Raw genomic sequence first — 109,030 nt, 5'->3', positions numbered from 1 at the left:
GGAGAAACAGCGCATTGAACGCTGACGCTGACTTTGAGTGCGCGCTAAATTCAAAGTCCAGGCTCTGCGTAAAGCTAAAGTAAAAGTAAAAGCAATTAGAGATCTCCACAGGGTTTAAAATAGCTACGCAGTTGTAATTTACTTTCAAACACTTTTCGAAAGCCTTACAAAGACAGTGAAAAAGTTACAAGCTGTTAACTTTTTTGACGCGCAGCTGTGCGTCAGCGACATAAATAGTTTGGGACTTTCCACAGATTTACGCACAGCTGTCTTGGTTTTACTTATGAGCTAACCAATGACTGAAAGCACAGCCAGGATCCGCTGTTGCTCGCTGTGGAAGTGACTGCGTGTATCCAGGTGGACCAGTGACTGCTGGGGAGGTACATGCTTGATGAGATGGAGTGACTTTTCCAATGGGAGGAACAGAGCGTCTGTGGTTACTTGCTAGTTTATGTCAGGTAAGATAAAAAAAATTAAAAAAAAAGGCTTGCAAAACTTTCAGTTCCCTGTAAAGCATTTTATAGTCAATATCCATTATGTTTATTTATCTCTCCGGGTGTGTTGTAATTGTATTAAGGTACATAAGAGTTTTGGCTTCTGTGACCTTATTTCCCTCTTCCTCAGGTGGTCTTGCTGACCTGTGAACAGCATTTAAACCCTGTTGAGGTTGAAGTTGCATTTCAGTCCTTCCCTTCCACTAAAGATCCAGACACCTACGCAGTCACCTGCAGGACTGCAAGTGACCATCTGGTAAGAACACCTGTACAGGGGATAATGGCAGATATACTCTGGTTCAGTAGCTTGAATTCATCGTCACGTCTCTGCAGGTGTACGTGGAGCCCGTTGATCAGTCAGCATGCGCCCCTCTCTGCAAGATGTCACTGCGATTGGTTGAAGACCCGAGAGGATATAACATCACAGTGAGAGCCAGCAGACATGATACTACTCTTGAGGCAAAGACTTTTCACCTCAGTGAGTGTCTGAGAGAAAAATGACATACTGGCTTATTAATTCACGCAAATTGATTTTAACATCCTTCATCTTGTCTCTTACTCCTTCCCTTATTTATTTGTGTCCAGTTCCAGTCTCCGTGTCCTCCCTTCATGTATACAGCACGACGACTACTGCTCTACTGACATGGAAACTTCACACACAACAAAGCCTGTCCACCTTGACTCTATACAACACTAACACACAATCTGGCCCCCACATCTTCAATATAAACTCATCAGAGGCAAAGTCTCGGCACACGGTGAAAGGTCTCCAGCCTGGCACACGCTTCAAGGCCAAAGTTGTCGTGACTACATTCCTAAAACACCTTGATGTGACCTTGAAGCAGAGACTCGGCATTGGCATGGAAACAGGTACTGTGCACTTCTGTTTTTACCACAATCACACGACTACAACTTGATCATCAACCTTAAATCTGACTGCAGGCAGGGTGGAAACTGTGTTAGTATTATTAGGATAATTTCTGTCTCCAGCTCAGTGCCCCCCTGACTGGTTGGCCAATGGCAGAAGCTGCTACACTGTGAGAAGGACAGGTTTGACCTGGAGTGATGCCCAGCACGGCTGCAGAGACCTGGTAGCTGGAAGTCACCTGGCTGACCTGAAGACCCTGCAAGAGCTGCTCTTCATATCTTCTCACCTGCTGAGCCACAACAACCTGCTGTTGCTGTGGACTGGACTCACTGACCAGCAGGTAGTCTTATTACAGAAACATACATTTTATGGCAAGGTACTAAGGAGAATAGCTAGTGTTTCTTTGAGAGTGAGCATATTTATTTATTATTTAATAACCTTTTCTCACAGCAGATCACATTTGGGAGTTTTCATAACTAAAGCATTTAGTAATTTAAAGAGGGATTTGTCTAGAAAACCTTTTGATTAGATATTTACAGTCCATACTTTTATACCCTGCAGCAGTTCAGTAGTTATTCTGTCCTGCAAGACTGAATTTGGTCCTGTAGGATATGCAGGAATATGTGGAAAGTGTTACTGCAAAACATTTTGTCAGTTCCTATAACGGAGGTGCATACATAGTAAGAAAAGACAAAATTTTACATACTTTTCGTGTAAAGGAACCTACACAAAGGAAATGACAAACAGTTTCCTGTAGAGAATTATGAATATGATATGTTAGAGAAAATGGTTTCATATTTATAGTGAATGAGGTATGAAATGTTACATATTACTTTTGGTAGGATTTTGTCATGAGTGGATAATCGAAAATGCAGATCTTACAGATTTCAAAATATTTTAAAACCAGCCTATCGAGCCAAGAGTCTTTTCTTGGGCTGCCTTGACCGAAGCCTGCAGTGAGGTCCTCACATATTCTGGTTTATCCTCTGTTGCAAAATCATAGACCAGCAAGACCACAAAGATATTTAAATTTGATTTTAGGCAGTGCGAAAGTAAGATTGTAAGATTGTGTAATGGTTATCCGTCACTGGAAGCTGATTTTCTGGCAGTTTACTTTCTAAACAGGAAAAGCCCCGCGGCAGCAGTCACTCCTTAAAGAGGAGTTGTTGTTGTTTTTTTTATATTTTCTCTCCTCGGTCACTCCACAGGAGGAGGGACAACCTCTCTGGTCTGATGGCTCAGCCTATAACCTGACGAACACTGTAATGTCATCACTGCCGGCCAATCACACAGACTGCTTTGCCCTTCAGAGGAATGCCACAGGACCAGGATACTTTCTCACTCCATTCTTCTGTAACATCCCCTTGCCCTTCATCTGCCAGTACCAGAGTAAATAACTAATATACCAGTACATACATTACTGTACATACATTATGTGACAATTCTGATGAGTTATCCTGAAAATATCACTTTATCAGAGTTGTCACAATCCTTTACCCATGACAGCCTCAATCTCAGGTTAAATAACTAATGCAAAACACTGTATCCTATGATGTTGCTCTGCCTCTTCCGCTTTCACAGCCCCTCCAGTCCCTGCCTCTTTCTCCTTTGACCTGGTTCAAGTGACAGAGCAACAGGTGGAGCTTCGTTGGAGTGACCTCTCACTCTTGAACTCACTTAACCTTTCATCTTTTGAGATATTCCTCCAGTACCAAGAGGAGGCAAATGCAGAGTCGAGTCAGGGTGGCGAAGATAGCCGCAGGAAGTCAGAGGGAAAAAAGGGGACACAGAGCCAGAGAAGTGTTAAAAAAACAGTCAGGGTCCCCGTTTCCCTTTCCTCCAGAGGGGTAACCGTGGCAGGTTTGTCTCCAGGGAGCGTCTACTCTTTCACCCTTCGAGCCTCTCACCCTGCTGGCTCCACCTGGAGCTTGGGACAAACCCGGGCTGCGTACACTAGTGAGTCTGCTGACAACCTGTCACACACTTAAGTTACACAAGCAACATCTAACTTTAACAGATGTAACTTTAAACGTTTATGTTCTCTTTCATACAGGACCTCCTCCTCCTCAAAATATCACTGTTGACTCCATTACTGTTAGTCAGATTAGTCTCCACTGGGTGCTGACAGATGCACACTTAAGCGTCGGATGGACATTTGTTGTGCGCTATGTGGACATGTCTTCAAGGCAAGAGAGGATAGTTGGAATGAGCAACATCTCCAGGTCATCTGAGACTGCTGGGTTGCAGTCATACACGGCTCTGATTGGAGGGCTGGAGTCTTACAGGAAATACATGGTTGAAGTTTACACAGTCACCCAGCATGGGATAGAGAGCTGTGGACAGACGCCTGTGACTGTGCAGACTGGTGAGCATCTAACAGGCCTTTTTCACAGCAGACATTTTGACGTCTTGTCATAGTAGAAAAAGCACAGGTGTTAGCAATAACATTAATGGATCTATCTTGCTGACTGAAGTAGATAAGTTGGAGATGTTTTAAAATGTTCAGTATGATCTCAGTAATTTCGTAACTGTCCAAACTAAAATCACGCGTAACGCAATTATGCATGAGATGTTGCGTTGACTTAACTTTGACCTAACTTTGCTTTGACCAACAACTGAATAACGTTCTCCTTTTGTGCCTCTTAGCGGTGAGGGCCCCTAGTGGTCTGCTGGTGTTGAGCACGATGGGAAATCTGACAGTCTGCTGGACCAGTCCACCCGATGACCCACCAGATGGTTATCATATCACATCCCACCCACTCGTTTACCCCACTCCAAGTTCACTGTGGATAAACCAGTCCAGTCCAGGTGCACACTGGGTAAATGAGTCCGTGTGTGTTCATTTGGGCTCATTTACTCCAGGTCAGACTTATGAAGTTGGAGTGGTCTCACTGAGGGGAAAGGACAGGAGCAAGAGGACCAGCATCATACACACCACAAGTAAGAGAAACAACAGCACTGCCTTAAAAGGACAGATTCACAATTTTTCATGTCTGTCTTAAAACAATAGTCAGATGCCCATGTGAACACTGGAAGAAGTTGTGCTTGCTGTAATCCTTCCTCCCGTTCACACTGGCCTGTAAAAGATCCCTTTCAAATCTGTTTTCAATGTAAGCGATGGGGGACAAAATCCACAGTCTTCATTTTGTGCACAAATGTATTCAAAAGTTTATCTGAAGCTCATATGAGGCTTCAGCAGCCTGAGGCAATCTGAGGTAGTCAGTGAGTATCTTCCAAAGTTGCAGCCTTTTTAGTACAAATTTCCCTCTTTGTGTTTCCCCAGACAGTGTCTCCCTGTTGAGCTGCAGTGGAAGGATGCTAACAAAAAAAAATTTGTACTAAACAGGCTGTAACTTTGGAAGATATCCACTTGATTTGACCAATCTGGAAAGCAGAAGCCTCATATTAGCTTCAGATAAACTTTGGAATACACATTTGAAAGAAATAGGACTGTGGATTTTGTCCCTCATGGCCAATATGAACAGAGTGGAAAATTACAGAAAGCAAAACCTGCTTCAGTGTTCATATGGGCACAGCAGACTATTGTTTTAAGACAGATTTAGATGTCAGGTTTCAGTCATTTTGTAAACTGTCTTTATCTCTGCATGTGTAGATCCAATGCCAGTTCCAGTAGCAGTAACTCTCTCAGTGGGCACAAAATCTGCACAGCTGTACATCCAGCGTCCACAGCTGGGTCTGATTGATGGGGTGAAAGTGTGTGTATGCCCAGGAGTGTGTGACAGTGTGTGTGAGGGATTGTGTGGGTACACATGTGACTGGTACTCCCTTCCCGCCGGTGTTCATATCATAACCCTTAGCAACCTCAGTCCAGGATCAGAGTACCAGCTCAGGGTGTACAGCACCAGCCGAGAGCAGATGGGACCACCTTACTACACCCGCCCCGTCAGAACAAGTGAGTTACCTCTGCAAATACTAATGCAGATACTGGTCAGACCTCCAATGGCAGACACATTTTAAATGCGTCTAACATGAGAGTGCCAGCATAAACATTAGGGCGCATATTCACTTTAATGATCTCACAACATAATGGGTCCATTGACAACCTCCCACCTGGTTATATCATCTATCAATCCATGACTAACAACACGTCAAGTGATTGGGTTTCACCTGAAACCCAATCACTTGACACACCTGGCTGCTCTCATTGAGTGCTTCAGTCAGTGACAAATGGTTTGATATCGTATTTTTTGTTCTTACATGAAAACAAACCAGATGTAACATTGTCTGCTGCTGCCAGTAACCCATAATTTGACTGACAAAAATGAAGGAACTCAGCCAGCCAGAAATTTCTGATTTGCTTCCCAAATTGAAGTCTCCTTTTGTTGTTCTGGAGATGGCCACTCTCTTCACGATTGTACTATTCTAGCAATCCTCATTTGGCATCAATTAAAAGTGTTTCTCACATCTTTGTCCCATGCAGATTGCAGTAATTAGATGAAATGAATCCATCCTAATATTGGCATCACTTTACTGGTTGCCTTTTTGGTATTCATTTGAAGATGATAACTCCACATTTAGTGATCACAAAAATCAACACCATTTAGGTCTGGCTTCAAGCTATAAGACAGATACTATATGGTACGATATATATTATATCTTGTTATGTTGTTATGAAAGACAAAAAGCCTGGAGAGCTTACAGAATTAATATCATCTTTACATTTGTTTTTAAAAGAAAATCCTGTTGTTTTGTTATAACATATTACAACTTTTAATTAGTATGATGTTTGAATTTTTTGTACGACTTGTAAACAAATTAATGTCATTATTACTGTAATCATTAAGCTCTTTTTTGATGAAGTTGGCCATCATCACATAATACCCATGTTTCTAAGATGTCCCCAACCAAAGATAATTAGTATTTTCAGTATGTAAGTGGAATAATTACTGTATGGGTTGTGGGATTGTGATTTTAGGTCTGGCTCCTCCTGACAGAGTGAGGGAGGGAGTGGTGACAGATTCATCCATAGAGCTGCTTTGGGATCCAGCACAAGGAGAGGCTCACGGCTACGAGGTCATCTGCCTGAACTGCGACCATTCGCGCATGGTAAACAAAACAAAAAAAACGTGTAACACTTGATTTAAGGAGCAGGTTTGCTCAGGCTTATATTTGATTTCTCAGAGTCCCTGTCTGGGTGAAGAAGCAGAAAATGAGTGTCCACACCCACCGTAATGACTTATGTATGAGCAAGGCACTAATCAGAAGCTGCTTCGGGGAAGATTCATGTTGTCCAGTAGTCAGCATGATTTTATGCTCCCCTCTGCCCTCTAACTAATGTTGTTACTGTACGAATTATAATAAGGCTCTTAGTCAACTTCTTTGGTTATATCATCTGTGTGCTACAGGTGCAGAAGGTTTTCCGCCAGAGTGCAGTATTTTCCGGTCTGACTCCAGGCGGACTCTACCACTTTGGAGTTCGGACAGAGAAGGAGTCCTTCACAGACAGTTCCCCTGTCACCATCAACATCACTGCTGGTAAACACACACACACACACACACACACACACACACACACTGCTCAATCTTTCTATACTACATGTAATGTTTCTTTAAATACCAGCTCCCAGCCCGGTGGAGGTGTTTCCCATCAATAAAACCACATCATCTTTATGCATTCATTGGAGTATGGTCAGAGGAGTGGTGAGCAGACTCATCCTGTCAATCAAAAACAAAACATCCAATCAAGAGCTGATCATTTCTCATCAGGAGCCCAGGTCAGTGTCACTCTTAGCCACTACACTATTATTACAGTTCTGTGAGACTGGAATTACAATCACCAGATCAAAACTTTCTTATTGCAAGATGTTACACCATCTTATTGCAAGATATTATTATATGGATCATCACACTGACTGCTAGAGTTGGGTGTGTTCACAGATCTTACACCTTTGAAGGCCTCCTTCCTGGAAGCCAATATACAATTGAGGTGGTTAGCACCAGCGGGGAAAGAAGGAGTAAACCTGCTACTATGATCCTCCGTACCAGTAAGTTTAAGAGTTTATGACATATGCAATATCTGTTGTGTGTGTGTGTGTGTGTGTGTGTGTCAGCATGTGCATGTGTGTGGGAGACAGAGAGAGAGAAAGAAAATGACTTGGATTACAAAATGAATGTAGCAGGAAATAAATGGTCACAAGAGAGCAGAAATATGTAAATCCAACTTAAATAATATTATCACATATTAGATTAAGAAAGTAAGATTATAAAGAAAGTAAGATTTCTGTTGTTCTGAGTGCAGGTTTCCCCAGTAAAACATGAGAGACATAAAGGAAATTGTTTTTTTTATCTGTATTGGGTTTCAGTCTTAACTGATAACATTTTATTACAATGCTGTCTCAGAGTGGGATGGTGGTTTGAAATGAATCATTGTCACAATCTGAACGCCTCCTTTGAAGCATTGAGGAATCAGCTATAAAGGAAATGATGCATGTGTGTGTCCTTGGCTTCAAAGCTGGCTTTTAATGCTGAGTGCTTTTACAATGATCATGCAATTATACTATCATTTTACACACCATGTTGTTTACCAACATGTTCCGAAGATGCACCAAATAAATTATTTACATTTAAGTAAAAGTACAAAGTTACGTTTTGATCTCAGTACTTATTCACCTCATTCCAGTATCTCCCCCTGCTGGTTCAAAGCAAACCTATAAAGTTTGTAAAAAGTTCACTTCTCACCTGTATTCACGCATGAGTGACAGATGTCACCTGCTAACGGGAATCTTGTCTCCAGTCCCAGAGGTGCCACAGGAAGTAGCTCTGTCAGAGCAGGTAGTGACATCTGCGTTTATCACCTGGAGACCACCACCGGGACAAGTGGAGGAGTACAAGGTAAGACATGTATACTACTGTCCAGGAGGAGAGACAGGCATTATAGGTTGTTATGCCAGACAGACAGTAATTTCCAGACAAATGTGCGTAATGATGTGCGTCCTTAAACACACATTACTCAAAATAAATTTTCAAGGACAAAGGAGGCCACTTGCGTCAGGTTCCACACTCACCTGTTGGTTACTTAGCGACCGTTGTCGGCACAGCACAGATTCGGTTACTAACCCTTTAAAGATGCATGTCCTCCATAGAGCCACGGCCAAGAAGAATGACCAAGCACATTACGTGCACGCACAACACAAACCCACATTAAGAGAAATAAATGAGAGACATTGGTAGATAGACAGGATTGGTTAAGCAAAAAAGTGATTCACAGTCTGTAATTTAAACTTAAATTGGGTTCTGTAAATGAATATTTCTTCTTGTTTTCCTCAGCTAGTTTTTGGCCTGCTGTCCGTGGACAGGAAGTCGTGGATTGAGGTGCTTGTCCGGGGCACAAGTTATGAGATCAGGGATTTGATCCCGGGGTCGGACTACGGTGTCAGCATTCAGAGCGTGCTGGGCTCAGACACCAGTCAGGCAGTCCACAGGGACTTCAGCACTCGTAAGAGACACACTTGTTCATACAGGCACACACACAGAAATGCTCAGTCCTCAATTCTGTACAGTATTTCAGAAAGCACTGGCCTGTCAGGATAGAAAAAGCTGGTGATTGTGACCTATATAAATATAAATCTATATTGCAAAAATTGTTTTCTAGGCCCAGCAGGATTATGCGCCCTTCATTTGGGCAACATGAACTCTTCCTCTGTCACTGTGAGCTGGGACAGTGCGTTTGGAGAGTTTGACTTCCACAGAGTCTCTGTGGCCAACACCTCAGTCACAAATGCACTCACCGTACCCAAGGAGGAGCGGGTTGCCGTGGTTACAGGGCTGGTGGACGGCTGCAGCTACAACGTGAGCGCTGAGAGAGTGAGAGGAGTGACAGCGGGGAGCGCTGCTTCTCTGACTGTAACCACAGGTAGACGATATTACAAGGGCCGCACCGGTCAGCACCCCCATTTGTTTGTTGAATTACTGAAACTTTCTCCACCTCTTTGACTCTCTTCCTCCCTTTCCTGCCCTTCATGAGTGCCAGCCCGTGTACGAGGAGTGCGTGTCGTGAATGTGTCTGCACGTGCATTCTCGCTACGCTGGGAGCGGGCGGCGGGGTGTGTGGATCATTACCAAGTGAACCTGCTACCAAACCAGGGAAAAGTCACTGTGTACCCTGCACGTGATGGACACATTCAGGTACACACACATACTCAATGAAAAACACACTTCTTAGATGCAGTTTTTCACAACAAGACAGTACAGTTCACCTAAATACCATCAGTGCAGTGTTATTAAGAGCAGTAAAGGGGAGGAGGCCTGTCATTGTAGAGCTCTAACCGTGCAGCTGAGTTATGACACTGAGTGTACAAACTACACACACACACAAACATAACGTGCATTATCTCTCCTCCCATTCAACCAAGTCCCACCCCAGACCGGCTCTCCCCGGCTGCCAGGTGTCAGATACCCCTCAAAATGTAACCTTACACACCACACACACAGAGCACAGAGTTGAGTAATAGATCTCATTATTTATTAAGTTGGACTCATGAGCTCAACCCTGAATCATTCATTTGCTTAAGCAGCTCACCCCAGAGAGAGAGACCAGAGGGAGAACGTTAGCCTCGTGCTAATGAAAGGACCCACTTCCCCTCCCTGGCTAGCCACTAAAATTTTGGAATACCTCAAGACCAAGAGCCGTTAACATCCAATGCCTGGACGACTAAACCTGTGACCTTTTACTCATGCCACTAACCAGCTTCTAGACCTGTTCAGCTCAGTGGATCACCTGTAGACCACTGCTAACGATTGTGCACTAACACCGGATGCAACCCCTTCTGGCGAGGCCTCTAACCTGCTGTGTCTAAACTAAAGCTAACTCTGCTGCCCAGCATGGCCTTCTCCTCACTCATCCTGCTGCTCACACTCTGCTTGGGACAGGCACACTCACAGGTAAGAATTTCAAACTTAATATCCGCCACGTAGATGTTTATATACTCATATATACACTACATTAATGTAACACTTGTAACACTTGTAGACTGTATTTACATGCACATACTTGCAGCCACAATTCTGGGAGGTAACAGAAGATATCAGGTTGATACATCCAAGATACTGATGTCAGAGGTGCAAATGCTGGTCACAACACACACTAAAGCAAAAAGAAGCAACACTGTTCTTCTGTCACACAGACATAAGCTAACATATAAACATACTGTACAAACAAGTGCGACCACAAACGGAAACAAGCTGTCATCCTTTCACAACCACCCACCTTCACATTGATACAGATGGCTGAGGATGTAATGTTCTTCTTCAAATAGAGTTGTGGTGATTCTTTAGTAGGCTGCATAATAAAATAACAGAAGGCTCAGTGCCCCGAGGGTTACTGCAGATTTTTACAAAGTCATTTAGATTTATTCTTGCTTCTATTTGCAGAGATTTTTCAGAGGAATACTGTATGTATTACTAATATGTTATACAGTATGTGTACCCAGTGGGGTACTTCTGCAGTTGTCAGTGGGATGCAGAAATTATGAATAGGTTAAAAATAACAAACTATATCCACAAATAGTGCTGAAACAATTAGTTGATTAATCAATTAGTTGATGAAAATTAATTGGCAACTATTCTTTTAAGCATTGAAAACTTTTTTAAAGATGAATTACTAAATGACTTTGTTCCAGCTTCTCAAATATGAAGATTTGCTGCTTTTCTTCGTCTTATGTGATAATTAACAGAATATTTTTGGGTTTTGCTTTAGGAAATTGTGATGGGCATTTTTCCCACTCTCTTACGTTTTATAGACCAAATATGAAATGAATCAAGAAAATACAGATTAAACGGTAGTTGCAGCTCTGCACTCAAAAGGGTTTACATTTTGGTGTGAGGCTGATCTTTCGGGTGGTGTTGATGAAGCGGTACTTCGGCTGTAGGGGCACATCAGACAGAAAAGGTTGGGGAACTCTGATTTACAGCATGTTACTGATGATGTTACGTGTGCATGTTGTGATCAGGTGACTGTGTTTTGCTATTTTCACAGGCCGATGTGGTGAATGTCAGTCCGGGAACACAATACACTGTAACAGTCACAGCAGCCTCCTCCTCCAACATCAGCCCCGGAGTCAGCCGCATGATCAATACTAATGAGAGCGGTGAGACATTCACACACACACACACACACACACACAGTTTGTTGTTGTTTAGATGGGTTTTGTTTTGGGATGTGCCATCAGGTTCTTGTCTGCCCTCTGCTGTTTAATTCAGTGGCTGTATACACACACACTGAAGGAAAGGAATTGGTACAGTAGATGTGTTTGTGTGTGTGTGTGTGTGTGTGTGTGTGTGTGTGTGTGTGCATGTGGGGGGGGGGGTTAATTCCTCTTAGGTAACTTAAGCCTGCGCTTTTGAACCGCAGGATGAATGGGTCTGCAGTGAATGTCAGTGAAATGCCACTGCTGTGTGAGGCCTTATTCATCAGAGTTCGGCCTAAAACACACTCACACACACGCATTCGGAGGATCAGTACCCCCACAGACAACAACACTATTCTTCAAATGACTCCGGTGTTCTGTTGAGTTCTGATATACAGAAGATGTTATTTATCAAACTAGTAGTGTTGGATTTTTGCGGTATTGATGGTATTGAACACAGTAGAAAGAGTGAAAAGATGGGTCCTCTCCTCTCCTTCACCCACTTCCCTTCTTCTCCTCCAGTTCCCGGCCCACCTTTAAGCCTAGAAGGAGAGGCTGTGGGCTCTAATGGTATTCTGCTCTCCTGGACCATGCCGCCTGATGCCGACAATATTGACGGATACGTCATCAGGTAATTCTTTGTTGTCTTCTTGGGGAACTGTGATTCAAGATTTATTTTGGTCTTTTTGCACACAGGTTGTGAGTCTCAAATTCACAATGCAGGAGGGCTTTGTTGTCTTAGTCTATGACAACAACATTGCAGTTGCCACCGCCAATCAGGTGCTGAGTCACCATGAGATCATGAAAATATCGAGTATGGAATTACCAAATACACAACTGAAAAATGTAATGTTGTAAACTATATGCTCTTGGTTTCTCTGTACATTTAGGCCTCTATGTGCATAATTGTTGTGTTGGACACATTGAGACTTTTTTTCTCAATGCATGGGAATGACTCCATTGATGTAAAATTTTCTGGGGTGGAAGAAGTATTCAGATCTTTTACTTGAGTAAAATTAGTAATACTACAATTAAACTACATTCGAAAGTAAAGGTACAGAAGTATTATATAGGTTTTAACTACTTTATAAAGTGTTGGACGGTTTAATCTGCAAACAACAAGGCATTACAGTCCTAAAAACCAAATTTTGCGCAGTAAGAGTATTCCACCTGTTTCTAATTTAAAGCATGTTTTAAAAAATATTTTACAAATGAATAAGGCATGTTAGAAAAAGAAAATTATTGGTTGGTTTGCATTGAAAACAGGTTAAAATATTCCTATAGCACTGGAAGATTTTTTTCACGTTTTATAAGAAAATAATCCTTTTAAGACTCAATTCTAGTCTTAAATGACTTCTTTCACTGGACAATTCATCGGGATTTAGAAGCTAATTCTGTTTTGTATGAAAAGAATCTGCAAAATATGCAAAAAGTACAATATTTCCCTCTAAAATATGGTGGCGTAGAGGTTGCATTAAACGGAAATACTCAAGTAAAGCGTGAGTTCCTTAAATACTATACTAGTACAGTAAATGTTCTTAGTTGCTTTCTACCACTGGCAGATTTGCACTATTTTACTGTTGCCCCGTCATCCGGCCCCATACTGTTCATAAATGTGTAATGTGAGTTGGCAGATGATGATCTTACAAACTGATTTCTTCCTGTAGATACAAGGAGGTGTGTCCCTACCCCGACCCCACCTTCACACAGGTGACCAAGTTTCTGGACATACCAGAGACCCTGCTCACAGACTTCACCTCAGGCTCTACATACCACATCGAGGTAGGATGCACAGTTCAAGATTCAAAGGTTTATTGTAATTACAGTGTTGCTGATAGGAATTTGCTGTGGTGATTTCAGGTAAGAACAAACACAAAACAGAAAACTCAGACCATAATACAAGTGGTAAAAACATAAAACAAACATAACCAAACAATAAAACCTTTATGCATAAAAAAACTATAGAAAAATAAATAAATATAACAAGCTTTCCTAAAGGGATACCGCACATACAGGATCAAATTCCATGGATATTACTGTCAGTAATGAGTGAATGTATATATTTAGTTAAATATTTATATTTTGCATATTTCTGTATCTCATAACAAACATACTCCTGGAAACTGCCCTCTTGTATTATCATGTAGATGTGGCTAACACACATCCCTCAGGACCAGACTATTCTCTTGATCTGGCTGAATACTGGTAATTGATCCTGATTGCATTATTAATCAGGTAAACAGATCTATGGATCAGCCACGACTCTTTCCACTGTCTGTTGTCACTGAGCTTGAATGTGATCGTGCTTATTAGTTTTCAGAATTCATTAACCCTCAATGACCTTCATACAAATGGACTCAGAGAGACTGACACATTGTGACTATACCTGCACATACTGTATTTGTGTGTGTGCACTTGTATCATGTTACTACATCTCACCTGTGAGTGTGTTGGCCCACTAAACCGTGCACAGAGCTGAGCTCATGAGTTATATTCATGTTATTACCTGAGCAGTAACAATCATATAGACTGTAAGATGCAACAAATCACCACCTTAACATAACTTTTTGTCTATTATTTACTCCTTATTTTCCAATGAACAGACAGAAATGCACAATAAGATGATTGTATTTCACCTGTTTGTTTCTCAAATCAGTTTGTTTCAGGCAGCTAAGATGTGTTTACATACTGTTAATGTTGTATCATTGTCATTCATGTTGTACTGGGTTCGCTGAATCACCTCTAACATAGTGTTGTTCCAGTTGTGGTCATTGCCTGAGATTAGCACCTCATCGGGATCTGATGACTGCCCTTCTGACAGGAACATGAATTAATCATTATAAGAAATACCTACCAATTCTCTCACTCTGTCCCTTTAGGTGGCAGCCATAGCTCCAGCTGGAATAGGAGCCTTCAGTAATTCTTTATACATAAAGACCGCCGAGTCCCGTGGGTATTCATGCACACACACACACACACACACACACACACACACACACACACACACACACACACACACACACTTCCATAATAATTTCAAAACTGTGTATATATACACAGTATTTTGTATATGTACGTGTGTGTGAACATTATTTTGTGTGTGTGTTTCCTGCAGCTCCTGGCCTGGTGACCAACTTGACCGCATTTGCTCAGAACCACACCTTCGTCATGGTTACCTGGTTCCTGCCGCACCGCATCAATGGCCTCATCACAAAGTTTGCTGTAAAGGCCAAACACGCTCGTACTGGGCAGACAGTCCGCACGCTGGAGGTCAATGCAGAGGACATCATGACCGGAGCGCTGCCTCACTGCAATGTACTGCATTATACTGTCCTCTGTCTTCTTAACTGGACTCTTAATGTGAAATGTTCTGTTTCTGTCAGGATTATTGATGCTACCAAGGCACAAGGCTGACCATCTGTACAACATGAGGCTATAAATACATTTTTTTCTCATATAATTTTCCCTCTGTGTACGTCCTGTATGATTTTGTATATCTAGGATGCTGCCGATATCCTGTCCCGTGCCACTCTCAGTCCCTTGGAGATTACAGCATCGTCTCCATCCATCACCCTCTCCGCCGTGCCCCCCGCAGCTGCCTGGAGCGTGCCCATATCAGTAGGAGTGGATCAGCTACGACCTTACACTGCCTATCTATTCGAAGTGTCTGCCTTCACCTCTGATGGAGAGGGACAGATAGCCTCCACTATGGTCCGCATGCCAGAATCAGGTGTGAGGGAAAAAAGAAGCAAACCAGGCTGTAGCCTTTGTTTAATTTGTGAATTAGAATGTTATAAGCATATTTAATATTTACTGCATGTATGAAAATCCTTATTTCTGCGTGCTTGTGTATGGCAGCCCCAGAAGACCCGCCGCAAAACTTCTCTGTATTGAATATGACATCTAGATCAATCTCCGTGTCCTGGAACTCTCCCAGCATTATCACAGGAAAATTCAGCTACATGCTCTACCTCTATGGACCTACAGGTTATTTTCTTTTGCACTCATGCATTTCATAAACAGACTCAAACTCTAAATCGACAGAAATCCACACAATTTTCTATTTCTTTTTCATCCCAGGTTATTTGTATGAGAACAGCACAGGAGACATGCGGTTTGCTTTTACTGGTTTGACCCCCTACACAAGGTACACGTTGGCTGTCCGAGCCAAAGCTGCTGGAGAAGTGGGCCCAGCAGCGCAGGATGATGTCATTACACCTGCTGAAGGTGAGGGGGGGACACTCATACTAACACATCTCTTTGTGCATTTAGATGAATATTGAGTACGGCAATGGTGTAATTGTTTTATCGATTTAATATCAGAAAATAGTGAAAATTGCTTTGTGAGTGTATGCTTGCTTCTTTATACATATATATATGTCTATATATGTCTATATATGTGTCTAACTCCTGCCTCTGTTTGTGTGTTTGTGTGAATAGCACCCAGTGCAGTGCAGGATCTGGTGGCAGTAGCTGAGGATTCAGTTACAATTCGTGTGAGTTGGAGAAGCCCTGCCCAGCCCAACGGTCCGATCACCCAGTACAGACTGCAGGTTCTGGTTGATGACGTTCTGCTGCAGGACATCACCCTCACTTCAGAAGTGGTAAGACGGATACAGCTATGTATAGCCATCATGAATGCATCCCATTATTATAAAACCAATCCATGCAATCTGTAAGCCATGTTGTCTGTCTACCGACTTTTACTGAATCAAGTAGACATTGCTGTAAGGGCTGATGAGCCAAAAAGAATGAGAATCACTGCTTTATACTGCACCCAACCAGAAGAAATTGAAAACTATATATATATATATATATATATATATATTTATGAGAATATAAAATGAAAATATTTTCTTCTTTCAGAATACAACTGGTTTGAATGAAGATGAGACACTTTCCCCTGATGTCCACAATAGTCCAGGCCGGCGTAAGAGAACTGCTGAGCTCAGTCTGATCACGTCACCGCCGACTTTCACGGCCACTATTTCTGATCGCACACTGTCCACTGGTGTGACCACTTCCCGCCTCACACACTCTGAACTCAGAGTCGCCGACCAAATCCCTAACACCAGTGCTCAACCAACTGCTGACTCCTTGGTCACTGAGACGCCCAGGACCAGTAACGCCTCTCCTTCACACTCTAACAGCACAAATATTCAGTCTACTGACTCTGCAGTCTTTGCGACCTCTGCGCTTTCTCTTACATCTGCACCACCTGCTACGCCTCCACCCTGGCTGACAAAGCAATCCCATGCTGGGGATATGACCTCATATTCCTCCTCCTTGGCCCTGACACGAGGCCAGCCCCGCATGTCCACACGTGATGCACCAATTACGGGACACTTTTCAACGCGCAGTGCCGCAGCTTCTGGTACTACAGGTGGGAGAGCCCTCACCATAAGCACTGCTTTGCTTAACTTCCTGTAGCCCTTGATACAAAGATTTTCATCTGCTCCTGTGCTTATAAATCATGTGTGTGCATGTGATCTTGCGTTATCCATCTGTGTTTTCATGCTTGTCGCAGGTGTAACAGTGAGAGAGGAGGTGGTGGACGTTCTGTCTGAGGAGTTGTCTTACCTGGTGTCAGATCTGAATCCCTTCACCGACTACACGTTCAGGGTCACTGCCTCCACAACTGTGGGAGAGGGTCCTGCAACAGACATCACTGAGAAGACCAGGGAGCAGGGTGGGTGGTCACATGTCACTTGCAATAGTCACTGATTATAAAAAACAAACAAGGAAACATATAAAAAGTCCTTTAAAAAGTGCAAAATCATTCCTTTGTTTCCAATAATGTCTTGTACTGTATGTGTTGTTTAGTCCCTAGCTCAGTGCTCGAAGTGTCCTATCAAAACATCAGCTCCACCTCCATACTAGTGAGCTGGGTCCCACCACTAAACCCCAATGGACGGATCACACATTACACCGTCTACGGCCTCAAGCTGCACAGTAATCAGGCCCTGAAGTGGCTTACTAACACTACCAGCATATTGATAACACGTAAGAGTAATTACCTTCTCTGCACAGTTCTATGCAGTCATTAATAATCATTATAATACAGGTCTGTTGCTAAATATCTTTGTTCTAATGTATAGATTTGGACAAGTATACTGGTTATAAGCTGCGAGTAGCTGCGTCTACCGCTGTGGGAGAGAGCTCTCTGTCTGAGGAGGATGACATCTTTGTTTTCACCTTAGAGGATGGTATGTGCTGAACACAAACTGTGTCAAACAAACTGGGTCAAAACATTTGTTTCAATATGAATGGTGGAAATAAAAAATATTAGATTATGAATGTTTGATACAGATAAATCTGCCATCAATTAAAAAGTGCAATGAAATCAAAATTGCATCAAACAAGAGAAGAAGTGAGTGAGTGAGTGTTCAGCTGTTTCACCTTGTTGAATTATTGTGGGTGCCATCACAATGGACTACAATTGAACAACTATTCAATGTCAGTGAATGAATGTCAAAGTGATATTAAATATGAAAAATTGAGTTCATTTATCATATTCACTATGTAGTTATTGAATTACTGAACTTGAATGTGATGCTAGATCAGTTAGATTATTTGATTGTTTGACCCGATTGGGTGTCAATTCAATCCCATTTTATCCAATGAAAGATCTAACTGGCATTTTCCTTGTCCATCCCATCCTCAGAGCCCGACTCCCCCCCTGTGAACCTCGCTGTGGTTGACGCCAGCCCCTCCACCGCCACATTGTCCTGGTCTGCACCAGAAAAAGCCAACGGGGTGATCCAACATTACGAGATCCTGTATGAGAACGAATCCTACTCTGCGTTGATGAACACGTCCTCTAACAGCGTCACTCTGGTCGACCTGAAGCCATTCTCCCACTACAACGTGACTGTGATGGCGTACACGCGTTATGGCCACGGCAACCAAACATCAGACACTTTATACCTGCTGTCTGGCGAGGACGGTGTGTTGATGGATGCACCTACAAAAAATATGCACGTATGAAAACCTTTAGATTTTAGTAAAGTTGCATCTTCTTGTGTTCTGTCTCCAGTCCCAGGCAGTCCTCCATATGGCGTTACTTATGAGTCGGTCAGTTCCAGCGAGGTGAACGTGACCTGGCAGCCTCCTCTGCTGCCCAACGGGGTCATTACGCACTACAGCCTGGAGCTTTGGAATTCCAGTCACTACCTGAACCTCACCTCCCCAACGAACTACATCCACATCACGCATCTGAGGAAGTACGCACACTACCGCGTCATGGTGCAAGCACACACTCGCGTCGGGCCTGGAAACTACAGCAGCGAGCCGGTTAACATCACCACACTGGAGGACGGTGAGAGGGACGGGTGGGGAAAAGAGGAAGGGGGGGGGGGTTTGTTCTCAGTTCCAGCACACTGCGCGATTACATCACGACTGAGTTCGAAGGGTATCTGATTAAATCTGCCTTTCCTCTCCTCTTTTCCTCTTCAGTTACATCTTTCTGTTTCAGCTCACGCTAATGACGTTACATCACAGGTATTTGATGCCACGTGACGCTCGTGTCTCCCATCAGGACTGAGAAGCACAAACTACAGAGTCATTACAACTAACCAGTTTTCCATTTCAGGGCGATATTCTGTATCTCTCCAGCACGTTCCTGAAGGGCCTTCAGAGGTTCTCATTTTCCTGGTGCAAATACATTTTTAAAAATCACTAATCGGTTCAGCTTTGGTATTGATTAGGCCATGCTCCTGTTTGTGTTATGTTACTGGAAAGTCTTTCTCCTGCATCTCAGCTCCAGACACACCTCCTCAGTACCTCCACGCCAGGAAGTTGTCAGACTATGAGGTAGAGTTGTCATGGCAATCGCCACTTGAAGCCAATTCAGACATACTCTACTACATTGTCAGAGTTTGGTGAGTTTCTTAGTCTGCTTCTCTCTCGTCTTTTTGACTCTTTTTGACTCTCACTGCAACATAAACGATTGCTCTCTTTGTTAGGAATGAAACTACTGAGCTGTGGCAGAATGTAACAGAGACATCAGTGGTTATTAGTGTGGACTCAGAGAGTCGTTACAATGCCTCTGTCTCCAGCTGGACCAGACTGGGAGATGGAGGAGTGCTCATCTACATCAGCTTTACAACCACTGATGCAGGTGCTGGATAATTGTAAAGTCATTTTTGACACATAACTTTATCATTCTCACATAGAAAATATTGTTTTACCATATTTTTGTATGAAGGTTTTCTCACTTCCTGAATATTTGTCTGCGTGTCTGTGCTCAGAACCATTTGACCCCCCGCAGAATGTGACTTTTGCAAATGTGACCGCCTCCTCCGTCACCTTGCTGTGGCACCCGCCTACTGAACCCAATGGAATTATCATACAGTACACAATTTACTACTCGTATAACAACACTGTGACACAGCAGGTGAGACACATATACTGTATATAGAACATACAGACAGGTGACAAATTAAAGCTGCACTAATCAATATTTTTATAAACCTTGTTTTCAGCTAAAAAAAAAGCTCACTGTTTGCAACCTGCACAGCAAACAGGCAAAGTTAGGGACTAGCTGGTGAACACAGTGGAGCATTTAGCAGCTAAAGAGCCAGATATGTCTCAACATAATGAATGCAGATGCTTCCTGTCGGCTCATGGTGGGCTAACACCTGACCAAGACATTTATTGTTGGGTTTTCCTTTCATTTGTCACCCATCTGTATACAGCACCTGCTCCTGTTTAAATGCCTGTTTCAGTGTGTGAAAGTAACTCTAGTCCTCTGTTTTTTCATCCATAGAGGGTTCCCATTTCAGACTTACCTGCCCCTGCATCTCCTGATTCAGCCCTCTCCCACACTCTGACTCGGCTGATTGGGGGCACAAACTACACCCTATGGATGACCTCCAGCACTGTGCAGGGGGACGGAGGGGTCCAGAGCGAGCCACTAACCCTGTTCTTACCGGAGGACGGTCAGTCAGAAACACACACGCACACACACACGCTAACACAATCCCACAATATAAATTTGTTGAAAAGAATACGTAAACATAAAAAGCTACACATGATGGCAGATAATTATTGCACACAATAATTCAGAGTCTCACTGGAGGGCGATTCTGCACACTTTTTTCAAAACTCTTAACTTTTCTAAAAAATTACATAAAAACTCTGATTGAAGATGTAACTATAACCTGTTTGTTAAAGGAGATAACAGTCGGTCTGGCAAACTGGCTGTTATTTTGTCTTGTCTGTGACACTGTTTCTTGAAGACAGCCAGTTTGTGTTTCCTTTTACTAAGCACAGCGAAAATTGTGAGGGATTAAAGAGAAAGAGAGCGCAGAGCCGTTTACGATATGATGACACAGAGAAAAAACAAAGCCTAACATGCTTTGTGAAAGTTCATGATGTGCTCATGCTATAATTGCGTTGTTGCCATGGAAACCAACATTTGCATATAGTATTTAGATGTACTTTGTCTTTTTGATACCCTCAGTGAAAAAAAGTGAAGTGTACATAAAGCTGATCTCTTTGTTTTTATGTGATTTTGGGAAAAATGGTGCAGACAGCCTCCACAGACTCTGTCACATACAGCACATATTTGTATGTTGTGATTTATTTTTTCTTGTCGACAGTATTTTCTGTGTCTGAATGAATACTTGCTCATACTGACTCTGTATCTCTGCCTGTGCTCTAGCTGCTCCACTCTCAGCCAAGCACCGGACCTCCAAGGCACCTTGTCTCTCCCGCACAGCCATGCCCAGCAGGGGCTCAATCCTCTGGGCTCAGACCCCCACACACTCCCTGGCCCCTCACACCCACTCATTCATCTTATGGATCTCTCAACTTTTATCTCCCCTTTCCCCTTCATCTCCCCCTTTTTTTCCTACTCTGTGCACCATGCGTTATTTTTGGAGGGGCTGAGACGATTGAACAGGATGAGTATTTTCTCCTCGACCCCTTTCTTTCCCAAGGTTTTCAGTGTGCGAGTTTCTGTCCTAAATGTCTTTGTATTTCTCTGGATGGGCTGTTAATTTCATAGGATATTGTTTGTGCCTGTTTACTGTGCTGCTGTGTCTCTGTGTTGATAAAGTAATGTCATGCAGATATTGTTCTACTTGATGTGCTGTTGTTGAGTTTGTTAATTACAACAATGCTGCCAATGATTATGACGGTGCTTGTGACAGATAATGATAATGATGATGATGATGATGACTGGTGCTCTGTTCATTTTCCCTCAAGCCTCAAGAGTGTGTATGGTTGATTGATGCCCTAGTTTGCTGCCTCATAGTATATAATAAACTCAAGGCTCAAAGTTTTCAACCAGTGTTGTCAGTGGCAGTTAATGATAGTAACACTACTCTCTACTTGTCTCGCTCTTCAGTGCCAAGTGACTCGGTCCGAAACCTGACTGCTCAGATCTTCAGCTCCACAGCCATCATCGTCAGCTGGGACCCTCCCCTGGAGCCGAACGGCCGTCCCTACTACCTGCTCACCTTACAGGAGGCCGGCGTCCGTCCAGACCTAACCCAACAAGGGACTCCAGCCGTCAACAAGACCATCAAGCACACCACAACTGACAATGTCTTCCTGTTCACCAGACTCAAGAAGTATTTCCCTTATGTGTTTACTGTTACCCCGGCTACTGGTGCTGGCCCAGCCTACAACCATACCAGCATGATGTACCTGAGAACGGATGATGATAGTGAGTTTATCTCCACAAACATTCACTTATGGAGTATGCTTCATGTGTTTATTGGGACACTGACGTGTGTGTGGGTGTGTTTCGCTTTAGTTCCTAGTTCTGCTCCACTGCTGGTGTCCACCAGGAATCTGTCATCATCCTCTATCGCAGTGGTCTGGCAGCGCCCTCTGGAGGCCAACGGGGACATAACCGAGTATACCCTCACTCTGTTCGGCCCAGGGGGCTCTAACACAACATCTACCCCCAACACCTCGTTCATCCTCACCAACCTACTTCCATACACGGCTTACAACCTCACTATTATGGCTGCAACGCGTAAAGGCTCAGGGCCTTATCTGCTGCTGCAGCTGCACACTGATGAAGGAGGTCAGTTTGAAAGAAGATTTGAAATGTCCTAATGAGATGGTATTTATATTTGAAACTGTGGGTGTACATCTACTGTCTGTTTCAGTCTATCTGCCTAACTTTGTGTTTCAGGCCCCATGTCCCCTCCCCGTAACCTGACTATATTCAACCACACAGCAGTCTCCGTGTGGCTGAGCTGGGAGCCTCCTCTGGAGCCCAATGGAGTGGTGTTACAGTACGGCTTCAGGATCCGAGACCTCATCACACACACCGTCACACACATGGTACCGTTAATTTCACACACCAAAAGCCACTCCATAATAACAACAACACATACACACACTCCAGAGACCCACTCAGTAAGAGGACACACCGTCACACGTACGGTAGCTCTAATTTCACACTCCAGATACCACTTAGAAGTAACATTACACGCACACACGTGGACATATGTGTGCTGATACAATAAGACATTATCCACTCCAGTAATTAGGATTGGATGATTTAATCTCCTATGTGTCATTTCTTTTTATGTGTGTGTGTGTGTGTGTGTGTGTGTGTGTGTGCACGAGAGTAGAATTCCTCTGGTCCGTCGACGACAGATTATCTGTCAGGCTTCAGGCCTCATAGCTCCTACGAGATCAGTGTTTACAGTTACACCAGAGTGGGCCATGGGAATCAGTTCAGCAGCCCTGTGACCTTCACGACTAACGAGTCAGGTAAAGTCCACACGGCCTGCAAGCTAGGGATGTAACACTGATTTAGGTTACCGCTCACAGGTTGTGGTTCTAAATTCAATTTTTTGTATTGTATATTCAATTCAATTGTATGTCCCTTAAGGGGCAATTCAAGGACAGCAAGTTCACAAACATGAAAACACATTTCATACATATGCATTAAAAAATACAAAACGTATACGTACCAGGATTTCTAATGAAGCATCTATAAAGTTCGTAGTTTCCAGTAATTCAGAGTCCTGTGCAGAGACTGTGTGCAGCAGCCTACACAAATACTGAAATTGAATTTGGTTCTTTCCTCTTACAGTGAACAGTGAATAATGCTAACTAAAGCTAATGCAAGTATACCAACGTCCCTATGTCACCTCTCTGTCTGCAGTGTCTGATGCTGTGGGGAACCTGTCCTGCTCAGGAGTGAGCTGGGATTCAATTCAGCTGTTCTGGGAGCTCCCAGCCAACCCTAATGGGCAGATCCTTTTTTATGAGATTCTATTGCAGGTAGACTTGCAGTTGTACACACACCAGGCTCAGACACCAGAGTACACAGTGACTGGGCTGTCACCAGACCAGGAGTACGCACTCACTGTGTCTGCAGTCAACTCTGCAGGACCCGGAGACACAGTAAACTGTACTGCTTCCACTCTCTCTGAATCAGGTATTCAGTCTTATTGTAATGTGTAGCAGTTTGGCTTCTAATTGCTAATATACAGTAATACAGAATGAATACTGACTTCAATCATCTTTGTCTCCCTTTAACAGTCCCAGCTGCCCCTCGCTTCCTCGACATCTCTCAGGTCTCACCTAGCAATGTGACGCTTCAGTGGGCTCCGCCACTTTCAGTTCCCGGCCTGCTGAAAGAGTACCACATCATTGCACAGCTGGTTTCAACTGTTTGTGAACCAAACATGCAAACTACTGCCCTGCCGGGCCCAGGGGACGAACTGACCTCAGACTGCGTGGAATCTAATGTCACAGTGTCTGTGAATGCTTCGGATGGCACTGAAGACAACAGCAGCATCACACTCCAATCCCTGGCTAAATACAGATACTACCGCTTCAAAGTGGCTGCTGTGACCAACGCTGGAGTTGGAGAGTATACGCACTGGAATTATGAACGCACCCTGGCTGGAAGTAAGCGTACATCCCTAACATCACAGTGGCGATATGAAGTTTTTGTGTCGTCAGGGGAGAGTTGGCAGTTAGTCAGGACCTCAGGAGGAATATTTGACCAAGAAATAAAAAAATCCTCCCAGGTGTTGCAATAAACATTATACAGACTGAGTAATTTTGATGTCTGGTGTTTCATTAGTAACTTGGGCCTCTGGCATCTCCTTTACAGACCCAAACAAACACAGGCGTGGTAGAGAAGCATCACTCTCACAATGATATTGTATATATTGCTCGTGTTCCCATGGAAGATCTTTATGTCTTTACATGTGTTACAGCATGGTTTAGGGTCGTAATAATAAATGGGTAATAAGCTGCCATTTTGAGACATTAAAAGCGTATTTAAAATTTCAGATGATAATGCATTCAGAATTAGCAGAAACCACTAGCAAGATCATTACCTCTTATTTTTCCAGTGATTCATATTCTCATAGCACTCTATTGCTACCCTGCACTCCCTGTAATGCAGCCTCGTGTCTTTTTAAACCCTGTTGTTATTCTCAATAATAATAGTGTTAATAATGTAGTATTTTTACAATAAAAATTGGTAGTAGAATGTTAAAGGATTTGCAGTGAGTAACAGGGAAAAACATATTGCATAAATGGGTTTTACTGTAGATCTGTAGGGAATTATATGATTCATCATGTTAGTGCAAAATGTTAAAGCACTAAAATTAGTGCTACTAAAAAAACACATTCACCCCCCCTGTCCACAGCAAAACATCACAACGAATTAATAGTCATGTGACAAGCGCGTACTTTAATGCTGAGAGAAATATGAGCAGATGAAAGAGTCATTTTAGAGGCCATATGACCACTTTTAACTTAAAAAGTCTGATTATTTATTACCTGTTAGATGTGAAGGTCATTCATGATCAAACATGTTGTGTTTTTGACCAAGTAAGTGACTTTACCGTAATATGAAGCCACTGTAATGGAGTATTTTGGTGTTCTAACACTGACACATTCACACTGTCATGTCCTGGATAACCACATAGACTTTAGTATGTAAATTCAGTATCTGTAAGAAAAACAATAAAGGAACCAATCATTAGTTAAGCACAGATGGAATTTGAACCATTTAGTTTAATTTAATTTAATAGCACATCATAAGCAGTCTGTGTTCCTCTTATCTTCTCCGTCAGACCCTGATGCCCCTCCCCGAGACCTGAAAGTGACTCCCACTTCCAACGGCCTTCGCATTGCATGGGACGCTCCAGCTGTTCTCTCTGGTCCGACCTCGTATCTTGTGCAGGTCACCTCACTGAGTTTCATTTTTACAGACACACAAATACGAACATGTCACCAATGACGTGTAAAACACAGTTGGATGTTCTCAGACACATCAACAGGATGTTATGTTGGTCAGAGTTTTTTTTAAAAAAGCCGTAGCAGCTCAAAGGCAGGTTAACATATAGGTTGTGGTAAAATGCAAACAACATGAAATGACTCCAACTCTGCTCATCCACGTGCAACTATTAAATCTGTCCATGAACTCTCCTGTCGCACCAGGTGGACGGTCCTGATTTTAACGTCTCAACAGTTCGAGCCCCAGGAGAGTTGACGACTGTCGTTGTGACTAACTTGACTGCTTTCACTCGTTACTTTGTGACTATCACTGCCTTCACGGGTCCATTAGAGCATGCTGCCAGCGATGGGAAGGCCATTGGGCCTATTGAGTTTCAAACGCTGGAGGAGGGTACGTGGACATTTACATCTTGGAGCGCCTACGACAGCTGCTGCCCACCTGTAAATATGACTGAATAACTATTATATCATTTCTACTCTGTCTCCAGAACCCAAAGACCCTCCCAAGAACGTGATTGTATCAGTTATCCCAGAGGAAGTGAACCGTGTGAAGGTGACTTTTACCCCTCCAGAGGAGCCCAATGGAAACATAACTGCTTACTTTGTGTACATCTACGAAAAGGACCAGCTGGTCAAGAACATCAGCCTCAATATCACACACAGAGACCAGAACATGCTGACTGCTGTCATAGAGGGCCTGAAGGGAGGACACAGCTACAGTATACAGGTGAAGAACACACACATATTACACCCTCATTGGTCACACACCTTGGAGCTGTAACAGCAGAACAATCATCCCAAGGGTTTACCCTCGTTTTCTTTTCTTTAACTCATTTCTGTGCTCGCTCCTCTTTCTGCTGTCTTCTCTCCTTTCTTCTATTTGTCTGTTTGTAGATTTCAGCAAAGAACGCGGCTGGTAGGAGCCCGCCCAGCCCACATGTCCAGATAACTACAGGGATCAAAGGTAAAAGGCCCTCTTTCTTGTGTGCGCTGCCCCACAGTGTTTCTCTCTTTCTGGTTGCAGCAGTGCAGCAGAGATGTGAGACAGAGGATTGCCCAGTATCACTGCTCAGTACAACAGTACGCAGGCCTGTTCTGACACAGCAATTGTAATATTGTCAGATGTGTGTTGATGATGTAGAGCTGCAGTTTCACTGACTATTCAGAGCAGCGGCCTGTTTGTCATGTTTTATACATAAATGCGACTGACTAAAACACACACTGTATTCACACAACAACCTGTGTGTGTTTGTTTGTGTGTGTTCACGCCTGTGTTCCAGCCCCGGCCAAGCCAACCCAGAGACCCCAGGCAGTGCTGGGCCATGGAGGGGTTGCTATGGTAACCCACAGGAGTATCACCATCCGCATGCCTGCCTGTTTCTATAGTGACGACAATGGACCAATCACAAAAATTCAGGTCATCGTGGCCGAGTCAGGGGGTATGACTCTTCAACAACATTGACAGCCATCACTTTTAGTTGAATGCACTTGGGTATCAGTCGTGTTTGGGCTTAAAGCCTCAAGTAGAATCTTGTTTTACAGTACGTCACTCTGTCCTAAGCTCCCAAAAGACAAAATGTAAGCAAAAGCAAAAGCCAAAGGGCTTAACGTCAGCAGAAATTTGACTCAGTCCCCCTGTGATTCCTCTCTTCTTTCATCCTGTCACAGTGAAGGACATCCAGAATCTGACCAACTGGAAGCATGCCTTTTTCGATCGCCCTGCCCCTTACCTGACTGACAAGGGGTTCCCCAATCCGCCATGTGACGGGGCGTCACGCACGGACGCACATGTCAGAGGTGGTCGCAGTGTGTCTGGAGACGGCCGGCCCCCGGTGAGGCACAATCACTCTACGGCAGGAACGTACGTGATCGGACGGAACGATGACTGTATGGAGGAGAACAGCACTGATCATTTCTGCAATGGACCTCTGAAGCCTAACACGGTCTATGTGTGAGTGCACCTCACACACAACAACTTAAAAACTGTTGTATGTACATGTTTTATAAAAACATAACGCTGACACAGGACTGTTTTTACCAGGTTTAAGTTCAGAGCCACTAACATCAATAGCCAATACACAGACTCTGAGTACTCGGAGCATGTCAAAACTGCAGGTATTTATATTCTTCCTTGTATTACATTTCATCAGAAAGTGAAAACATGACCTGTATAGCCCCCTTTGTTGTTTGTGTGTGATGTCGTCCATTCTGTCTCCCCTCGGTCTCTCTGTAGTAGACGGGCTGTTGACCAGAGAAGAGCAGATCATTCTGGGTGTTCTGCTCTCCTTCTTCTTGGCTGTGTTACTCATCATCATCATCTGTGGCTCAGTCAAGTAAGATGACAACAGGCATTGATTAATTTGCCAACATTCATACATGTACCAAAACACTACATTGATTGCAATTTAGTATTAATACACAAATTAAATTTCATGTACACAATCCCTTTATAAATATGGTTAATATCGCTTTGTATAATTTGCAATAAATCTGTTTAATTTTAAATCTGTGTTTGATTGATGTCAGGATCCATCAGCGCAAGAAGGAGGGCGGGACTTATTCACCTAGAGAGGCAGAGATCATAGAGACCAAGTGTAAACTGGATCAGCTGATCGCTGTCGCAGATCTGGAGCTGAAACAAGAAAAACTCAACCGGTTAGTCTGCATGTTCAGCTTTGATCTAAAAGTGTCACTTTGCCGAATATAACACACACATTTTCGACAGCTGATGCTTGGTGCACACTACATGACTTCAGGCTTGATTTAGCTGCTACAGACAAGATTTTAAATCTAAGTCAACAAGACAAAAATCTCTTTTGCTGCAGCCAAGTTGATGTGCTGTCAGCACAAAATCTTCTAGTGTTGTAGAGTGTGTGCAGAAAATAGAAGCAGCAGCACCAGAAACAAGACAGCATCACTGTGGCTTTATAGTTTTACCGTCAGTTCTCTGCAGAACAGACGAGTCATCCTATCTGCATCTCTCCAACCATCCTCTCATACAAATTCAGCCTTTCTGTTCTTCTGCTTTGGCACAAACAGGTGCACAGACAATAAGTGCTGCAAGCTGGTGAGAAATAAAGTCAAAAACAGTGTTAGTTTTATCACTATCAAGGTCACTGATGGCTAAGACGAGGCGAGAAACTACAGGAAAGCTTTTAATTTGAGTAGTACAGTAAAATTCTGAGAGGTGCATAAAGCTTTCTGAACAATTTCCCTCCCCGACATCTAAAGAATACCCACACAACGACGAAATAAAAAAAGAAACCAAAAATAGAGAGGTCCATGTAGGTGTAAAGTGTGGCAGTCTTTAAGAGGAATTGGATGAAAAGGAACATTAAAAACATAAAACCCACATGAGAGAAGATGAATGAATAAGTGTATCCACTTGGCAGATAAATGTCCCTGATCTCTTGTGCATAAAAGTAATATAACTGCCCTACAAATATTTGCCTGCCTTATTAAGCATCCAATATGACATTTTTTCATTTGCGGTGACTCTTCATAGTTCTGAAAAAGGAGGCAGTTCCTGACGATAGTTTGCTGTCCACTCATTTTAGCTGTCAGTTGCATGTTGCGCTCACCGTTAAGCTGCTCCAGCTGTCCCGTAAATTCAAAATGGCATCAGTAGGACAGTTTGTGTCTCTCTGCTCTGTTGTGACCAGAATCTCTTGATGACAGTGAGCTGTATGAACACCACCTTTCTAAGCACAGTTTATATTAACATAACTCACTTTTCCTTGTTACTTGTCACACGAATGGCACAAATAACTTCCCTTGCACACTTGCAGGCACCTGCATTGACTCGCCTTGGCTTTGCTTTTCTCTCACCAGGTATTCTTCCTTCTTCTTTAGACGGAAGGAGATTTATGTGATCCAGTAAGTTGGGCTTTCAACCTGTGTGTGCCGCATTTTGTTGTGCATGCTTTGTTTGCATGTTTTACTCCACCTTTCATCCGTCTATGTGCGTGTCATCATCATGTCACTCATTAAAGCTTGCATTAAATCATCTGTCTGTGTTGCTTATTAAACCTTTGGTGGAGGTCGACAGTCGAGAGAATTAGTGACGTTGGCATTTTGCCTGCAGCCTTCTCCTCTTCCTCCATCACTGGCAGGGATTGCAGAGCTGCGCTGACACTCTTCTGTTTGAGACCATTTTAATTTGTTTACCCACTCGCTATCTCAAAATTGCTTGGAAGGCTTAGCGGTCTTAGAGGGGACAAATGGTGAGCTTTATCGTTAGCTAAGGATCTGCGTAGCTACAAGTCTTCAGGAATGCAAAGAGACACAGGGGAATAACCGCATGTTTCATTCAAGTTTACTGACGTTCACATTTTCCTTTAGAACATCAAAGTCAGTGTAAGTGTTAAATCTAAGTGGATTTGATTAAAAACGGTTGGACCTACATACAATGCCATGTACTCTCTGCAGTGAGGATCGGCTCAGCTGTCATGGACAGAAATACCACAGTGTGGGTTGTGATTATTGAGTTAATTTGTTTATTTTGGTTGATGTTTGCCGTCTATTTTTGTCCAGGCTGCTCAGCTACAGGAAATCACTCAAGTAAGTCATCCCGCATAAATAATGTGAATATGCACGCAGTAGCTACAGCATAGATCAGCATGTTCTGTACTGCTCAGTGTTACATGTTGTAACCTAGAATAAACTTACAGGAAAATGGCATATTGTTGCAGAGTTTTTGTACATCTGTCTGTTTCTCGCACTCGGTGTATTCCTCTCTGTCAGGCCTGTCAACAAGAAGTCTTTTCTGCAGCACGTAGAGGATCTGTGTGCCAATGACAATGCCAAGTTCCAGGAAGAGTTTGCCGTAAGTGTTTGCCTACAGGCTGGACCCGTGTTTATCAAACTTCCAACAATGTATAAATATATGAATAGGGACGAAATAACAGAAAATTACCTGGAATTGACTAAACACTAACAAACAACAAAACGGGAACATGAAGGCAAGTCTGCTGTACGTCACAGAAAACAGATAAAAAGAAGAATTTAGTGCAGACAGAGAAGATACATGGAAATGATTGCCAACAAAATCAATGCCCGCTTTATTTTTTGCACCTCTCACAAATACAATCAAAGAAGCATTTGGAGGTAGTTGCAAATAGTAAGCTAAAACTACCCTATTCTAAATTATAGGTAGTGCTTGATTTACTGTTCATCATGACCACAAAACACATGTCAGAAGATGCTGTGCTGCCATCTCCAACAGGTTATTCTTAAACAACTCAGAGACCTCTGACGCTACCTTAAATGTAACTGTTTTTAAAGTCAAACCAAATTTGATAAATTTTTTTTTTTTTTTACTTTTAGCAGTTTTAAAAATACAGGCCCTGACTTTCAACCTCTTATGTGTGTGTTTATGTGAATACTCATGTATTGCATCTTGTTGCTCCCCAGGAGCTTCCAAAACTGCTGCACGACCTGGCCACCACAGACGCTGACCTGCCCTGGAACAAATCCAAAAACCGCTTCCCCAACATTAAACCATGTAAGTGGTCAGGCTGAAAATGAGCTGTCTAAAGTTATGATACCTACAGTATACCAAACTTATATCTATGCGCTAACATTAACTGCATATGGATTTCACCGCTGCCTGCACAGCTGCATTTCACATGTTTCTACCACTCTAAACTGTGTCCAGACAATAACAACCGAGTGAAGCTGCTGTCAGAACCGGGCACTGCGGGCTCTGACTACATCAACGCCAGCTTTGTCTCAGTGAGTACCAGCTATCAGCTGCTGAATGCTCAGTGGTTAACCTGGAGGGCTGCTTCCACTTGAGTCATTATCAGGTTATGAAAGTAGTTATGTGGGCATGAGACACACTGATTGCAACAAGAGGAGTTTGTTCTAGATATTTCCCCGTCCCTTTATGATTCTGTCAGATTGATAGATACAAGCACAGTTACAATCTTCAAGCTGATTAATTTGTTTCATTTAATCTTTTCAACAGTTAGCAGGTCTGTATGTTGCTGAGGGTATTTCTGAGCTGGTAAATATAAACCTCTCTCCCTCTCTCTCTCTCTCTGATTTTCTGTGTCTTTAGGGCTACCTTTGTCCCAATGAGTTCATAGCTACCCAGGGTCCTCTGCCTGGCACGGTGGCTGATTTTTGGAGGATGATCTGGGAAACGGGAACACGCACTGTCGCCATGCTCACGCAGTGTTATGAGAAAGGCAGAGTGCGTCATGAGAGACTTGACACTGTTATGAAATAGCATTCAGAGGACAGGCTGGGCTCCATTTTGGGCTCCATTACAACTCCCTCACCAGGAGGGTTATATCTGCTGCAAAGATCTGATGTGTGTGTGTGTGTGTGTGTGTGACATTTCAGATTCGGTGTCACAAGTACTGGCCAGAGGACAATAAGCCAATGTCAGTGTTTAGTGACATTCTCATCTCAAAAGTGTCAGAGGAAGTGCTTCCTGACTGGACTGTCAGAACCCTAAAAGTAGAAAAGGTAACTAAGCTAATAACCCCTCACACACACACACACACACACACACACACATGTTACACTGTACTGTACGTGTGGATACTGTAAACTGTGAAACACCAGAAAGATAGACAGTAACAACTTTATTATTTAGTAATTTGCCACATTTCCATGTAACTGTAAACTAAATGAAATGTGACTTGTTGTCGGGGGCCTTGTGTTCTGAAAGTAAATAAGATAACAGGTGTTTTACATCCAAATTCTGGGTAATTCACTTACACGCTCTCTTACCCAGAGTTAGATGAGAAGATTGATGCCATGTTTCATGTAAATATGAATCCAGTCTAAGCTAAGCTAAGCTAAGCTAAGCAGTGTCCTGGCTCCAGCTTCATATTTAACAATGTGTGTTCCACATCTGGAAAACATAAAAACCCTTTAGTACAGTAGTATGTATGTAATGTAATTACAGTTGTGACTGTCTTTTGTGTTTCGTCAACATAATGTAAACACTGGAGTTTGCATAATAATGAAGTAATCTCGGAGCACCTCTATAGCCGAATGCTTACAGCGAATAGTCGCAACCTTTGTTGCATCTCATACCCCCCCGCCAAACATTGACGTAAACTCAATAGCTGACGTGACATTTAAGTTGCTCTTTTTTTCTGTACAGCACGGGCACTACATTCTGGTTCGCCATTTCAACTACACATCGTGGCCTGAGCACGGAGTCCCAGAGTCCTGCAGCACTCTCATTAAGTTTGTCAAAGCTGTGCGAGCCCACAGGCACGACAACACCACCATAGTGGTCCACTGCAGGTACTGTGGCACCTCAGTGCCAGTGTACTGACACTGCATAAATTATAGTAAGGTCCTTGAAAATAAAGTGCACTACTTATTCTATTTTTGGTGATTAAATGGAGTTTCATATCAACAAAGTCCATCCATAAATGGCATTACTGTCAATGATACAATATCTTTTTAACAAGCGTAACAGAGCAGCAGACAGTTTAATGGTGTGTTGTTCTCTCACTGTTCCTCAGTGCTGGTGTGGGCAGAACAGGTGTGTTTATCGCTCTCGACCACCTCATTCAGCACGTCAGAGATCACGACTTTGTGGACATTTACGGTCTGGTGGCTGAACTGCGCAGCGAGAGGATGTGTATGGTACAGAATCTGGTGAGTTCACATCATAGAGTAGTGTATTTTTATTCCTGTGGTTAAATTTCACAACCCAGAGAGAATAAACAAAAGACAAAAAAAGGGGCATCATACAGTATTTTGTCTTAAGTTGTTCCAGTACAAATTGCAGTGTAGTTGTCCTACTTTTTACTTCATGCCCTGCTGTGATCCCAACCCCAGGAGGAAATGTCTGGAAAGTTCTCGTTTTGACAAAGGGAGTGATCTGGCAGTGGATTAAAGGCATATCCTGAGCAGGATTCCCCCTCTTGAAACAGCGTGAACCAATCCTAAAATTACCCTACTCAGTCATTACTTATGGACCAGTGGTGTGTGTCTCATTGTCTGCAGGGACCCTCTGCCTAGTGCTTTCTGCCGCTTCTCAGCGTTATTGTGTCATTATTTCCTGATGTTCTGTACATTTCTTTGAGTCCACACTTTGACAGTGAGCCTGCAGCGTCTGCAGCCACATGAGCTGCTTGCAACCTGCGAGGGCGTTATTCTCTGAGACAGCACTGTTCAGTGTGCCAGGCAGCAAGCTGTCAGCATCGTAGTCCAGTCTTACACGAACAAGAGCCTCAGCTTTAAGAGGCCATCACTCAGTTCTTTTATTAACTCACAAATGTCATTGCTGAGATACTGAAGCACAGTGCCTTTGTAGACAGCTCACAGTGTGACCCTATTACCTGAAACACTTGTGTGGAAGTGAAAACAAAGGCAGATGTTAAAGTTATTGTAAACGTCCATCAGATCTTGCTTGACTGTACTTTCCGTTGTTGTGCTCCTGCATGTTTTTACAATAAAATGACAAGGAATGACAATTATAACTAGCATTTCAGGCGTGTTCACTTATATTTTTACTTTCAAATGCGTTTTCAGTAATAATTGAATTAGGGATGTATTAAAAGCTACTAACAGGCCATACAGATGATAAATGCTTTGGTTTCCATCATAGGAAGGGATGCAGTGAACCTGAACCAAAGTGAACGCGACTAACTCTCTGCTGTCCACTAATTTCCTGCAGTGTCACTCACTCGACTGCATGGTTGGGTCTGCTCAGTCAGCTCCGCTCAGGTCGTCTTCTCGTGTCAACAGCCGCGCGCTGAGCTCGGCGTTGGTTTCAGTTCATTTAAGTTAACAAATAGATGAAGACAGAAACGAAACCAAAATCCCTTCAGGGATGAAGGTTATCGTTCATTGTCCATCACGGTCCCGACAAAAGAGTGCATTCATCTGAAGCATGCCACTCCCAAGCGTCCATATCTTTCCACTGAGCCAGAGAGGGACACTAATGAGCATGCTCCATGGGCCAAGAAACACAAAAGCCTGAGGAAGCCTGAAAAAATGTTTTCAGCGTATGCGCCCAGTGAGCAACTTTGATTTGAATGAATGGGGCGCTATCTCAATTCTCTCACTGTAATGCAACCGGGGCCGTGGCAGCTGCAGCATTAAGAGACAAAATAACCTTCAATATCACAATTTAGTCAAAGTTAGGTTTGTTTAAGCAAGTTGGAAATAAATCTGAAAATCAGCTCATGAAAGTATTGAATCAAATGACATAATCTTGCAAATGTGTTTTTTCCACTATTTTGTTATTATTATTATTATTATTATTATTTTATCCATGTTTGTATTCATTTTTAATTATTTTGCTGCCTTCATCAGAGAGGAGACAGTAGACAGCTGATAGAAAAGGTCTCCAGCTGGACTCAAATCAGGGTTGTTGTGATTACATGGTCAGCATTAGCCACCAGGACACAATTTTAAGACTTTATTCTACACCAAATGAATGAATATGGACATTTACTCAGTATCTGTCAATGTGTGTGTGTGTGTGTGTGTGTGTGTGTGTGTGTGTGTGTGTGTGTGTGTCAGGCCCAGTACATCTTCCTGCACCAAAGTACGCTGGAACTTCTAAACAACAAAGGCAACAGCCAATCCATCTGGTTTGTCAGCTACTCTGCTCTGGAGAAGATGGACTCCTTGGACGCCATGGAAGGTAAACAACAACATGTAAACACACACGCAAATAAACCACACACTCGCCACAGCACAGCGCTCACTCCACCCATCTGTACTGGTCTTCAGGTGATGTTGAGCTGGAATGGGAGGAGACCACCATGTAAAGACTGACCGAGGGACACCTTTGCCTGAGGGAGAGCGACACTTTTATTTGTTTCGAGGTCATTGGGACGCAACCTGTGCACAGACACCTGGACTGGACCTCCTCCACCACACAAGGTTAGAGGGAAGAGGAGGAGGAGGAGAAACAGGAGGTGAGAACAGCGCAGTATGAACTGAACGGTCTGTCAGTCGACTTTGTTGCTCCACTTCTCAGCCTCAGTCGTCCCTTTAATGAACCTCTTGTCCACTTGTTTTCAAAGAGAGTGAGAGAAACAAAAGGGAGACGGAGAAACAAAGAATTTTATAAACGACAGGGAGAAAAGAGCAAAACGGTGAGCTGACTGTGAGAGGCCTATCACATCTGTAAGCCTACAGGCACTTTGCACAAATTGATTTCACTGTGTATTGTAATTACTGTATTATGTTGATATCATCTATGTTTTTGTAAGATAATTTATTCCGCCAAAATGGTGTTGTTTTTTTTCAATCTCTTTGTAATTCTGCCTGTGTCGAAGTGTTTCCGTATTGTTTATCTTTTTCTCAAGAGTGATTTGCAAAAATAAAAGAAACTTTGATATGAAACACTTGACACTAAAACACTTTCCCCGTGAGACGAATGTCACCGTTTTGACATTGTAATATGAAATTACAAATTAACCAACTTGCTGGTCTCATTGTTTAGGGGCCAGACTCAGCACCCATGGAAAATTATGTACTCCAAATCATACACACACACACACACGTACAGACCTCCTACAACACACAACTTCACATTCCACAGGCACGTCAGGTTCAATATTGCTTTGAGGCTGACCTCATCCACTAATGAATGAGTTCAGACCCGGTGTGCTGGGAGGACACACAAACGCCGGTGTCGACTGATTTCCCATAAGCTCCTTCATTCCACCGTCTTTGCACACCTGGTGCAAATTCATTCATTAGAGAGGCCCGGGGGTGCTACAGACGCAGACATCGGGGAGAGGATACTGACACGAAGACAGACAGACGGTCCGAGGCCGAGAGTAAAAACTACTTTATTCTTTCATTCTCTTCAAACAAAAAAAAAAATTAGAAATATTCCATTAGTAAACATGTTGATCTTTAAGAAATCTCCTTTTTAGAAATATTGTGAGGGTGCAAAGATTAATGACAGTGCTCCACAGTGAGGATGCAGATTGGTGCGTCTCCATGACAACCATAGAGAACGCTCGGGGGGGGGGGGGGATAAGGGGTCGGGCAGAAAGGAGGGAGGAAGTAGAGAGAGGGGAGAAAATGACATCAATCAACCCAACATGCCCTGACAATAATGATACAAACATATAATCAAGCCCCCCATCCCGTGTACTGTCAATGAAAAAAATAAAAATAAAGCCCCCAAAAATATCATGCTGTATAGTACAAGTCAGTCAGTCAGAGTTTACAGTAAACAAAGTGGGGATGCTGACTTGAGAAATCAAGCAGTTTCTAAGGTGAATCTAAGTTGGATTTGTTGTTGCTTTGGCAGCTATGTGTATGTTTATGTATATATATATATATATATATATATATACTGTACCTGTGTGTGTGTGTGTGTGTGTGTGAGTGTGTCAGTGTGCATGACCTGTGATTTACTGTACGTATTCGCCAATACAGCATAGCCCTTTACACACCCTAACAGGTGAGACAGCCATCTTTTAATAATCCTGTAATAATATGACACGGTAATTTAATGATGAATGTAGATCTGTATTAATATCGGTGTGTGTTACCATGGTAACTGCAGTGTGTTCTATAAAAGCTGCCTGTTTCCTGTCTCTCGTAGCACTAGGATTTAGGACACCCCCTGATATTAAATATGAATAATAATAATAACTATAATAACTATAATATCCTTTTTTTCTTTTAAACTAGATCTTCTCTGTACAAATACATACGTAGATACACACACTGGGCAAATCAATCACTTTTTCAGAATAAATCTATATCATCTATTTACAATATATCCAATATATTCTGTGGTGCAAAAGCTACAAGACGTGTTCGGTGTGTCTCAGTTGGATGATTTGTAATCTGCTGTACAAACTGGCTCAAGCTCGAACCGTCGACACTGGAAAGACGACACGTGGATGAAATCAATAATTACTGCATGGACATCTTCGGTTTTTCCCCCTGATTAACATTCAGTAAAGGAATGCATCTCTGCTTATATAACATTTTCAGTGTGCAAGGAAAAATATAATACGTGAGAGGGGAGTGATGTTTTTGTGAGGTGACCTTGGTCTACCCTGTGTGGAGCAATGTTTATTCATTTTTAAACTAAAGCTAAATAGTTTTCCGCCTAAATCCAAAGGTAACAACAATATTCACACACGGCAACCCGTTAGGAGTAAATGTACAGGTGGAGAAAGGCTTCATCGGGCTGTTCTTGCCTTGTTTTGGATGAATTACCAGCCCTACTCCCTGCCGCCCATGAGTAAGCAGATTGAACACACAGTACACAAGCATGGTGCTCTCAGCACAACTCAGAGGTGCAGACGTTACATGTTACAGTGCAGCAAATCCTTTTTCCTGAGCCACAGAATCAGGACAGTCACACTCTACTGTGAAGATATCTGCTCACACAAGTTTAGCAAAACACACAACAATGAAGCATAGAGAAATATGATTGTCTTCAGGATATGGTTGTAGGTTAGTTTAGTGAGCAGCACAATCCTTGCTGACTTCACTACACTGCACATGACAAAATAGGATAGAGATGTTAGAGCCTTTTACCCTTTTCTTCGCCTTCTTCCTCACACTTACTGATCATCTGTTCCCTAGAATATAAAGGGAGCAAATGAGCTGGTACTCTTGTTTTTTCACATTATGCAGAGATGAGGGGGGGAAAAAAAGATTACAGTGAGGAGAAGCTAGATTAGCTCTGCTGAAATGATTCCTTGCTGAGTGTGGAATCTAATGCTGAAAACCAAACAAAGAGGTGTGAACTTAACATCAGTAGCCTGAAAGCCTGAATGAAAATTAAACCGTTTCATCCTTCATAATTTAAAGCGATCCCTTGTCCTTTCGGACCTGCCAGAGTTTGCTTTTCTGACGTCGCCCCTCGGTTTCACGGTCATAGCTCACGGACACATTTGTTGGACAGGTGACATTTAAAAATGCAAAGTCACAAGATCTCTTAAAGAGTGTGAAATCTAGACGGACAACACCATCAGCTACCGGGTGACATGTTAGAGACAAAAGAAAGTCTTTCAGAAATGGCATCAACACTACTCCACGTTCAAAAACAACACCACTCAGTCAAGACTGTGAATAGATTCTTGTTGGTTTCCTCTTCCTGTGTCCCTTTATTCGACTCATACAGTATATCCCTCACTTTTTTTTTTGCAATGCTTTTATCTTACCATTCAAAGTGAGTCGACTGGTGCTCCAACATGTCTGTGTTGTTGTATGTGAATGTGAGGGTCATGTCTGGCCCCCAGGGTTCGCAGAGTAGCTGATGACTCAGACAATGCTGCGGGAGCCGCTGGAGTTGCGCCTGCGAGTGAGAGGCATGGTGTGGTGGAGGGGCATGGGTGAGTCAGGGGGACAGAACTGGTGGGGGTGGTTATAAGGTGGAGGGGGAGGCGGCAGAGGGGGCTGAGGGCCGTCCCCCTCTCTGACGCGCACAGGTGTGGACATGGCCGACTGGATGAGCTGATGGGTAGCCGGGCCTTGGCTGAGGAAGGCCTCCATCCGCCCTCGCCCGCTCTGGTCCACGACGATCACCTTGACGATCTGCTGGCATTGGATGAGTGTTTCTGGGCGGAGCTCCCCGGGTTGGACGGGGCTGAGCAGGGCGGGTGGCGCGGCCAGGGCCAGAGGTGTGGACTCAATGCTGGGCTGGCTCAGTTGATAGGTCTGCAGCCTGTTGTGAATTGACACCTAGTTTAGGAACAGTCAGAGAACGCATGAGGAGTTACCAGCCTGAACGCAGCCTCTACGCAGCCCTCTGGTGTGTTACGCACATGGGCATGCAGGCATGCAGGAAGGTAGTATGCGGAGCGAGCGCATGCAAAATACACACACTCTCTCTTTTTCTTTCAATCACATTTTTTTACACACACCAGCCCAGAAAGAGAAAAGGGATTGCAAGGGGGAAGAAGAGATTTTGGTTGGAGATCATGGCGGGAACGGATTTTCTATATGTGTGTGTGTGTGTGTGTGTGTGTGTGTGTGTGTGTGTGCGAACATGGTCAATGAGTGGCAGAATGAGAAAAAGCTAAAAGCTAAAAGATAAAGGGAGTGTCGGGAGAGGAGAGGTGACACCGAGGGCGTGGTGTCTCCCTAACACACTTATTCACAGCTCTAAAGGACTGACTGAGAGGCAGGAGAGAGAGAGGAGAGAATGGGACAAGGAATAAAACTGGAAAAGGGGGAAACTTCTAAAGCTTCTGTCACCATGTTTAGTTAAAGGAAGGGCTGGTTTAAGAGACACACACACCCACCCACACACTCGACAGACTGTTAACGGTATCAAGCTTATCTGGCTTTGTAGATGGTATTCTAGGAGCCAGCCAGGCTTATGGTGGCTTGCAAAGGCTTATACAGTAAGGCTGGCAAGCAGCAGCTGATGAAAGAAGGGATGTTGTATAGCGAGTAGAGTGGCTGCTGATCCACTCATGAGGCACAGAAAGAGACTGTTTGTAGCACTACTACAGCGAGACTCCTCTCAGCGGCCTTTTGTATCCTTGGCTGCATAGTGGGGATGTGCCTCAGGCAGTGCTCTTTTAAAGCAAAGTATAAAGCAGACTCTCTTTTCAGGATGAGGCACAGTCCCTGTCTAACCACACACACACACACACACACACACACACACATATAAAACCCCACCCACAGAGCGGGAGACGCGGGCACTTACCTGAGGGAGACAAGTATGGCTTTCGCACTTACCTCTACTGTGTTGTTGTTGCCGGTTTTATCGTACACATCCTGTTGGCCTGTGGGGAGAAACGGGTCTGTTAGTAAGTCAACAGGCAGATTTCATGCTTCATGTGCAGAATGTTTAAAACTGAGAAAAACAGTTCTTCATGTCATTTGCTTAAATAAATAGTTCTGCATTTTGGGAAAATACGCTTATTTGCTTTATTTCCGAGAGTGAGAGTTTGGACCTGTTTAGCTTAGCTTAGCATAAAGACTGGAGGCAGGGGAAAACAGCTAGCCTGCTTCTATCCAAAGTGAAAGAAATAAGTATACCAATGTCTGTAAAGCTGACAATCTGTATCTGGTTTGGCATATTTTAACAATTGTTTTCTTTCTTGCTGAGAGTTAGATGAGAACCTCAATACCTCTCTCATGTCTAAATATATATATATAGCTTGAGCTAGCAGCTTACATTAGCATAAAGACTGGAAACTAGTCTGGATCTGTCCACCTCCACAAGCAGCAGAAATGCATTTAATATTAAAAAGTGGCAATCTGACCATCATCCTCTCTTTTTTTAAATTTTATTTTTCAGTGTGGTGGGCTTTTTCCTGCGCCTCTCCGCCATGAAGCTGTCCTATTTTATGCATTGCCTTGAGTAATGTATACATTGTTATGAGTAATGTTCGCTGTGTTATGCATTTTATGCTGCCCGAGCAAAACCAGCACCTGAGGGAGAGCCGTGTCCTGTGTGTGTGTCCACTTGCCCGCCATTGGTGTGTATGCCATGTGGCTGGATGCCCTGTTGCCTCTCCAATTCCCCTACAACAAAAGCAAGAGCGATTGCAACCAGCGATATACAGTGCGGTGTGGGTTTTATTTTGCATTTGCATATGTTGAGGTGTGTGCACGTCTCTCCTTACACTGGATGTGTATCTGCTCCATCTCGTTGACCTCGGTGATAGCCTCTCGGAGCTCCTCTGCAAACTTCCTGAGCTCTTCTCCGCTCGGGGAGCAGAAACTCACTAGCTGCTTCTTCTCTGAGGTAAACGGGCTCAGCATGGTGATGCCATGGGCGTAGTCTGATGAGAAAAGCCCGACAAAGTGTCAAAGAGTAAAGGGAAGCGCTTTCACCAGAACTTTGATTCTAAAAAGAGATGCAGCATTTGAGCGTCTTTCAAAATACTTCTGTGTTGCAGTTTTAACTTCAGTTTCTACTTCACAAAATGTTGCTGCTAAGAATACCTGCAAAAACACATGCTTTGAAGTTAATGACCAACTGTGTTTCTGTTGGCAGCAATGGCTTCTTGAACACTGCAACTGAAGGTTTGCAGAAATGTTAGGAAGCGCATATGTACTGAAGATCAGTACTTTTCTTTTTTTGTTTTCATGCACACAATTTTAGCCATGCTGGCGTCATGGCTCCATCTGTTCCCCACAGCATGAATTGTAATAACCTTGCTGATCAACTGACTTTTCATCCAGTGCCATCATGAATGTGTTATGTGGCCGATACTTTGAGTTACGACCAAATACCTGCAAAACTGGCTGTACATAAAACCAAACGTTAGCATGCTAACAGTGTACCTGTTAAACTTCACCATGTCAGCATTGTCACTGTGAGCATGCTAGCACGCTGATGTTAGCATTTAGCTCAAACCACCACTGTGCCTGAGTACAAAGCCACCTCTACTTGGCCTAAAGCATAAAACTGGACGGGGAAGTGAAAAAGAGCATTCATGTTCATGCAGCAAACCTACCCGATGTGTACATAAAGATACAGTTCTCAAAGACCATAGACAACAGCTCGAAGAATGAATAAACAATCTATACTTTAAAAGTAATCCTGAAATCTGTGTAAGCAAGCAACTTTCCTGAAAGATATCTACTGTAAGTTGACAACAGCATGTTCAGTTGGCAATTCATTGGGTCTGGGTCTTGACTTGACAGACTGTTGACGGCACTGAAAGTTAGCTCAGCATTTTTCCGGCACCAGGGTGGATCTGTGCTGAGATTAAACTACTGCAGAGTAAAATAGCATCTTACATTCATTGCTGAAGAGGTGAAACTGCATTCCCAGAAGACCCATAGCTTTACAGAAGGTGTATGAGGCCGAGCTTTTCTTCTTGGGACACAGCTTCAGGATCTACAGTAGAGACACATGACACACAACATGGCTGAATTAACATCTGATTATGTCTGGCTGTTACAGTCATTATATTCTGCACTGGAAATAAAAAGTGGTTTGGTAGTGAGTCACTGAACAGAGGTTCCTTACCAGCAGCAGGTCATTGAAGAGGAAGACCTCTCTCTGGAGCTGGGACAGTTTCTGTTTATGAGGCTTGTTGGCGTCAGGCACCTCAAACAGGCGACAGCAGCACACCAGACGTCTGTGGGGCACAGCGAGGATCTACGGAGGCGAGGTTAAAGAGATGGAGATGACAGATAGTACAGAGGACAGACTGCAGCGAAATAATACATGACACAAGAGAAAGGAGACGGTACAAACAAGTACAGACAGCTCACAGAAATGAGGGGGGGGAAAAGGGAGAGGGGAAAGACTTGCACACAAATATCACTCACAGTTTTCAGGCCCAGGATGGACTGCTCCACACGGCTCACATAGGTGACGTGGTCTTCGTTGGAGCGCAGCTCTCTTTGTTGGATCCTTTCATAAATGCCGGCGACCATCTCTCTGGGGATGTCTGCTCCATCATCCACACCTGAGGGAACAATAGTCGTAAAATGTTACTGTTGCTACGCCTGTAAAGCTTTCCATTCTCGCATGGCACATATGCTTTACAATGTTTATTAATGGAAATATAACACAATGGGTCCTTGATTTCAGATAGCGACCGTTGATTTTGCTGGTTGAAACACAACCAGCAGGTTTTATCAGCTGTAGCTAGCTAGCTGATTATGCTAATGTTAGCTCCTCGACTTGAGTGAAGTTAGTTTTAAGTTGGATATTCGACAGAGATTCACTCTGAATCCAGCGGCGTCTTCTTACTCAATTTCACCTCGTGTTGGCAGCAGGAAGATGGTTAGCTCACCTCCCAGCCCTGATTTGTCCATATTAGTGAAAATTATGATTGAATTCCATGAAATGTGACCTAGTGACTCCAAATCAATACCAAAAATATTAAAGTTAACATTTAATTAGAATTTATTTTATGAATAGCAACAGCCACAATGGAAGCTAAAGGGGGTCCAAACTACAGCTTAATCATCACTGAATTTGAGACTGACTGTGTGGGCTCATATGATTTTTGTTTGAGATATTACATCCAAATGAGTTTTATTTCATTGGAGCTGTGAATCAGAAAATGTGCTTTTATCCCAGTATGTGTGCTGTCATTGTGTCCTGGTAGTTGTTCCATTATCGCTGTGGAGCAGCACACAGACATCCTCACTAAAGCCTGTCACCGCTGTTCAGCTCACAAATTTAAACTGAGTTGTGCGTATGATATGAAAAAAAGATATTGAAATGTATTTTATGTTTTTTTCCATTAACTGAAGGTGCAAATAAAAGCCAAACTGCTCTCTTCTCTTCGCAGTAAATGTATCTGCTCGACCACTGGATGGAGACCGCGTTGAGAGCCTCAGGGAGAGTAAGGTGATGAGCTGCGTCCGGAGACTCGGGCTCATATCGTTAAATCTAACGCTAAGTGAGCCTCAATTAAATGGGTCGACGCCACGGTCTCTGGGGCAGAGCTCTGAGTCAAGGATATCAGGAATCTCCTCCTGCACAGCTGATGGTTTTCTTGATGGTAGCGAGCAGGGCGAGGCAAGCACCCGCCGCCTCTTTGAGTAATTTACTTCACTTCAAGAGGCTGTCACTCAAAAAGCTGATAGTGAGGTTGATAAGAGAGTGCTTGTTGTAAAACTTTGACTTCCCCTACCCTCTGCTCTCTTTTTCATCTCCCTTATCATTCCTTCTGGCATATCTCTCCAATGGATCTCCTCATGATCTGCAGTAATGGGTTTGAAATGAGCATGTGTGTGTGTGTGTGTGTACATGTGGTTACATACATATACTGTATATAAGCAATGTTCAACAATAAACACACACTCTCTTTATCTCTCATACGTGCACATACTGCACTGTATTTGGACACACTAACCTCTTAGGTTGCGTATGAAGTCGTCGAGGCCCATTTTGCGCTGGGGTTTGATGTTGGGCGAGTACATGTCAGTGTTAAGGAGGACCACAGCGAAGGCCAGGATGAAGATGGTGTCTGGGTTGTGAAACTGCTGCACCACGTCAGGATTACACATACAGTACCTCTGGCTGTGGAGGAAGAACCGGACAGAGTTATATATCATCACTTTGGGCAAGTCTCACCAGCAATATTGGTCTGGATTCTTGGCCATTATGCCACAATTACAGACAACAAAAGAGATGCTGTAGGTAAGACACAGCAAGTACCATCAGCAGAAATACCAGTCATTCAAATATTATTCATATCCTGAAGAGTGTTATTGCTTTTATATGGATAACAGCACATGTACTAGCTGAAATGTTTTCTCTAGTATAACAAACACAGTTGCAAAGAACTAAACTTGCAGCACAAACAACATAAGATTGCAAAGTACTTGCCAGGCTACAACAAGGTCGGTGTACAATTTAATGGTAGATTCATGGATTTAATGCATCCTGGATAATGCTGCAACAACATTCATTGTACTGTCATCAAATCATGACAACCAATCCAACCAGATTCTGTTATCAATAAGACCACTTTTCAGCACATACAGACATGTGTGGGGCAACTTTCCAGTAACACACAAATAAATAACATGTTGATGGACTGCAGACTGTAGGATTTTCCTGCTGGGCTGACCTGAAATCACACTCAGTTGTCAGTTTATCAAGTACACCTGGCTAAAACGAAAGCAGTCTTATGCCACATTCCTGCAATAAATCCTGCCTTCATGAAGGTTTTAATATTATTTTTTGTTTGTTTTAGAGATGCTTTGATCCAACTTTGTGGTCATTTTGGAGGATGTAGTTTATGCTGCCGTTAAATTGTATTGCCTTAAAGAGGTGTTTCTAATATTTGTTCCACCCTATTTATAATCAGTGAGTTTTAGACTGAATATTAGAATCACCTCTTAACAACCCTGTATCTTCAGGCTCACAGAGCCAATGTAGCAACGCTTAATGATGCACTCCCTGACTTTGTTATTGTACCCAATCGCACCCCTAAATCCCAAGATTTCCTCTGAGCTCGAACTGTGTTATGTTTCAAAATATCAACAGTGAGCTGGGAGGAAATCTTGGGATTTGAGGGGGTTCAGTTGGGCATCGTTAAGAGAGCTCAGTACATATTGTTGAAGTCATAAAGGTGATGTAAGAGAATGGCCTTTAAAAAGAGGCTTGTTCCTGCTTTGAAATGGAGGCATTCAGACTGATTTTAAGGCAGACATCTCACCATACAAACTGCACTATTTTATAATCTGACTGACTGGCTCAAAGACTGACTGATCAGACGTGAGGAGCAGTCACTCCACCATAAATTAGACTGACAGGACACAGGAGACATTTGCCAGTCCAAAATGGTTGTGCCTGAGGTAAGGTAACGCTGCCCAGTCTGCTTTCGAATCAGAGATGCTGAATATGGACTTGCTTTGCTCCATCGCTGCCCACAGGCTTCACAAACTCTCACTTCCACCCCTCCTTCCCCCACAGCTCCCCTCCCTATCTTTCTTACTGTCACTTACACTTACACAGTGGGCCATTTCAGTGGTGGGAGGCTTTTATCTCTGCAGCCAGGCAGGATGCAGACATGGAGAGGGCTGCTCTGCTCCAGAGGACTATGTACTTGTCAGAGCATATGCAAGCGAGAGGCCACATCTGAGACCTGCGCAACCAGAAAGCCTTTTCCCGGACCCCACACAAGATCTAAGGCCAGAGAACTCACAGGGAATCAATCGACAACAGCCCAGTTCAGTAGCAATGCCTTTGTTTGAGGGAGAATAGATTCTGCTGCTGCAGATATAATATGCACATGCACATACATAGACACACAGAGGCACAAATGAGCCCCCTGATTTGCCAACTTGATGTAATTCTGCGGCAAATTCATCAAAGGCCAAATGCAAGGCAAGATCTACTGCAAGTGTATGTATGCAAAAGGCCATGTGCTTGGATGTGTAAGTGTGGATGTGTGAGTTGAGTTGAATAAAGCATTGGTTGTGTGTGTGTGCTTCATTCACACATTTCCAAGCGCGGATCCCCGTCTTATGTAACCAGTTTATTTAAACACTAGCTCGATCTCTTATCTTCATATCTGCATGTGAAAGTTGCATGCCAGCTGGCACAAATACCACTTCGTCTAAAAAGAACTACTCACGACAAGAGTACAACATGCTTCAAACAGATGACATAACAACTATTACGTAACAGACATGGCATCGGATGTCTGGCAGACCTGATAAAGCCCGCTTGTTTCTGACCTATAGTCACAGCTCCAGCTAAAGAGAGTGTGGTCTCAGATCGCTGATGAATTTGTAATCTGCACCCGGGAGCTCAGCATGTATGATTGAGTGTGATGTGATTAACTGATGACCGCAGTGGGTGTTCTGATTGGCCCTCAAATCAGACGCAGAGAGGAGAAGTGTCATGACTGCTCCTTTTCTTCTCTTCCCTCACCACTTCTTGCTTGGAGTAACTCGCTCACTTTACTTAATGGATAGGACTGGTGATAGTCTATATTTTCAAGAAAAAAAGATTAATATCAACTATGAATTGATTTTTCTAACAAGTTGGTATCCACAGCCTGGTATAGCTTCTTCCTCTGTGCAATCTCCATTGTTGTTCAAAAACTATTCAAACACATCAATGAGCCTTTGCATAGTGACATGTTCCTTTTTTATTATGAACATGGACGTGGAGTTTAGTTTGAGTCAATCTAACATACGCTGCCCTGCTGCTGGAAAAACTCACTAGAGCACTAAATGTGTATTAATCCGCGGCTGAAAATAGTCCCCAACATATGTGCTACATATTCCTGTCAGAGTAATGTTTGCTTAAAACTACAGTGCCCAGTGGTTTTGGGATTTTTTTTTAAATTAAATATTTGTGACCCGTTTTTAACAGCCACGCTAGCTGGTGGCTCTAGCGATGGCAATGCTGGTCTGAGGGTCGGCCCACCACTTTGGTCCAGGTTGAAATATCTCAACAACTACTGGATGGATTGCCATGAAATTTGGTTCAGACATTCAGGTCCATCCAGTGCCATAATCAGGTCAAAATTCCAATTGTCCAATACTTTGATTTATGACTAAATCCCTGCAAAACTAATGGCATTCCCATCATGTTAACACTGTCATTGTGAGCATGTTAGCAAGCTGACATTAGCATTTAGCTTAACAGACTGCTGTGCCTATGTACAGTGTACAGCCTCACACAGCTGTTAGCATGACGGGAAACTCTTTGTCTTGTTAAAGGGTTAAGTCTTCAGTGAGAGCCAATGGGCTTGGGGTTTTCATGGGATTTGTTGACAATAAAAAAACAAAAATACACAAAAGTCCTCAAAGTCAGTGGCTCAGACAAATACGCACCCATTGACACATTGTGGATGCAGAAAGGCGTTGGCAGACAATTGACATGCAGTGCATTTTCTATGGTGATTACACTCCCCTTACATTGAATTATACTAGCAACTTAGTGTAATTCAGAAGAGGCAGTGGCTCAACGCATGTCCTGGTGGTGACATTGTTAGTAATCCTGAGGGAAAAAGCAGCACATCAGCAGAGGGAGATTAAATGTACACGGCAATGCAACAAATTACTCTGAAATAGAAAACAACGATGGCCATTTCATTGCATTTTTAGTCCTGGGAGCAATCTTTGGATATTACCAGGACATTTCAAGGACAGTGCCAGCCTGGGGATAAGGCACCAATTGCAGTTCCTAAAAAGACTTTTCAAGAATTTTCAGTCAGAGGGTAAAATGGCATCATAAAAACCTGTTTCTGTTTGTTAGAGGCCAAGCCGTTCAAAGGCACAAAGGGAGTGTGCAAGCTACAGTAGGTTTCTCAAGGCCCTCTTGGTATTTAAATGAGTGTTCTTCAGCACATATGCTCATACATTTTAGTGACTGGAGGGCAGGAGTCAGCATTGACAAAATGAGCAGAAAACCATCTCAGGCTAAAACCCCATGAGTACCAAACATGGACTTTTACATATTCATGTGTGATTTTGGATGGAAATGGACACATAACTGTCAAGCATATTCAAACAACCTACAAAGCCTGAAGATATGACCAGAAAGTGTCATCCAGGGGAGAAAGTTGTGAAATAGAGCGTCTATTTTTGTCCTGATGGAACGTACACTGATTGCCTGCAGCTCAGATCTCCGTTATGATTGGCTGACAATCAAACACTGCTGAGTTTAGTCAAAGGTTACAGGCAATCAGTGTAATTTGTTAATGATACAAGGCTTTGGTTTCATCAGAGGCCTGCAGCAATGAGCTAGCAGAACCAGTTAAACACTTGGTCTATACAGTCGGCCCATTAGTATGCCATTCTGGACACGTCTTCTAGCCCAAGGCTGCAAGATGAGATCAGGAAAGACTTCTTTTGCTTCTATTTTATTGCAAAATATGTGAGCTTGGTTACGTGCCAGTATTTTTTTTGTTTTGCATAGGTGGCTACAGGCAAAAGGTCTATTCATTTAAAAAAAGTTCAGAGCGCCCTTACCAGCCCTGCTCAGTCATGTGATGGACTGTTGTTGTGTTGAATTGTATTCTAAAGTGAAGCCAGAGCCTGTTAGTCAGCGAGGCCTGGTTGTGAGCGAGTTGACAGTCTCACCTAAAGGCTTCGATGAGTCTCTCCACTTTCTGTGCTTCTCCCTGAACACGAACATGAGCCTGGAACTTTCTCAGGGCTTCGTCGAGCTCCATGCCCGAGAAATCCATCTCATCCACAACACAGCTTATATAGGGACAGACAGAGAGAAGAAAAGAAAGCAAGAGAGAAAGGAGAGTGAGATTGGGTTTAGTTGTGGTGTGTCACTGTAATGAGAAGGTGAGTGAGTGAGCGTGTGCAAGTGTGTGTTTGTGCGTGTGCAACAAACTATGAGTACCCTTGTGTTGATGGCAAATCTTCCATCTTTCTCTTACAGTCATACTTCCATTACAGAAGCACTGACCTGGAAGACGCACATAGAGACAACATGTTTGCACACGCACGCACACACACACACACACACACACACACACTTTGTGCAAACATCAATGGAGAAGACAGGGTCTGATGGCAGAGGGAGATAAGAGGGAAGGAAAGAGAGGGATGAGAGGGTGAAATAATTATATGCAAAGAGCGAAGGGGCAAAAGAGAGGTACATGAAAGGCTGTGGACAGGCTGTAGCAATGGAAGAAGTACATACACAAGATTGTGCGTGTGCGTGCATGCGCGCATTTGTGTCCATGTGTGTCTGTGTCTATGTGTCTGAGTGAAAGAAAGTGAGGGTGTGTGCTCGTGTGTGTGTTCAGTGCAGTGACCTATTTCTACAGTCTCTGCAACAACCTCAGCAAAAAGCCTCTCTATCCTGGATCTCTGTCTACACTGGTTGGATGCAAAAAGGGTGAGTGTGGAAGCATAAAGTAAATGCGTGTTTACATGGATGTGGTGCATTTATGCATGCAAGTGCTGCATGTCAAGTCAGTTTGTGTGTGTGTTATGATGTGTATATGTCGGGTTAGCTTCCAATAGCTTGTTCTATTTGAGATATTTAAAAAAAAAAAAAACCTGAATTCATTAAAGTCCAAGTCCAGCAAATGTCTTATTTAATCTTTTATCTCCTCTCTTTTTTTAGTAGTAAAGAACAACATACAGAGAGATCCAAGGAGTTAAGGTTCAAAGTTTATTCTTGACTTTGGTAGGGATACAATTAAAAGCTCCAGGACAGCTACTAAATGGACCTGGTGGTCGGATTGTTATGTGAAAGCGAGTCATTTTGTTAAGTAGCAAAGTTTCTAACTTTGTAATAAGTAATCAAATCTACAATTATAAATGTTCATCAGGGTGAGTCTAACAAAGAGACACTATTGACACTACTTGACCCAAAGTAGGGACTAAGAGTCAGACAAGCCCCCTAACTTTATTATTTATTAATTAATAGTTTATTATTATTATTTTTAAGTGCAACACTAAATCACTGGATTACCCCATTTATGGCTTATAACTGATATATAAAGTATGAGTACATTATTTATTAACAATAATAAAGCCATTATTTACAATATAAAAAAAAACTTTATAAAGAGCACCTTATTGGAAAGTGGTATCAAGTTATTTATAACCTTTGTTAAAAAGCTAAACCTAAAGTCATCTCCATGAGAACTGAGAAAACTCCATCCACTGACGAAGCCCATGAGATGTAGTCGAAAGCTAGAAACAAAAAGCTAGTAAGTGGACCTTGAGTTAAGATTATTTTGAAGACTCAATAAGGAATTCAAAGGGATTTGAATTCAATCACTGGATTCATTACATCAAAACCCAACCACATGTATATGTCTGTGTGTGTGTGTGTGCGAATATGTTGCCATGTATAAATAATGAAGACTCACTCCAGGACATCTCTGTTGAATTGCAGCTTGCTGTTCCCCAAGAACTCTCCAATCATCTGTCTGCTCAGGCCCTTCCTCTGCAACAGGAAGTGAGCCACTCCGATGGCCGTGTCCGGGACGAAACCACGCGTGATCAGGAAGTGGATGCCTCTCTCTGGGTTCCTGCCCCACAGATAGCCCACAGCAGAAAAGCAGATAACTTTAGGAGTTAAGAGAAACAGTGTGTGTGATGTTTTTGTGCGTTCAAGCAGATAGGTGTGTGGGCCTGAGTGAGAAAGAAAATGCGTATCACTGTGTTTCAGAGAAAGGTGTTTATGCGGGAAAGTGAGCGAGTGTGTAAGAGGAAGCTCAAAGAGAAAGAGGGAAAAGAAGAGTGCATTCATGCGTAAAAGCTGTTAGCTCTGGACTTCTGTATCAGTCCCATTGTCATTGATGCATATGAGTTAATTTACTTTAATTTGTATTAACTAATAATAAGTGCAGGCCAACCGTGGACTCTATTTATAGAAACAGAGAGGCTCTCACATTGTTCATGACCTCCTTGACTGCCTCTCCTCTTCTGCTGCATTTTCCCTCTTTTCTCTCTTTCTCTCTCTCTCCCTCTCTCTCTCCCTCTCTTCGTCCCACGCCCCCCTCTCTATCTCTTTTTTCATTGACATCACAACATCACACGACGGCACTGAAAAGGCAGCTCCTCCCAACAATCACAAACACTAATGAGCAGCTGCTTAGAGCAGTTTTGCAGGGCTGTTGGAGATTTGTTAGACACAAACAGTAATAAGTGTACTTTGAACCCTGAGCCAGAGGGTGCAGAAATATTTTTGCATATTTTTTCTGTGTGCATGTGTGTGTTTGCCGGCCCACTCACACATTGAAGAGGTTGAGTCCTATACGGTAGAGGCGTTTGCGGTGTGTGTCTGTGGACAGCGTTGGCGAGCGGCAAGAGGCTGGATCCTGGCAGTGGTCCCTGGGCAGAGAGACGACCAGGGCCTGCAGGGCCTCGGGGCTCGGCCCCCCGGGGATGTGTTGAGGATGGGTGTAGTGGTACTGCTGGTACTGGGTGTAAATCTGAGCAGGCTGCTGGTTAGACTGGGCTGAGGTGGAGATGGAGGTGGATGTAGAGGTAGAAGTGGAAGTGGACCCCAATCTGTCTGAGCCGCTCTCCCCCTCCATTCCTCCTCCTGGAGCTGGCACTGCTGAACCCCTCCTAGATCCTGGATCAGCCATTTCCAGCTCCTCACTGGGCGGAGGTGCAGGAAACTCTGGCTCCTCTGCTGACAGGCCATCCCCTCCCCCAGCCATCCCGCTCACAGAAACCTTCCTGCTGCCCGGCTCTCCCCCGCCTGCATTGCCCAGAGAGGTGGTGGTTGTGGTGGTGGCGGAGGAGATGGTGTATGAGCTATTGCTGTCGATGTGAACAGTGACATCCCTGAAGGCCATGAGCAGCGAGCTGGCACTGCGGGGCAGGCAAGCACTCTCAGCAGCTGCACGAAGGGCCCCGGGATCCATCAGTAGCCCCTTCCCCTCTCCACCCTCCGACAAACTCCAACCACGAAGAGCCTCATCAATTGACTGGGCCAAGGAATGAAGCTGAAAATATGATGATAAGGAAATACACTTCAAAACCAATGATTTAATCCAGTCAAGAGACATGATTTGTGTGTGGAAAAGTGTCTGATACCAGCGGGGTTGCTAATTGGTGGCTATTTGTGAGACTAGTGGAGCTAAATAAACAGTGATGGTGGTTGGCTACTGAGCGGACCGTGGTATTCAGATGAAACTACCTATCAAGCCAGCAGGGCCAGCCAACGCAAAGCAGATAAAATGTAGATATCAGGCCGCTGAGTATCTGCTTGGGTGAGGGTAGGATTAGAGAGATGAAAAGTCACGGGATCACCAAAGTCATCAGGATTTATTGCCTGTGGGAATCATGTTTGTCTGTATAAATGCTAATCCATCTTGGAGATGTTGAGATATTTTTATAGGATGAGTGAAAACTTTGATCTGCTGGTGGCACTAGAGGAAGTCATCCTCTGGGCATGAATGTCTGAACAAAATGTCATGCCACCCTGCGAGCTAGTGGCTAAAAACTATATAAAGTTAATGAAAACATATTATTATTGTATGTATTTTTTCTGAACCATTTTGCTTCCCGACTTGAATTAAGCTTATGGGAGCTGAAACATGACATAAAAAAACACTCACTTGTTCTGAGAAGCAGTCCTCCAGCTGGGTGAGTGTTTGTCCAGGTGCTTGAGGTGGGGCTGGGCCCAGGACAGGAGAGGGAGCAGCTGCTGGGGCAGACGCAGGAGAAGGGGGCAGAGAGGTGGAGCGACACGGGGGCGGAGGAGGAGTTTTGGAGCGTAAGGGTATCTGTCCTCCACCTGGATGCAGGCTGTAACTGTGTCTCTGGGTGGCGTTCCGGTTTCGGCCTGAAGGGCTGGGATGGCGCAGGGAGATCCGGCGAGGCAACTTGCTCTCCGACAGAGAGTTACGGATCTTCTGGAAGTTTTTGCTGAGCTGGTACTGACGGAAGGCAGTCTGGATGCGACGGGCTGCCCGCCTCGCTATGAGATGGCCTCCATACTTCTGCTCCAACTCTTCTATCTGGGGACAGGAAGAGAGTGAGGGGGAGTGAGTTTAAATATCAAACTTGTTTACAAGGCTCCGAAACTCACTGATGACACTGCAAGAGTGATATTGCAAAGCACACAGCAGCCACTGAAAAATATTTATTCATCAACCAGCAGGCAAACATCATGTTGCCATTTTGTGCCCATGTCTACGAAAGATCAAAAGATTTGCGCGTTGCCTGAGTCGTGAAATTCACACTCACACCCTTCTTCCTAGAAGTATCCTTCTTACTTATCTGTCTACTCTTTTAAAACCGGTGAGGGTTCATGGTATTAGAGCCAAAGTAAACATCATCTATCATCATTCAACCGCTAATATTGTCTGAAGGGCCATGGGAAGGAGGATGGATGGCTGTGACAAAGGTGCTGTTGACAAAATGAATAGAAAAATAAACACCCGCACAAGCCTATTTCTGCTCTGTTTGTTGGCAGAGCAGCTCAGCCCAAAATCTCAGCTTCCTCCGGAATTTTTGCCCTCCTATATTTTCAGCAAGAGGGAGACAGGGGGAGTGGGAGGCAAGGGAAGAAGAGACAGAGAGGGAGAAAAAGCAGGACAGCCGCACATGTGCCTGGTTGTGTGCCTGCTCGCGCAAGCACGGCCACACACACGCACAGAGACACACACTCACATACACATACTCGCACTGCAGCAGCGATAGCAGTAGCAACAGCAGACCCTTCAGCAGTTTGGTATGAGAAATAAAGACATCTCCAGCCGCCAGAAGCAGTTATTAGCTGTTGCCATGACAACCTAGCATCTTTAGTGTTCCTGTCGCCGTGGCTGTGGAATCACTGGTGTTCTTTTTCATGTCAAAGCAGACAGAAATAGATCTGAATGGGAATCTTTTTCGTCACAATGTCAAATGATCATCCTTCACACACCTCCTCAGATTAAAACAGGTTAAGGAGGCAGCATTCACTCCGTCCCACCATGTGCTTACAGGGCCCACACACACACTTGAAAAGACATACCTGTTTGTTCTTATTCTCCAGGCTGATCTCGTACTCGCTGGGTCCCTCTCTCTTGGTCCCCTCCACTTCCTGTCCACCACCAGAGGACGTTCCATCCTCCAGGCTCAGCATCTGTCCCCTTCCACGGAAATAAGAAGAAAAATCAGCCCTCTCTGCTGACCTTCAAAACTCTGCCGTTATCACAGTGGCAGGTCATCAACTATGCGGAGTGTGAAGAGGTTCACGAGGGAAGCGGCAGGTGGAGAGTGATGTGTGGCTGTGGTGGCTCGGGGCAAGGATGACTGAGTTTATGTGTCCGGCCCTATTTGGTCAGATTTGTGGCTCCACTGCAGGTTACAGGAGTGAAACTCTGGACATATGACCAGGATGAAAATACCTTTTTTTCTTTTAAATTGACTTGTGCTGTGTTCAGAATCAGTCCCTCCTTCACTCATTAATCCTAACCTATGGGGCTACAAGCATCAATATTTTCATTACCAATTAAGTCAAAAATATTCCATGTCCAAACATGTAAAACAGAGAAAAGCAGCAAATCCCCACATTGAGAGGCAGAAAACAGTGAACCTTTACAATATACAATGCATGACCTAAACAATTAATCAATTATCAAAATTGTTGATGATCAATGTTCTATTAATCCACTGATCCAGTGGTTCCCAAGCTTTTGTTTTTGCTTGTGACCCCTTATCATGAATATCTCCTAAGTTTTGGGCAGCACAATCAAAGAGTGATTTTCTCTTCTCAGATTGTTTCATTTGAATACTTTTTAGAGGCCTGAGGTGGTGAAACTCTGTAGTATTTCACAAAAAAGAAACAAAGATCAGAGAAAAGTCTGAAAAACAATGATGGCAGACATTGTTTTTTCTTATTTTATACCTGGTTTATCAGCTTACAACTGAAGTGGAGCCCAGACCTCAAAGTTGGCAACCAGTGAACTAATGTATTTATCAACTAATTTCTTCAGCCCTACTTTATTGTGAGCAGTAAATTAAGATTATAATTGATCACCATTTTGTGCCTCACTGACAGGTGAAGTGTTGCATGAATTAAGCCTTGTGGTAGTTCAAGCAAACATGGAAGTCATTTTATAGTCTCACATTCAGTGTGCATTCAACAACTCTGCATCCCTGCTGCTACACTGCTGCCTGTAGTAGCATTAAGCTGTGTGAGAAATCTGAATTTTTCTTTTGATGTGTTCGTTAAATGTTGTGTATCTCAGACTGGCAGGAAGGTTTGTGAGCTCAGCCGAATGTGCACTTTATAGTGTACATTTTACACTCTCCCAAGAAACTTAATTCAAAGAGCAATGTTTTGATGTCAGAGAGATCTCCGTTAGGCATTGTCAACACAACAAGCAATATGTATACACACACAAACATACTAATTATTCAGGTGGTTGCGATCTGCTTAATTAGGAATCAATCTGCTCCCTGACTGGACCAGGCAGTTGTGATGAAAAGTATAACTTTCTGAGTCTCCTATGAAGACATGAAATGATGATTTTATAACATTTTTGTTGTGTTCTGCCGCTCATTCAAAAATGCTGGAAACAATGCAAGACAATAACAGGCTATCATATCCTCAAAGTCAAACATGACTTGCAAAAAAAGTCTGACGCCACAGATATTTAATAAACAGTCATTTCTGCAATACAGCAGCAGCTGGAAGCAAAAACAAAACAAAAATATGTTTGAATGCTGCCTGAATCTGACTCAGAACTCAACAAAGTCGGCTGTGGAGGCTGTCTCCCAGTGCTCTGGTAGAGTGTCCCATCCTCCTCTTATAATCCCAGGTCCTGTCCACAGATGGAACAATGCTCTTTTACATGGCAGCATTATCAGAATTCTGTGAAAGCCATGTAAGGCTTAACAAAGCAAATGGACACAGCACGACACAGCAGAAAGTGTCCTTTTTACCCAAGTTCTGTTGTGGACAACTTAAGTTTTCTTAATTTTAGTCACATTTAGAAAAGAAAGTGTAGTGGCCAATTTGTCTGGCATGGCACCACTTCTAAAAGATTCAAAACACTTGACATTCAGCACCTTTTATATAGCCAAACTGGACTGATGTAAGCATAGAGGTATGATCGCACCCTAAGAGGTTTTATAATGGTGTGCAATTATAAGTGTGCGTGTGCATGACGCCGTGTGCTTGTGCAATCTTTCTTCCACTCAGATAATGCTTACTCTAATAATTTTTACACGAAGGGGACCAGTGCAAAACAGCACTGGGGAGAATAAAAAGCCTGCTCATGGTTAAATAATGAGTGCATCACTAAAGTTCCTCTTTGTTTTCTTTGATTGCTGTGAAAGCAAATATTCTGCGTCTCCAGCTAAAAGTCAGAGATAGGGCCAGAGAAGCTCGGTCATATCTTTAAATGGGATGCAGTTAGAGAAAAATAGAGAGGAAAAAGGGGAATAGAGTGGAAAGACTGAGATAGAAACAGAGAGAGGAATATAGGAAGATATGGAGGGACTGTGTTGGTGTGAGCATGCTGGAGGCTGTCTCTATCAAAAACTCTATTAAAACACTGCCATGCCCCTGCGCTGCATCAGAATACATTAGAGTACATTAGAATACATTAGAGGATTTAAAAGCAGGAGTAGAGCTACTAATGCATCTGGACAGCAAAAGCCTCCATAATGATATGGGCGCTATACTCTCTCTCTCTATCTCACACACCCCCACACATGCTCACATGCGTAGCATCAACAAACACACCAAGCACACGCTCCCGCTCCGCCTGCTGGTGTGACGTCATGGAGGAAGAGAAATGAGCATCTGTCGAATTGTATCTCTCAAGCCCCCGTTGAGACTTACAATACTGTACAGACACACAGACACACAGACACACACACACACACAAAGGTAAGGTAAGGCTAGAGGCAGATCTCATGACATCTCTTGGGAGGTTTGCGTGCTCCGATGGATTCAGTGGGCGACTGTGCAGAGGTGGTGCAGGTTTGCAGCCACCAGGCACACACAACTTCATGCGATGATAATAATGAGCTACGGTGTTTTGCACGACTCCTCTACGTCTCGTAATCTCAGGTGGCTGTCCACTGCTGCTTTGCCGTTAGCTCATGCAATCAGGACAATGTGGGTGTTGATGTTACAGTAAGACATCAGATCAGACAAAAAGAGAGGGATTCCACACAGACAGATGGTGATATTGACAAAAACAGAACGAGAGAGAGAGAGACTTGATAGGGAGGGATGAGATGGAAATAATTGAGGAGAGATGATTAGAAACAACAAGGTCTTCCAACAGACAGATACAGTAAATAATGAGGAGAGATGCAAGATGCAGAGATAACTAACACAAGGGGGGAAAGATATTACAGCAGAAGAGGCAGACATGACTGGGAAAGACTAGATTTAGAAAGTAGAGTACAGGGGATTAAAAGATGGGAAGGAATTCTTGGGGTGGGAGGGCAAACAGTAATCATTGAGAAACATGGCAAAATCAGCTTTTCAAAGTTTTACAACAGAGCTCTTCTCATTCAAACATCCCCAAGTGAAGCGTCATGCATTCACACGCCCCTCCCCCCCCCCCACGCATGCAGGGGGAAAAAAAATATGAACAAACTCATACAACAAACAGACAAGCTGCCCACACAGAAACAGATGGCAAACGTGGCTACAGTGAGATCCTCAAAATTCTATCCTTTGGTTACTATGGCAGTGGTAGCCGTTGCGTCATTACAGGGTTGCCATGGGCACTTTTATAGTGACAATATCATTTCATGCCCCCCCCCCCCCCCCCATCCGCTCTCTCTGTCTCTCTCTATATGTGAGTTATCCTTGAGGCTGTAAGAGCTGTAGGTTTGTTACGGAGCATTTAACTCTCTCGCTGTATCTCCAGGCGCCACACGTCCATAAATACACCAATTCACACTCACATACAGCGCTGTGCACACACTAACAAGCATGATTAAAGGCCTGGGTGTTGACGTGACTCAGTTAGATGACACACACGCACAGATAGTGTATATATTGAGAGAGAAAGTTTTCAATGGTTGAAAGAGCACGCTGCGGAAGCAACAACTGCAGAGAAAAACATGGAAGTGTGTTGGTGATTGATGGGTGAGTCGCTCTTACCCGGATGAGCCGCTGGTGTCAGCCTCGGGATGTTCAGGGGCGGGGCAGCAAAACTGATGCAGCACGGTCTCGCTCCTGTAGAAGGGCAGACGAGAGGGGAGGAGAGGTAAGCAAGGAGGGAAGGAAAGAGAAGAAGGGGACAGATACGGAAGGACTGCATGTCATTCAGTTATTGTTGGTTGCAGCTGGTTGTTTGCCTTGTTTCCATATCCCTCCATATGTTCATTCTTAGTCCAACATCCCAAAAGATCCTGAGGAGGCTCTCATTAGACTCTTCTGGATTATTTCCATGGATTCTGTTTACAATTTGGCACTGATCCCGGGGTAAATACCCTATGTAGGTCAATACAAGGCTGAGAAGGCTTAGAATGAGTGTGAGTATTTACAGTATATGTTTGTGTGTCCGGATGTTCTTGTTTAGGCCTCCAAATTCATCAGATCTGTGGTGATTTAGCAGAATTCCCAAACCCAATCTGGACAGATGGTTACTCAAACTCTGTTTCCTGCTCTTTCTCTTCTTAAGTTCGCCTCTCTCATTTCTCTCTCATGCATTTTACATTTACATTCATATTTTAAGCATTTCGCTGGTGCTCTTTTCTGGAGCAATTTAGATTGAAAAGACCAGGAAAAAAAACAAAACACATCATGTTAAAGCTGTTGCATAGATCGACCCTTTGACCTTCTGGATGCAGGACATCTTCCACCACCAGAGACATAAAAATGAGCATGATCATGACTTTAAAAAACATCTTTGAGGTTTGTTTTCTTTTTTAGGAGGTGTGGGTGTGAATCTAGGTCACATTAGGTCCTTCCACAATGAGCTGAAAGCATTCAGTTGACAGTGAATTTCTTGGCTACGCTACAATAAGTCTTCTGACCTGGGCTCAGCATATTGCTTGTGACACAGACCCGCAGTGACAGGCAGTCAGAGTCAGTGTAAGACTCGGTGTGACAGTCCGAGCTATAAAAAGCTACCTTTTCACAGCAACTTCCACAGACTTAAAGGAACACTGATATTTTTTAAAATATCCCTGATCAACACTCCTCACAGTTAGTTACTATGAATACTACTCCTCCATCTGTTGTAACACCTACTTCACCACCAGTGGCGTGTCCAGACCTTTTTGACTTGGATGACCCACTAGGGGCACTGACTTATGCAGGGGTGGCATGAAGTACGTGCATGTCTTATGAACAGAACACACACACACACACACACACACACACACACACACACACACACACACACACACACACACACGTGTTGAAATAGCATTAATTTACCATTTCTCATATCCACTTTAATTATTAACATTACATTATCTTACAGTTTCTTACATTCCCGTGTTTATAATTTTTATTTAAAAGATAAATAGACCTGCCAATCACAACACAAAAAAGTGGCACCATACAAATTCAATCCACAGCTTCCATACTTAAATCTTTAAAGGTACTATGTGGAGTTTTTTTTAACATGTATTTACATGTATTAATCGCCTTTTATTGCCAATATGTGAACGGATTGTACTTGAAAAATGAGACCTTCGTTGACTTTCTCAGTTGCCTATGACGGCCTGTGGACTGATTTCTATGTGAAGGACTTTTTTTTGCAATAATTATCACAGTAGAAAATCAAAAGAAAATCTTCTTTTAACTGCTCCCAAGGGTTTCAAACATCTTTAAAACAATTATATATTTTTTCATCACACTCATTTTCTTTGTTGTGCTTTCATCTCAAACACCAGGACCAGAGAACCAGATAACAAATAAAGTTAAATACACCGCCTGTAATCAATTACGTTACTTAACATCAATCAGTCAGACTCTCAAGTGTGCTATTTATCCATTTCAAACATGCTAGTCAACATATATTCATTGTTTTAGAATACACAGACAGACTAAATGTTCAATAAAAATATGACACAAGAAAGTTTTTTCCCATAAGGTTACCTGCAGGTTAATATAATTCGACATTTTATTGCTCAATTACCTTTTAGTCCTTTGAGCTTTACATAAAGGTGTCTTGTATGAGATTAATTTATTTCTTCATTTAAACTATTTGGTGTTGAAATACATCTGCATCTCTTTAATCTCGGCTCCTCTTTATAATATACAAACTAATTGAACACATAAATCTGTACAGTACTAATGTGCAGGAGTTCCCCCTCTACGTGTTTTTGGGGGTCACAAGGTCAAAATAAGTGTCATCTAATGCACACCTGGTTGTCAGAGGGAGGTCAGACAATACATTTGAGGCCAAAATGTAAAAGCACTGAAGCCAATTCCTGTTTACTATCAGTATAAGAGCTGAATTATATTGCCAGGCTGATATAAAACAGTTTTTTGGAGGAAGAGGCCAGGCTGCTTGGGTCCCTGAGCACACACACACACACACACACTCAGCAGGTCCATCCATCTGTCTGTACAAGACACACACATAACGGCCATCCGCCTCCAACAACGCTTACAAAGAGAACAGGTGAATATTTTAACAGTACATGCCTCCTGCTGTCGGGCCATGTTTTCTGTCTCTCCGTGCCCCGTCCTCCCTCACACCACCACTCTCCTCTGTCCTGTTTTGTACTTTAAACGCAATGCTTTTTCATCAGCCAGTATCCAGCAGAGAGTGTAAGGAAAGAGGAGGGTTGACGTGCAACGAGAGCAGCTCCATTTGGACTCAAAACATTGCCAGTACATTGTGTGCACCTTCCACTGCGCCACAGGATGCCACAGCCTGTCCCTCTGTTGTCCAACCTATCTATTTGTCCGCCAGCAAGATAGATAAACTGAGGAGACAGCTACCCCAGATGCACCCTTTTTTTCCATCTCTCTCCTCTCTGTTTTGGTCTGTACCTGTCTCACTCTCCGTGTACTGAAACCCCCCCCCCCCCCCCCCCCCGACCCTCTCTTCTATTCCCTTATCGCGACTTTCTCTGTTTTTTTCCCTCCTCTCTCAGCCTCCTTTCCTTTCACTGGTCCACTCCAATGTCAGCCTCGAGCTCCTTCCTCTAGACACCTCCAAGGGCTCCATCAAAGACAACGACAGAGCGTGCATCTCTCTCTCTCTTTCTCTTTCTATCTCTCTGCCTTTCTCTCTCCTGAGAATGGCTGATTACCGTTCGCTCCATGGGCTAAGTGGGGCAGATAGGAGGCTCAGCTGGAGAGAGAGACAGAGAATGAGCGGAGGAAAGGATCCTGTCTCTCCCCCCATAGGCCCATCCACGTGCATAGGCAACACTGACAACAATGCAAAGCACACAAACATACTCACAGCCAACCCTACGCAGCCCACATGCTATTTCTCTGTATGGGGCAAAGAAAACTAGGCTCTATGTAGAGTTAGATACACATTCAGATAAATGCATACAGTAAGATGTAAGACGTGTGAAAGAAAACAAGTATGCTAACACATGCACCTACATAGACATATGCCCAAACACACACACACTCACACACACACACACACACAACATTTATAACACAGAAACACACACAAGTCACTGACAACAGGAAAAGCAGAGGGCAGATCTGATCTCCAGTCAGCTGCAGCGAGGGTGCAGTAGGCAATGACAGGAAGGTGAATCCTCTAAAAATGCAAGTAAAAGCCTGACACAACCCTTACCCCCACCTGCCTGGTCTGCCAGAAGCAAAACTAGAAATTAGGTATTAAGCTACTGATCTTATCCAGCGCGACTTAAAATCAATGAGCAGGTGGAGATGTAAGGTTGCACTCAAGGACACACATCAGCGACTGCAGGAACAGGAAGGCCATGTAGTAAACCGCCACCTCACTCTGCTGCCTGATCAACTGGTGGATGGCTCTGCTGTTTTCTGCCCCCCAGCTTTTATAATAACAATTAATTCATTGTAATTTCTTCCTCGCCAGTAAAACTAATTTAAATTAAGAACCAGTGGTGTTACACTGATTCCTGTCAAATACTAACAAATAGTTGCCGCAGGGTGTGCTCTGGTTCCTGGCAAGGCAATGGAAGAGAGCAACAGGCACTCACACACACACACACATGCAAACACACACAACTCAAGAGCAGGAAATGTAAGGTGCAGCAGGTGAATCATTCAGATTAAAATCAACAACTCTTTTTTTTATATACATGTATCTCCTTCTGCACTCCTCTGCTCCTCTCAACTCCTCTTCTGCTCTGTGTTGCTCCCCTCAGTGGAGGTGGAGTCCCAGAGAGACCAATCAGGACTCCTGCTGGGATACAACTTATGAACAGAACACACACACACACACACACATACACACACACGCACACACATGCACAGGATGACAAAAAGAGAGAAAGATGGGTTTTCTCTCATTAGGTGATGTGCTGATGTACTATGAGGCTCTGGTGCCAAACAGGGGGTGGTGGTGTATGTGTGTGTGTGTGTGTGTGTGTGTGTTGCGTGTGTGTGTACGACTGTGTGCACGTGTGTCTCATCTAATACAGCAACATCAGAGGCCCAGAGGTCCCGTGAGAGTTGCCAGATCCCGTGCAGTAATTAATAGAGAAACCAGCAGCACCGCGGACAGCGACTCGCGGTGTCTCATCATCGCACGTGAAAGCTGCTCCTGTCTCGAGCTGACATTGACCGCTGTGTTGTTTGTTGTACTGTTTCCAGCACACACACACACACACACAGGCACGGGCGCACACACACACACACGTATAGGCCTACAGCTGTTTGTTATGTAATGATCCAGTAATCGTGATCCAGTTTCTCATTTAAATAATCCACCTCTTCCTCTTCTGGCACAGTCCTTAGCCGAGACACACAGCTGAAAATTGGAAATTTGCAAGCACCTTCTTCATTAATTAAACGCCTCTCAATCTGCAAGACATGCACGTGCGCGCGCGCACGCTCCTAATTATAGCCTACAGTTTTAGAAAGATGCTGCACAAATATTAAGTATTCAAGACAACCTAATTTAAATGTATTTAAATTAAATAACAAATGAGGTTTTAGACATGTATAAATACCATAGGAACCTTCTGAATAGCCTACCATAAATATTGCCCATTGGATTATTTTAGGACACACACACACACACACACACACACACACATATGCAAACAACCATATAACCTCTACTCACTCGGATTTCCTGGCCAGGGCCAGAGATCGGCAAAGTGTTGTGGGGGTCATCGGAACCAAAGAGCGGCAGCTGTGGAAACTTCCGCCGTTTTCTGGGTCACTTTCAACCGGGGAAACCATGGACGGGTCGGCCGGGACCAGCTGCATGTCCCCCGGGTCCATTGGTTGGGGAGGCGACGGCTGGACCCCCGGAGCCGTCTCGACATGTGCTGGTGCAGCCGCATGGTCTGGCAGAGACCCCGCACTAGTCTTGAGCTGGGGGTCCTGAGGGTGGTGGTGAAGATGAAGGCAGCTAGGGTCGGGGTGATGGTGATGGTGGTGAAGGTAAGAATGCTGCTGTTGTACCCTGACGTCCTGCAGGTGCCTGTTCTCACCGATGAGCTCGTCCACCCGACGGTCCAGCTCCTCTATCCGGGCGCGCTGGGTCTGGATGAGACTCTGCTGGTTCTGGACGATGGTGGTGAGCTCCCGCAGGTACAGAATCGCCTGCACGGGGTTTTCCAGCAGGCTGGAGCTCATCATACTCAAGACAAGAGGAGGGAAGAGAAGGAGAAGAAAAAAAGAAGCTGGACTGACGGATGGAGGACCGAGGAGATGCAAAATATCCGTGAGTGCGGATGAGATGTCCTTCCGCTCTCCTCTCCTTGATTCTGCTCGGTTGTGGATGAAGCTGCACCGACCGAGCTAGCCTCCCCTTCTCCGGTCGTTTCCCTCCCTCCCTCTCTCTCTCTCTTCCCCACTGTGCTGAGTGGTGCTGATGAGAGGAGCCAGATCCAGATGTGACAGGAGGGAGGAGGGGAGGTGCCGGAGGACTGATGCGTCATTACGCACTTGCACGAGAAAACTACAGAGCAAGCACGCGCCCTATAGGCTGTGCAAGGAGGTTCAACATCTGAGCAACTCTCATGTGCCTGGTGTACTGCACACAAAATCTGAAAGTACACTTCAGAAAATTGATTTTTTTTTACAATGGCCTATAACTTACCAATTTCTTTTATAGCTTACCATTGACCGCAGGCTCAATTCTAGGCTTTTCTGTAGCCTATATGAAAATGTGGTAATAGCAATACACATTTTATAGCACGTTTCACCTACATAAGATGCCGCTCTAAGTGCTTTACATAAACTCAAATAAAAATAGGCTCTTTAATATCTGTAACCCAAAGATACATTTTCAAGAGCAATTTTAAATTGGGACTGAATTTGGAAACAATAGTTGATCAAACAATGTTGCAAAGTCCATTTAGTAGTTGCTCAGGAGCAAATTATAATATGAATAACAATAATTATCATATCGTTTTATCTTAATCTTAACATAAAGTGTGTTTTGCAGTCGTCAGACAATACCTCAGTTTATTCAAGTCGTTCTGGTGCGTTCAAGTCTGAAGGCAGACAGTCCTGAGAGAACCTGAAGGCAACGCTATCAATTCGGCGTGGTCACGTGTCACGGGGATGCGGAAGTGCAGAACCGTTGTTTTGCTAATAAGTAGCTCAGCTGCTAACACCGATAGCTTTTTATTATATCTAGTCTGTTAGCGTTAAGTACACGACACCCATGGTCAGGTAAGACTAATATTTTCAAGCGACTACGTTTCTCAGTATAACATATTAAACGGGTATTGTTGGGTTTAAGGCTCACGGCGACGCTTTCTTTAGCATGGGCAGGCTCTCCTTTGAGTGTCAATTTATTAGTTACAATATATAGCTTATTTATTTGGAATATCTTTGCTACTAAATAACGTTAGCCTTTGTGCGGGTTTATTAGTTGTCAGCTGTTGATATTGACATTTACAGCTATAGTGACCAACTTGAGCCAATTCACATCACACATTGAATACGAATACTCCAGCATTGTCACATGAGAGTCAGATGAGGTCGAGGTGTGGTTTGGTAAACATGTACGGGTGTAGTTAACCGTACTGGCTATAGTTAACGTTATAAGATGACAACGAGCATCACTGTGAGAGAGTTGACTCTTTGACTGTCAAAATGACCACACTCTCTCTCCCAGATATTCTGTCATCACAGACAAATCAAAGTTTGATTTATTGTAATAGTATCATACTGATTCCAAAGTCAAGAATGAACTTCCGTGCTCAAGATCAGAGCTTGACTATGTAACACACAGCCTTGTTCTTGACTGTACACTTCTGTGCTGTTGTCTGTAGGATGACCCAGAAGCACTGCCTGGAGGGCCAGGTGTACTCAGTGCCTCTCATCCAGCCCGACCTGAGGAGAGAGGAGGCTGTCCATCAGATAGCAGATGCATTACTCTACTTGGAGACCATCTCTATGGATATTTTCAGAAGGCAAGCCCAGAATCACACACATTTTTACTGGTTACATATTTCGCAAATTAAAAGATTATAGGTGCAAAACGTATCATTATTTTTTGACATTTTACGGAATTATTGAGCGATACATTGATTATGAAATGAATAGTAGAGCTACAACTATTGTAACAATTATTTTCCATTCATCCATTTTCTACTTATCTTCCTGTTCAGGGTTACAGGGCTTGTAGTTAAATAAATTGATTGTTACAAGAATTTCTTTGGGACAGAAAAAAAACCTTATCATATGTAATGGATTGCACAGTCTAAACATGTGGAATCCATATTCTGAGCCACATTTTACGCCACAGCACTTGTTTTAGAGCAGATGCTCCTGTCTGGCACCCTGAAAACAGAGGAAGTGTCTCCTGTAACTGCATGAAAAGACGGACATTTATCAACAAAATTGTTTTGTCAACATAACCTTTTGAAAGGTGACGTGTTAGTAATTAGACGATTGATATCAAATGATCAATAGAATGCCAAAACAGCTGTGTAATACTTCAACACTTCATCTTTATGAAATGTAAGAAGGGATTCAGCACCGTGCAGAGTGTATATAAAGAAGGAAAAATGGAATAGGGTGTCTGAAGTTACGCACTCCTCCATATTGGATTGTACAATATGGTCTCAGACATATTTTCCTCTGTGTGTGGATGTGTGTGTGTCCATATTCATGTTGGCGTGTGTGTGTTGCTTCCAGGGTGTCCGACAGTGTAGAGAAGAACCGCCGCCAGCTGCAGAGCGTCACTGACCGGATCAGACTAGCTCAGGCTCGTGTTGACAAGATAAAAGGCAGTAAGAAGGCCACCAAGGTAACGCAGCACCTTCATATTTCTTTATTTATTTCACCTCTGACACACAATAGAGACACAATAAGGTAACAAGACCATTGAAAACAATAATGAGCCCTGTGTCTGTCAGTTACATCAGATTTTTTTCTGTGTATATAGGTTTTCTCCAGTGCCAAGTACCCGGCCCCGGATCGACTTCAGGATTACTCGTCTATCTTTACTGAGGCTACAGACCCCTCCTCACAAACCCGTCCCCGACGCAGGATACAGAATAAACTTCGACCCTTTGATGAGAAGGCCTTGCAGGTAAGATAAATACATTAAAATGCTGATTACTAATGGATTTTTTTACAGGATTATGCAACAAAAAAAGTGACTTGTCAAGAGTCATGGTTTCACAAAGTGTTCTGCAACTAAAGCCCACAAGCCATAGTGCTATAACTAATATAAAATAGAAGAAAATGTGTGCTAGCCTGATGGTGTTAGTGCCTCTTTATACAGCTGACACTGCTAAAAGTGTTGGTACGTGGATAAAAAGAGGCATGATTAATTTCCTTTTATCTTACTGCTGACAATTATGACACAGCTCTCACTCCGGTCATACGAGGACAGGAGGGCTTGGAGCTGAAGTCTCGACTCCTCATATTTATGTAGACTGTAGGGACAAACTCCCATGACCCCACCAGTGTTTATGAAGGAGTTAAGAGACACTGTCCCATGGCCAGGACAGTTCGCCTTGCTCCTCCAGAATCCAAGGTCATCTTTCCAGCCCTCTGGCATATGATTTCCTGGGGAGGATTAGCAGTGTGATCCCTTGATAATTGAAATATACTCTCCAGTTACCCCTTTTTTATTCAAATGGGAACTACCACCTCTTTCTGCCGGTCCATAAGCACTGTTTCTGAACTGACTAAGAATTAAATCACTGATAGAAGTAGTCTAATTGACCCTCCTTTGCAGGGGGCCTGGGCTCACCCTTAGCGGCAGGGTGAAAAGCTCAGATATCCAGAAAGATTGAGAAGTACTTCTCCTTCATGTTGGAAAGGAGCCAGTTGAGGTGACAGGAGCATCTGATGTCTTCTGGATGCCTCCCAGAGGAGGTATTACATATCCTGTCTGACCTGGAATCACCTCAGGATCCTTCAGGAAGAGTGGGATGATGTGGTAGGGACATCTGGGCCGCTTTGCTTAGCCTAACATGACCCAGACCTGGATCAGTGGCAAGAGATGGAGGCTCTCTTTTAAAAATAAAAATCTTTTTCTACCAAATTTTACTGCACAGAATTCACGCACATGCTTTGGGAGCCGGGTGGATTTAGTTTATTATGTCATGATAATTATCATCAGGCCAGGTTCTGATACTGTCTAAATATTATTATTATTATTATTATTATTAATAATAAAAAGCACTGCTGTTTTTATCTGCACAGTGCTAACAAATAGTTTTCTTACATGAACAGCTCATGATTGGCAGCATTCATGTTAATAAAACAATTGATCACTCAACCAGCACTAATACGCTTTCATCCACGTCAGTCTCAATTTTTCACACCTCAGAGTTAAATAACCAACTGGCATCCACTTAATGGAACGTTACATTTGGGCATAATGGGCACCATGGCATTTTCACTGAAACTTCCTGGCCTTTGTTGGATAGAATATTCATCAGGTCGGTTATTTACAGGTCTAAAGATGTGGCAGAGGAGATCAGAGCTGCCCAATTGTATATTAGCTTGTCTTTTTTTTATCCAAATTTAAATCATGATGTAAAAGGAGGTGAAAACAACATAGACATCTCGAAAAATGTAATGTATGATAGTGTTTTGTGTGTGTGTGTGTGTATGTGTGTGCACATCCTCGGCTCAGCACAAGCTCCTGCATTATTTATAGTGAACACCACCGTTTTTTTCCGTTACCATCTTGGGAAACTTTACAAAAACCAGCATATTTTCTGCTGCGTGAGCTTCGTCTTGTTTTTTGTGTGTGTGTGTGTGTGTGTGTGTGTGTGTGTGTGTGTGTGTGTGTGGAAGTGTGTGTTTTTGTCAGAGAGGGAGAAAAAATGAAAACACTGCTGGCAATTTTCTGTGGTGCAGAAATGCATTATTTAATATCCCCCAGAAACAATGTCCCCCACCATATAATTCGGCATTGCAGCGTTTGTGCGTGCATCTGAGTGCAGGAGCACTTTGGTGGCATTTGTGATTTGTGTTATTCAAGATTTAGTTGACATTTTACAGATCTCCCTCTCTGCGTCTGTGTGTCTTCCTTTCAGGAGAAGTTGATGTATTTTCCAGTGTGTGTGAGCAATAAGAAGAAGTCTGAGGATGAGACCGAGGAGGGGCTGGGCAGTCTGCCACGCAACATCTCATCTGTCAGCTCCCTGTTGCTCTTTAATACTACAGAGAACCTGTGAGTCCACACACACACATAGACACAGATGCTAACTGTAAACACTGATTAGATTGAAATCTTTTCTTCATATCGGTGGATTTGTGTGTTTTTAAAGATATAAGAAGTATGTGTTCCTTGATCCTCTGGCGGGAGCAGTGACAAAAACACACACTACATTAGAGACAGAAAAAGAAGAGAAGCCATTTGATGCACCGTTGTCCATTACGAAGAGAGAGCAACTGGAGAGACAGGTACCTTGTCCAACCAATGCACATTGTTAATTTGACTTTTTAATATGTAGGAGTGGTAATGATACATTTTATGATTAATCTTGATAATCTTTTCTCTCTAACAGACAGCGGAGTCTTATTTCTATGTGCCAGACCTAGGCCAGGTGCCTGAGATAGATGTGCCATCCTACCTGCCTGACCTGCCGGGCATTGCAGATGACCTGTCCTATAGCGCAGACCTCGGGCCCGGCTTCGCCCCGTCAGGACCCACACACAACATCCCTGAGCTGCCCTCCTTCTCCGAGGAGAGCGGTGCACCTGGTACACACCCGCACACTTCACTTACACTTCTCATTGTCGGTTTCGGTCGATATTGTGTTTGACTTGATATCTTTTTGTTTCAGGACCTCAGCTCCAACCTAACATTGCACCTCCTCCACCACCTCCACCTCCCCCTCCCCCTCCTGAGCCTGCCCTCTCTCCCGCCACTCCCGCAGGAGCTCCCCCTCCTCCACCTCCACCACCTCCTCCTCCTGTTGACAGCCCCACAGCAGTGTCTCGAGTGCCAAGTTCAGGTTTGTCACATGCATGCCAGTCAACAATCTTGTACTGGCTACACACTACAGACTTGGAGGAATATGACAGGGCTTGACAGTGTATTAAAGTGGAAAACACACTGAGAACCCCTCATTATACACACACACACACACACACACACACACTGAGAACCCCTGTTCACTCTCTTAAATTAGATTGACCTAAATTACATGAATGGGCGTAAAGCCAAATTACACTGTCACCCCTGACCATGTCCTCTGACTGCAGGCCCTGTGTCTGGTGCTCCCAGCGAGGTGGTTCAGCCATCAGACAGCCGCGCCAGTCTCCTGGAGTCTATCCGCAACGCCGGAGGCATCGGCAAAGCCAAGTTACGCAACATTAAAGAGCGCAAGATGGAGAAGAAAAAACAGAAGGAGCAAGAGCAAGGTGTCAGATTGTTTGAGTGTGGATGTGGTTCATGTTTTATTAACTGCAACACTGATGAGAAAGTCATGCAATCAAAGCCGAGCGTGACCAGTTGCTAGTTAGCAGTCACCCATGAGTGTATACAATGTGTCACACTGCATGTCAGCATGTGAGCGTTTGTGTATATATCTCATATGTTTACCATCACAGTCCATGGCTGTGTGACCTTTGTTTTAGAAATGTCAACCTCATCAAAACGCCAACGTCATAATAGCAGTAAACTGGTTACAATTGTCTGACGTAATTTCAGACAGCATATCTTTGCCTTTTTGTTGTGGTTGGCTGGCCAGGTCATGACCTAACATTTCATTTTTTAGAGAGAGCTGCATATACCGACCAACTAGATAAAAAGTTTTGTTGTAATGATGTGCTCCACTTTGAAGCACAGCGCTGGGGAATGAGTGAAACCGTTTCACTGCTCCAATTACTGATTTAAAAAAATACTGATTGCATGATTATTTAGTAACTGCCTGTCTTTGTCTCTCAGCAGTGGGAGCAGCGTCTAGTGGTGGAGACTTTATGTGTGATCTCTTCAATAAACTTGCCATGCGGAGGAAAGGTGAGGACCTTTTTATGTCCAATGAGATTAGAAATACTGATGCACGTGGATGGAACTGCATACAGTAAATAATGTGTCCTGTCCCCTCTGTAGGCATATCTGGTAAGGGTCCAGCAGGTGGGGAGTCGGGCGACACTCCTGCTGGTACCGGCGGTGCATTTGCCAGGATGTCAGATGTCATCCCACCACTTCCTGCCCCACATTCGACAACAGACGACGATGACTGGGAGGCATAGCACGATGGACTTATTTTCCTCTGATCACTCAGCAACATTATAAAAAGAGCTAAGCTCTCCCGCTAACAGAAAATGTTACAGTTAATTGTGCAATAATTAGCTTCATAATAAGTGTGTTGGTTTGTCTCACCAGATAAACAACACATCACTAAAACTCAAATCATAAAACAATTTATTGATAATCATATTCATTGTAAAACATTTAACAAGAAAAACTTATTAGAAGATGCACTGAAATCATGGAGCCATTTCACTAACATCTCTCCATTAAATAAAAATAATTTTTGCATTACATAACACTTTATGTTGAGTGCTTTAAATATTTAATATCTTCTTCAAGGGTAAATCAGTCACATGGATGCCTTAGCCTGTGCTGTGTCTATCTGTGTAGTAGCAGCTTCAGTAATTCATCTCAGCGTACTGAATTGATTCACAATATTATTCATTTTTGCCTCTTAACATGTTTCAGACATCGCAGGACTGACACACCTGAGTCAATCTGATAAATGCCCCCTTGTCTGCAGTGCGCCATCAAATATTCATTATTCTCTAATTCAGCTTCTCTTCAAAGCCGAACACAAGTAATAGACAAGATATGAAAGTCGAAATGTAAAATAAAGCAAGTGTGATGTGCTGAAAACAGAACAACTGCCTCCCAGGAGCACTCAGACGTCTGAAGGCTTCAAAATGTTTAAGAAGATAAACATAAAGCAGCAAAGGGCTGCAGCAGTCTTGTCATAAGAAACTTATTTCAGAGGCCCTCTGATTGTCTTTATTAGAACACATTCATGTTCTTGGGATGCTAAAATTGCAGAGTGCTGCTGTGGCATTGCGTTTCCCCCGAAGCTCTTCCAAACCCCGGCCTTGTAAAGTTGAATACTTGGTGAATGTCAGTCGAGCCCATTATTAGTTGAAACTACAGTTGCTGCTGCTTCTTCTCCAGGAAGAACTAAGGAAAGAAGATCACATAGACGACACATGAATGACTTTTAGTCACGGTGCAGTGGTGTGAGTGTGGATACGTTAAGTTTACTTGCTTCTCACCTTCCGTAGGGCAGCAAAAGCGGGCCCAAAAGTCGTGTGTGTGCTGGTGCGATCTTTGATCCATGTGGGAAGTTTGGAGAGCGTGGCAGGTCGAGAGTAACGCCTGTCACACAGCACCATGGAGGAGTAGTCGCCACGGTGACGGATAGCTCTTCCTTTGGGCAGATGAAGTCAAATACATATGAATACTGAATAAATAATTATTGTTAATGATCGTATCTGTTGTCACGGATATTACATCATTACCTATGGATTGATTGACAGCCTTCATGCAGAGGTTTTCTATTAGTGCTTGGCCAGGGCTCCTCCCCCCACTGTGAGGCTGAGCAAACAAATAAAACTGTGATGAGCTTCACCTCAGTGCTCCTGTGACCTTGTACTTGTTTTGCCATGTTTGTGGAAACAGTGAAGACTATTAGGACAGTAAAGAGTCTCACCAGGTGTTTGTCCAAATAGGACATCTTTTCCTGCAGCTCTGGGGATTTGATGTTAGGATATGGCATCCCCACCATCACCACACACCTGTCATCATACGCATACAGGAAAGAACATTTAGTATTATATACTTTGTACAGTGTACAACTGCTGGCTGTCGATGTGCACATGAATTACACACACCTGCCCAGGTCATCTGAGAAATTGATGCCCTCACTCATCTTTCCTCCGACCACGGAGAACAGCAACGCTCCTGTGAGCCCACTGCTGTCCAGAGCACACCTCTGACAAAAGGAAAAGAGACAAAGAGTAACATATGCGAGTGTCGGTGGTGGAGGCAATGGCTCATGATGAACGTGAATGCTCTGTGATGAGGGCTGACGTTTGAGCGGTGACGGTTTTACCTGGATACAGCGGGAGAACTCCCTCAGCACCTGCTCAACCTGGTTGGCTTTCTTTGGCTCCTGGAAGATCTGAGAACATAATTGTAATTGCTTAGAGGCTGTCTGGGACGATTCTCTTTTCACTTTAAGAACAATTTAAAAATGCTATACCACCCTCGAGTTAAGGTGTAATAAAGAAGGGTTTTCTTTTTTTTAAGCTCATTTAATAAAGAAATCACATAACTGACGTACTTTCTTCTTGTTAGCCAGGCGAGTAAGCGCCCCGCTGGCCTCCCAGTGAGCAATGATCCGCCTGGAGTACTCATAAGAAGGGAAGAAGCACACCACCCCGCCTGGGACCACGTTACAAATGTTGGAGAGAATGCGCCCCGTCTCGTCCATCTGTCAACAAACGGGCAAACATTTGCAGTTGAGCTTGTGTAAACAATGCAACTGCATTCGATGATATTACAGCAAGATCTTCATACAATAGCTCGTGTGTTTGTGTGTATGTCTGTTACCATGCGTGGGGAGTCTCTGTTTTGGAAAGTAAAATCCAGCTCCTGACCAGACGGACCGCTGCACAAGACGAGGGGAAGAATGTTCTTGGGAGGAATTACATGGCCTACAGACAAAGTTACACAGACGAAGAGAAAGTTAAAATATAACAAACGTAGGATCAAATAAAAACATGATGCCCATATTATACAATACAGTCCCATCAGCAACACGACTTTCTTGTCTGTGCGTAGAGATGGTGAACTAAGATCATTTAAGTTTTGTCCAAATTTCACATAGATCTTGTGAGTCTGAAGACATAATTATAGTACATATCTTTCAGTGATGGCTTATGATACAACAATTCTCCTAGTTCAATATGAAACCTGTGTGATGATCCTCAGTGTAGGGTCTACTGTTTGTATACAGTGGTTAGACATTAATTCATGGTTTAGTTTGTATTTGCTTCCCTCCTTTGTTTATACCAGTTTTTTTTTTTTTTTATCATCTCTTCTTGGTCAGATTGTGATAAAATATAATCTGTCACCTCCATCACTTGAACCATTATTATTATTTATATAATTATTATATTATATAATAATTTTTTGTCAAGCATTATATTATTCATCAAAAATCCCCACAAACAGAAATATTGATAAACACATCACTAAGAGAGCGTGCATTTTGAAAACACAGAAAGAGAAACTCCACAAAGTACTGCGGTGTTATAAAATGGGCCACTCACCACAGGAAAACTCAGTGATGCGCTCCGGTCCCACTCCGGCAGAAAACAGTAGCTCTTGTTTGAAGTCTGAAACCTACATATAACATCTATTAGAATTATAAAAAAACGTACGCATCAAGTTAGTTCATTTTTAGTGGATTTAAAATGACTTACAGGCTGCATGGTTCCTCCTGCGATGATGACTGCTCTGCACTGCTTCAGCACCTGAGCGAAGTGCACCGCTGGATTCAACAGCAGGAACTTGACACTGCTCTCCGACAAAGTACCTAGACGTAATACAAACAGGGTATTTTACACTGCAGCACTTTGATTTCATTACTGTCCTTTATTTGGTGTTTTGTTATGATGGCACCTTGTCTGTGCGCCACCACTCTGCCGTCAGTGTTGCTGTTGGTGAGAGCCATGAAGAAACCCTCCACCTGCATCATGGGAGACGCAGACAGCACTTTCTCTGCCTCTACAGACCCCTGCTGGTCTGCTGAGGAAACTGCACACATGGGAACAGGTAGTAAATCATAATGAACAACAACCAGAGGAACATTGAACAGTGTTTGTTGATTGCTAAATGCCAGACTGTGAGAAATGGCTGGATATGAGGGTAACAATAATATCTAATAATACCCAAGCAACTTAGGTCCAGTTTAACATAAAGTAAACACTAAATGTCTTCTTTTTAGCAACATGCTAGTGCTTTAGTTCTAGTCAACATACATATTTATTCTCTTGCCTGTGCACTTCACAAACAAGGAAAATGAGCGAGATTTTTATGGCAGTAGTTCAATTGTGGGTACTGTCGGCGAAAGTGCATAGTCAGTGTTCAGGTTGTTGTAAAATGTCTATTCAGAGGAAAGTGAATTTCAGCACATCTCAGAATATAGTCTTGTGACAGCCAACGTGCCATTGCTTTCAATAAATTATTTAATGTTGCTACCCTAATGCCACATGTCTGCAATGAGGATGTCCATCTCCAAAAATGTTTTTAATGTGTGGGTGACCCTCTGACCTGGCGCTGTGCTCTGGTTGCTCTGTAGCGTTTGAAGGTAGCGGTTTAAGCCCTCCGTGCGTCGGTTCTCCTTGTTGGAGTTGCTCTGAGTGTGGAGAGTCACGCCCGACCCTGCGTACTTCTCCACAAAGCCACCCAGCTGGAGATAGAGGACGCGTGCGGTATTCATTCAATTTTTTTTTTTTTTTAACAGTAGATCACTCTCATAACTAGACAGTACTTACATAAGGCATAAATCATACAAAGGTAGATATTAAACACTTACTTTTCTGCTGATCATGCTCTTCTCAAAGTATCTCTGTAGCTAAAGTGAGAATGACATTGAAAGAATCAGAGTTTGCAGTTTGGTTATGGTGTTTTTAATCAGAATTATAACACATTTATGTTAACTACCTTAAATAAGTTGATATTGTCGATCTGAGCCTTGAAGAGGAAGTTGTTGATGGTAAGCATTTCAGTTCCTAAAACATAAAGAAACATGACTGATAAGCAATTTCTGCTTAGATGTGTATCAGAGTGTGTTTATGTGTGTGTAATATTTACTGACCTGTTTGTGTAGTCTGGCTCTGTGGATTCTGACCCACCTTACCTGCAAGGACATAATATTTATATCATTAAGTGGAAATGTCATACTGTAAGTGCCCCGTCCAGCAATTTCCCCTCCTAAGCCCGTTGCACACTGGCAATAATCAATCATCAAAAACTCATTTTAGCCCAAAACACACTCACCTCCAAGCACCCGGACAAGCCCCTCAATCACAAACAGAATCTGTTTGATGTACATCAGGTTCTTTGCCTTCAGTCTGCTTCTGATGTTGTAGGAACATAAACATCAAGAGTCAGGAGGGTAATACAATATTTAATATGTCAATGAGTGCATTGTGTGAGTCTGATGTGTACGTATACTCACTTATAGCGGCCAGCATACTGGGTGAGCTGCGAGTGGGCACGGCAAAGCTGTAGAAGATTCACATTTTAACATATTACAGGGAACATGCAGCATTTAATCCTACATTTTGGACATGATGAGTATGAATGTGTGTACCTGTGCTCCAGTGAGCTCTGCACTGTGTATACAAGAGAGTGTGTCACTAAGATTGTGAGCTTCATCTATGATCACCACCTGTAAAAAAACAAAAAAAACAAACAATTTCTGCTGTCAGTAATATGCCAAATAAATTCCTTCAAATTGCTGGAACTAATGCACATATGGCAGAATGATGAGGTACCCAAACAGTCTCAAAACCATCAATCATGGTCATGCGTTTACATTTCTGTTCAGAAATATTATTGCTGTGTGCCAGAGGTTAAACTACTTATGAGAAATGGTGTTTTAAACATTACTAGGGTAGTTCAAACATTTTAAGTATTATATATATTTATATTATATATATATATATATTTCAAGTATTTTAATAGATTATCATGATACTGACAATTGCTGAGCAGGAAAATCTAGATACAATCAGAAAATAACATCTAATCTTACCTGTCCCTCCAGCTGGACCCCTGCTGCCCTTCTTGTAGCTTCATGAAGCAGCATCTGATAGGGCAACACCACCAGCTATGCGGACACAATAAACATAGACCATACTGATTAATGCTAAAAACTTAAATCTGTTAAAAAAAGTGAATGAATAAATACTTTAATACTTTAAGCTGATTGGCTATTGCTCCCCAGATTAACCTTCAGAAATTCAGAAAGAAAAACCTGGAGCAATGTTAGCAGCAAGCAAGCAATCTCCAGAGTAATGAGACACAGGCATGGATGGACTGAGTACAAAGAGGACAGTGTTACCTGTGCAGCGGGGATAGCGAGGCGTGTGGAGTAGTAAGGACATGCATGCGTTTCTCTGCCCAGCTTCAGCATCTGTTCTATGTCATGGACTGTGCCCAGAACGTCATCCCTCATCTGCTGCAGCGCTGAAGCTTTATTATAGGGACACACACTCTTTGCCGGGCCTCGCTTACGTTTTACACCCTCTTCATGATGCTGCTTCTCTACAAAACACAACATAAGGATAAAATATATATATATATATATATATAAAGGTGTCTTATTTATCTTTTCAGAGAGCTCTTGGGTTGTTTTAAGGTGCTATTTTGGTCGTTTCCAGGATTATCTGATTGTATTAGAAATATTATTCATAATTGTATAATGGCATTTCTGTTTAATAGTAGTTAAATCAGTAGTTCTGGAGCAAGTGTGTGAGGGGCTCTCACCGTGTTTGTTTTTCTGCATCTCCATGCAGCGGTCGTTAATGCGCTGGATGCTGCCCAGGCGACGCACCTCCTCGTTGATACACAGATTCTGGAAAGTACTCAGTTTTATTTTTACCGGGCAAAAGATGTCATGGCTAATAATCATGTTTTACTGATTTAATACAACTGATAGTTCCTGTTTAATGCCAAGTGTGCTTCTTTGTGTGGAATGGATAGAAATGTCGGTGTAATATATACCCTGTGTTTTAGTATTTTAATTGAAATCTCTAGCCATGTAATCATATTTTTGCCCTTAAATAAGAAAATACAAGAAAGAAAGATATAAATAACTTGAGAAACTCTACTGCTATGTGGAAACAGACTAGACTGTTCTAAATCATTCTAGGAGCCTGTTGCAGACATAACATACAGCAAATTGGTCTTACAGCTGTCAACCAGTCTACACATTTTTATAATATACAGGCTTTCATTTGTTGACTTTTTCAGTGCACCAGCCTTTAGTTAAGTGCTACTTGATTTAAATGTATCATTCAACTAGGGTTGCAACTATTTTTCAATGTTGATTAATTTGCTAATTTTTATCTCGATTAATCAACAAAGCTTTTGCCAGCAAATAGTGGAAATACCCCTAAAACTTCCAGAGCTCAAGAGAACAGTTGAAAGTGTCTTGTTTTGTCTATCCAACAGTCCAAAACCCAAAGATACTAAATTTGCTATCATAGAGGACTAAGAAAGCCAGTAAATATTCACATTTGAGAAGTTGGAACCAAGTATTTGTTGCCAATGAAATTAAACCAAATATACTAAAGTCTACCCCTAATCCTTACCACCGGTAGTATATGTGTGTACGTACGTGTGTGTGTGTGTGTGTGTGTGTGTGTGTGTGTGCGTGCGTGCGCGTATGTGTACACATACCTGCCGTGAGCCCAGTGTGACCAGACTGATGTCCTTGCTGAAGGGGCTCTTTTGAACCTCATGGACAAATTGGGCCAGCTGGGAGTGAGTGCGACTGCAGTAATAAATCTGAGGGTAATGTGTGACACTTATGTTTTATATCAGTGGGACACTCATTCTTACAGCTACAATGTGAAATGTCTCTATCACACACCTTAGTAACATGTTCTTCAACCAGTTCATCATCTTTGTCATCGTCAGCACCATAAAATCTGAGCATGAGAGCAAACACACCCTGCTGTTACTGTGTGTTCATTTCAACTTCTGTAACATTTGATACGATATGGTCCATTAATGGCCGTCCTCACCTGCTCCTGGTCTTTGACTCGTCATCACTCTCATATTCTGCAACGATAAGATCCTCGTCCTCTTGATCTCCTTGTGTCTCTGTTTGTTCCTCTTTACTTAGCTGGAGCAACTTGAATGCCTCGTCATCTTCACAGCTCTACAGACACGTACACAGAAATTCATATATTTAGTTGTTTTGGTTAAAAGTCTGATGCCTGGGCTCTTTAAAATGCCACTGTGCAAGATCACTTACTTTTCTTTTCATTGCGTACTTTAGTTGAACGTTGTTTCTTATCATTTCTAATCGTTCTTCCCTCTTCTTTCTTTTCAATTCTTCCTCCTGACACACAAAAACATCCAATAATAGTCAAAAGCCCAAATTCCCAGAGATCCCAGCCAAGGTCACATCTGAAATAACAATGACATTCTTACCTTCAACTTTGACACCAAATCACGTTCTGCCTTTTTCTGAACAAAATCAGTGATCCAGTCCGGCTCTGCTGAGGAACTGGTGGTGGAGGACTGAGCAGTAGAAGTGGAAAGAACTGCTTCTCCTTCCTGCAGCAGAGCAGCTGCCTCCTGCCTCCTCTTCTCCTCGTAGTCTGTGAGCCAGCTGAGCGCTCCACATATCAGACTCAGAGACTTGCCCTGGGTTTAAGCACATACATGTTGAAAACACAAATCAATCAGTTCCATCTAATGGCTTCTGCTCTCTCATATGCATGCACACATACACACCGTTCCAGTTGGACTTTCAAAGATGCCGACTTTGCCCTGATCAAGTGCCCCGTACAGGGCTTGCATAAACTGCTCCTGGATGTTATAGGGCTGGTAGGGAAATGGAAACTGGGCCCTGCCATTCTCCATGCTCGTGAACCGCCCTGGAAGATGACATAAGATTTAACTAGACAAAACCAGTGGTGGAAAGTAACCAAGTACTGTACTTAAGTACACTTTTGGGGTACTTTACTTGAGTATTTCAATTTTATGCTACTTTATACTTCTACTGCATTACATTTCAAAGGCAAATTTTGTACTTTTTACTCCACAACATTTATCTGACAGCTATAGTTACTAGTTACTTTACAAATTAAGATTTTGCAAATAAGATATTACTTTATACTTTGCTATAAATTAAACTGTCCAACGGTACATAAAGTAGTTAAAATGTGCTCGACCTCCACCAGCTGTACCATTAAGATGCTGCTTACGTGTTAAAGCACAAGTAGCAATATTCCAATAATATGATATACACATAAGATAACTAGATAGGGTTCAGACAGGGTCATCGTGAACTGAGCCCCTGGCTACTTGATCAGCTGAGCAGCACACACAGTGTGTTTAGACTGGCTTGTATTAACTCCTGATAGTGATGTTATGTCTAACATGAAGCACCCAGGCGAGCGCCAAGTTCTGCTTTTGGATTGGATTCTGCTTTTGTGCAGATCAATCAATCTTATTAAGATCCTGACGAATTTCTGATTCAGTTTGCCTCATTTTACTACAATATTTCAATTTACCACAACGACGTAAATCATCCTGCAACTAAAGAGCATTCCTAATCGTCTACACGTTGTCTACATGTCAAGCAGCTGACATCTTGTTTTAAAGGTTGTCACTGCGAGCTGTTAAGCTGTCTTGAAACGAAAACTTTAACGCTAGCTATCTCGATTTATAGCTATAGCTAGCTAACTTATAACCAACCCTAGTCCCCTTATTAGCTGAAGTCTTATATCTACTGCTGATCATAATCATTACAGAGATCGTTGCTGTATAGCTACTTACCCGCAGATATCCTTAAAAAAGAGAGTTTTTACTTTGTGTTACTATTTTCAGTTCCCGGGTATTCAACAACCGCGCCAACAGAGAGCAGTGGACACCGAATCTGGCCAATAGGGTGAAGAGAAAACAAAGAGTCCATGTTTTAATATCATGTAATGCTTGCGTGGACGGGGTTATGCACATCTATGCCCTATTTTTGTCCTTTACCGAATACAGAATATCTAAATAGGTATACTATTAATTATTCACGTGAGGGCACAATATTATGTGTAAATTATGCATTTGTTTTACTATTTGTATGTGCACCGCCTTTCCGGAAGATGCGTACACTATAAAAGGAACGCCACCAACGCGGGTTCAACCCCCTGGTTCCTCCTACAAAGTCTGGAAAATTCTCTGCCCTTCTTTAAGCGCTTGTCAAACGCTTGGCTTCCAGACAACGTGGACTTGAAGCAACCTAATCGAAAGCCCATATCCTGCTCGGATATAAGTGTAACTGCTGCACAACAATTGCACGGACTTAGCGCAGCTAGCTCTGGCGTGTGTTTTATTTACAGTAGCATTCGCAGTTCAGTTGCTATCGAGCTTGAACCAACGTTAGTTAGCTAGCTAGCGTTGTCAGGTTGTTTCTTGCTGCACTTGGTGTGGTTTGAGAAGTTGTTAGCTTTAGCCACCACCACTACTAGCCAGCGTTCGTTTGAATTGCGGTGCAGGTCATAGTAGGAGGGAGAAATTAGCCTCATGACAATGACTGCAGAGGAGCAGACAAGTGAAGGACAACACACCATCCCAATGGAGGGAGAAGACATCACACCAAAGAAAGACGGGGGAGTTTTAAAGGTAAGTGCTAGTGTTTTGGTACTCCATATTAATCCAGCTAGCTGAGTGGTTAGCTAGCTGGCTGCTTGTTGTTTACTCATTCGGCTAGGCTAATGTTAGCTGTTGTTAGCTAGGATATCGCGTGCACTGTCAATAAAAACAGCTAATGCAAACTAACTAACGTTACAATGTTGACAACACCGTAACGCTGCTTATCGTGTCTCCTATCATTGTTATCATAGCTAACTTAATACCAGGATGACAACAACATGGATAATTAGCTATTTCAACCGTCGAAATTTCTAGAAGGCTCTTGAGCCCCGGAGAAATGCAAAAGATATTAATGCTGATGGGGACATTTTCATATTCAAGCACACACAATGAGACGTTACAGCTCACAAGGATTTGGCAGCTTTATCTCTTATGATGCAAAGTACCAGACTGCAGGGTGTACAGTACACAAATGTGTGGAACTTACTTTACATATCTGTTGCATAGAGGACTTTTGATGACTACTGATTTTTAATAAAATTTATTCTTGCTGTCTGCTGTCTTCAGCTGGTGAAAAGGGAAGGCACAGGCACAGAGCTGCCCATGACCGGTGACAAAGTATTTGTGCATTATGTGGGCACACTTCTGGATGGTACTCATTTCGACTCGAGCAGAGACAGAGGAGAGAAGTTTTCCTTCGAGTTGGGCAAAGGTTGGTTTCATATCTAGCAGAGACATGATTGCTCATTTGTCATAGACAGTTTGTAATCAGTCTTCTCTGTGTTTAGGTCAAGTAATAAAGGCATGGGACATCGGCGTAGCCACAATGAAAGTGGGGGAGTTGTGCCAGCTCATCTGTAAGCCAGAGTATGCTTATGGATCTGCAGGCAGCCCACCCAAGATACCCCCCAATGCCACTCTTGTTTTTGAGGTAAGTGTCAATGATATCGGGTTATTTTGATTATACATTTTATACTATAAATCGTATTACTGTGTATATGGTTGAAAGTACAGTATACCATGGTCTTTTTTATTCGTGTGAAAAGATATTCATTTACATGTCTGCACACTTGTAGGTGGAACTGTTTGAATTTCGGGGCGAGGACATAACTGAGGATGAGGATGAAGGAATCATTCGTCGCATTATCACTAAAGGGCAGGGATATTCCAAGCCTAATGAAGGAGCTGCTGTGGAAGGTAACGCATCCAGTCACAGCTATTTGCATATTTTAAACTTTACCTGATAGATAGATTATAGTAACTGCAGGTATAACACCTCGCCACCTCTACTGTTCACCTCGCAAGCATTGAGAGGAAAGAGCACATTTTCACTGCTCTCTTCAAACTGGACTTCCTGGTTCATATTTCATCTTCTTCATCAATCTCTGGGGTACTTGTAGCAACACGCAGACACCAACACCAAACTCCTGTCCTCCTCTTGCTGGTTTGGGAAAAACAATGCATATACCTGCTCGCAAACTGTTGTGAATAAAAGCTGCCTATAACTGCTAATGGTATTGTGTTAAATTCTAAAATCAACAAACGGTGGACTCCCTTCTGCTTTACAGACAGATTCCTGCACACCTGGATTGTTTGTAAAGCACTTTTTTTTCCCTCTCAAGCAAAGCCTATGCAAGGCTAAAATTCTACTTTTTATACAGCTAGTGTTACTGATATTGACCAGCAGCATTCAAAGGACTAGTTTGTCAGTTTGGGATTACTGTACTGTAATTTATTTACAGTGCATGCACCATTGTAAGTCAACTTGGCTGTGATTCATTTACAGGCATCCTTAACAAAACAAAATATTTAGATTGACGTTTGGAAATTGCATCACTTGTCTTCAGCTGCCACTTTCCCACAGCTGTCAATCTTCTGTATGTTTGTAGTTTGTTGCTACATCAACAGTCTGGTTTATAGCACAAGCTAACCCCCGCATTTTTCAATCCCTTTCAGTGACTGTGGAGGGTACCTGTGAGGGACGTGTATTTGACGAGAGAGAATTGAAGTTTGAGATTGGAGATGGTGAGAATCTTGGCTTTCCAGCTGGAGTGGAGAGAGCTATCATGGCTATGGAGGAGGGAGAGGAGGCGCTCTTCAATATTAAGCCTAAGTATGATCACATGTACAAAGACAAATACCATTGTGTTGTAACAGACCCCATATGGAGTAAAGTGTGTTGAATTTAATTGGACAATAAAACACATTAGTGTGTGACTAATGGATAACGAGACTGAAATTTGGCCAACAAAGAGTTCAAAGCTTTGACATGACAAAAAATAAATAATTTCAGCTACACAATTATCCAGTCTACTGTAGAAAATAGTCTGCGTTAAGTTGACTGCAACAGGTAATACAACATTTATACACCGCATTTGCGATAGCTAATAAGTGTCTTTTTGATTTGTAGATATGGCTTTGGAAATGCAGGAAATGCAAAGTATAACATTCCTGGCGGAGCGACACTGCAATACAAAATCAAGCTGACAGCCTTTGAGAAGGTAAACAGATCTTGGCGCTGTGTTGCAAACACAACTTGGCTTTAGTTGGCCAGTTACATGTCAGTTGTGTGCATCCAAGCGACATTTTCCCCTCTAAGATGTGATTAATGTCTGTTTTGTTTTCTTTAGGCTAAGGAATCGTGGGAGATGAACACGGTAGAGAAGCTGGAACAGAGCATCATTGTCAAAGAGAAGGGAACACAGTATTTTAAGGTATGCAGGGGGGGTATTTACAGCTACAAAGATCATTTTTACGACGGATTACTACTACGTACTTAAATAATATATTTTCTAATGCACTGATTTCATATTCTTCAGGAGGGAAAATACAAGCAGGCATCAGTGCAGTATAAAAGGATTGTGTCATGGCTGGAACATGAATCTGGTTTGTCAGAGGAGGATGAGAAGAAGGCAAATGCATTGCGGCTGGCTGCGCATTTGAACTTGGCCATGTGCTTCCTTAAACTACAGGAGCCAAACCAAGCCCTAGAAAGCTGTGACAAGGTATCTAATATCTGTTTGGACACACATTTTGACAAGGATTTGTCAACCATTCATTCAATATTAAGCACTTGTTGGTGTTAAAGAAGTGCCTTAATTCTTAGTTCCGTTGAGTATAGTTTGTACAAATGTCTGTTATATAGGTACACTGCTTCACTGTAATTCCTGATTATTTATGTGGTCAAATACTGTAAACATGTCATAATACACTGTTTGTGATTATAGGCTCTGGAGCTGGATGCATCCAATGAGAAGGCTTTGTTCCGTAGGGGAGAGGCACTGTTCGGTATGAAAGAGTTTGACAGGGCAAGAGATGACTTCCAGCAAGTTATTCAACTGTATCCTGCCAACAAGGCTGCCAAGAGCCAGGTATAATGCCACTTATCTTAAAGAATAATTGCCCCAACGTTCAACCTGGGTCTTATATTCCTAGATTTTGCCATCATAATTACAAAGTAGGATAGGTGGGGACATTTTTATGCACTCTGACAAAGCCCAAGTTGAAACTGTTTCTAATGATCTTTCAGCTCATATCAAATTGGTCTTTGAATAAAGCGATATGTGGTCAAAGTCCAGTAAAACTCTGAAGGCATTCGTTGTGTTGTATCTTTTGGTTGTTGCTGTACCTGTGTCATATCTGACAATATGCTTGTCTGACCTCTCCGTCATTATATTCTGCCAGGTGGCTCTTTGTCAGAAGCGTATCAAGGAGCAGCACGAGAAGGACAAACGCATCTATGCCAACATGTTCCAGAAATTTGCAGAGAGGGATTCAAAGGTGAAGGATTGTGTTTTGTACAACAGCCACAAGAGGGTGGGATAAGCATGTGTTTAGATTGTCAAAGACACTGACTGAGAAGTTGTTTTTCTCTCCTCCATAAACAGAAAGAAGCAGAGATGGTTAAGAGTGCGAGCAAGGAGAACGGCGACGATGAGATGGAGGTTGAGAACGGAGAAAAGGCGTAAATGAAGATGTGACTGTTATGTTTCATCTGTACTTCAGACTTTTGTAACTTCAGCCATTTGTGTTTAAGGTGTGACTGTGTTTGTGTCTATGAAATGTGTGTGTGTGTGTGTGTGTGTGAGAGAGAGAGAGAAAACAAGCGTGTCAACGAGAGCACTGAATTTGGGCGCGTCTTCGCTGGCTTTCTGTGTCCTGGCTTTTTTGCTGCAGCAGCTGCCCGAGCGGGTGGGGCTTCCCCAGCTGATGGCACTGTGGGACATGGTTTTAATAGATGAATTGTGTGCCACAACCCCCACCCCCTTTCAACCCACAGTTCTGAACTGCACGTGTTTTCACAGCGGTTTTTTTGGGTAGCAAAAATCATCCAAATGTAAGTGCAGAATTTCAAACCCTCACCCGTCAAGGGCTAGACCATTCACCTTGCACTACCCTCTGTCCCTTACCCTTCCTCACATTTTATGCTATCCATCCAACCCTCCTCTCATGGGCCTACTGATCAATTCCTGGAGTTGTGACGGTTGTGTGCATAGGTGTAATGTGTCTGAATGCTAGAGTGCCTGTGTCCCAAAGTACGTATGTAGCAGCACTGTGGATAGGTGGAGTAATAAGACGTTAGCCTGGAATAGCTGTCGAACTTCAAGCTTCTCTCTCAATCAAAAGATGGAGCTCCCCTATAGCCCCCGGGGTACAGAACTGTTCACCTTTTGCTTTGGAAATATTGACTTTGTACTTATTATCTTTTTCCAGTGTTGTGCTTGTGATTTCTCTATTGTTCTTGGAATGATGAATACAACCGATTACTTAACTGGAATATGTGCAATTTTAAAAGCAGCTAGAAAGGACATTAATTAGCTTCTCCTGGACACACTCGAGTAATAAACAGTTAAGTCTTAATTTACTGTAAAAAGAACATGTATGATCGTGTGCATATATGGCTCATCAGATTCAGGCTGTTATAAAGTCGGTACGCCAGAGGAAGATGTGAGCTCTGTTCATGTTAGTCAACAGCACCTGTAGAGGGGCAGAAACTGAACTAGGGGGCTAATTTAAAACAGGGCTGTGTGTTGAGTTTATCTTTGTCTGTTGGAAGGGTCACTGCTTGGTCTGCCCTGACAGAAGGATAAAATAAACAATAGCTACAACTTGATTGAGTGTTTTATTCTTGACTGTTAATCTGTTTTTCACAGTTTCCAGCCACCGTGCATTCATTATTTTTCCTGTTCGGTCATCTGCTTATAAACCAAATGTGGCGAGGAAACAAAATGTCACTTATATGAAAACCTGTGGCATCTTGTCAAATATGTTAATTACTTTGACACAAAGTACTGAAGTGCAAAATGAGGAACCTGCCGACAGTTGGCATTTCACAGGAGGTATTAATTCAGCTGAACTACAACTACAGACATACAATCAAGGTTACTTTTTCAGTTTATATTTCAGTTACATTTGAAACCCAGTTTTAGCTTTAGACATTAATTTATAGAATAATCTCAGGCTGAAATTGTAATATTTCATATACTTAGCTTTAAAATAGGAACATGCTTGAGTCGTAGACATCTTGGAGAGGTTTAAAGCTTACATGCTTAGTTAATGAATTGATGATTAGAAGTATAAATTGAATATATTTTGGTTCTGCACTGTTGATCAGACAAAGTAACCAACTATAATGTGTCAGTCAACTGTGGATTTGAAATGGACATTTTTCATTTGTATTTTTCTGATCTATTATTGAACAAACGATTAATTGAGAAAACAATAGGCATATTGATGGAGAAAAATAATCGCAGCGGCATCCCTGACTAGGTTTACTTTCCATTCATTAAATGGCATCAGCATGTAAGCATTTATATTTTTGAGGCTTTTGTGTATTTCTCGGGTTGAAACTATGCACCCAGTGTGTACCTGCAGTAGTCAGGAGGTCAGAGTCTTATTTTCTCGAGGACAAACAGGATCTGATCTGATCCTCCAGCTCTCTCACAGGGACACAGGTGTCGGCTTACAGATGTGATCTTTCTCCGGTGTGATTACAGCCCAGCACCAGTTGTTCTCTACAGGTGGATGATGAAACAAAGCGAAGAGGAGCTATTTATTATTTATTTACAGTGTCTGACTTATTCTAAGCTAGATGTTTGTTATTTTCTTGTTTTGTTTTGTGGCACTATTTACTCAGGTTTATATAGGAAGGGGGGGGGGGGGGGGGGGGGTGTAGAAACAGCACTCACCTAGGAGGGGTCTGCATTTTTTTTTTCCCATAGCAGCGGGAGCCATGATCTCTTTGTTCTTTGTTTGCTTGCTTGACAGTAGACAAATAATCCATAAGAGTAGGCTCACAATGGACATACAATTCATAATAAATAAATTACCATTTTATTCCTTTAGTTCATTTCTGGGCTAATTTCTCAGTAATTATTTAATTGTCTGATTATTTAATGATAAGCATATCTACTTAAACAGTATTTCTCAACCACTATCGCTTAATGATCATATATAATAGAATGCTGGATATTGAGTTAGGTTAGTATGTTAGTACTAGTATGTTATTAATGGTACAAGAACCTGACTCAAACTATAGCCCTTGAATAAGCACGTTATTCAGGTGCATTAGCTCATGTATAATGTCCAAACCAGTAAAACCTGTATTCAAAACCTTTCTAGTCATATGGATGCTATGTTAGTACAAAGTAGCTAGTACTGCAGCAGCCCAGTGGACGAAATGCTAACCGTTGAACCTGTTCAACCTGTTGAAAGGAAATCGAATAATCTAATGTATACGACACGTTTAAAGTGCGGGTGTTGGTAAAACCCGTAAAGGAAACAGCACTACAGGAAGTATTTGTAAATATGGCTGGTACCTGGTACAGGTAAATCCCAAGGTGAAGGGATGGGTGCTGCCCAATTTCACTCCTCCCTCCAGCAAGAGCTCCAATCTCAGTGCGAGCGGTGTCAAGCTAGCTACAAACAAAACATGTTTCCGGTAGTAGATTTCAAAATAAATCACCAAGTGACAAACATGTTGACATGTGTAGTACAGTGTACCTAACTATGAATAAAATAAGACATTTCATCGGTAATATATAGTAAAGTGAATAAAATAAGCACGGCTATGCGAGCGTACACGCGTCAATGATTTATTTTTCGTCAGTGACACAATCATTCTTTTACTTTGAAGGCAGGCTGTGTTCCGATCTTTTTCTTGCATCTTCTGTCTTTACGAAGTTGTGAGGAGTAAACCTGGTGTGAGGTCTCACTGTTTCACTCTGTTGTTTGAGCTGTTTCGTGTGCGCTTGGTGTCGGACTAACCGGAGCAGAGGTCGGGACCAAAGCACTCCGCGAGAAGGAGCAGCAGGAAGCCCTCTTGAAAGTTTTAGATGATCGGGAGTGCTCAGTGCAGAGTACCGGCGACGCCGGGTTATGGTGGGATTTTTCGCGGGATGAGAGCCACCGGGGGCCGCGCGCACTGGGGATATCCAGGGCGCCGGTAGTGCGCACCCGCGGTGGGTGGCAGGCGGACGGGCTCACGGTGGGGTCGGTCCCCTCCCGATGACAAAGCGGGTGACCTGACCGATGAATAACTCGGGAGGAGGTTTTGCTCAAGAGCAAAGATGATCGCGGCGTTTTTCCCTTTAAAGAAACTGCGGCGCAATGGCAAATATCTTCTGTTCGGGGCGATTCTGCTGGTCGGATTTGTGGCCGTCTACCATGAGATGGTGGCTGCAAAAGCATGGAGCAGCACCAGTAAGTTTTGTGTTTGCCTGTCCGGGCTCTGTTACAACAGGTCTTTTACTCAACAAGTGTTTGACCTTTTAAACTTTTGCTAAAGTAATGCATCATTTAGACTGCGAACTGTAAGCGATACAACAGCCCAATAATGTAAAGTGAGCATGTGAGGAAAAAAAGGCAAGAGATAAACTTGCAGAAGGGTTAGGCTACAGTGAAAGTTAAGTCGTGACGCTGCCATGGGTAAGTAATGTGCAAAATTCCCATAAAACATACAAGAGTGACCACAAAAGCAGAAGCCATTTAACTATAATGTAATCTTCACTGTTTGTTGAGTCTACTGAAGCTTTTACATTGGCATTGAATAGGCCTGCTTTATTTCCAATATTTTTTTGTCCACTTAATTTATAAATATGCAGCAGCGCAAATCTTAAAAAAAACAACATCTTAATAAAATGAAGTTGCCACACAACAAAGTGCAGCTTCAAACATCACGGTAGAGCTGAATCATCACCTCTCTGACACAGCATCAACAACAGTGTTTAATGCTGTGGTGAAGCCAAATGACACAGAAGTACTAGTTAGAGGCATGTTGTACTGGATTACGATGTACAAGAGTTTTCTATTTTCTGGTCACTCATTGTATGTGAAATTCCATAAAGTTGAATATGTTTAGATATGTTTAGATATACGTCTCTTTGTGAGAATTAACAGGATTATAATTTGCTTTTGCTTTTACTTTTTACATGAATGATGCTGGATGCATTTGCACAGGAAACATGAGCCTGCAGCAGGCGAAACAACAGGTCGACTTTAAGAGATGGAGCAGTGTGTGTGGTGTGTGTGGTGTGTGTGTGTGTGTGTCTGTGTGTTTTAGAGCAAGAAAAAGAGTGAGGGGGGGATGGGAAGGTCAGATTGCAGGTTCACACTCAGAAGGAAGTCTCGTCTCGCACTGGGTAACCAAACTTCCTGCCCTTTACCTTATTGACACCTCTGCCTACCATCTGTTGCATTGCACTCACACCCAAGTATAACATCAGGGTGTCACCACACTGGCATGGATGGAAATGAAAACAGTGAAAAAATGTCAGGTTGGTGTCTGCCCACAAGAGAGAAATAAGAAAACATGACACACACACACTTTTGAACAAAGCCTGACGTGTAAACACATGCCTCAGACCTACATTAAAGGGCTCGCCTATCTACACATTCCTGGGCTGTAGCCCCCTCGTCACAGTGGGACGACTTCTCTCAAGGGAAAGACTCCACATAGCCTTCAAACAGAGACGAAAGAGCAATGTGAAGATCCAAATGTGTCACAGAAGAATGGCAGGTGGATTTCACACAAGAACATGCTGTCAGCGCTGTCCATGTGTTTGTGGTGACAATAGGTGTCAAAGGGTGCTTCCAAAGGGCTCATTTATTTGTGAAAGCTAATTTGATGTCCCAATTATTTTGTAGTCGAAAAGCTGACACAAGTCCTTCGAAAAACATGATTTGCGGTCTCATGAAGAACTTGTTGCACCAGTGTTCAACTGCCTCGATTTGAAATTCCAGTTTGATAGGAGAAATAAAAATGTCAGCGCAATTGAAGTGTTTCCAGGTACCCCCAAAGCGCTGCAACTCAATACAGGAGGTTGTGCCCAACATTTCGGCTCATGTGGCTCCTATTGCAGACATTGATACACATTTTTTGCAATTTCCATGGCAGCTTAAATAACATAACATTTATACAGAGATTTCCTTGTTTCATGACATTTAAGGTCACATACCACAGTCTTGATTGCCTAAGCTTATTTGTAACACCCATCCATATTTGTATTTTGTCAAAAAGTTTGTGAGCTTTTTGAAAATGGAGGGATGAAATTTTAAAGTTAGTGATACAGCGGTACTCCTCACCCCCAAAACGTCACATATAAACAAGAAACAGATGGCTGGGTTACATATGGTGATTCAGTCTGCGGATCTTTCTCAAGACTTTGCAAAATATAACGACATCTTTACACACAGGCTTTGATTAAATGTTGGCTCTTCATTAAGCGCCAACTATTAACAAACAGTCAACAAATGTTTAAATCATAAAGAGAGAATGAAAGGAAATACATCAGTCCATGTCATCAGAAAAGTACAGTATCAGGCCCCCTCAGAGTATCTAACAATAGGAGTTGATAATCTTAAAAAGAGCAAAGTTCACAGTCTTTATTAAAAACCTCTCGGGCTCAGTTTGCCCAAACTAAAAACAAGCCTTCTCACTGCAAGTGTTTATTGTTCTGTTTTCCTTCCTGCGCAGCAGAGCAGGAACATGTTCATCACCTGTAAACTGTTGACAAGAAACCAAATTATTAAGACTGTCGACACAGGTTACCACAGGAGCGCTCTTTGGCTCGGCTGTACAGATATGGGTCTTTAAGGGATGGTTTGTTTTTCCCACATGTAGGTCACACAGGCACTTAAGAACATAGATAACGTATGAAGTGCTGTAGTTGATAAATGTCCCGGTGGAGAAATGTCTGCCTGTGTGGATGGGTGGTTTTTATGTGGCGATCCTCTCCACTGGGTGTCCTTTAGTCAAATTCTTGAAAAGGTTTCCGTTTAGTTAATGACAAGATGATAATGATAATGCTTCCTGGAAAAAAACATCTGGCATCACACATTCTGCATATGCTACTGCCACATAACTGTTAGCTATATTTTTGACTATGTAAACTGCCTATTTGACTATTCTATCTTGTGTTTAACATAGCCTCTCCCCTGAAATCTACATACATGTGGAGCACGTGCCACAGCGTTTGTCTAAAATCCTTCTCACTCTAACAAATTGACGGAGAGTAGCTGTGCAAAACCTGGAATAGTGTCCAAAATAGACAACACAGACTAAAATGTCACATTAATACAATATCCACATGAAAGGTCTCCAGTCTCTTTGTTGTTTAGAAGTAATTTCTGTGCTCTGTATGCAAGCTGAAAGCCTTTTTATCAACGGAAACATCTCAACTTTGAGTCACTGGATTTCACCAAACAAAGCACTGACAGTCATTTTGAAATGATCGTATTTGATGACTGAATGAATCAAAAAAACAAATGCGTTATCATTTCTGTGGTGAAGACAGTGATCAAAATGCAGCAGAAGATGGGTAAGCAGAAAGACTGGATGAGTGCACATAGAGATAAAAATATTCCTCTCTTTCTTTTCTTAACCACCACTCTAGAATTACTAGCATTGCCAAAATTGGCCCTCATGTCTCAAGGGTGTGTGTTTGGAGATCTCCACCCTGGTGATAATGACAGACTCTGAGTCGCTGTAACCCCAATTCACTCACTGACACCACAAGCTCATAAAATAAACCCTGGGGTCCTCTTTTAAAATACACACTACCCTATAATTTGACATATGACGGAAGGGGTTAGAAGGAATAATATTTCTGTTCTGCTCTGCCACAGTGCCAGAGGTTTTTGCCAACACAGTGAGTGCCATAGCAGCTCATTGAAGGCTGTGACTGAGATGAGTTACATTCAGTGGTCATCAGCGTTGAATTGGAACAGGGAGTGGGTGGGGCTCTGTTGGGACACTGGGCTTCATTGTTCATGCAACACAAGCCCAAAAGAAATGGATGAAAAAGCATCTTGCAAAAGAAAGACTGGAAATCTGGTAACACCTGTAGTGCCTGACCTACTACCAAGCATAGAGTTAGAGTTATGACTTTGGGTGTGATGGTCGCCTTTATAGTTATAGTAATTTGCAGGAGTGGTTGTTTTTCTGTGGTTGCAGCAGAACACTGCGCCTCGTTTTCAGCAGCACTGTTTGGGATTGGGCATGGACTAATACAAGAGTTTGTCATTCATATATCTACATGTGTGCTTCCACCTCTCCACACATCCTCGCAGCTGAATCTGTGAGTTAACTGATTTTTCCTAGACCACCAACAATAAGAGGCACATCACGTCACATGCTATTTTGGGATTAGGATACATTTTGTTTGGATGCAAAGTCAGGAAGCCAGTACTAGAATAACAACCCCTCCCACCTCCTGGGGAAAATTATAAATCTCTTTCAGATCAGTAGAAGAGACCAATCTGTGCACAGTTGCTGCATATTTGCCCTGTTAGCCCTGCTCTGCTCTGACTGTTTTTTACCCACATCCTCAGGTATGAATCCTGATGCTGACGGCAGCAGCTGGAGGAGAGCCATGTTTGACGAAAGGGTAAGGACGATGCATGGAAAAAGAAGTGGTAATAGAAAATATGGTGATGCAAGGGCGTGTGCAGGGAGGGGTGGAGGAAAACCAAGCTGAAGCCAGTTATTTGGATATGTGTTTTCCAGGTCAGGAGGGACAATCAACCAGACTCTGTGGAGGATTCAGCTGCTTGGAGTTCCAGCTACACTCCACAAACCTGGAAACCAGAGGTGTGTTTGTGTCCACAGCACCCGCATGCTTAAACACTCACCTCTTCTGAACTCTGACTCACCTGCCCAGACCTGCCCAATTCCCTCTCACTTCAATGCATTTTCCTCTGTATAGCTGCCGCGGCTTCTGCAGCTTCCATTGCTCTGTAGTAGGGTCATCATATTTCCACTATATTAAGCAGCGCTGTGCTTTGGCCAGTTGCTTGCACCTCATATTTCATGTTTGGGGTGAGCTGTTGGTGTGTCTGGCTCTACGGACCAGTGTAACCTAAAGTTACATAAGCATTGTAATAGTCCCAGTGATCATGTTTGTGGCTAACCTGTTGATTCACAAGCTGTCAAAGTTTGGGTGACATTACAATATATCAAATGTGTCAAAAACGAACATACCATTTGTTTATTTCATTTTTTTCCAGAAAGGTTACATCGTCATGTTTTTTTAGGGCTGCATTACTTTCATTATTGATTCATCACATTTTCTTAATTGTTTGCTCTATAAAATGTCAAAAAATAGTGAAAAGCTCTTAGCAGTTTCGTCCAAAACAGAACATGTGAATGTATACATGAAGTCCAGCTGAAGTCTCAGAACATGCTGAGAATATAGAAGTCCATTGAATGTCCAAACCTTCACAGATTTAGCACTCTGTTGATTGGAAGTGAAGGAAAGAGAAACAAGTGCAGCGGTTTGTTGAAGTAAAAGGTTGAGCTTGACTCCCAGTCAAATGGCCTTTGGTCACTGACATGCAATATAGGCTTGTTAAATGATTACACGCAACAACAGGGCCTGTGAAGTGCGAAGAGTCATGATTTTACTAAATGTCAGCACCGAGGTCTTGCTAACGTTTAACTAACTGAACTGATGACAACAACAGAGTGTAGCGTCACTTCTAATGAAATCTGATGAGCTACTAGACTGGTAACACCGTGGCTTTGGCTCGTTCCTGCTTTTATACTGCCCTTGTTCTGCAATCAGCACACACAGATCAGATAACATGGCCTCTTTGGCAGATGTCACACAGGTGTATGTTTACAGGACATTTGGGCCTCTGCTGAAACTTGACTGCTTGTTCATTTACGCGTGTATGTGTGTGTGTGTGTGTAGTGTTTCCCACAGACTTTCATTGACGTAATTAGAAGTAGGGAAGAGAAATTTGGCTGCTGTTTCCATTGTCACCCATTCCTGTGATCCACCCCTCTACCTGTGTATAAATATATATTTTACTCAAAGGATCAGTTTACCCAAATAACAAATAAAGCATATTTACTCACTTAACTTCTAGTTGTTGTTTTAGTTAGTTGGTTTTACTATTGGCTGAGGTTTTGAGATATCCCCAATTCAATGGAGGTGAATAGATTTTGTTTGTGATGTTAAAAACACTGAAAAATTACATTCAAAAAATTCAACAACAACACATTTTTCAGGAAAAGTGCCCCAGTTACTCTCGATTATCCACAGACCACACTGTCAACAGTTTTTATCGGGACTATGCCTTTGGTAGCTCCAAAGAAAACTCTTCACAATCAATTCTGTGGATTATCCAGAGTAATAGTTTTCCGTAAAGATACATTTTCTTTGTAATTTGATAATGCTGTGAGCACCACAGATTAAATTCCATTCACCTCCTTGTATTGGGTGGAGGCAGAAATCCTGGATATCTTAAAACCTGACAAAGTAAAACCAAAACTGTCTGCTAGATACCAGTACCAGTAACTGCTAGTACCAGTTTTATAATTTGGGTGTACCAACTCTTTAATTAAACATGTCTGTACACAGGCGAGAGGGGTGGATAATAGGAATCGGGTGACAGCTGAAACCAGTAGTCCTGTCATTGTATTGTCAAGTGGTATCTGAGGAAGTCTGTATTTGTTGGTTTTGGTTTTCTAAGTACTGATTGTCCCACTGCTGACTGACTGCAGCACAAACACCAGAGTGTTCCCAACATTGTCTCTCTCTTTTCTTCCTGCAGTATAAGGGACGGGCCAATCTGCACGTGTTTGAGGACTGGTGTGGCAGTTCCACAGCTGACCTCTTCAAGAACCTGCATTACCCGCTGTATCCTCATGTAAGTCTTACCCTGATCTTTTCAAATTCATTTATTGAATGAGTTCATTTAGTTCATAATTTACATTTTTAGCCACGCTTGCAACATGGCTCTAGGGATGGAAATGGCGGTCCACCACTTTGTTTCAGACTTAAATATCTCAGCAAGTATTGAATAAAAGTTGTACAGACATTCATGGTGCCCAGAGGATGAATTCTACTGACTTTAGGGATCCCCAGACTTTTCCCCTAGCGCCACCATGAGGTTGATATTTGTGGTTTTTAAGTGAAATGGCTCGACAACTGTTGAATGGATTGCTATGAAATTTAGTACACACATTCAAGCTCGCCTCAGGATGAATTATGATAACTTTAGGTGATCCTTTAGCTTTTCATTTAGTGCGATCATCAGGTCAAAATTTCAATTTGACCAATATTTTTCGGTTATTGCCTGCAAATCTAATGACTTATTTATTTTTTTCTTTGTTTTAGTGCTAAATAGCAAATGTTAACATGCTGAACTGAGATGGTGAACATCAGCAAGTTAGCATTATCATTAGCTGTGTTCCAAATCCATACTGCTTACTAATTCTATACAGTGTGTACTAAATGGTAAATGATCTCACTTATATAGCGCTTTACAGCTAATTCTCATTCACCCATTCACACACCAATGGCGACCTGCAAGGTTCAGTGTCTTGCTCAAGGACATGATATGTGTGCTAACCACCATGCCGCCTATACATACTAATCATCATAGTTTACTGTTTTAGCTGTTAGGGTATCAACACACTTTACCATTTTATACTAACGGGGAATGATACAATACATGTGATGTCAACGAAACTGCAACATTTGAAAGCCACTTAAAATAACTTTACAAATATACATCAAAAAGATTTAATACGACATTTTTAGTTTGGAGCTTTTTAGGTACCACCCGCAATTTATTTAGATTTTTTTCAGCTGTGAGCAGCTTGTTCTTTTCCTTTGTGCATTGCATTGTGGAAGAACAACAGCACAAAAATCAACCGTATTTAGTATGCATACTTAGTATGTAAACTTTATTTGTTCACTTTTCTAGTGTAAACACACTACATACTAAAAAGCAGCTTAAAATCAGTATGTAGTATGAAAGTGTAGGCAAACACACACACATAGTTGTTTTCTCTCAGAGGTACATTCTGCATCCACGTGCTAGATCCTCATGTCCCCGGACTCAAGATGTAGTCTCACTTTGAATAAACATCATGGCTGATTCTCTGTTTCCTTTTCGCCACTCTTTCAGATCAGGACTACAGTGCAGAAGCTGGCCGTCTCTCCTCAGTGGACCAACTATGGGCTCCGGATATTTGGTTATTTACACCCATATACTGACGGTACAACATGTGCTTTTTCATCTAGTTTCTGTCTGTTACCGCACTGAGTTCATTCATGCTATACATTTCCCTTCAACTCTCCCGCAGTCTCTTTATCATTTTGTTTAATTTTTTTCTCCCTGTCTCTCAGGAGAGTTCCTGTTTGCTTTGAGTTCTGATGACAACTCTGAATTTTGGCTCAGCACAGATGACTCTCCCCTCAACTTGCAGTTATTGGCATGGGTTGGAAAGGTATGCATGCCTGTAATCTTCTCAAGGGTTGTTTCATCGTATCTGTCTCTTGTTTTTATTTGCATGTGGGTTTTCTTTTTCTAGACTGGCAAAGAGTGGACAGCCCCGGGCGAGTTTGAGAAGTATGCCAGTCAGACCTCCAGACCAGTTCGGTGAGTTGACGCACAACTAGGTTTTGTTGTTCAGCTGATGTCAACAATGGGAGTAGATATACATACAGTACAGCATTGTGTGTGTAGTAATTAAGTCAGTTTCGAAAAATGTATGACTAAATAAGCAACAATGAAAAATGTGTCTGCTTCATCACAGTGGCATCTCCCTCAGGCAACATAAACGGTCATTGAAATGATGTTGAAAATCTAGTTGCCGCCCAGATATATGGGATATATCTTTCCACGTCAAACTCAGGAGAAGAGCACATGTGAAAGAACACAAACAAAAATCTTTCAATAGCACCCAAACTATTCTAACTCAGGCAAAAAAATCATCCTCAAATATCATGTCATTATCCCAACCTTCAGGGATGCTCCACCGATTTTCTTACACATACTACTCTTCATTACTTTGTCACACTGTGTGGGTGTGGTTTACCGTAACTGGGCAGGAAATCTTGTAGGCTACACAAAGTAGACCAGTGCAGTGAGTTGCCACCAACAACGGAAAATGTAAGCATCAGCAACTTTCAACAACACTGACTTTATGTACATGCGTAGTGGCCCTGTTTATACTGATTATTTGGATTTTGAAAAGCGTGTTTGAATAGCAGGAAACGTTTTACATGAAATCCACAAGAGTGTAAAAAGTGTCTATTTTAAGAACATTTTATCTAGAAGTTATAATTGATTTATTTTCTCTGTGATACTGGTATTCCCTGGGACAGAGCCACACCACACTGACACACACATGCATACATACACAAATCAGACTAGTGCATCAGTAAAAGCAATACAAATTTAGTACAGCAAAAGTAGACAAAAGGAACCCAGTATAATTCAAATTAATACATTAAATCAGCAGAAATATATTCAGAGAAAAGGAGTGCTGTAGATAGTTTTTGAATTTGTGCAGTACCCAGAATTAACCTAAATAATAGTATATGATAATATATATAATATCTGCTTGATCAGCCTCATGACGCCACAGCGGGACAGAGACTTATACACAGATGACTGACTGCTGTAGCCTTTATGTTGAGTAGAACAGCAAAGCCAACCAGGACCCACACAGCTACATGATTGTATTTCTTTAGAGAAACATTTTAGGTTGTGTCTGATATCACTATAATGTAGCACTGAATATGATCTTATACTATCTGACAGGCTGTCTGCTCAGAGGAGGTACTTTTTTGAAGTTGTCCACAAGCAAAACAACAGAGGGACTGACCATGTGGAGGTGGCAGTAAGTAGTTTGACTCGGCAGTCATAGAAAATGTCTTTCTTTCTTTATCTCATTTCATTGGAACCAACTCTCATGTCAGGTCTGTGCTCATTTCCATGTGCAGTGTGAGTAAATAAAGTGGAAGAGACATGCAGTTCTTTGTGTTTGTTTTCACACAGTGGCAGCTCCTGGACCAAGGATTTAGGTTCATGGTTATTGAATCCAATCAAATCTCCCTCTATGTTAGTAAGTACACAAAATCTCATTACTGCTGCCTAAAAAATAAGAAGACATTACTCAGTGAATCTTTATTAGTCTAGACCTCAGGGTAAATCTCATAATCCTAGACTGTTTATGATTCTGCAAGGATGCTCAAACGTGGAAATCAAGTCAGTGGTTTTGCTGCACAATACATACAAAGCACGTCTCTTATACTAACGCACTGTGGCTTCGTCTCACAGATGAGTCTGCCTTGTTAATGACTGACGTTGCCCACATACCACAGACGGCTGCAAGCCACCAACACACCCCCACAAAGCAGCACAGTGCCGCAGCAGACATGCTGAGGGAAGACCTGCGAGACACTCTGTACCAAGGTTAGACTGTGTGTAGAACTATTGTGCAACGTACTTCCTCCTACTGTATGCACAAAGCAGTCTTGTCTCAAGTCTTTGTGTTGTATTTGTTTGCAGTGCCTTTGATAAACAGCAAGTTCCTACAAGGTGTTCTGCCTGACTGCTCGTACAAACCCAGCTACACAATCAAAGACTTTCCCCTGCTCCGCTACCAAGGACTGCAGTTTGTATGTATTTATATAGTTTGTTTGCTTCACTTACATTTCTACTGCTTGAGCTCCAGCTCACATTATTCTTCACAGCTCGTCTGTCACAGAAGAGAAGCATGTTCTCGTGAAAGATAACAAGATAGCACACAGGAAGCTTTTTTTTTTTGTTTATGTTGCCCCATAGTGATAAGGGAAATTTTTCTCGCTTAATCTGTTTCTAAATGTGCTAAGCAGTGTTGTCTATTTGAGTGATCAAAATTATGCCAGCATAGATATGGAAATCAAGACATGCTATATTTATTATAAAAAACATTTAATAGCACAGCTTCTGATTTATTTCAGTTTATTCTACAACCTATTATACTAATTTGCAGTGACTTCCTGGAGTCTGTATTCCTGCACACAACCCCCCATAGGACCACAATATGTAGTTTTTACACTTCGCTTTTTGTTCAGATTAAACCAAAAAAATATATAACATGTTAATTAGTGCGTTAATTAGAGCTTCACATTTTATTATTTTTTACCTTTAGACAGAGCCAGGCTGGCTGTTTCCCTCTGTTTCCAATCTTAATGCTAAGCTAAGATAGCCGTTCACTAGCTGTAGCCTCATATGTATCACCTAACTCACGGCAAGAAAGCAAATAAGTGTATTTCCCATAATACTGAACAATTTCTTTAAATTAGAGCAAATTTTTATTTATTAGTTTGGAAATTATTTAAATATGAAAGTTACTAATGTGGTATACATCCAAAAACAGTATGCAGTGTGTTCTGTTCTGCGGACGGGCGTTGGATAACTCTAGTTATACAAGATCTCATGATTCATCAGTAAGCTCTCATGCCTTTAACAACCTGTCATTTCATTTCATCTCCCCAGGTCCACATGTCCTACATCTACCCCAATGACTACACCCGACTCACACACATGGAGAAGGAGAATAGCTGCTTCTACCCCGAGAGCCCCTACTTCATGAAGATGTGAGAGCTCACTTTCTGAACTAAATGAAAATACATGCAGAGAGAGAGAGAGCAGAGTTAGAAGTAGGTTTACAGTGTCACCAACAGAGGGTGCTGTATCCTTCAATGTACTGACAGTCTTTTACACAGCAGGTGTTCATCTGATAAGTGATTTGTGATCTTAACGTAACATCAAGCAAATTGTCCTCTTTTAAATCTTTGCATCATTTTTGTCCTCTTGTCTTCAGGTTTGGTTTCTCTAGATACATGAGACTAGACCATCCAAATGTGGAGGAAAAAAGAAACTCAGGCAGAGGTATTTGGTACTTCCCTTTTCTTCAATCGATCACTTGTTTAGTCAGTCCATTACACTCTCTTTTTCTGTCTCTGCTTCTGGTGAATGTTAGATTTTGGCTTCCAGAGGAGGAAATCAGTGCTAGATGAGGAAGACGACTTTGACATTGAAGCCTATCAAAGAGAAAAGGAAGCCAGGCCGGACCAGATAGAGAACGCCCTTTTTCCAGACTATGGTGATGATTATGATGATTATGCTCAGAAACGCAGGCGCAAACTCTTCTCCGTCATGCATGAAACTAACAACACGCTGAAGAATGCCTCTGAGAAAAGACTGCACATGGAGTTGCATGGCAAAGGCGGTGTCCCACAGCGTCAGCCAGAGCCGCAGAAACCAGTTGAGCCAACACAAGCCTCAAAACATCACCTGCAACAGAACCGGACAAAGTTAAAGCTCGAGGACCGGGTCAACAAAGTAGAACAGATGAAACCAAAAGGGAAGTTAAGACCAGCAAAGAGACAAAAGCTCAAATCAGTAGAGACAGCTCTGAGAGCAGGACAGACAAATCCACAGATACCAGTGGACAGAGGGCAGCCTAAAGCAAAGGAACGACCAGCAGTCCCGTCAGAGCAGCTCAATTCTAAACAGCATCATATCCAGAGGTCTCGTAAAACAAACCATACCCAAATCCAGAGACTCAAAGACTCAAAGCCTCAACCCTTAGTGAGGGATGCTCCTCTTCTTGATAAACCCACAGTGGCCAAGCAGCGGAGGTTTGTAATCAGAGAAATGGAGCTCCAGCCAGCCACCATCAAGCATTTTACCACTCCCAAGAGTGACATCAACCACCCTTTAGTAAGGCTAAATCAGAGGGACAGAAAACGTCTCAGGGAGAAGGAGATAGAGATGAATATGCCTCTACAGCAGGATCTAGAAAGCAGCATCCACAGAGCAAAGATGATCGCTAGAGACAAAATGGACAGAAAGCGGTCGGATGCGAAAGGAAAGGAGAACCAAGCGGGGGAGGAAGACGAGGTTCACAACAGGGCTGTGAGCAGGACGGATACCACGGAGGGTGAGAGAGAGACTCTATGGGGACCAGGGGGAGACTTTGAAGGTGTGGATGACGAGGACCTCACCCCTGCGCCGGTGTTTGACACTGTGGTCAACTGGAACCAGACCTTCCAGTTCAGCCACCTGGACCTCCAGGCACAGCGATCAGATTGGATCGACCTGCACTGCAACGTCTCAGGCAACCTGCTGCTCCACTCCAGCGACGCTCTGCCGATGGTCAAAGCTTTCATGGACCAACTCAACAAAAAGCACAATGGGTAAGCACTGTATTTGAATATGCACCTGTGCATGTGAATCAGCCTCATTTCAATTCGTTTTTTCCATAATAAGAGATCTAAAATAGGTAAAAAGTAGAATCTCATTCTCTGGTTCTTAACATTTTTGGCTACTACCTGCAACCCCTCTAACAGGTTGCATATACTGTATGTAGAGTAGTAGATCAGTTGATCGACTGAATAGTAATGGGCAACTATTTTGATAGTAGTCATAATCATTTAAGTCAAATGTGAATATTGTCAGATTTTCTTACACTTCTATAATAAACTGAATATCTTTTGGATTTGGACTGTTGTTCAGACAAAACAAGACATTTGAAAACATCACCATGGACTCTAGGTACTTGTGATGCCATTTTTCACAATATGCTGACATTTAATTGACTAAACAAATAATCGTTCAATTGAAAATATAATCGGCAGATGAATCAATAATTATGATCATCATTAGTTGCAGCCCTACATGTATGTCTGCCAGATGTGAACTTGCCTTCCCACATTGTTTAATTTCAATAATTTTGGAGGCCTAAAGAGATAAAACTGTCCAGTATTTCACTAGAAAAGATGGCAGAAAGTCTTTAAAAATGAACATAGTTTTGTGTAGCAGAAATACTGTTTTTCCTTTCCAGAAATATATTCAGAGAAAACAAAGAGTGCAGTAGATTGTTTTTAAATTTGTGCAGCACCCAAAATTAACCTAATTAACAGTAAAAAAAGAGTACTAATATCTGCTTAATCAGCCTCAAGAGGCTCCAGAGGAAAGAGACTGATACACAGATTTTTATCTAACCAGCCTTTATGTGAAGAACTCCTTTCCTGTTTATCGTCTTGCAACCGCTCAGATGTATCTTTATACCCTTTGGTGGGGCCCCGACCCTTAGCTTGAGAACCACTGACCTAACTGAAAAATTAATGCTGGCATGTCAGTCCTGAAGGTTGAGAAACTATTAAAGAAAAAACAGCTAGGTCAAGAATGTCTCTTGCTTTTTTTATGGTTTTGCAGTATTTTTTGAATGAGCATGTCACATCTTGGAATCAACCACACTTCAGTATGATTAAATAGCGAGTGCAACCATTAGCAGAGAGCGCATAATTGTTTTGCAGCACATTTCACCATATTCTTTTGATTCTCTCTGACCTTGCAGGCAATTCACATTGGTGAGTGTGGTTAATGTGGTGAAGCGCGTCGACCGGGCCCAGGGCAGCCGCTACCTTCTGGAGCTGGAGCTGAAAGATGCGAACGGCCAGCTGCTGCGCCTGTCACACTACATCTACACTCTGATTCGCTACAGCATGCAACGCAGCAAGGACTTTGGTTTCCAGCAGCCGAAACCTCAAATGGTGTTGTGTAACCCAGTGGGCTTCCACTGGAATCCTGTTGCCACCGTCCACTTCATAGTACCGGGTACATCCACCTTTACCTGTGCTCATTACAGCCATTACATTCATCAACTCCATCTTTTTCTTTGTGCTTTGCTGAGCTTCTTTTTGTGCGTTTTTGTGAGTTTTCCTATTCAAAGAAACATCATCCTCAAGCTGCTCAGGTGTTAAAGAACACATGACATTTCACCATAATTAATGACTAACAATTCACAAGCATTTGAGAAAACAACCATGTTGGACCAACATAAGATTAACTTCAATAGACCTACTGTAGAAAGTACAATATTGACATTAGTAGGCATTCCCTAACCACGTAATCCTTTAAGTCATTACCTAAATAACTCATTTGTCTGTGCGTCCTTTCTCAGTGAAAAACCAGGCTCGGTGGGTGCAGCAGCTGATTGCTGACATGGAACAACTATTCAGAGAAACTGGAGACACCAACTTCAATCTCATCATCACGGACTACAACAGCACCGACATGGACGTGAGGAAGGCTCTGCAGAAATCCTCACTCCCCCGGTATGTGTTTGTGTTTCCCTTTTATGCTGAAACTGAAATTGTGAAGCTCGTTACATACGCAGGATATATATGTACTGTAATTATGTCTGTGGAATTGATCAGGTACCAGTACGTGAAGCTGAGTGGAAACTTTGAGCGCTCTGCTGGTCTGCAAGCAGGTGTCGACCTTATACATGTGAGTATCGTAACGTCACTATGAATAGAGAGTAATAGTGAATCTCTTTCATATCTAACCCTCCTCATTCTCCCTCAGGATGACCACAGCATTGTGTTTCTTTGTGACCTCCACATCCACTTCCCTCCCTCCATCATCGATACCATCAGGAAGCACTGTGTGGAGGGATATATGGCCTTTGCTCCGATAGTTCTGAGACTGGACTGCGGGGCTACACCATTAGAGCCCAGAGGTAGAAGCAGATACAGCCCTCTTTAGTTTTAGCTTTCATGTGGCCTTGGTTCCTTTGAAGATTGTACATTCGAAGTTCTTTAGCTGAAATATAACACTAACATTTTTGTAAAGCACTAAAACTTTACTACTTCATTATCGGAAGTCTTTTAATGGAGTGTTGATATAACAGTAGTTTTAAAATGAATGGTTTTACACACAGACTAGTTTTGGAAAGAACTCATCGTGTCTACAAGATCATAATTTACTCCCAATTTCAAGTTCTTTAATGTGACTAAAATGACGTTAAACCGGCGAGAAATTGAATTTGTTGTCCAAGTGAGAGTGGGAACCCTGTTAGATGTACAGCAAAGAGGGAGACAGACGGTGCTGGGATTTTAAAAAGGGAAAGGGGATGTTCACTGCATAAAATAAACTTTGGTTGGCTATGTTGAACCAGATTAGCTGCAATTACATGTTGGATTAATAGACAATTAACTCCACCGGCTAGACCTGTTTTAGGGAATCATGGCAGCCAGTCATGCCAGGTTGTAACATGTGGCAGGTGTAGATTTATGAGAATAATGTTTTGCTCCCACTGATATGAGATCCTAAAACGCAGGCAGCGGTCGTGGTAAGACGTGTAGTGTGTGACCCAGTCAGTCTGTGGGGCACAAGCAAGCAACATAAAGAGATGTACAACAAAACAATGCAAACAGCTTTTAATGAATATGGCCACTAAAATGAAAAAATCATTTGCATTTTCATGAAAATCTGTGCCGCAGGTTACTGGGAGGTCAATGGCTTCGGCCTGCTGGGGATCTATAAGTCAGATCTGAACGCAGTGGGAGGAATGAACACCAGGGAATTCACAGACCGCTGGGGAGGAGAAGACTGGGAGCTCCTCGACAGGTGTGTTGCTCGCTTTGTGATTGTCACGTAATGGATAGACGTGTGTGTTTCTCATAGTTTTTTTAGTCTATTTCCTCTGTTTACAACTTTTGTTTTCCTTTTAACTTCATAGAACAACGCTTAAAAAACATTTGAAAATAGCTGTCGGTGCTTCTTCCATTTCTGGTCCCTGTTGTTTGGTCATGTAGTTCTTATTCACACAAATAACAAAATATGATTTGACACTGCGACGAGATGGTATCAGCACAGCTGTAAGTTGAAATAGCAGAATATTTTCAGCAATCTTAAACATTCATGATAAAGGTTTTATAGGATGATACACATTTCTGCACCAACAGTAATAGATACATTTTTAATGAGAGGCTTGAGTTTTTATTTATTCAATTATACTGGGGGGGGGGCCATGTTGCTGTTACTGACAGTAATCGTGTAACAAATTCATGCATGTTCCTTTTTATAGAGTTGCTTAAATTAATTCTGGGAAGAGTTGGGAAAGCAGATGGAGATGAAGAAGGAAGGACATTACAAAAAACATCTGCAAGGCATTGAACATGACAGACTGATCATACATAACAGTGTGAGAGTATACTTACAGCAGTGGATATCCAAGTGGGTGCCTTAGGGATGGGCAAATGATGCCACAAGATTATCATATACATACATGTGAAAACAAAAAGCTCTAAAAAGTCACTGTACACTACCTGCTCAGCACCACCTGTGTTCACTCCCTAGTGAACATAGTGGAGCTTTTAGCAGCTACAGAACCAGAAATGTCCTTCAAGAGTTGGTGGAGACCAAAAGCGCTAAGCTAAGAGAGAGAGCTAAGAGAGAGTGATTATTGGACTTATATTCTAGTCTATACTATACTTATACTAACATGACTCCAAATGAATGATAATGTTGCTCTGTAACTGCTGGATGTGTAAATAAGCAAATGTTTGCTCACAAATTTGCCCTGTCAGCTTACTGACATGTCCGTGTGGTGTTCACAACTTGTTTTGCGCTTCCACCAAATGGCCAAATTATTGCAGGTTTGAGCTGATTTTAATTTTCAACAGAACAAAAGAAATACATTTAACCAAGCACCATACTTATTTATTGTTCATTTATTAATTTACAGTTGATATTTATCTGTGAATCTGGGCAGCAACATAAAACAGTTAACATCAGTTTTGATAGATAGTAGGCTTAATATTTCACTTTATATTGATATTGTGGTTTTAAACGTTTGGCAACTGCTTCCTTAAAGGCTGACGGAATGAAATGCAAGTAAACAAACTCTCCTCTGTTCTCTGCTCTAGGATTCTGCAGGGAGGACTGGAAGTGGAGAGGATCTACTTGAGGAACTTCTTCCACCATTATCACTCCAAACGTGGCATGTGGAACCGCCGGATGTCGACTGGCCGCAGCGGCGGCAGCCAGCCGACAAGGTCGCCACGGTTACAATCACGCCAACCAGAGCACTTTAAGGAGGGAGAATGATTCCTGCTACATAATAGTGATATCTGCTGAACCAACAGTGAGGGTGACATAGGATTGGATGCTGTCTTCACTCACTCTGTCAAACAGCAACTTAGTGAAGGTCGTTGCTAAGGAGATACTACTGATATGCTCAGAGTTTATTTCACTGGATGTACTGTTGACTACTAAGAGGGTACTGGTCCATGAGTGCCATTGACTGTATGATGTTACATATGACGATACTGCTGTGCACCATGTTGCTGACTGAGAACATGATGATCTGCACTACTGGCTGCACAGAACTGACTGATCCAAAGCAACATTAAATGAAAGTTCACACTCCGAGGATCTATACACACACAAGTGTCCTATATCGTAAAGATCACAAGTCTTGCACATGAGTCTTAACTCGAGACAAAGTTGTTTGTTTTGTTTGTGACAAAATGAAATGCATGTATTTGACTGCAGATTGTGTATATTTTAAACACAGCCTCATCTGTCATGTTATAAATTATGGAATTATTTATTATATCAATGTTTGTAGGATTTTTTTTTTTCATTGGAGTTTCTAGAAACAGAAGATGAAACTTCAGAAGTGTACGTTTATTACGTGTTGAGTGCCCTCCCCTATTTGTTGAATGAATATTAACTGTGCCTTCTGCTGTGTATTTTATTCAGGTACTGGGGCCACATAGGGCTGTTTTTACAGACAGGAAAAGCCTTAAACTGGAAAATTAATTATTTAATATTTAAGTAATTTTCATGCTTGCATCGTGTAGTTTTGTCAGAGAAGGACAGTCAACTAAAGAATTACTTGGATTTAGACCGATATGTTTGTGTTTTGTGTTGCCTAATGCATCACAGGCAGTCAAATATCATAAAACTGAAACGGTGCATTATTGTGAGAATTTTGAATATGTTGCCCATTTCTGCCCATTCTCGCTTCATTGCCACGTACCAAAGATAATAGCTCAAAGTTGAGTAGGAGGACTACTTTATTTTTTTTCTGTGCAGAAAAGTCAAAAAGCAGGGTTTGTTTTTCGACATGACAATTTATTGCAAATGTAAATATCGCATTTAGGGCCATTTTTGTCAAGAAGGACTTTTATTGTAATTTACGTCCATGCAACCAGCTCATATTGTTTGTACTGATCTACCTGCTGAATTTAATAGTTGTTTTTCAAAAGACTAATTGTTTTGAATGAATTCAAAAGTCTATGAAGCTTCCTGTTCTAATTGTTTTCACTGTCAGCACAGTGCATAGAGGTAGAAAATGTAGTGGGTGAAAAAATGATCTTGTGTCACATTGTTTCTGATTGTTACCATTCCAGTTCAACAAACTTGTTGTGCCTGTCTTAGTCTTTTGAAACTGATACATGTTAAACCGTTTCACTTGCCATTTAAGGCAATAAAAACACTACACAGTTCTTGTCAGCTGGTGGTTTTGGTTTGTAACACTGCCAAGAATTGTGTGATGTTTTTTTCCCTTTTCCTTGAACCAAAGCATTGAAGCTTTTGACATTTGGTTTTCTGGTCTGACCAGTATTTTTTATGCTTTTTCCATTTCCGCCTTTCCTACGTCTGCGTCTCTTACTTTAATCTTAGATATACCTCATCCCTCTCTTTATGCTGAGAGTTAACCTCTGCCTTATTGTACGGTTCTTCTCTCAGGGACAGTCTTATTTTTCCGTTTTACACTGCCGGGACAAATTTGAGGAATAAATTTCTCTTGCCTTCATTTCCATTACATTATGTGTACTTTTTCATAGTTGGCATATGCTATGCAAATAGTGGATTGAGACAAACTGCAAAAATTCTAACTGATATTACAAAACTGAGGTATTCTGGCTATTAATTATATGTCTAAAGACTTTAAATAACACAAGAAAAGCTAGTATAAATGATAAGAGCATGTTACAATTTGTGAAACAAGCTTTTCAGACATATATATCACGATTGTTGGGTTCAAATCTTACATTTTGGTAATTTGCATGTTCTACTTTAATTAACCCTTTTAAAGCTACTTGGATAAACTCAAGTAGTTGTGTAGTTGCTGATGCAGTGACATTTATGATGAGTTTTTCTCCAGACAGCAGCGTCCTGCAGAAACATACTGCAAAAGTTCTCAAAGGAACACTAAGTTTTAACAGTGTTTTGTAGCTTTTCATTCAGCTTTTCAACAGTAGCATCCACAGTTGATGGTACAACCACAAAGCCAATGACCAGGAGCAAAGTCAGACAGAAAGTGTTCTCTCCTCACTTGGGGAATAAGCTAAAGATCTGTGCAGATGTTGTTTTTAAATAAAGGTGTGGTACCGCAATGTGACATGTGGGAGGCACTCTGCTTCCCAGTCCTATTAATCCCTAACATACCTTTAGCATACA

The 109,030-nt window shown here is 42.5% G+C and overlaps 6 protein-coding genes across 9 annotated transcripts; 4 read left to right on the top strand and 2 right to left on the bottom strand.

Annotated features, from left to right (window-relative positions):
• Nucleotides 1-413: 413 nt before the first annotated feature.
• ptprq (protein tyrosine phosphatase receptor type Q) lies at nucleotides 414-35,488 on the top strand. Its single transcript, XM_070907383.1, has 59 exons — nucleotides 414-458; nucleotides 625-750; nucleotides 828-972; nucleotides 1,080-1,364; nucleotides 1,485-1,702; nucleotides 2,571-2,751; nucleotides 2,944-3,318; nucleotides 3,416-3,727; nucleotides 4,009-4,302; nucleotides 4,976-5,275; nucleotides 6,299-6,429; nucleotides 6,729-6,858; nucleotides 6,944-7,097; nucleotides 7,261-7,367; nucleotides 8,117-8,214; nucleotides 8,650-8,818; nucleotides 8,975-9,235; nucleotides 9,347-9,507; nucleotides 11,357-11,468; nucleotides 12,030-12,138; nucleotides 13,175-13,289; nucleotides 14,387-14,456; nucleotides 14,623-14,822; nucleotides 15,009-15,237; nucleotides 15,366-15,494; nucleotides 15,588-15,734; nucleotides 15,948-16,111; nucleotides 16,374-16,890; nucleotides 17,035-17,196; nucleotides 17,331-17,510; nucleotides 17,606-17,713; nucleotides 18,172-18,453; nucleotides 18,544-18,825; nucleotides 21,859-22,179; nucleotides 22,270-22,545; nucleotides 22,657-22,808; nucleotides 23,102-23,243; nucleotides 23,641-23,916; nucleotides 24,021-24,392; nucleotides 25,574-25,683; nucleotides 25,941-26,127; nucleotides 26,225-26,463; nucleotides 26,631-26,700; nucleotides 27,017-27,175; nucleotides 27,405-27,687; nucleotides 27,778-27,851; nucleotides 27,970-28,069; nucleotides 28,263-28,391; nucleotides 29,568-29,612; nucleotides 30,270-30,296; nucleotides 30,480-30,561; nucleotides 31,149-31,239; nucleotides 31,393-31,469; nucleotides 31,798-31,932; nucleotides 32,085-32,210; nucleotides 32,857-33,002; nucleotides 33,227-33,362; nucleotides 35,238-35,361; nucleotides 35,451-35,488. The coding sequence occupies exons 1-59, from the start codon at nucleotides 414-416 to the stop codon at nucleotides 35,486-35,488; spliced, it is 10,215 nt and encodes a 3,404-aa protein (XP_070763484.1).
• Nucleotides 35,489-38,966: 3,478 nt separating this feature from the next.
• On the bottom strand, nucleotides 38,967-64,269 carry iqsec3b (IQ motif and Sec7 domain ArfGEF 3b). The gene is made up of 15 exons (XM_070907475.1): nucleotides 63,749-64,269; nucleotides 58,648-58,722; nucleotides 54,547-54,664; nucleotides 53,147-53,548; nucleotides 51,810-52,531; nucleotides 50,942-51,103; nucleotides 49,182-49,304; nucleotides 44,489-44,655; nucleotides 42,948-43,087; nucleotides 42,643-42,774; nucleotides 42,411-42,510; nucleotides 41,288-41,446; nucleotides 41,094-41,186; nucleotides 40,395-40,441; nucleotides 38,967-39,386 (listed from the first exon to the last, which is right to left on the bottom strand). The coding sequence occupies exons 1-15, from the start codon at nucleotides 64,267-64,269 to the stop codon at nucleotides 38,967-38,969; spliced, it is 3,381 nt and encodes a 1,126-aa protein (XP_070763576.1).
• Nucleotides 64,270-65,225: 956 nt separating this feature from the next.
• On the top strand, nucleotides 65,226-71,572 carry wash1 (WAS protein family homolog 1). Its single transcript, XM_070907880.1, has 11 exons — nucleotides 65,226-65,310; nucleotides 65,916-66,056; nucleotides 66,784-66,895; nucleotides 67,034-67,180; nucleotides 69,147-69,283; nucleotides 69,381-69,523; nucleotides 69,625-69,816; nucleotides 69,900-70,070; nucleotides 70,321-70,479; nucleotides 71,009-71,077; nucleotides 71,171-71,572. Exons 1-11 carry the CDS (start codon nucleotides 65,303-65,305, stop codon nucleotides 71,311-71,313), a joined length of 1,422 nt encoding a protein of 473 aa, XP_070763981.1. The 5' UTR covers nucleotides 65,226-65,302; the 3' UTR covers nucleotides 71,314-71,572.
• Nucleotides 71,573-71,969: 397 nt separating this feature from the next.
• On the bottom strand, nucleotides 71,970-79,705 carry ddx11 (DEAD/H (Asp-Glu-Ala-Asp/His) box helicase 11). 3 transcript variants are annotated; one of them, XM_070907410.1, is made up of 27 exons: nucleotides 79,625-79,705; nucleotides 79,319-79,534; nucleotides 79,140-79,226; nucleotides 78,907-79,043; nucleotides 78,753-78,810; nucleotides 78,560-78,667; nucleotides 77,639-77,732; nucleotides 77,220-77,422; nucleotides 76,911-76,985; nucleotides 76,467-76,544; nucleotides 76,332-76,378; nucleotides 76,151-76,230; nucleotides 75,969-76,010; nucleotides 75,815-75,882; nucleotides 75,687-75,725; nucleotides 75,422-75,560; nucleotides 74,771-74,905; nucleotides 74,572-74,684; nucleotides 74,419-74,491; nucleotides 73,697-73,800; nucleotides 73,428-73,577; nucleotides 73,197-73,265; nucleotides 72,976-73,076; nucleotides 72,795-72,879; nucleotides 72,604-72,679; nucleotides 72,358-72,512; nucleotides 71,970-72,262 (listed from the first exon to the last, which is right to left on the bottom strand). In XM_070907410.1, the coding sequence occupies exons 1-27, from the start codon at nucleotides 79,688-79,690 to the stop codon at nucleotides 72,230-72,232; spliced, it is 2,631 nt and encodes an 876-aa protein (XP_070763511.1). In that variant the 5' UTR covers nucleotides 79,691-79,705; the 3' UTR covers nucleotides 71,970-72,229. The 3 variants fall into 3 exon arrangements, with proteins under 3 accessions (XP_070763511.1, XP_070763512.1, XP_070763513.1); XM_070907411.1 differs by having other exon boundaries at nucleotides 77,645-77,732; XM_070907412.1 differs by having other exon boundaries at nucleotides 74,771-74,893; nucleotides 77,645-77,732.
• Nucleotides 79,706-81,104: 1,399 nt separating this feature from the next.
• On the top strand, nucleotides 81,105-86,591 carry fkbp4 (FKBP prolyl isomerase 4). Of its 2 annotated transcripts, none has more exons than XM_070906769.1 (11): nucleotides 81,105-81,508; nucleotides 82,046-82,190; nucleotides 82,267-82,409; nucleotides 82,555-82,675; nucleotides 83,435-83,591; nucleotides 83,889-83,979; nucleotides 84,109-84,192; nucleotides 84,298-84,483; nucleotides 84,706-84,849; nucleotides 85,163-85,258; nucleotides 85,366-86,591. In XM_070906769.1, exons 1-11 carry the CDS (start codon nucleotides 81,410-81,412, stop codon nucleotides 85,444-85,446), a joined length of 1,347 nt encoding a protein of 448 aa, XP_070762870.1. In that variant the 5' UTR covers nucleotides 81,105-81,409; the 3' UTR covers nucleotides 85,447-86,591. The 2 variants fall into 2 exon arrangements, with proteins under 2 accessions (XP_070762870.1, XP_070762871.1); XM_070906770.1 differs by having other exon boundaries at nucleotides 85,163-85,270.
• A 2,286-nt stretch (nucleotides 86,592-88,877) lies between these two features.
• Nucleotides 88,878-108,383, top strand: b4galnt3b (beta-1,4-N-acetyl-galactosaminyl transferase 3b). Its single transcript, XM_070907471.1, has 20 exons — nucleotides 88,878-89,179; nucleotides 93,308-93,363; nucleotides 93,483-93,566; nucleotides 95,534-95,629; nucleotides 96,896-96,986; nucleotides 97,117-97,217; nucleotides 97,302-97,369; nucleotides 98,537-98,615; nucleotides 98,774-98,840; nucleotides 99,056-99,190; nucleotides 99,287-99,396; nucleotides 100,259-100,359; nucleotides 100,587-100,654; nucleotides 100,746-101,964; nucleotides 103,128-103,387; nucleotides 103,734-103,887; nucleotides 103,990-104,062; nucleotides 104,141-104,294; nucleotides 105,058-105,184; nucleotides 106,486-108,383. Exons 1-20 carry the CDS (start codon nucleotides 89,047-89,049, stop codon nucleotides 106,664-106,666), a joined length of 3,357 nt encoding a protein of 1,118 aa, XP_070763572.1. The 5' UTR covers nucleotides 88,878-89,046; the 3' UTR covers nucleotides 106,667-108,383.
• Nucleotides 108,384-109,030: the final 647 nt, after the last annotated feature.

The sequence above is a fragment of the Enoplosus armatus genome, chromosome 6 (genome assembly GCF_043641665.1).
Source record: "Enoplosus armatus isolate fEnoArm2 chromosome 6, fEnoArm2.hap1, whole genome shotgun sequence".
NCBI lineage: Eukaryota > Metazoa > Chordata > Actinopteri > Centrarchiformes > Enoplosidae > Enoplosus > Enoplosus armatus.
This window is presented reverse-complemented; position numbering and strand designations above follow the sequence as displayed.

Bases quoted from the DNA above. Each gene is read 5' to 3' on its own strand.
- ddx11 (XM_070907410.1), bottom strand. From the start codon at position 79,690: ATGCAAGCCCTGTACGGGGCACTTGATCAGGGCAAAGTCGGCATCTTT. The intron at 76,379-76,466 runs GTACACACATTC...AATCTTCTACAG, and splicing joins CAGAGCTCACTGGAGCACAG to CTTTGCCGTGCCCACTCGCA. The intron at 72,513-72,603 runs GTAATGATGTAA...ATCTGCCCAAAG, and splicing joins GGCTGTCAATCAATCCATAG to GAAGAGCTATCCGTCACCGT.
- b4galnt3b (XM_070907471.1), top strand. From the start codon at position 89,047: ATGATCGCGGCGTTTTTCCCTTTAAAGAAACTGCGGCGCAATGGCAAA. The intron at 98,616-98,773 runs GTAAGTAGTTTG...GTTTTCACACAG, and splicing joins CTGACCATGTGGAGGTGGCA to TGGCAGCTCCTGGACCAAGG. The intron at 99,397-100,258 runs GTATGTATTTAT...TCATCTCCCCAG, and splicing joins GCTACCAAGGACTGCAGTTT to GTCCACATGTCCTACATCTA.
- wash1 (XM_070907880.1), top strand. The intron at 66,896-67,033 runs GTAACGCAGCAC...CTGTGTATATAG, and splicing joins GCAGTAAGAAGGCCACCAAG to GTTTTCTCCAGTGCCAAGTA. The intron at 69,524-69,624 runs GTCCAACCAATG...TCTAACAGACAG, and splicing joins ACTGGAGAGACAGGTACCTT to CGGAGTCTTATTTCTATGTG.
- iqsec3b (XM_070907475.1), bottom strand. From the start codon at position 64,269: ATGATGAGCTCCAGCCTGCTGGAAAACCCCGTGCAGGCGATTCTGTAC. The intron at 58,723-63,748 runs GTGAGTAGAGGT...GCCCTTCTACAG, and splicing joins GCCCTGGCCAGGAAATCCGA to GAGCGAGACCGTGCTGCATC. The intron at 39,387-40,394 runs GTAAGTGCGAAA...TTCCTAAACTAG, and splicing joins GCAACAACAACACAGTAGAG to GTGTCAATTCACAACAGGCT.
- fkbp4 (XM_070906770.1), top strand. From the start codon at position 81,410: ATGACAATGACTGCAGAGGAGCAGACAAGTGAAGGACAACACACCATC. The intron at 81,509-82,045 runs GTAAGTGCTAGT...TGCTGTCTTCAG, and splicing joins AAGACGGGGGAGTTTTAAAG to CTGGTGAAAAGGGAAGGCAC. The intron at 82,191-82,266 runs GTTGGTTTCATA...CTCTGTGTTTAG, and splicing joins TTCCTTCGAGTTGGGCAAAG to GTCAAGTAATAAAGGCATGG.
- ptprq (XM_070907383.1), top strand. From the start codon at position 414: ATGGGAGGAACAGAGCGTCTGTGGTTACTTGCTAGTTTATGTCAG. The intron at 26,701-27,016 runs GTAAAAGGCCCT...CCTGTGTTCCAG, and splicing joins GATAACTACAGGGATCAAAG to CCCCGGCCAAGCCAACCCAG. The intron at 32,211-32,856 runs GTAACTAAGCTA...TTTTCTGTACAG, and splicing joins GAACCCTAAAAGTAGAAAAG to CACGGGCACTACATTCTGGT.